Here is a 144179-nt window from a genome sequence, read left to right as displayed (position 1 = left end):
TGTAATTGTGTTTTTTACCCCAAGCTCCTTTCTTGAAAGGAAAATGTCACATTGTACATACAGTCCGATCTGTGGACAGCATTAAGTATGTTGCAGAAAAGTAGAAGCTGAGCAGAATGATGTATAGATTTGTTGAAAAAGATTCCGTATAATGTGTATTTTATTAATTGCAGTCCCTGGTGTTTCTATGCATATGAGTCAAGTGGGCAGTCCTATTCAATGATTGACAGTTATCTCTGCATACACCGTCATACAGAGAAGACTGTCAATCACTGGTAGGACAGCCCTCTAAACTCATGCTTACAAACCAGGGATCTCAATGCATAAAATGCAAGGTTTACTGGTAATTGTTGCCACAAAAAAGCATATCCATCTGATCAGCTCCACCTGCTTTACTATATTTTGTCTGCAGATCAGATACCAATTTCAATATGACAGGTTCCTTCAACATTAGACTTATATTAATAAGTAAGAATAGAGCTACTGCATGTGGCTCTCATAATCTGTTCAAAATCTACAGCTCCCATTATACTTTGCAGCTCTGGACAGTCTGAAAATACATGGAGCCTGATTTATCACAACGCTGTTCTTAATGAGCAGTCGGAGCTTGCTGGAGTCTGACGCTCTTAATTCATGAATAGTTGCTCCAAGCCAGAAATCCAACCAGTCAGGTACTGGAGTGAGGTTTCCGGTGTAGGGAACACCACAGCTCGTCATAAATTAGACAAGCTGTGGCGTCCCGCCATTCCACACCCCCATTCTTTCATTATTCCGCCCATTTTGGTGGAGCTGGGAGAAAGTGTTGTTAAAATGTCAAGTCTTAATTTTGGCGCATCTCCCGAGTTGTGCTTACATTTTGTGACTTTTCAACTCTTGTTGGCGTGAAAGCTTTGATGAATCAGGCCCATAGAGTTGTAGTTCCAAACAGCTGGATAGCTGTAGGTTGGCGAGCACCAAATTGGTGTTTGTATAATAAAAGAAACTAATTACAATGGTAAAGTCTGTAGATTGCACTGGAAATCATTATGCAATAGTTATCTGGTACTGGGCTGGACTGTATTGTGCAAAAAAGAATACTAAGAACTCTAACCAGAGAATAAGGCTCCAAAGCAAAAAATTCGGAAGTGTCATGGCTATATTATTATTTAATATTTATTTTTAGAGAAGGGGTTACATACAAAACAAAAGTAGAAATTACAATGAAGAAACAAATAGTGACAGACAGGAACAGAGGGGAGAGGACCCTGCCCTTGCGGGCTTACATTCTACAGGATAATGGGGGAGGAGACAGTAGGTTCAGGGTTTTCAGCAGCTCCGGTGTTGGTGAGGCATGAGCTCTGGTAGTGGTGAGGTGGCAACGGGGTCGTTGCAGGCTGTAAGCTGTAGATGGGTTTTCAAATTCCACTTTAAAGTTCCAAATGTAGGGGATAATCTGATGTATTGGGGCACAGAATTCCAGAGAGTGGGGGATACTCGGAAGAAGTCTTGCAAGCGATTGGGTGAGGAAAATACGAGTGTGGAGGAGAGAAGGACGTCTTGGGAGGACTGGAGATTGCGTGGTAGGAGATTAGTTCAGAGATATATGGGGGAAACAGATTTTGGACGGCTTTGTAAGTCAGTGTTAGTAGCTTGAAGTGGATACGTTTTGGAATTGGGAGCCAATAAAGGGATTTGCGGAGGAGTATTAGTAGGAAGGCCACAGAGGAGGATATTGCAGTAGTAGAGGCAAGAGATGATGGCATGCACTATTATTTTAGTAGATTGATGTAGAGGAAAGGATGGATTCTGGAAATATTTTTGCGTTAGGGGCGGCAAGACATGGGTTACTCTGAGGCAGAAGACTTCAGGTACAGGGGAAATCGGGATGTCATTTATTGTAATAGATAGATCAGATAGGGAAGATATGTGAGATGGAGGAAAGATGATGAGTTCAGTTTTTTCTACGTTGAACTTTAGGAAGCAAGAGGAGAAGGAGGATAGGGATAAAAGAAACTCTGGGATTCTAAACAGCAGAGAGGTGAAGTCTGGGCCAGAGCAGTAGATCTTAGTGTCATCAGTGTATAGATGATACTTGAAGCCATGGGACTTTTGAGTTGTCCGAGGCCAAAGGTATAGATGGAGAAGAGTATGGATCCCAAGACAGAGCCTTGAGGGACTCCGACAAAGAGAGGATGAGATGAAAAGGTAGTGTGGGAGTGGGAGACGCTAAATGTGCGGGTAGAGAGGTATGCAGAGATCCAGGAGCGGGCAAGGTCTGTGATACTGAGGGAAGAAAGGAGTGGTTGACTGTCGATGGCAGAGAAAAAACTAGGAGGAGGAGTATAGAGAAATGTCTGTTAGTTTTGGCAGTTAGTAAGTCATTGGTAATTTTGGTTAGGGCAGTTTTGGTGGAATGGTGGGAACGGAAGCTAGATTGAAGGTTGTCAAAGAGTAGGTTAGATGAGAGGTGGAAGGATAGTAAAGTGTGGACATGCTTTTCGAGGCGTTTAGAGGTGAAGAGGAGTAGCGATATGGGCCAATAGATGGATATAGAGGCTATATACAACATTTCAATGTCTGGGAGGAGATACAGCTATCAAACAAAAGAAAGAAACGTTAATATGACCATTGAGTATAGAGTAAGAAGAGTATTATGTGTTCTTGATTTGGTGTAATTCCATATTTGTAAGCCAAGTACCTACTAATCAAATTCTCCCCAAGGGTATTGTCATACACTATGATGCATCTATCATTATCCCAGTATGAGAGCAGTGAGTGTTTGCCTTCTTGGATACCACTGGTTAAGATCCTCATCTGGTGTATCTCTATAAACACTAGCAGAAATATTAAACCGCATTCTTGAAGGCCTTTATACACAATAAGTAGGTTTCCGTGAACGAATGTTTAACCAACAGATATCATGCTATTTCTCCTAACTCCCCCACACACGGGAATGCTCGGCTCCTGTGTTCTGAGAGAGCCGCTTCCAGAATTCCTTGGTGGCAACTGCTCTCCAGGAAGAACAAAGGGATTGAACATTGAATGTTAGTAGACTGGATCTTTCTCTGCTCCAATATCCTCAATCGGGTGGGAGTCTGGAGTCCCCCATACACATTAGTCTGTCAATATGGATGGCTTCGGATGACTTTAGTCTAAGGTGTAAGTTTGCCATACCAATGTGAACGTAAAAGACACAAATTTCATAAACTTCTTTTGGGGTGTTTATGTTCTCATGCTTTCAGAGCATACAAAGTTCTTTAGAGATGAAGTGATTGTGAGAATTGTTAGAATTGCATCTAATTTCCTTAAATTAATGGAAAATATTTTATTTTGACAGATTTGTATATTTGCTGGGGAGACTTTACTGTTCTCTAACTGGGCTATCACCGCTGATATGCTAATGGTAAGTATTAATATCTTTAGATTTTGTCTTTATAAGTCTTTCTACCTGTCAATTGTTATATCATTTGCCATTAATTTATTTACATGGGATCTGGCATTACAAATTCTACTGGGATTTTCAATATTCTTCCGTGATCCCAACCTATTTGTTCTGTGTTTCTGCCAGCTATAAGAGGATATGTCCTATGATCCAATATAATTAGCGGCAGAGATCATTTCTAATATACAGTTGTGTAAAATTGAATTATGGTAAGAAACAAATTTCTTTACTGTGAGTCTAACACTCTGATAGACTGGACGACTCTACACATTTTGGTCTTTCAGGAGCAAGAAGTAGAATAATTTTCACCTTTTTTGAGCAGCAGAATTGGTTAAAAACAACAACAAAAAAACCTTCAGTCTCAGACCAAATTTATTAATATTCACAGCCAAACATAAGATCTCTTAGTGGTTTGATTGCTATAATGCCCACCAATCTAAAGAGGTTGGAGCATTGGTTGAGCTTATGAACTTTTCCATTCATTGTCTATGGCATTGCTTGGGCAATAAATAGTGGTTGTGCACATACTCGACCCCATTTCAGACAGATCTCAACCACATTCTCAAGATGGGTGGGGGTCCCAGAGATCGACATCCAGTTGATTAGTAAATTATCAACAATCTAAATTACTCTGCCTGTATTATATTACAACCTCAATTACAAAAAAGTTGGGACGCTGTGTAAGATGTAAAGAATGCAATGATTTGGAAATCTCTGCTATCTATTTTCTGTTGTAAATAAAATATGGCTATCAAATTAGAAGGCGAAAGTTATTTTTTTCAAGTGAAATGAAAAAAAAGTCTCACTCAGACGTTGATGGCAGTAACACATCTCAAAAAAGTTGGGACAGACTGGAAAGGTAAGTGGTACTAATGAAAAACAGCTGGAGTCATGAAGTCACATGACTGTGTATATAAAGAGCATGTTGAAGAGGCAGAGTCTCTTAGAAGTAAAGATGGTCAGAGGTTCACCAATCTGTGAATAACTGCGTCTAAAAATTTCAGAAAATGTTCCTCATCGTAAAGTTGTAAACAATTTGAATATCCCATCATCTACAGTACATAATATCAAAAGATTCATAGATTCTGGAGAAATCCATTTCACAAAGTACAAGGCCAATGGTTCATATTGGATACTCTTTATCTATAGACCCTCAGGCAGCACTGCATTAAAAACGGGCATGATTCAGTCATGCAAATCACTGAGAGGGTTCAAGTATACTTCCAGAAATCATCATCTGTAAATACAATTCATCGTGCAATCCAACAATGCAAGTTGAAGATCTTTCATGCAAAGATGAAGCCATATATTAACACAATCTAAAAACGCTGTCTTCTCTGGGCCAAAACTCATTTAAAATGAACTAAGGCAAAATGGAAAACTGTCCTGTGGTCGAATGAGCAAAAACTTGAAATTCTTTATCGAAACCACGGACGATATGTCCCGCGGACACAAGATGAGAGGCAACATCCAGCATCAGTGCACAGTTCAAAAACCTGCATCTCTGATGGTATGAGGCTGCATTAGTGCCTATGGCATGGGCAGCGTGCACATCTTGAAAGACCCTATCAATGCTGAGCATTATAAAGGGGTTTTAGACCAACATATTCCTCCATCCAGACAGCATCTATTTCATTGAAGGCCTTGCCTATTTCAGTGAATGCTAAACCACATACTGCATCTGACGCGCCCCTGGGCCTGCTGTGTCGCGCAGCGTCTCGCGCACGGGGGCTTACCCGGAACCGGATCAGATGAGGGTTGTAGTCTCCGAGTGGCGGGGACCCGGTCCGTGCCCAGGGAGTCAGACTCAGTGTGTGGCAGTCTTGATAGATGTTATTTGAGTGTCGACTACGCCACCCGTTGATTTGCAGCTATGGAGCTGCCGCTGCAGGGCAGACCGCTGAGGCCGGTGTAGAATTGTGCAGCGTGATAGTATAACCCCCAACGGGAGGGGTATGGCCTCAGGGCAGCCGACGTGGAAGATGGGGGTAGCAGGAACCACTCAGAGACGGTGTGGTGTAATTCAGGGTCTTTACTGGTAACAACGATAGACCCTCCCGGAGTACTTGCTAGCGAACGGGGCCTGGTCAGTCCTTGAGCAGATGGGATCTCCCCTGGCCAGGCGGAGTTGTAGGCCTCCCAAACTGACTGTACTCTTCTGGCTACCTTGCTAGAAGCGGATATAAGTAGCCCACGTCCCTGAGTGTACCGTGTGGTGCTCACCCGTATGGCCGGTGACTCGGGGCCTTCTATTGGCTTCCGCTCCACGATGGCGGTGCTGGTCCCACACGTGTGACCGTGCCTTCGGGTTTCTGGGCCTGAGGACCTGAAATCCCCTGCCGGTCGGCTTCTGCTGCTGGGTAAGAGTTAGTCCCCACAGCCTCGGACGCCGGGTCCGGTAAGAAAGCTTCTCAGTCAGGGCGAGCTCTGCAGCTGCCAGCCCCTGACTCGTAGTAGTATTGCTCCCACTGAGCTCCTGCTGTTTCTTCCTATGACTGTTTCTTGTCTCTACTCTCCTTGACTCCTCACCCTGCTTCAGCCCCGGGTTTATATAGGGGAAGTTCTTCCCCTCCCAAGACTGGGAAGGAGGTGTGGCATGCACAGGATCCCTGACCAAAGGACCTCCCACCTGCTCTCAGACGTAATATCTCTATCACTGTGGCAACCAGACCCCTGGGGTGTCACATTCCCCCCTAGTGAAATTTAGTACTCCGGGACTAAACATATTTTTAGAAAAACATAACAAGGTATAACAATAACAATACAATAAGAAAAACACATAAGATGGTTACGGCGTGTCCGCAACCGGGTGCAGTCTTTGAAGAAAAGCAAGGTGTCCATTTCACCAAAACAGGGAGACGTAACCAGGTAGGGGGTCTGTCCTACCCCGAGTCCTTAACAGTCTTTAGTCCGTCCTGGGTTACGCTCCAACTATGTACACAGGATTCCCGGTAAATCCACCAAGGACTCCTACAAATAACTAGAAACACAAAATTATACACAAGCAACAATACACAGGTAAACCTAAATAAAACAATTTATACACTTCAAATCCTCCACCGTGCGGGTAACTGGCCTCTAGTGGACCTACGGAGCTGACTGCCTAGCCCTGAACTACAGGGTGTAGGAGCTGTCAAGGGTAAACTGGGCAGCTGTCTACCGGCTCTTTGGCTCACTAGGGATATGGCAGGCTCACTGCAAGCAGAGGGTTGATCCTCCTGGTCTGCGGGTGTGGGGTCCTCCTTGGTCGACGCCACGGAATGTCCTCCGGTCCGGATGCCAGCTGGATCTTCCCTGGGGTGGAAACCTGTAAAGACTGCACAGTTCGGGTTAGCGCAGCAACGCTCTTAGCTAGCTCTTGGACCTGATGGTGTAGGTCTGGAGCCGGGTCATTGTCCAAAGCCTGCGCATCAGCTCCCACAGGCCCTGCCGACAAGGGCGCCGCCTCCTGGTGGTAAGTAATAGCTGGGCGCCTGTGGGTCATAACGCCACCCGGTGCCGGTTCTCGGAGCACCCGGATGGCTCTGTCCTTGAACTGTGCAAAGCCCAGATGGGGATCCTGTAAGGCCATCACCCGCAACTGGGTTCGGTGGGCATTACAATACAGTCCCTCTATAAATTGTTCAGTCAACAGCCTGTCCTCGTTTCCCACTCCATCAGGGTCGGTCTGCTTAATGGCCCTCAGGGCCTCTTGTAGGTTTAGTGCATAGTCCCTTATACTCTCATGCGCTCGCTGCTTGCACCCGTAGAATCTAAGCTTAATCTCGGCTGAGGTGCGGGTATCAAAGGTATCCTTCAGCCGGGTTAGTATCCCTGCGACAGTCTTCCTCCCAGGTGGCCAGGATTTTACTTCCCTTTTAGCTGCCCCGGTTAGTTGGGCCACCAGGATGCTCACTTTTTGCTCTTCTGTGAGGGGGTACACCTGGAAGAGGCTATCCAGCTTTTCTCTAAAGTCATGCAGGGTATGTGACTCCCCTGAGTACTGGGGTAGCCAAGCTGCTCCCGGGATATAGGGCATGGTGAAGGGCATAACTGCAGCAGCGGTGGCGCTGGCGGGGGTTGAGGCAGTGAAGCTCTCCTCCGTATCAGACATCTTCCTCCCCCCTAGTGGACCGTGGCCTACCTTGCGATGATCCTGTTCCGTAGGCCGCGGCTCCGCAGTAGATCGTCAGGGTTGAGGACCTTCCGTCGCGCTCCGGTGACGTCGGCGTCTGCTGGGCTCCTTCCAGGACCTTACGCAACGTCCGGACGTGAGGCGGGGCTTCAGTTCTCGCGCGCTTTCGAAGTCCACGCCCCTCTTCTTCCCGCGCGGCGTCCTCAAGATGGCGTCCAATGGCGGGAAAACTCCACGGATGGCGGGAAGAAGGCCGAAGATGGTGCCGGATGGCGGGAAAACTTCGCGGATGGCGGGAAGAAGGCAGAAGATGGCGCCGGATGGCGGGAAACCTCACCACTGGTAAGTTTGAACAGTCTTTGCTTTTCAGGCACGCAGTACCCGGTGGTTGCGGGCACGAAATCCTGCCGACTACGCCAAAGCTGACGCGCCCCTGGGCCTGCTGTGTCGCGCAGCGTCTCGCGCACGGGGGCTTACCCGGAACCGGATCAGATGAGGGTTGTAGTCTCCGAGTGGCGGGGACCCGGTCCGTGCCCAGGGAGTCAGACTCAGTGTGTGGCAGTCTTGATAGATGTTATTTGAGTGTCGACTACGCCACCCGTTGATTTGCAGCTATGGAGCTGCCGCTGCAGGGCAGACCGCTGAGGCCGGTGTAGAATTGTGCAGCGTGATAGTATAACCCCCAACGGGAGGGGTATGGCCTCAGGGCAGCCGACGTGGAAGATGGGGGTAGCAGGAACCACTCAGAGACGGTGCGGTGTAATTCAGGGTCTTTACTGGTAACAACGATAGACCCTCCCGGAGTACTTGCTAGCGAACGGGGCCTGGTCAGTCCTTGAGCAGATGGGATCTCCCCTGGCCAGGCGGAGTTGTAGGCCTCCCAAACTGACTGTACTCTTCTGGCTACCTTGCTAGAAGCGGATATAAGTAGCCCACGTCCCTGAGTGTACCGTGTGGTGCTCACCCGTATGGCCGGTGACTCGGGGCCTTCTATTGGCTTCCGCTCCACGATGGCGGTGCTGGTCCCACACGTGTGACCGTGCCTTCGGGTTTCTGGGCCTGAGGACCTGAAATCCCCTGCCGGTCGGCTTCTGCTGCTGGGTAAGAGTTAGTCCCCACAGCCTCGGACGCCGGGTCCGGTAAGAAAGCTTCTCAGTCAGGGCGAGCTCTGCAGCTGCCAGCCCCTGACTCGTAGTAGTATTGCTCCCACTGAGCTCCTGCTGTTTCTTCCTATGACTGTTTCTTGTCTCTACTCTCCTTGACTCCTCACCCTGCTTCAGCCCCGGGTTTATATAGGGGAAGTTCTTCCCCTCCCAAGACTGGGCAGGAGGTGTGGCATGCACAGGATCCCTGACCAAAGGACCTCCCACCTGCTCTCAGACGTAATATCTCTATCACTGTGGCAACCAGACCCCTGGGGTGTCACACATCCATCACAACAGCAAGGCTTCGCAGAAAACATTTAGCGCATTATGAAATGCAAAATCCAACAAAGCCCCAGGACTGTGGAGCAGCTAGAACCCTACATCAGACAAGAATGGGACAACATTCCTCTTCCAAAACTCCGGCAATTGGTCTCCTCACTTCCCAGACGTTTACAGACTGTTGAAAAGAGAAGAGGGGATGATATACAATTGTAGACACTGCCCTGTCCAACTTTTTTGAGATGTTGCTGCTGTCAATTTCAAAATAAGTTAATTTTTTCAAATGAAATGGGAAAAGGTCAAACTTTCACCTTCTGATATGTGTTCTCTTGTGAATAAAATATGTCTAGAAGAGATATAAGCTAGAAGTGTCCTAACTTCTTTTGGAATCGGGGTTATATATAAATGACATAAATGGCTTATTAGAGTCTCCTGAATATCTCACTTTAACTTTTATTCTTAAAGTTACTCATGTTCAATGCTTTTTATGTGTTTTTAGCGCTTTAATATACCCATTAGCTATGCATTCCTTGACATACTTTATGCAGCGAGAATTAAAGTTCTAAATATAATCTAATAGTAGGAGATGAATAGTTCTAGTGAAAAGTTCCTTGACCTCAAAAGCTTTCATTGCGATTGTGCCTTGAAATGTCTATCCATTATAACATTTTAGTGGTATTACTAAAGCATGAACTGTGTCTACTTTTGTTTGCTTGCAATATACATTTTATTCCAAAGTAAAATATTCAGTGGTTTAATAGCGTCATTCATAGTGACTAATTCACCCTTAGTTAACCCTTGCTAAGCATGTTGTCAAGCATTTAAAATATTGTATATAGGCATGACTACCTATGAGAATACCAGCCTGGGCCAGCTGCATGATATCTGTAATGGTCATTAGGAAGAAGGGAACAATCCTTATGTGTTTGGCAAAGTATAGTATCATTATCTTAATAAAGCACTAACATTATCCTAATACTATAAGTACTGGTGTAATTAGATGCCTTTGACATTCTTCGCAAGTCATACCATCCCACCAAACTGTAATCGTACTGTGTGGGTGCTTGTAGTGTGACACGTTGAATGAGACCTCGTATAGCCAGCTCATTGTCGTGCATATGGTGGCACCCATACTCAGAATTTCCTGGCAGATGAGCGCATAATCTCCTTATGTGTTGTCATGCATGTGAAATCCTCTCTCATTAAACCAGCGTTACTTAAAGCTCCCCAATTTGTAAAATAGGCTATCTATTTTCCTTGCTCGTTGAGTCACATCTCTCATCATCTAGATGACTCCTGGGCTATTGTTTCAATGCCCCAGCTTTCTTAGTGGAATGTCCTCCTCCATGTTTACGTTCTTGTAAGGGAATAAAATAATCTTGACCATCGTCTACTGTAGGAATTTCCTATTGAACCTATTCAAGTAAACACAAGGCTGCGGCCATGGATGTTTTATTTTAAACAGGAAGCTTCTTGAATACTGTGTTCTTGTTTGATATGTCAAGATACCTCCAATCATCCAGCAACATTCCATTGTTTCCTTCAACAATATGGAGTAAGAAAAGCATACCAATCAATAAATAAAACCTTCACATTAAACCGTTGTTGCTTTGCCATCTCTGTAGGATCAAAAACATCCTTATGTGAGAATAGAGAAAAAACTGCATTCTGAATTCCCTCCATTTATAGACATAGTGGTCTCATTTTGTTACATAATATACTACATTGGTAGTTGTGATACCGAACCAGAAATAAATGGCTATATGAAATATAAAATATTCTTTGAAAACCATGTACTATTCCATTATATAGTACCCACATGTCAGAATGGAAGCCCTGGCTGCAGTGTGTTTTTATATTCTTTGTAGGGGTCTTACTCTTTGTCTTATTTTGTACAGTATGTGGTTATTCCAACCCGCCGTGCCACAGCCGTAGCTTTGCAGAGCTTCACATCACATCTACTTGGAGACGCGGGGAGTCCATACCTTATTGGTTTTGTAAGTACATTACCGTGATCAGTGTGAATGTACTCTAGTATGTTAAACAATTTATTCATATATATTTGCATACTTGTGTTGAGCTACAGTTGTTCAGTTATAAAGCCTGTTTTGCTACATATTATGAATTAGTCCTCCTGTTAAAACCTGTAACTTAATGAGGCCGGTGACTAGCTCACCTTTGAATCCTATTAGTGGGGTTTCCTTGTCTCTAGATAAATTTCTGCAGTCATTCTGTGACTTTAGATTTCCAAATCATGACAGTGTGCAATGTGCACGCTGTCAAAATGCCGCTGTATTCCCAATTCGAATGGGCAGTTAGGTGAATACAAGTATGCAATTTCCATAGTTTGCGGTTACAAGCCAACTCTATTATCACCCGCTTCACTCAGTGCTTAATTGAAACTCCCTTTAATGAAAAAGAGCATTATTAATATTCCTAATGCATCTTTTAAGATGTACAAGATCATGGAGTATATCATGAGTGCAAAAAATGTACATTGGAAAAGTTGTTCCCATTTGCAATGCTCTGGCATATGGCCGTGCCACAGCAATATAATTGTTGGGGATCCTACTTGTGGTATCCACGTTGACTTTTTTTTTTTTTCTGCGCAATTGTGATTTAGTGCGCTTTCTGTGCAGTGAATAGGGCTATGAAAGAATCGCATCTTAACTAAAGTTGCAGTTCTGTAATTCAGAAGATCAGGGGAGACAAGCGATTGGATTTCTTCATATGATGTGGAAATGACTTATTGTAATTAAGTCCCAACTCTTTCTGTAATGGAAAAAAACTATTTCAGTGGATGGAGAGGTAAACCATGGATAAACTAAAAACACATTGGCCAAAGATGTCAGTAATGTTTAACCTTGCCGAGATTGAGCTATCCTTACAGTTGCAGAGTGCAGTTTTTTAGATGGCCATTTTGGTGAAATCATATTTAGGAATGAGAATTTCACGGAAGCGGAGATGAAACCTAAATTTTAATTTCAGAATAACCACACACAATATTAAAGGGGTTGTCTTAACAGAACTTATCGGCTTATTTTGCTGAGGGAGACCGTGAATGTTGTGTGGCATTCAGATGATAGGTAGTCTTAGTAATAAAAGAAGGTCTCAAGCCTAAAAGAACAGGAGATGCTCATACACATGTCGCCTTTATAATCCCAACATGCAATAATAGTACGTGGACATGGGCTGTCTTCATGAGACAACTTCTTTACTAAACCAGAAAACTTGGGCTCCCAAAAGACAAGGAAATTCATAAAAATCTCACGTATAGGGCATCATCTGTATTCTATGGAATGTGGTCATATGATGGTAAATATAGACGGTCAGCAATGATGGGCTGATCTTGGGGACCACAGCTACCTCGTGGGTTCATATTATAATATATAGACATTGAGGGTGAACAAATCAGTTCAATTTACTACTTTTCACAGGTGAGGGAGTTATAAACGTGCTTCACTCATCAGGCTAATGACACCAGTGACTACGTCTAGGGAAAGTGTGGAATGGCTCCACACGTTGGGATGTTTCCGAATGCTGTGCACATACTTAATAAAATGAAAATAGCAGATGAGCCTAAACTGGAAGGAGTCTACAATGCTGAGGCTGAACTGTTCCCTAAGAGCTCGTCTCGCTCAGCGTGCACATCACGTTTCAGGACTGCAAGGCCATTTCGCAGTTGCAGTTTCTTACATTATTCTAATTGCTTTACTTCCAGCCCTCCGTGTGAAGGTTTTATGGCAATACGATGATGCTTTACTGAAAGTATCAGCAATTTGTAAACTAACTTAAAAGAAAATTCCATTAATACAACTGTTAACACAATGTTCTCTTTACATAACGGAACTAGATGTTATGGATTTTGAGGATCATCCCCAGAAGATTTTTATGATGGAACCCAATGATTACCCTTATAATGTAACTAGATGATGTACACTTTGTAAAGCAAGACCATATTGGTTGAGGGCACATAGATAGAAAAATGTATTATTTTCTTTGAGTCTTTGTTAGATGATATTTCCCTTGCCATTATAATATGGTGAAATCATAGATAGTTGCCATGTAGAAAAATTATACCTTTTGTTATTTCCATGTTGTCACATCTCTCTGTGGAGGTGCAGAATTTTACCTCGATGGTAAAGAACACCCTATGTACTTTTAAAACCCATAATTAAATAGATTTACGAAAAATAATATCATAAATATTTGGAACATCCCCAAAAATAATACCAAATGATCTTGGAATCAGTGACTTTCTACCATGATCCAGGATATCCTTCTCTGTGTACTGAAGTTCTCAAAATGTTTTCTGTACCCTATTATGATATAATACACAATGTCCATGTTAATAGGTCGTTGAATTTTTTTTTTATAGCATCACATTCCTGACTCGAAATATGTCCACACCTCGCAAATGACCCTCGTACGCTGAAAACTGGCACTTTGTTTCCAGACATTATTGCACAATGGTTGTTTAGCTAAACCTAGTTTTCCTCTGTAGTCCCCAGTGCCCAGGTCATTAGGCAGCTAGGCTAAAGTGGATTTCCTCTGTTGTAGAAGCAAATTGTTCTATTTCATCAGTTTGGAGGAGGCTGTTTACATGTCTATTGTTTTTACTTCCCAGATCTCGGACCTAATCCAGGAGAATACCAATAAGTCTCAACTGTGGGAGTTCTTAAGTCTAGGTTATGCATTAATGCTCTGCCCGTTTGTGGTTGTTTTGGGTGGAATGTTTTTCCTGGCTACAGCACTTTACTTTTTGGAAGATCGTGCCAAAGCTGAGCAACAGTAAGTAGAAGTTTACTTGAAATCCGTACAGTTAATTGGTTGTTTAGGGGAACCAATGAAAAGTAGTTTGCTCAATCACCTTTCAGACTGCACAACCCAAATTAGTATAAGGGCCCACTCACACGTCCTGGTGATTCCTGAACATCTGTGTGACACAGCTGTGTGCTGTCCGTGTGACAAGTAACGGCGCGTGGGAAAAGCTGTACAGTTCGCTTTGATCTCAGGTGTCGGCTGCTGAAGGCAACTCTTATCATTGTCCCCTGGTCGCGCTGATCTCAGCACGACCAGGAGACAATGATGGGAGTCCTATTCAGCACCCGCTGAGTACATGCTGTGTAAAATTAAGAATGAAATAAAATAAATGGCGTGGGCTCTCAATGATTATTCCTAACCAGCAGAGGGAAAGCCGCCCACTGTGGGCTGATATAACTAGCTAGGGAAGGGGCCATTAGCCAAAAATGTTCCCTGGCTATTAATAACAGCCCCCAGCTGTTTGATTAGCATTTACTCACTAGATTACTGGGGGACCCCAGAAAAAAATTGACGTAGGGTCCCCCTATAAATGCTACTCAGCAAAGGCTAAACAGACAGCTGCAGGCTGATATTAGGGAAGGGGGCATGGAAACTGGCCCCCTCTGAGGCTAATAACATCAACCCTCAGCGCCCCAGAAAGGGTGCATCAATAAGATGGGGTAATATTTGTGGAGTTCATGTCAGCCTTGTATTGGCAGCTGACATGAAGCCCAGGGTTAGTAATGGATAGAGCTGTAAAAGAGAATGGACAGCACCTCCAAAAACATACGTTGATCTAATGCCTCTCGGCAAAAATATATAAAACTGAACATGAGGTTCTTAGTTTAACATTCTGATCAGACTGTATGAAGCCCACTGCCACGTCACGGCTGCCCGCCCTGCTGGTGCATTGTCGCTGTGGCGGTGGTTGGCGCGTGGCTCCGCTCCCGTTCAGGTAGGAAATGTTAGGACCCACTACGAGGTTTGCCGTGACATGGCAGTGGGCTTCATACAGTCTGATCAGAATGTTAAACTAAGAACCTCATGTTCAGTTATATATATTTTTGCCGAGAGGTATTAGATCAAATGTATGATTTTTGGAGGTGCGGTCCATGCTCCTTTTTTTTGCATTGCATATTCTTTCCCCTTTCTTGGACCAGCACTCCTCCCATTTGGCACAGGTGATTTTAATTAGCAGGAGACTGCAAAGAGGGTCTAGCCTATTTTTGCTCTCATTTGAGAGCTTTAGGAAGGTGAGTCACAATGCTCCTTCATGTAGTGTTGGTGCAGTGTGTCGGCCATAGTTGCTGTGGTTTTGTGCTTGTGGGGCGGCGTGGCCTGGAGTCATGGGGACTCGGTCTTGCAGCATGGGTGCTGTGAGGCACCAGGCCGCCCACCCTGCTGGTGCATTGTCGCTGTGGCGGTGGTTTGCGCACGGCTCCGCTCCAGTTCAGGTAGGAAATGTTAGGACCCACTATGAGGTTTGCCGTGACGTGGCAGTGGGCTTCATACAGTCTGATCAGAATGTTAAACTAAGAACCTCATGTTCAGTTATATATATTTTTGCCGAGAGGCATTAGATCAAATGTATGATTTTTGGAGGTGCGGTCCATGCTTCTTTTTTTGCATTAGTAATGGATAGGCGTACAGTCATATGAAAAAGTTTGGGCACCCCTATTAATCTTAAGCTTAATGTTTTATAAAAATTGGTGTTTTTGCAACAGCTATTTCAGTTTGATATATGTAATAACTGTTGGACACAGTAATGTTTCTGCCTTGAAATGAGGTTTATTGTGCTAACAGAAAATGTGCAATCTGCATTCAAACAAAATTTGACCGGTGCATAAGTATGGGCACCCTTATCATTTTCTTGTTTTAAATACTCCTGCCTACTTTTTACTGACTTACTAAAGCACTTTTTTTGGTTTTGTAACCTCATTGAGCTTTGAACTTTATAGCCAGGTGTATGCAATCATGAGAAAAGCTACTTAAAGTGGCCACTTGCAAGTTGTTCTCCTGTTTGAATCTCCTCTGAAGAGTGGCATCATGGGCTCCTCAAAACAACTGTCAAATGATCTGAAAACAAAGATTATTCAACATAGTTGTTCAGGGGAAGGATACAAAAAGCTGTCTCAGAGATTTAACCTGTCAGTTTCCACTGTGAGGAACATAGTAAGGAAATGGAAGAACATAGGGACAGTTCTTGTTAAGGCCAGAAGTGTCAGGACAAGAAAAACATCAGAAAGGCAGAGAAGAAGAATGGTGAGATCAGTCAAGGACAATCCTCAGACCACCTCCAGAGAGCTGCAGCATCAACTTGCTGCAGATGGTGTCACTGTGCATCGGTCAACTATACAACGCACTTTGCACAAGGAGAAGCTGTATGGGAGAGTGATGCGAAAGAAGCCGTTTCTGCAAGTCGGCTGAGGTATGCAAAAGCACATTTGAAGAAGCCTATTTCTTTTTGGAAGAAGGTCCTGTGGACTGATGAAACCAAGATTGAGTTGTTTGGTCATACAAAAAGGCGTTATGCATGGTGGCAAAAAAACACAGCATTCCAAGAAAAACACTTGCTACCCACAGTAAAATTTGGTGGAGGTTCCATCATGCTTTGGGGCTGTGTGGTCAATGCCGGCACTGGGAATCTTGTTAAAGTTGAGGGACGCATGGATTCCACTCAGTATCAGCAGATTCTTGGCAATAGTGTTCAAGAATCAGTGATAAAGTTGAAGTTACGCAGTGGATGGATCTTTCAGCAAGACAATGATCCAAAAAACCGCTCCAAATCTACTCAGGCATTCATGCAGAGGAACAATTACAATGTTCTGGAATGGCCATCCCAGTCCCCAGACCTGAATATCATTGAACATCTGTGGGATCATTTGAAGAGGCTGTCCATGCTCGGCGACCATCAAACTTAACTGAACTGGAATTGTTTTGTAAAGAGGAATGGTCAAAAATACCTTCATCCAGGATCCAGGAACTCATTAAAAGCTACAGGAAGCGACTAGAGGCTGTTATTTTTGCAAAAGGAGGATCTACTAAATATTAATGTCACTTTTCTGGTGAGGTGCCCATACTTATGCACCTGTCAAATTTTGTTTGAATGCAGATTGCACATTTTCTGTTAGTACAATAAACCTCATTTCAAGGCAGAAACATTACTGTATCCAACAGTTATTACATATATCAAACTGAAATAGCTGTTGCAAAAACACCAATTTTTATAAAACATTAAGCTTAAGATTAATAGGGGTGCCCAAACTTTTTCATATGACCGTATATAAGATGCCCCCATTATAACCACATAGTAAAAGTTTGTAATAAACACCCAGCCTGAAAATAATCCTTTATTTGAATAAAAGTCCATACCATTTTACACATTTATTTAAAAATAAACAACACCGTTATACTCGCCTAACTAACCCCTGGGCTTCCTGTCTGCTGCCAATACAAGGCTGACATGAACCCCAACCCTATTACCCCATTTGCCAACGCACTAGGGCAAGTGGGGAGAGTCGAGGCTAAGCGCCAGATTTGGCACATCTTATTGATGCCATTTATTTTATTTCATTCTTAATTTTACACAGAATGTACTCAGCAGTTGCTGAATACTTATCATTGTCTCCTGCTTGTGCTGATCTCAGCTCGAGCATCTGACGATGATGAGAGATGTCTTCGGCAGCCGGTGCTGGGAAACAGCGCGAACTCTACCGCTGATTCCCAGGCGCTAGTACGTGTCATGATGCCATCCGTGCGTCATCCGTGTGCAGCATGCATTTTGTGCGTGCTGCGCAAAAAAAAAACCTGACGTGTGCGGGTTTTTCACACGGACACAAGGTGTGCGTATGTCTGTATTTGCGGCCCTTAAAAAACCGAACCACATACGGACATACAAAACGGACATGTGACGGGGGCCTAAGAGAGTTTCATTGTGTTGCATAATCATTGCAAAGTTAATTGACTCCACGATGTAAGTACTGAAAGCATACCTCCAACATTTAGAAGAAAAAGGATTATAGTGAACGACTCTGCAGTATAATCATTTTTCAAAATCACTCTTATTAGAGGTTTTTGCTGTTTACCAGCAGCTCGGACCGCTCAAAGTCAATGTTGTAGGCTGCACTAAATTAGGCAATATCTTGGTCTTCATTCTTAGCTGCTGCCTTTAGTGTGAGAAGGGAAATCCTATGACTCTTGATCCCGCACTGAAGACAGTAGCCTAGGAGGGCGGAACACTGCATAATTTAGTGCAACCCCCAGCACCGACTTCAGGCAATTCTGTGCTCCAGGAAAGAGTGGTTTAGAGAAACGATATACTAGAGAGTCCTGCACCATAATACTTTTTTCTTTTGAAGCTGTAGGTACAATTTAAAGTGAAATAATGTATCACTAATGGGGTGAACCTTGGGGTGCTTGTGCTTAATAGTTCATTTTCTTAACAGTATAAATGCTTGACAACTAGCCAATAATGAAGCAAGCATTAGACATGCTGTGTGACTTATAGATACACTACATTGGAAGGCTACTACAACCCCTGGCAAAAATTATGGAATCACCGGGCTCGGAGGATGTTCATTCAGTTGTTTAATGTTGTTGAAAAAAAGCAGATCACAGACATGGCACAAAACTAAAGTCATTTCATATGGCAACTTTAGGGCTTTAAGAAACACTAAAAGAAATCAAGATTAAAAATGTGGTACTCAGTAAGTCTCATTTTTTTCAGACCAAGCAGAGGTAAAAAATTATGGAATCACTCAATTCTTAGGAAAAAATTATGGAATCACCCTGTAAATTTTCATTTCCAAAACGAACAACTGCATCAAATTAGATCTGCTCGTTAGTCTGCATATAAAAAGGAGTGATCACACCTTGGAGAGCTGTTGCACCAAGTGGACTGACATGAATCATGGCTCAAACACGAGAGATGTCAATTGAAACAAAGGAGAGGATTATCAAACTCTTAAAAGAAGGTAAATCATCACGCAATGTTGCAAAAGATGTTGGTTGTTCACAGTCAGCTGTGTCTAAAATCTGGACTAAATGCAAACAACATGGGAAGGTTGTTAAAGGCAAACATACTGGTAGACCAAGGAAGACATCAAAGCGTCAAGACTGGAAACTTAAAGCAATATGTCTCCAAAACAGGAAATGCACAACAAAACAAATGAGGAACGAATGGGAGGAAACTGGAGTCAATGTCTGTGACCGAACTGTAAGAAACCGCCTAAAGAAAATGGGATTTACATACAGAAAACTAAACAAAAGCCATCACTAACACCTAAACAGAAAAAAACAAGGTTACAATGGGCCAAGGAAAAGCAATCGTGGACTGTGGATGACTGGATGAAAGTCATATTCAGTGATGAATCGCGAATCTGCATTGGGCAAGTTGATGATGCTGGAACTTTTGTTTGGTGCCGTTCCAATGAGATTTATAAAGATGACTGCATGAAGAGAACATGCAAATTTCCACAGTCATTGATGATATGGGGCTCCATGTCAGGTAAAGGCACTGGGGAGATGGCTGTCATTACATCTTCAATAAATGCCCAAGTTTACATTGATATTTTGGACAGTTTTCTTATCCCATCAATTGAAAGGATGTTTGGGGATGATGACCTCATTTTTCAAGATGATAATGCATCCTGCCATAGAGCAAAAACTGTGAAAACATTCCTGGAAGGAAGACACATAAGTTCAAGGGCATGGCCTGCAAATAATCCGGATCTCAATCCAATTGAAAATCTTTGGTGGAAGTTGAAGAAAATGGTCCATGACAAGGATCCAACCTGCAAAGCTGATCTGGCAACAACAATCAGAGAAAGTTGGAGCCAGATTGATGAAGAGTACTGTTTGTCACTCATTAAGTCCATGCCTCAGAGACTTCAAGCTGTTATTAAAGCCAGAGGTGGTGCAACAAAATACTAGTGATGTATTGGAGTGTTCTTTTGTGTGTTTGTTTTTCATGATTCCATAATTTTTTCTTCAGAATTGAGTGATTCCATAATTTTTTCCCTCTGCTTGGTCTGAAAAAAATTACCCTTACTGAGTACCACATTTTTTATCTTGATTTCTTTTAGTGTGTGTTAAAGCCCTAAAGTTGCCATTTTAAATGATTTTAGTTTTGTGCCATGTCTGTGATCAGCTTTTTTTCAACAACATTAAACAACTGAATGAACATCCTCCGAGCCTGGTGATTCCATAATTTTTTGCCAGGGGTTGTATACTGTAGTATAAAAAAAAGAATGTTGTAAAAGCCAAACTTGTTTTCTGTGGTCATTAATTAACTGCATGGCTTACAACTAATTTTCACATCACTGAACAAATACTAACCTCATACATGTATATATGGAAAAGTATTTACTGTTTTATAAACTGCCTATGCCACATAATTAGAAATCGACTAATATAACACAGGTCTACAAAAAAATGTTTCAGGCTCCAAGGTTTTTTGCATGGATTTAGGGTATTTTGAGGGTGCCGAATTAAAAAAATCCCATTACTTTTGCTGAATTGTATCTAGTTTTTGAGAGAATTCATCATCCATGAAAATGCATTCCCCCAATGCGACTCGTGTGATACCAAATGCAACAGCGTTTGGTCTCTTTGGTCTGTCTTTTGACTCTTTAACAGTGTCTTGGCTAATGAAATATCCCATATAATTATTTTGTATTTCAATTTGTAGGCTTACAATGCTATAAAAGCGACATTTTGAAGACACAATTCTACTGTAATTAATTAAATATTAAATATCTCAGAAACTAGAGCCAATCTGGCAAAACCGAAGTCATATTGTTAATCAGCACCATAAACTTAATATAAAACCGTTCAGACATCCAAAATCACTGTATACCAGGTGATAATTAGCGAACTCTTATTTAGAGAGTGAGATAAGTGAGTGAATCACTTAACAGTCCTAAAAGTGTCCCTAAACAAGCACTGGTATACCAGTTAATCTGCACTTATTTATGTCCCCATTCACATGGGACAACCAAATTGTTCGTACAATTGTTCTGTTCTCAAGCAGTGTGCATGTAGTCATCACCATGTGTGCTGCTTAAGTGGGGCTATGTGTTGCCAACAACAGTGGTTTTCTATGCTGGCATAAATGATCAGCCGGAGAACATGCGTTTTGCTTGTTCATGGGCTGCTTGGTGTAAGGTTTACCTAGGCCAATGATCGAGAACAAGCGTTCTTGTGCGTATGGACCTTCAACTGCTGTCAGGCACCCTTGGGAGCAACCCGATCAGGCCTTGAAATTCAATATGACCAATCGTTCTTTTCCCTGACATTTGTTGTGGGAAAGTGTTGGCATCCCATATTAGATAATCATCTGGTACTGCCGATATCTGCTGTTTTGCTCAACACTAATCTAGCGTGAATGGGCAGCTTTAAAGACTAGGTAAAACTGCCTGAACTCAAGTCATCCTCAATCCACAGAAAGTGATATTGTGCACAGTGATTAGACAATAATTCCAAAGACCTCTAGCCATCAGAAATTCTTGATGGAAAGTTCTTGTACAAGACTCTAGAACAGTGTTTCTCAACTCCAGTCTTCAGGACCGCCCAACAGATCAGGCTTTCAGGATCTCCTTAATATTGAACAGGTGAGAGAACCTGTGGTCTTTTTTGATGCCTTGATAATAATTCCATCACCTGTGCAATACTAAGGAGATCCTGAAAACCTGATCTGTTGGGGGGGGGGGGTCCTGAGGTTTGGAGTTGAGAAACACTGCTCTAGAATCTCGGGCAACCTGCCTTGCAAGTGTCCTGGCTCTATAGTATAATACATTCTTACTATTATGGTAACAGTGGTTTCTACTGAAATGTTTTAGAAATTATTTTAATTTGTGATATACTGTAGCATCTGCTATCATTGACTATTGACTGCAGGTGAGACTGTTCAAATTTACCACTTTTCTCACCATTTCACAAAAGAGACCACCTTGGATTTAGGAGGCCCGGACACCAGTCTTGGTTTAGGAGGTGTCAGGAGGGAAACAGAGGCCACCAGATGACAAATGTATAACTGCTTTTCACTCCCGGGGTGGAGAGTTGCTTTAATCCAAGTGAAGCTGCAGAATTTTCTATTACTTTTTGAAGCTTTAAACATTAACTTAAATACATTTGAAGTTATTATACTCGATGTAATTTACCCAGTAACAAGTGCACTTGTCTGTCTCCACGTAACATATTTAATAGCTTTGTCTGCTGTCCTCGTACACAAGCTTTGTCCATCTGTAAAGCTTCTGAAGGGATTGGTTGCTGGGATAGGTAGCACTGTATTGTGTGAGGCCAGGTGTGCTCTGCATTGACCATAGACAGCTGTATCCTGAGGTTTCACTATGGTACCCAGCTTCTGCCCGGATGACATTACAGCAGACAAACAAAAGCATTGACAAAGATTGCAATGTTTCTTTGTCTGGTGAGGGTTTGCCCGGTGGTGAATAGTATATCTCCGTTAAAAAGAGTGCGTTTTCTTCCCACTAGTGAGCCGTGTTCAGATCCATCTGATGGCAGCTGTACTGACTCAGAAGAAGCTTCCATCTTGTAGCTTTTAGGTTGGTCTCATTTTTTTTTTCTTTGGTTTTAACATTCCAATTTTCTGTTCTGTTTCATATAATTTGAGGCTTTCGTGAAATTATTCTTTTTGCTTATTAATTTTCTTTTGACATTCTTGCATTATTTTACAAGTAACTGTCCTGATCCTAGCCAGGGCACTTAGATTGATTATACAGATTTGTGCAGAATTTATTTTTCAGTGCTTTAATATTTAATATCTAGACAAGAGTCATGCATTGAAATTACTTAGAGAAGCCAAGTTTTGAATAGCTGATTAAGGAGTGAGGGACCATTACAAATCAAGACTTGTCTGATAATTCCAAATATTAAGCACAATTCTATGTTCTTTCGCAATGACTTACATTTGTATGCCCTGTTGATTGCAATGTTAAAGAAGAGATGTTCTCCTGTGTTTATTTTGGCCACTCTACAGTCCAAGGCCCAGATTCATCATTTCTGTTTCTTCAGTTTTCTGGAGTCATTTTCTCTTTATTAGTGGTGTTAGTATTTGTACCTTATTCACTATAGGTTTCTCGTAAATTTTAAGGTCGATTTTCATGTTTCTCAACTTTTATTATCCAGATGTTTTAGACAGGTTCATGAAATGTGACTTTTACCAAATGTCACTTTTTTTGACAAATTTTACTCCAGTCCGTTCCTGGAATAAGGTTTCTGGAGGAGTTTTCAATTTGACCCATTTTTAGAGAAACGTGAGACTTTTTAAACTTTTTACAACTTTTGATGCTGAGTAGTGGACAGAAATGTTTAAAGCACCACTCCAGCATATTTTTTTAATTTCAGCGCTGGAGTGGTGCTACTACTCTAAGTTCCCTACACCTAGTATTATACCTCCCAGCTTCCGTCTCAAGCTCTTCTGCTATGATCCCGCGCTGACATCTTGTGATCGCAATTTCTGACTGTCCGGAAGACAGAGGTAATGGTCACAAGCTCTCAGTGTAAGTCTATGAGAGCCTTGTTCTGGTCATAAACTGCTGGTGACCCGACAGGAGTTTTAAAAAATTAACACGCCTCTACTAAGCACAAGGAACTTGGATCAATAGCACCACTCCAGTGATGCAATAAAAAATCGCTCGAGTGGCGCTTTCAAAACAAAAATAGGGGCATTTTTTATTTTGTGCCAAAATCACAAACTGTATGCGCCATTTTCAAGAATTTGGTGCAAAAAAATGTCAGCGAATACAACGAGACAAAAAAATAAAAGTGACTGCAACTAATTGCAAATGATGAATTGGTCCCCAAGTGTGTACAGTTCAGACTTGCCAACCATCCAAAAATTCCAGGACAGTCCTTAAAAATCAGTCACTTTTTTGCCCTGTCCATAAAAAAAAAATTTAAGGCGTCAATGATTTTTTTTTTAGGCTGAAGAAACTTATGCAGATTGTTTTGACTGTAATTATCATCAATTTCCAGCTCACAGTGAGGGCAGCTGATGTCTACATATCAGAATAATGGGCTGTAGACAAATATTCCTTATAATCTTTATTACTTGCTATGGTTTTCCAATGTGTCCATAAAAAATATTGTCTGTCCTTGATTTTTTAATAAGTTGTCCAGAAATAATAAAAAGTCAACTTTACAACCCTAGTACAGCTCCACCAAGAAGAGTTGATTGATAGTGATGCAGCGCTACTAATGTTATTCTAATGGAATATGAATAATGTATAACATATATATATAGACCATTGTCCTAACCTATTTCCACATACACCTTTTAAAATTTATCTTAAAGCACCACTTCGGCATTATTTTTTATTTCACCGCTTGAGTTTTATGATTATGCATTTTCCCTGCCCCTAGTAATTTACTTATCAGCCACCATCTTTTACTCTTCCAGGTGTCGCTTTGGTCCTGTTCTGCCATCTTGTGACCGCAGCTCCTGATTGGTCGGAAATCAGAAGTAACGGTCACAAGCTCTCAGTGTAAGTCTATGAGAAACTAGTTCCGGCTCTCATAGACTTACACTGAGAAGTGATTTCCGATCCCCCCAGCAAACATTTTAGAAATCCGGTAGGCCACAACTAGCAGAAGACAAATGGAGTGGCGCCGAGAATACACAAGAAGATGGCGGCTGGTAAGTATCTTACTATGGGCTGAAAACTCCGGAGTGGTGCTTTTGAGTATTGTATGGCCTGCTGCATTTTATAAAACATCAGTCTGTTAATTTGACCCATGTCTATCACTTCTTGTGTTTTACCTTAGTTTTCAATTATAGAAGCCAATGATAATTTAAAAAAGCAAACACAGAACATCAATTATCACTGATCATTGTGAATAAGTATGTAGGAAACACAAGCACTAAGCACTATATACTCAGTAATGTTAGCAGGTGCATAACATCCCGTATATAGCAAAAAGTACCTGACTGTCTGGTCTAACCTTCTTTCACACACAATCATTCTTTGTTCTTGAGCTGGATATAGCGTATACCGCTGCCGGTCTACTACAGTGAGCGAGCAGCCTGAATTACAGGTTTGTCAAAGGGATAGTACAGTTGATGTGCTGATGTAACATGCGCTTGTAACATGCAGAGTATTAGTATTGTACGGTATCTATTATGCTTCTTTCTTTTTTTAAATAGATCTAAGGATCTGCCCATTTGGGATCCTTTATAATGGATTGAGTATTAAAAAAAAACAAAAAAGAACTGACATGTAAAAAGTTGAATGCAAACTGATGCCAAACTGAGCTCAACGTTTCCGTTTTTGAATGGATCCTGTAACTGAACGTTTTATTTCCATTTTTATGCTTCCCAAACAGATCATAAAAATATCTGTAACTGACATGTGAACACAGTCTAAGGGCTCATTCAGATGTCCAGATGTTTTCTCGTATGAATGCTATGTGTTTTGACTGATCTTACTTGTTCGTATGATAGTCCATGATGTAGTTTACATGACTGATCTTTTTTTCCTCTGACCGAGTGGTCCGCATAGAAGCACGGAGACATGTTTGATATTGATTTGACTCTCAGATGAAAATTGGCAGTGAAAAAAAATTTAACAGCACTTGGATCCCAACCGTGTGCTGGCCAATTTTCATAGGCTGTTTGATTAATAGGAGAAGCTTACGTAACCTCTTCCTCTTTTTTTTTTTTCTCCACTTTTTTTTCATTTGAGAAAAACTTATGAAACTATGACCAAACTCTGGTGATAAAAAAAACTTACACACTGACCAAACTCTGACACTCAGATCAAAAACACTGATGAAACTTTGACCGTTTTTCTCTTACAAGAAAAATCACTGATATCTGAATGAGGCCTAATAGTAAATAATTTCTTATGTGTTTTTTTTTTTTTTTAAACATTTACTGTAAGAGCATACAAACGGGAATTTATCAAAACTGGCCTTTCATGCTCCAGTGGGTTTGTGCTTCAAAACTGGCATAAGATTTGTTATACCCATGTACAAAAAAAACTATAATTTAAGGCAACAGGTGACACAGACTAGTTGGAGCCTATGTGCTAGTGCACATGGACAATTTTCCACAGAGACATCAGTTCTGCATAGAAAAAAAAAATGCAGCATGCCCCAGTCTGGTCATATTCAGGTATAGTAGGCAGCTCCTGCACCTGTTTGTTATGCGGACAAGAGCACAGAGCTGCTCACTGAGCCAGTCACATCTTACTTGACTGGTCTGCAAAAGTTAAGCACTTGTGAACTTAACATTAGGCTAGATTTACACATACAACTTTTTGAGCATGAGCAGATATCCATTTTTCTCTTTGGTTCCATGACTAGCTTTGGTAAAAAAATAAATCTGCAATGATTATTGCATGTTTGAATCCAATGTAGATTTCAGGACCAAAAGCCCCCCAAAAAAAATAAAAAAAATAACGGAAAGGGGAAATTTGCAGACAAATTCAGTGGGGATCATGTGGCTGAGTGATTAGCGCTGCAGCCTTGCAGCTCTGGGGTCTTGGATTCAAATCCCACCAAAGACAACATCTGCAAGGAGTTTGTATGTTCTCCCCGTGTTTGTGTGGGTTTTCTCCGGTTTCCTCCCACACTCCAAAGACATACTGATAGGGAATCTAGATTGTGAGCCCCAATGGGGACAATGATTATGTATGTAAAGCACTGCGGAATATGTTAGCACTATATAAAAATAAAGATTATTATTATTAGTGGGATCCAGCATATCAAGTATAGAGAGCAAGAAAGGTCATCTATGAATCCCACTTAAATTGTAAAATATTTAAAGGATGAGGAGCCACATGGTGATGATAGGTCAGGGAAAAACCTTTATTTATGTGTTTTCTTGACTTTTGGGAAGGCCATGTATAAAATATGTAACCTACATAAGGTATAGAAAAACCACGACACTCCCCCTTCTTTAAAGGGGCATTGTCTGCACAGAATGACTGTTCAAGCCAAGTACAGGCGCTTGGTGCATCATCACGGGGCCAAACTGTACCTTTCTGTACCTTTTGCACCTGCTTATTTTCCATCTATCTCTGCCATTCTCTGACTCTGTCAAACCAGAGCTGTCAATCAAAGAAGAGGCGGCTGAGATAGGTGGGAAGGTATAGTTAACGTGTACTTGGTTTAAACAGTCATTTTGTGCTGACGGAGTAAAATTAAGCAATGCTTCTTTATTTATATACAGTATATGACACTTAACATATGCGGGCCCATCTCCATCTCAAGATCTGGCCCGGCTCCCATTTCAAGTCAAACCTAGTGTCAAATATGTGACATGAAACAGTCATTCTGCCAGAACTTAGGAAGGGAACCTGCTTCGAGCCCGCAATTGTCATATATACGAATAAAGATGCATTACTTCAAGAAGGGCAACTGTCATTATTTTTCTATATATTTATGCAAGTTATCTTCTGAACTTTGCTGGACTGTTTTCTTATACCATTGAGAACCCTCAGGATATTCTGTTTGCTGCATGGACAGACTTTTGGTATTGGCTGTCGATGCGTGACTGGTGTAGTGCCGATCATTTTTAGAAATACATATAACCCAATGTGTAGGCTAGTTCCATGCGGTGAATAGAGTATGACGTAACGCTGTCTTGGTATATTCACAGTTTGTACTTCTGGCCTGATTGGCCCTTTAGGCTTTTCATTTGCCCACACTGTCACGACACAGCTAGGGAGCTTATCATAAAGATACGGCATTAAATGACTAAGTAGAGGGTTTTACAACTAATATACTATAATTTTCAGAACTCCGGCTGCCAGACATAATTATTTTATTGTAAGGGAACCCTTCATCCAAAAATAAGCACTTCATTTTTCATGGCTGCATTGAATAGGCGGATGAAAAGTTAAAATAAAGCACTCTCACCGGCACAAAATCTAGGAATTCCTAAAATAGAATAATACTATTCTTTATAATTTATTTGCCGAACATGGGTTTGAAATTAGTGTCTTCCTTTGTCAGGATGAAAGGATAGAGCAGTGTTCCTTCCTCTCGCTCCTTGTGTGATTCCCACAGGAATGTGAGAACTTAGTAATGGCATGAAAGCACCCTCCCTAGGTTTAGGACATGGGCAATGTCTGGGGGTGGACACATGGGGACATGGCTTATTTTTGGAATAAATTGGGTGGTGGACAATTGCTGCAGCCTCTGGCTTCCTCTTCTGACTGATAAAACTAGATTGCTCGGATATGTGTGAAGCCTTGGGACAACAATGGAGACAAAAATCAAATGCAGAACTGCATAGGAGTATAGTATATGCTCAGATATAAATTGATTGAATGTTACATGAGATATACACAGGCAGTGCTGGACCAATCACAAGAATTGCATTCCTTTACTAGGATAGAAGCATGGGTTTTTATATACAGTACTAAAGATGGTATAATAAGTCGTTAGTAATCTGGGTTGTTATTGAACCATCATACAACATGATGTGACAACACTGGGTAATGGACAGATGGCTTTAAATTGGAATCAGGAATTTAGAGTTAATCTTACTAATCCAAGGCCATTCATAGACTCTATACAATGACAGCAGAAAATATAGGGACAAAAAGTAATATGTAGAATACAAGGTTGCATAATATATGGAATTTTCTAAACTGCCAACTTCAAAGTATTGAATCCAGTTGGATAAAACACGCTAGATGTGCTGCTGAAGTAAACTGATTCTTCAACAATGATAAAAATGTTGTTTTTTTTATTCACATTTCTACGCTGTACTGGCATCTTTATCAAGTGAAAAAAGTCTGTTTGTTTCACTTGATAAAGGCGCCGATACTGCATTGTAACGCTTCGCGAATAAAAAAAAATGTGTGATTGTTGAAGAATTTGTGTACTCCACTAGCACATCTAGCGTGTTTTATCCAATACTTCCTGGAGGATTTATCCATAATGGGGCAGGAGCAGCTGTTTTTACTTCATGCCTCCATAGGAGTTGTGCCTGTTTATAACTCCACCAGGTGAGCGTTAGTCAAGGGGTTGTCCGGTGTAAAATGACAAGTCTGCAGCCACTCTATATGAATCTTCACATAACATGGGATGCACACTGTGAGGATTCTCCGGTATTCGCACCGGATGCGGCGATCACGTGACCCAAGTATGTGATAAATACTCCCGGCCAGAATATGACTAGACTGTTTGCGGTACGCTCAATGCAAGTGTGTTACACGAGGCCAGAAACAGTCTAATCGGATTTTGGCCGGCAGTATGCATAGCGTATACTATTGGTCGTGTGACTGCAATTGAAACAGAAGAATCCTTGCAGTGAGCTATGTGTAGATTCACAAGTCTGCAGTCACACAGTGACTGCAGACTTGTCCTTTTAGACCAGACAACCCCTTTAACCACTCTCCATACATAGGGTTTCGCCCTATTGTGCGCTGTTCCCTATATCTAGATTTCTTCCACATTAAAGTATGAGCAGATCTGTGACTTTTAGGTCAGCGCGGCACAAAACCCACACAACTGATCGTGCACCATGATTCACAGACGTTTCACTAACGCAAGTGAATGTTATCCTGTCGGGTTCATGACATTAATGTTGCATTTGGCTACAGTGATTAAAATGTAATTTGACAGTAACTCCATTATTAATTTAGGCTTCTTACATTTAGGCGGCTGCCTACCTGTCAGAGCCCTGTAATATTTAGCTCAAAATTAAAGGTCTTCAGGTCATGTCATGTGCATATAATGAAGGGAATGACTAAATATGTGTGTAGAGAAAGGCATTGTTACAGCCACACCTTGTTATACACCAAAAATAGAATTTTAATGGGAAGCAATTATCCGTTTGACGCCCTCCTTAAACTAGAACTCCCATATAGTTATAGTAACTTTCAGAGCAGATCCATGTATAGTAGCAGTAATGAGCATTTTAACCACTTCTGCAGCCTAAATTACTTTTGAAATGTGTGATGGGCATTTATTTGGCCCGTAACCTCATTCCTGCCCATCCTGTTTAGAATTATGCAGTGATGACTCTTCATTTATACTCATAGAAGAAAATGCAAATGGCATACAAGAAGCTGAGCCGGCAGTTTTCATGCTCATGGCGGCACAGCATTTTCTAGATCCTGGGATCCCTGACATTTCACGTTTTGTCCTTTTGCCATTCTTTAAAAGTGACATTTGCTGTCTGTCCTTTATTTAGGGTGAGTCAACTCATGATGCCGCCAGCCTCTGTGAAAGTCTGATAAGGTACAGTCATCCCTGGCATATGGGCCATTATGACATCTTTATAGACCTAGCTGACAATATTCTGGGCCGTGTGCTATTATATAGAGATGGCCGGGTCTATACTTTCTTATATTGCCTTTATGCATTAGCATTTCTATAGGATTTGACTGCAATTAGTTAAGCATTAGTGACATAATTGTGTCACTGGGATTCTGTCCAGTCTGGAATCCCTTCCATTTTCGAACCCTTAAAGAAGTCCTTAAAACATATTTATACAGAGATCCAGATCATAGGAAACTATTTATTAACACAACGTTCAGCACAGATCTGTCATGCAGAAAAGCAGTGGTGGATATTTAATTGATGTGTGCACAGAGATGATCAGCTACCAGCTTGTCATGTCCCATTTAACTCTGTTGCTGGCACTCAGTTGTTGTCCTGGATTTAATGCCCTAGGGGGCACATTTTCACTCACCTGGGTGCTTTTCATAGGCTATGCTCTAAAGCAATCAATAGTGCCCCCTACTGTGTCTGCCTCATTACTTCTAAAAGAAACCTAAAAGTCTCTAATTGTGAAGATGTGCTTGCATTCACTTTGATCAGCTCATTGCCTAGGAATAGAGGAGGTCGCATGCTGGGGTTTACAAAGACTTCTGCTAGTTAGGTCTTCACTTTGCCTTTCTGTGTAGACTGGACTTTATTCTGTTTATATATGATGTGATCTGTTACTAGGGTTATATAAGAGCTCAATATGAAAAAAAGTATAAATACATTTTATATCATTTCTTAAATGCCTATATATAAAGGTAATCTCCTGTGAATGCAAAAAAAATTGCTAATAGCAAAGTCATAAATAATGATATTGTGAATATGAAGAAATTAGCTGAAATGGTTAAAAGGGTACGTAATAAGTGAAATTGTGCAAGGTAGTGCCTTTTTTTCAGCTGCTCATACACAAGATAAAAGCTATCAATTTTGGCAGGATCGGCTGCAAATTTAATGTAGTTCGATTGAAAGAAGGAAGATAGTCGGCAGATCCATCTAACAATGGGTAAAATATATAAAAAAATGTATTAGGACATCTAAAACACTGGGCCTCCAGACAGATGTTTGGGTACTGAAGGATCGGGCCTGTTGGATTTTCAACATGTCTGATCCTTTATTTCTTCAAGAGATATGCAGTGAGTGGAGTCAGACAGTGACTTACTACCCTCTCCCCATTGAAAACCTCACACACTCGTGTGCATTTCTATAGTGGAGTCTTGTAAAGGAACTGTGGGTTTAATGCTTAATTCTTTTTTCAGGCTAGTGTACACCCTAGATACCTTTCAAGTGACTAATACTTCCTATAGGAGACAAGGTAACAGGCCACAGCAACATTCAAAGTCTAAAATACATAGAGCAATACAGATTATGAATGTTGACTCTAGTTGTAAGGACTGCCACCTTTGTCAATAACCTTATCATATTTGCCCAATGTTGGGCTGTTCATACGCAATAGATAACTGTCTGCCAACACCTGTTGCTTCAGCCATAAACCTATTGAGCTGAATATGTATGATTATTTCATTAGGGAGAGAGTGATACCTTCTACAAGTACAATACATTGAGAGATACCTACTGCATGAACAATGGATTATTAATTTATATAGCGCCATTGATTCCATGGCGCTGTATATAAGGAGGGGTTACATACCAAATACAGATATCACTTACAGTAAACAAACTAACAATGATAGACTGGTACAGAGTGAAGAGGACCCTGCCCTTGCGGGCTTACATTCTACAGGAATGGGGAGGAGAGAGTAGGTTGGGGGCTTTGCAGTATCTCTGGAGTTGTTGAGGTGGCAGCAAGCAAGGTCGTGGCAGGCTGTAAGCTTGTTTGAAGAGATGGGTTTTCAGGTTCCGTCTGAAGGATTGAAATGTTGTGGATAATCGGACGTGTTGAGGCACAGAATTCTATAGGAGATACAAGGGAGAAATCTTGGAGGCGATTGGGTGAGGAACGAATAAGTGTGGAGGAGAGAAGGAGGTCGTGGGAGGACCAGAGGTTACGTAAGAGAATGTATCAGGAGATTAGTTCCGAGATGTACGGAGGAGAAAGGTTATGGATGGCTTTGTAGGTCACAACTGGATACACTGGGCAATTGGGAGCCAGTAAAGGGATTTGCAAAGGGGGTAGCAGAGGAGTAGTGAGGCGAGAGATTAACTAGTCATGCAGCAGAGTTGAGGATGGACTGGAGGGGTGCAAGAGTGTTAACAGGTAGGCCACAGCGGAGGATGTTGCAGTAGTCAAGACGGGAGATGATGAGGGCATGCACAAGCAGTTTAGTAGATTGAGGGTTGAGGAAAGGACGGATTCTGGAAATATTTTTGAGCTGGAGGTGACAGGAGGTGGCGAGAGCTTGGATGTGGGGTTTGAAGGACAGGGCAGAATCAAAGTGACTCTGAGACAGCGGATTGCCGGTACAGGGGAAAGTGTGATGTCATTTATTGTGATTGAAAGATCAGGTGGGGAAGGTATGCGAGATGGGGGAAAGATGAGGAGTTCAGTTTTGTCCACATTGAGCTTGAGGAAGCGAGAGGAGAAGGAGGATATGGCTGATAGACATGCTGGGATTCTGGATAGCAGAGAGGTGACATCAGGGCCAGAGAGGTAGATCTGGGTGTCATCAGAGTACAGATGGTACTGGAAGCCATGGGATTTTATGAGCTGTCCCAGGTCAAGGGTATAGATTGAGAAGAGTAGGGGTCCTATGGTGGAGACTTAAGGGACTCCAACAGAGAGGGGGTGGGATGAGGAGGTAGTGTGGTAGTGGGAGACGCTAAATGTGCGGTTAGAAAGGTATGAGGAGATAGGGAAAGGTTTTTGACACCATAGGAAGAGAGGATGTGTAGTACGGGGCAGTAGTCAACTGTGTCGAAGGCAGAGGACAGGTCAAGAAGGAGTACAGAGAATTGTCCGTTAGCTTTGGCTGTAAGTCATTAGTAATTTTCGTAAGGGCAGATTCGGTGGAATGGTGGGGGCGGAAGCCAGATTGTCGGTTGTCGAAGAGAGAGTTGGATGAGAAGTGAGAGGAAAGTTCAGCGTGAACGTGTTTCTCAAGGAGTTTGGAGACAAATGGGAGCCGCAATATGGGGCAGTAGCTGGACAAGGCGGTTGGGTCGAGGGATGGCTTTTTGAGGATGGGTGTGATTGTGACATGTTTGAAAGCAGCGGGAAGGTACTAGAAGTTAGTGATAGGTTGAAGAGATGGCTTAGGCATGAGATGAGTGTGGGGGTGAGGTTGGGGAAGAGGTGGGATTGGGTCAAGTGCATAACTGGTGAGGTGTGATTTGGAAAGGAGATGAGTAAGGTCTCCTTCAGTGATGTTGGAAAGGGAGGTTATGGGGGAAGGGCAATGGTCATGAAAACAAAGGGGTTGCAGTGGTTGGACTGTAAAGACTTTCCTTGTTTGGTCAATCTTGTTTTTGAAGTGTGTGGCAAACTCCTCAGCAGAGATGACTGAGGTTGGAGGGGGCAGTGGAGGGCGGAGGAGAGAGTTAAGTGTTGAATAGTTGTTTGGGGTTGTAGGATAGGGAGGATATGAGGGTTGTGAAGTAGGCCTATTTAGCAGAGGTGAGTGCTGATTTGAATGTGAGTGTTGCTTGTTTGAATGCAGTGAAGTCATATTGAGTATGTTTTTTCTTCCAACGTCGCTCCGCAACCCTGGAAGCTTGCCGAAGCTGTTTAGTGAGGTTGTTGTGCCAGGGTTGTCTATTGACTCGTTGCTCTCTGCCATGCACAAGAGGGGCGACCAAGTCAATAGCTGATGCGAGAGTGGCATTGTAGAAAGCAGTGTCGCTGTCTGTGACGTGGAGTGAAGATATGGATGTCAATGGTAGAATAGAATCAGTCTGTGAGTGTCTAGATGTGCGAGGTTTGTGCGTGGGTGTGCTAGTTGCTGGACATGGGTGACAGGTGAGGAGGACAGGGATGAGAACGTGAGTAGATGGTGGTCAGATAGGGGTAGGGGGGAGGTTGTGAGGTTAGATAGGGAGCAGAGTCGGGTGAAGATTAGGTCTAGTGGGTGTCTGTCTGTCTGTGTGGGTTGCTGAGGAGGACCACTGAGTAAGTCCAAAGGATGAGGTAAGCGACAGGAGTTTGGATGCTGCTGACTGGCGAATATCAGTGGGGATGTTGAAATCGCCCATGATGATTGTGGCAATGTCAGCAGAGAGAAAGTGGAGAAGCCATGTGGATAATTGGTCAATAAAGGCAGTGACCGGGCCTCGAGGTCGGTATATGACAGCCACTTGGAGATTGGAGGTAGATTAGATGCGGACAGAGTGGACTTCAAAAGAAGGGAGAATAAGGGAGGGCAGAGGTGGGATAGGGCTAAAGGTGCAGTTGGTGGAAAGGAAAAGACACACTCCTCCCCGATGTCTGTTGTCAAGGCGAGGAGTGTGGGTGAAGTGGAGGCCACCGTAACACAGCGCAGCAGGGGAGGCAGTGTCGGAGGGTGTCAACAAAGTCTCTGTGATGCCCAGGAAGGAGAGATTCCGAGAGGTAAAGAGGTTGTGGACAAAATGGAGCTTGTTGCATACAGAGCGGGTGTTCCAGAGTGCTCCAGAGAGAGGGAGCGGGGGGTGGACATCCAAGGCACGGGTTTTACGTAGGAGAGGTTGCGGTAGTTTGCGGTTGGTTGGTTGGATGCGATAGAAGGGGGAATTGGTGGGAGGTGTAAGCTGTAGGGGTCCAGGATTGGGAGAGCATGTAAAATCCAATTTGCTCCATCCTTTTTTTTTTATCCTGACATCTTCCACCAGGAACTGTTTGTGTCCTATACAAATTTATCCGAAGAACGTAATTGGATTCAAATGACCTTCCTGTAAGGTATATGGCCAGCTTTATATAAACATGCACTATTATTCATTGGTAATGCTGTCACTAATGCCATAGCTAGTTTTTTTAGAATATTACTTTATATACTCAGTGCAATGATACTCTTATTCATTACAGGTCAATACCAAGAGTAGAAGACAACAGCTCCTGGGCATGAACTTTTCTCATAATAAAAAAAAAATAAATTCCTTGAAGACAGAGGATCACACCCAACAACTTTACCATGAAATTCTGGGAACTGCTCGTCACCTTAAATTTTCTGGAAGGACAAGCGAGTGTACATTTTTCTACTCTATGAAGGAGGTTCTGCAAATGATTGCGAATATGTGAAGTGACTGCCTCTAGTGGGCAGAAAATATAGGCCGGGCAAGGTAACATATCCGTTACCTTGCCAAAAATAAGAAAGAAGCCAGGTCAGAAGTGTAATTAATTATTTGAAGGATTTTTCTTTCCACAAAAAGAAAATTATTATGTAAATTAGTGTACATACATTTTCTAAATTGTATATAGATATATAAAGTTATATAAATGTATATATTTTACATATATTCTTTATTTAAACTTTAGGCTCCATACAGGCTGATTTCTACAGATAATGGATATTTATTCTTTGAAGGTTTTTTTTGTTCTCCATAGCTTTAATATGTAAGCGGTGAATGCTCCTCTTTCAAAGTGCAGATCAATGGAATGAAATGTCTAGAACTAATGAAGACATTGAGAAGATATTTTTAGTTTGCACTTTTTGTATATTACCTGAAAAGGTGACCAGTATTAGAATCTATGTGAAACGTCTGGAAGAGCTTACTTAATAATGTGTGCCCACAGCCTAGATCTGGATGTAGAGATTAGTGTCTCTAAATCCAATATTAAGAATATTGACTGTATAGCGATGTACGTGGAAGAATGAAGTTGAGAAAAATTACAGTTACAACATATTGGTGCTATTAGTAACACGTTATTAAGTACGCTGCTCAGCAAAGCAAAGTATTGCTTATTTATTATTGAAGTATATTGATGTAAAATTGTGTGTTTTCTGGAGAGCATATTGGGGCTCTTAAAGAGTTGATCAACATTTCTGCCCCTGTTTGGGGCAAATAGGACTACCTGCCCTAGTCAAGAAGACTGAATAAATGTCAAACTCTCTATTATTTTGGTCCTTGAGATTAATTTTCCGGGACCGCTCTGTATGTCTATAGACATTGGGTACCAATTCTTTTGGTGTTGTATGGATAGTTGCATGCATACATTTTTTTTTTTTAAATTGGTGGTCTCTAACCTGTGGCACTCCATCTATTGCTATACTACAACTCCCAGCTGGAGGTTGGAGGTTGTTAGATGGCAGCGTATGCTGGAAGTTGCTCTTTTGCGATAGCTGAAGACACGTTAGAAACCATTGCTTTAAAGGGTTTGTCCAGGATTGGAACCAAAGTATGCAGTTAGTTTATGTAACTACAGAATCGAGACAGCATGCAGTGCACATGCATTCACAATTTCCCGGTGCGAGACGGCGGTTACGTGACTGCATATATATTTGCATACTTGCGGACTAGACGCAATTTGCTTCTCTCAATAGAAGAAATTTCAGCTAATTCAGATGGAGTCTTGAAGGCACTTGAGTGTGAGATGAGATTACGTGAACAGTCCCTCGCATCAGGAATACAGGGGAATCGTTAAAGTGTGCGCAACGTACAAGGCAATAGACTGCAAACTGTTATCCCAAGCCTGAACAACTCCTTTAATGTACGTAAATAGCTCAGTGTTTGAATGTTCACAAACACAATTCTATAGAAATTGCTTACCAAGATTGCAGCATCAGGACCAAATTGACATTGTTCACTCCCTATATCTAGTGAAGGAGGCCTTTAGAACCAGTATCCGTCCATGTGGACAACCGAGCTGTACTGTTTGGCCACGAACCATCCCGCGGGGCACTTGACAAATTCCGAACTTAGTAGTTTCACAAATTTCAGGATGTGTTTAGTGGAATAGGGTCTGAAATACCATTTGGTGCACAATATTGAATAGGACATTAGATGTTTCACTCATTAGGACCACTTCTGTTACTTAGTATGTGCCCCCCTGCCACCTTCCCTGTATGTACAGTTCATTTTTTTGTTAAATCTTGCTTTTCTGTGTGTAAAAATCACATAACACAACAGAGAACAACATTGGTTTAATTGAAATAAAGAGAAATGAATTAAGTAAAGCCCAGTGAGTAGTTGGAGCTGCTCACTGTATTTTTGAGTCATAATTGGCTTTAACATCTGATAAGTGGATTTGAAACTGCATGTAATGCTGACAATGGGTGGTGCATTTCCATGTGTGTTAGAATACATCAGAATCCACCTATACTGCAAATACCAGGCCAAAGCAAGCAATGTGCACCCAATTTTAATGCAGAAATGTGATCCGAAGCTCCATTCACCTTGTAAGCTTTGGCCGGTGTGTGAGCTGCAGAAAATGTTGACACTGCAGTCTCTCAGGCTCAGCACCTGGCATAGGAATATCTTAACTTGCTGAGCTACATAAAATCACACGCTGGTGAAATATCAATTAGTTCTGGAGCTGGGTTTTCTGAGGCGTTTTCCATTGTAGTGTAACGCCCATGTTTATGTCCTGAAAAATCATTTTAGCCCTTGCACGTAATGGATGAGAACTTTCTGTTAAGGTGGCCATACACAGCAGATAGCGGACGGGCAAACAGGCATTCAGCCCTCAGCTTCCTCTTCCGACCCCGCTATACCCCTGCAGGGTGCATGTGTTTTGCATGGGGAGACACCTTTGGGAGAAGCTGTTTCTTGGGACCAAAAGAATCAGGCTGTGTGCCCACGATGTGTTTTTTGGTGCGGATTTGCAGCGCTGAAAAGCATTGCATACCTTATCCCATGACTTCCTATGACATTCTGCAAGTTCTGTGCACATGTTGAGGATTTTTTCTGCATGGATTTTAGTTGCAGAAAAAAATCCAGACATGCCCATTTCTTCTGTGTTTCTGCATGCGGATTTGCCTATCCAATGCATTGGAAAAACGCATTGGCAAATCCGCATGCAAAAAAAAACGCGTAAAAACGCATGGCAAATCCGCATGCAAAAATGCATAAAAAAGCCTCAAAAACGCATGTAGAATCCACATGTGTTTTCCGGCTAAGGAGATGCAGAAATGCTCAAGAAAATTTCTGCTTCATTTCTGCATCGTGGGCACTAAGCCTTAGACATAGAAATTTAAAAGTACAGGTGCTCAGTGCACAAAGGCATGGCCGAACATTCAAGTGCACCTTCCCACCTGCTTGTTTTTCTTCTATCACCTCCCTTCTCTGGCTGCATGAAGCCAGAGCTGTCAATCAAAGAAGAGGGGGTGGAGATAGAAGGAAACGCAGGTAGGGAGGTGCACTTCAATGTTTGGCCATGCCTTTGTGCACAGAGCGCCTGTGCTTTGTCAGCACTTAATGACTGTTCAAACCAAGTTCCTTTAACATCCCCAAGTCCTTCTTGCCTCTGCCATCATCTGTTGGGACATAGTTGGCTGGTCTCACTGCAATAGATGAGTTCAGCCAACATTAATCTGTGTGCCCGACTTTATTCATTCATTTGCAACGTGAACAGCCTTTTCTGTTGTGCTCAGATATTAAATATAATAGGAATCTTGATGAGCCCCATCCAAGCACCAGTCTGCAAGTGCAATATGGAGCTATAATATGTAAATCCCCAAGTTGCAGCACTGCAGCACATGTATAAAAAAAACATTTCTGCAATTTGCAGGATGGTCCTGAAAACTTCTGCATGCCCACCCAGTATAGAAAAAATGCATATGTTTGTACAAATATCCTGCCTTATATATTTGTAAATTGTAAAAATGGCAGCTAGTCATACAAACATTTGTACAGGATACAAATGAGAAAATAGTTACTCCGAGAAACCAATTAGATCCCAGCTCATCTCTCTGTTACCCTACTTTGAAAAACAAAGCAGCAGCCTGATGATGGGTCATCAATGGTTGTCATAGCAACTACTCTGCATTTCACTCACTAGTCTTGATAAATCCCCCCTCGTGTTGTACATTTCCTGCAGCTAGTTACCTAGCAACATGACAATTCACAGGGATGACCCCTTCATACATGTGCCATACTGTGTGTTCTGGTAAAATCTCCATAAGCTTTAAACTATTTTTTTTAACCCCTTCACGACCTATGACTTATAGGTCGTGTCCTGGCATTCAATGTGGGCTCCAGCCCTGTGCTCGCATCTTTCTCAGCACATGACAGCTGATTTGCCTGTCCTGTTAGTGCAGCATTTAGCATTTCGCTAACAGGAAGCGCATCACAAACCCCGCCCATTGGCACCTCTGTCACATGATTGCGGGGCGCCAATGGGACGGCATGACAGACGGGGGTCTGCAGAAGACCCCTGTGCTTGTCATTGAAGATCTCCTCTGAATGCCGGCCCTTTGCCAACGTTCATAGATTATTTTTACTACACGTAGCAGGGCTGAAGCCTGCTACACAAGCGAGCAGAAGATCACAGCTTCAAGTCTCCTATGGGGACTATTGAAGCAAGTAAAAAGTATAAAAAAAAAAGTTTAAAAAAAAAAAAATTAATTCAAATCACCCAACTTTTGGCCCATTCTAAATAAGAAAAAATAATACATTTGGTATCGCCGCATTCAGAAACGATCAAACAATTAATCTTATCGGTAAACTGCGTAACGAGAAAAAAATCAAAACGCCAGAATTACGTTTTTTTTGGTCACCGCAACATTGCAATAAAATGCAATAACAGGCGATTAGAACATTTGTATCTACCCCAAAATGGTATCAATAAAAACGTCAGCTCGGAGCTCCCTTGCCCAGTCCCAAAAAATAGAAACGTTTTGGGTCTCGGAAAATGGCGCTTTTTTTTTTTTTTTCTTACACACTTTGGATTTTCTTTCGCCACTTAAATATAAAAGAACCTATACATAGTATCTCCAAGCTAGTAATGTCCTGGAGAATCATAATGGCAGGTCAGTTTTAGCATTTAGTGTACATAGTACAAAAAAAATTTATGGAATTGCACTTTTGCAATTTCACCACACTTGGAATTATTTTCCAGTACACTATATGGTAAAATCAATAGTGCCGTGCAAAAGTACAACTCGTCCTGCAAAAAAACAAGCCTGCACACTGTCAAATTGATGAAAAAATAAAAAAGCTATAGCTCTGGGAAGAAGGGAAGCTAAAAATGAAACCGCAAAAAAAAAAAACGGAAAAGCCCAAGGTCGTTAAGGGGTTAATAGCAATAACCTTCTGCTTGTAGTTTATGCTGGATTGTGGTAGAAATTGTATAGGTTGAAAAGTTGCATCTAAAATTGTGCCAAATTTGCGTAACAATTTGCAACACTGCTTTTTTGTTTCAGAAAAAGAAATCAGAAAAGACTCTTGTCATATGTAAAAGTTTAAATAGAGGCAATTAGACATTTAGGGGTTTTATCACATTATTGTCCCTGTAGTGTGTGTATAACGAGGACCTTTCAATTGATTGATTAGTTTAAACCAAGTACCTCCTCCAATTGGCGCTGCTCCACTGATTCCGGAACCGTTTTTTCTATGTGGCCCTCCATGTTATGTCATCCAGTGGTAAAGGTTTCTCTTCTACCAACTGGGTGTAATACCCCAGAACTTCTGTCAGCATGGCTGTGTTTTGATTGGCCAGTGTCAAAGGAAAAAAAAAGAAGCAAATTCCCACATAGAAGTTCAAGCTAGTTGTTAAAGAGAGTCTTCACAACATTATTTCTGGGAGGGGGTCATAACTTTGAAATGGAGATTCACAGAAGAAAAACTGAAGAACCAATTTGAGAAGCAAAAAGAACAAAGTATCAAACAGGTTAAAATCAAATATTCCCAAATTTTTCCTCCTCTTTAAATTGGTGAACATGATGGTTTCAGCCTGCGTGTGATATGTAATGTAGAACTGCAGATCTCAATAATCTATTCTATTAATGCTTTATCATCATGCACATATGCTGCATGTCTTCACTACCAAAATTGAACACTCCTAAAGCCTAGTCTTTACAGTGGTACTTGTTGGGAGGCCACAGAACAGCCCACCATTATTCAGAGAAAACCAACAAAATGTAATATTTCTGAGACCATTGTGTTGGCATGAGGTTTTTATTACAAGGTCGCTGTGGATCACTTGTGTAAATGGTAATGTTGAGCTTTATTGTCCATTTCTTTGCACAATCACTTTGTTTCTATTATGATGTTTTAATCACTATGTATTTGTCATTCTCTATGTATCGTGTTACATCATGGTATATCAGTATTCTTATCAATTATTTTGTAACACGCCTTTGCTATCGGCTGCCTACCATCCAAATCTGCCTCCTACTAATTCGTTTACAACACAATAATGAAGGTTTTGTCAAACATATAGATGGTTTTGTATATTTTGGAAATGCTGTTTTGCTACTAACCCTTTTGCTACTGTAAGGTGATGCTGGTCCCTTCCGTAGTAAGAGTTCTACCAGCACTTATAAACCACATACACGTGGTGCTTTCTTGTCATACAAGAACCAAAGTAAAATAGTTTTCTGATTTATTTCAGGGAAAAAGAACTATTTTATTTTTTAGAAATTGTAAACCTCAGAGTATAAGAGAAAGCCAAATATATACATTTATGTAAATGATATACAAAATAAACTATTTAAGGCAATGTTTTGTATGGTTTCCTTTTTTTTTTCTTATTGCTTTACCAAGATTAAAAGTCTTTTGGTTGTACAGCGAGTCGTCGTTGTTCCTGAATTGTAAATATATCTTCTGGCCACCGCATTTCGAGTCAGTACTTTTTAATTCTCCTTTTCTATACTTGTCCTTTGGGTTTCAGCTGGCAAGATTGTGTGGTCAAGAGTAAAGAAAAATGGAGGATTGCCAAATATCTACATCTTCAAAATGAGGGAGCGTTTCAGACATGTCAGTTATGCCAAGGTAGCATCACAAATATTTGGTCACAAGATATAAATGAAATTTGCATATTTTCCATCGGCGATATGATTTTTTTTTTTTTAAAACTTTATTTATTGAAAATATAGAGAGAAAAACAGCATACAATCATAAGACACTAACCGTGCCGAGGAACAATTACTAGGAAATATAAATATCAATCATAACCATATACTGATTACTCAAGTGCTGAGGGTTACACAGGATGCAAAATTGCTAAAAGCCGATTGCTTATGTTTATTTCTGGTCTGTTCTCAAAGAGAAAAAGCAGAAAAGAACAGTACAAAGACAGGAGGGGAACGTAGGGTGAGGTAAGAAATGACGGTAGCACGAAAAAAGTGTTCCTGGATGAGACCCAAAAGATGCAGTTCAGTTCTTCCCCATAAAGGCCAAATAGTTATAGGAGGTTCTGAATTCCATCCAATAAAACCAGGTTTTGCAGAAACTATCAGAATAGTTATTAATCCTGGAAGTGAGTTCTTCCATTATCACCTCATTTACTTTGGTAAACCAGAGAAATTGCTTGAGAAGTATCATTCTTGCAGAGAAAGGGAATGCATGCTCTTGCAATCACTATTAAATGTCTTATAGAGATGAGAGATTTTCCAGTTGCAAAGTTTGGTTTCCCACTAGTGTTGAGCGATACCTTCCGATATCGGGAAATATCTGATCGGATTGGATCGGACCAATACCCAAAAAATATCGGATATCGCCGATTCCGATACCGGAAACCAATGCTAGTCAATGGGACACAAATATCGGAATGAAAATAAACCCTTTCTTTCCTTGTAGGTTAATTCTACATGAAGGAAAACAACTAAGAATAATGTAGAATGTATTACATGAAAAGCCGGCAATTCATCAGTGGCATACACCGGTACCCAACAATTTAGAACAGAAAGAATAGAGAATCACACATAGATTAGATAGATAGAAACATGTCAGTCACATATATAAGAAGTACAGTGATAGTGTTGATTACTGTACTTGTCATTTAGTGTTAAAATAAAGGATTTATTAAAAAAAAAAAAAGTGGCGTAGGGTTCCCCGTAATTTTAGGCTCTAGCGGAGGTTAAGCAGACTGCTGGGGCAGATGTTTGAAGCCTGGGAAGGGGGTAATACCCACGGAGCTTCCCAGGCTACTAATATCAGGCCCCAGCTGAATACCTAGCCTTTACAATGCCAGCTGACATCAAGCCCAGGTTAGTAATGGAGAGGCGTCTATAAGACACCCAGTAAGCTGAGCGTTGCCATCCAGCTTGTCATCCTTCAGAGACACGGCAGAGCGCAGGCATTATGGGAACTTCCGATTCCGGTATTCGATATTCTAAAAGTATCGGAACTCCGATACCGCAAATATCAGTCGATACCTGATATTTTTGTATCGGAATGCTCAACACTAGTTCCCACTGATTTCTATGGGGTTCAGGTACCCGAACCAAACTTTGGACTAAAGTTAAGTGGAACCTGAATTTTTACGAGTCCGCTCATCCCTAATGTCTTAATATCAAATACCTGTAGATTTTTAAGGGAGTATCACAGTGATTGAGTAGGATGAGAGCCGGATCCAGGTCTGAAATGAGATGTGATTTTTTTATATCACCTTCCTCCACAAAGAGGAAAGAAGCCTGCAGAACCAAAAGGTGTGTGATAAATCGCCCTCCTCCCGGCATCTCCAACACAAAGGACCCACCTCGGGAAAGAAAGTGCAGGCGAGTCAGGACTCTGTACCACCTACAGAGTAAATTACACCCCATCAGCAATATATTAACCATGTGTGCTTGGGGCCAAAATTACCTATGTAAATTTACAGGTATTGTTACCAATGTACTGAGAGTGCACCCCAGGAATAAAAAAAAAATTGTATAGTCTAAGGAAATGTCTAAGATTAGTACATGACTTACAGGAGTTTTCTTTAGAAGACACTACCACTACTAGGAAAACCCCTTCTCATTCCCCATGTTTGGCTCCATTAATAAAAAAAAAAAACACCTATGCTCACCTTCTGTGATGGCGCTGTTTCAGCGGTGTCTGCACTCAACTGCACGTGATTCCGAGGAGAGCATGTCATGTGAGCCAAATTGGCACCAGCTTCACTATCCCTGCCTTTGGCCAATTCGAACATCAAGAGAAAGTCAAAAAGCAGCTGCTGACATGGCTTTCTGTTGATGTTCAATACATCCAAAGGTGGGGATAGTGAAGCTGGTGCCAAATTGGTAGAGCTTGTGTGACGTAACAACTAATGATGAGCGAGCGTGCTATCAGAATATCTCAGTGGTGCTCGAGTAATACGAGTCCCAGCGGCTGCATGATTCGTGGCTGTTATACAGTCACTACACGAGGGGATTGCCTGTTTCATAGGTAATCCTCACATGTGTTGCGGCAGTCAAAAAGCTGTGAAACATGCAGCCGTGGGAACTCTTAATATATTACTCCAGCACACCCAAGATATTCTGATAACGCCCGTGCTTGGATAACACGATATCTGAGCACATTCACTCATCACTAGTAACAACCTCATGTCAGCAGAGTGAGTACAGACACCGCTCGAACTGCGCCGACATGGGAGGCGAGTATTGGCATTTTTATTTTAACTGTCAAACATGAGGAATGAGAAGAGGCTTTCCTAGTAGTGGACAACCCTTTTAAGGGGGCTTTCTGGGATTACAATATCTGATATAGGGTGGGTGTTACAGTCAATTACTGTGGTTCCTGCATTGGTTACAATCTTCAGTGGCTTGCAGAAGTATTCACCCCCTTGGCTTTTTTGTTACATTACAAAAATATTTAAAACACAGGTTGTAATCTGATGTGTGTGTGATGCATCAGCACTAAATAGTCTTAGTTGGTGAAGCGAGAAAAATATAGGCATAAATTAAATTTATGGGATCAAATAACTAAAAATTGGCCTGTGCCTATGTATTCACCCCTTTTGCTATGAATCCCCAAAAAAATTTCTGGTGCAAGCAATTAGCTTCATAAGTCACATGCTTAGTGAAATAATGCACACAGATGGACTTGCTAAGTGTCACACGGTCTGTCAGTATTTACACACCTTTTCTGAAAGCCACAGAGGCACCATGAACCAAACACCCTGAAGACCAAGGAGATCTCCAAGCAAGTCAAGGACAAAATTGTTGAGAAGTACAAGTCACGGTTGGGTTATAAAAAAAAAAAATAAAGTAAATATCCAAATATCTGATGATCCCCCGAAGCACTATCAAATGGAAAGAACATGGTACCACAACAAACCTGCCAAGAGAGGGCCGCCCACCAAAACTCTCAGCCCGTGCAAGGATGGCATTAATCAGAGAGGCAACACAGAGACCAAAGGTAACCCTGAAGGAGCTGCCAAGTTCCCAAGCAGAAACTGCAGTATCTGTCCATACAATCACAATAAACCATACACTCCATAGAGGTGGCTTTTATGGAAGAAAAAGCCTTTACTTAAAAAACAAGCCTTACAATTTGTGTGTGTGTGTGTGTGTGTGTGTGTGTGTGTGTGTGTGTGTGTGTGTTTGCCAAAAGACATGTGAGAGCCTCTCAAATGTATGGAAGAAGGTGCTGTGGCCAGAGGAGACCAAAATTGAACTTTTTGGCCACGAAGGTAAAAGCTATGTCTGGCTCCAACCCAACACGGCTTTTCACCCTAAGAACACGATCCCCACAGTGAAACATGGTGGAGGCAGCAGCATGCTGTGGTGATGTTTTTCGGCAGCCGGGACAGGGAAAATGGTCAAAGTCGAGGGGAAGATGGATGGTGTGAAATACAGGTTTTGCTCAAGCATATCCCTATTTCAGTCTGCCAGTGATTTGAGGCTGGGATGGAGGTTAACCTTCCAACAAGACAATGACCCAAAGCATACTGCTAAAGCCACACTCGAGTGGTTTAAGGGGGAAACGTGTAAATGCATTGGAGTGGCCTAGGCAAAGCCCAGACCTTAATCCAATTGAGAATCTGTGGTCAGACTTGAAGATTGCTTTTCACCAAAGGACACCATCTAACTTTAAGGAGCTGGAGCAGTTTTGCCTTGAGGAATGGGCAAAAATCCCAGTGGCAAAATGTGGAAAGCTCAGAGACTTATCCGAAGTTACTTGCAGCTGTAATTGCCGCAAAATGAGGCTTTACAAAGTACTGACTTTAGGGAGGTAAATAGTTATGCACATTGAAGATTTCAGTTATTTTGTCCTATTTGTTGTTTGCTTTACAATAAAAAGAAAACCAAATGTTCACAGTTGTAAGCATGTTCTTTACATGAACTGATACAAACCCACTGTACCGCCACACCGTACACCCAACATTGTTACTATGAAGTGCACTCCCCAGATCCCACCAAGGCCTTTGCTTTTTATTGAATTGCTAAATCAATCACCAATCCAATATTTATGGCCTATACCCAAGGAAACTACAGTTTTGCAAATCCATACTATGGTGGCTTTAATTTTTACATGGCAACAGACGGCACTTTATTGTATGCTCCTGGTCATGGTATAATATAGATGCTCACCTTAAAATTGCATCTATGGAAGAATACAATAAGTTGATGAGGTATCATATGGACTGCCTACAGATCCATATTGTAAGAAAATGCTTTACCTGCTAGTATTTAGCACCATGCCAGTGACTATATAAGTCGTACCTTATGCAGAAGGAGTTTTCCCTGTAAATACATTTATCACCTGAGAACAGAAGATAAATGGCTGGGTCCTCAGTAACTATACAAACACAAAAGGGAGGCCTAAAGTTCCCTGTGTGAATAGATCTGTAGTGCACATGTGTGACCATCACTAAATTCACTTCCATTGGACTATAAGTCCCATAGAAATGGATAGGGCAGTAATCACATCTCCACAATAATGGTTTATTAACGTAGGAGTCTCTAGAACCCTTCTTGTCATGGTGAGTTAGGGTCCCACAGGCAGACACTCATAGCTTGTACATTTATCATCTTTCTTGTATTTAGTGAAAAAAGGTCACATTGGCCAACTAGGCATATCTAGGACTTGTATTCTGGTTCTTAAAGCACTCAACTGCCATGTTACTTAATATGCCCCTTCTCTTCATTATGCTACATCTACACTCACGTTAAATGTGGAGCTGGAGCTGGCATCCAGCTGGTCACATAATTCTCTGGCCAGCAGATGGCTGGCACACCGTGAACAGCATGCATTTTCTCAATGCAGCTAAAAAGTATGCAAAACTGCTTCCACAGTATGAGCGGAGGCACCAGGGACATGCAGTTCTAAACATGTGTTCTTTATAGAAGTCAGAGCCCTCCTAGGTGGCCTTTCCTAGCTGTCAATTGTGTAACCATATCTGAAGAAAAGTCACGTAAGCAAACCTTATTACACAACTCTGGAAAAATCACTAATTTACGTCTTCATTAGTTAATTCTACAAACATTTCCTAGAACTGCTTCATTTTGGTATGTGCATGGATAACGAATGCTGCGGAATATGTTGGCGCTATAAAAATAAAAATTATTATTATAATGCACCTCCAGGGCTCATGTATATGGTAACTCCATTTGCAAAGAGCCATACCGTTTACAGGTCCACTGTAGTAAGTGTAGTACCATTGGTGGACATGGGAACATCAGAAAAACATGGAAGCACAGTACCCACTGACACCAAATAGTTATGTTAATATCACTTACAGTACAACAAAAAAAAAAATTTACTGCCCAAAAACTACATCTTTGTCGGCATAAACATGAAACATGGTTTTGGAACAGTCATGTCTAATTATTTTTTTAAGAAGACTTCAATTTAAAATCTACCTATAAATATCACAACATAATTACATTGTCCATACTGGTAATTATAGACATAAATTGCTCAAGCCTTTAATTATCGCTAGGTGATCAACATTATTTTTATGGTGCATACTATTTTATACCATGACTGGCAGTGCAGACCTAAAGTGAACCCAAAAAAATAAGTTCTTGCAGATGGTGGCATTTCTTCTAATCCATTGTTCCAACAAATGAAAAAAAAATCACTGTAGGATTATCACAAGAATCAACCTTCTATTATACAGTTAGAGGTTTATATAGCACTATATGTACTGTATATATTCAGGGATTCCAAAACTTCTAAGTTAGAGAAGAATGTGTAGTTATTAAAAATAGCTGATAAATCTTTTTAGTCTTTCAATTTGAGTTCAGGGGAAAATCTACAACCCCAAACAACTATTCAACACTTAACTCTCTCCTCCGCCCTCCACTGCCCCCTCCAACCTCAGTCATCTCTGCTGAGGAGTTTGCCACACACTTCAAAAACAAGATTGACCAAACAAGGAAAGTCTTTACAGTCCAACCACTGCAACCCCTTTGTTTTCATGACCATTGCCCTTCCCCCATAACCTCCCTTTCCAACATCACGGAAAGAGACCTTACTCGTCTCCTCTCCAAATCACACCTCACCACATGTGCTCTCGACCCCATCCCATCTTCTCCCCAACCTCACCCCCACACTCATCTCATCCCTAACCCATCTCTTCAACCTATCACTAACCCATCCTCAAAAAGCCATCCCTCGACCCAACCACCTTGTACAGCTATCGCCCCATATCGCTGCTCCCATTTGCCTCCAAACTCCTTGAGCAACACGTTCACGCTGAACTTTCCTCCCACTTTTCATCTAACTCTCTCTTCGACAACCGACAATCCGGCTTCCGCCCCCACCATTCCACCGAAACTGCCCTTACCATAATCACCAATGACTTCCTTACAGCCAAAGCTAACAGATAATTCTCTGTACTCCTTCTTGACCTGTGCTCTGCTTTCGATACAGTTGACCACTGCCTCCTACTACAGATCCTCTCTTCCTTTGGCGTCAAAAACCTTGCCCTATCTTGGATCTCCTCATACCTTTCTAACCGCACATTTAGCATCTCCCACTCCCACACTACCTCCTCACCCCACCCCCTCTCTGTTGGAATTCCTCGAGGCTCTGTCCTAGGACCCCTACTCTTCTCAATCTATACCCTTGGCCTGGGACAGCTCATAAAATCACATGGCTTCCAGTACCATCTGTACGCTGATGACACCCAGATCTACCTCTCTGGCCCAGATGTCACCTCTCTGCTATCCAGAATCCCAGCATGTCTAGCAGCCATATCCTCCTTCTCCTCCCGCTACCTCAAGCTCAATGTGGACAAAACTGAACTCGTTATCTTTCCCACCTGATCTTTCTATCACAATAAATGACATCACTCTTTCCGCTGTACCGACAATCTGCTGCCTCGGAGTAACCCTTGACTCTGTCCTGTCCTTCAAACCCCACATCCAAGCTCTCGCCACCTCTTGTCTCCAGCTCCAGAATCCATCCTTTCCTCAACCCTCAATCTACTAAACTTCTTGTGCATGCCCTCATCATCTTCCGCCTCGACTACTGCAACATCCTCCTCTGTGGCCTACCTGGTAACACTCTCGCACCCCTCCACTCCATCCTCAACTCTGCACGACTTGTTCATCTCTCACCTCGCTACTCCTCTGCTACCCCCCTTTGCAAATCCCTTCACTGGCTTCCATTTCCCCAGCGTATCCAGTTCAAACTACTAACACTGACCTACAAAGCCATCCATAACCTTTCTCCTTTGTACATCTCTGAACTAATCTCCCGATATATTCCCTCACGTAACCTCCGGTCCTCCCAAGACCTCCTTCTCTCCTCCAGACTTATTCGTTCCTCATGCAATCGCCTCCAAGATTTCTCCTGAATATCCCCCCGTCCTATGGAATTCTGTGCCTCAACACGTCCGATTATCCACCACACCTGGATCCTTCAGACAGAACCTGAAAAACCCATCTCTTCAAACAAGCTTACAGCCTGCCATGACCTTGCTTTCTGACACCCAACACCGGAGTTACGGCAACCCCTCAACCTACTGTCTCCTCCCCCATTCCTGTAGAATGTAAGCCCGCAAGGGCAGGGCCCTCTTCCCTCTGTACCATTCTATCATTGTTAGTTTGTTTACTGTAAGTGATATCTGTATTTGGTATGTAACCCCTTATGTACAGCGCCATGGAATCAATGGCGCTATATAAATCAATAATAATAATATCAATGTACAGTCCATATACTACCCGTTTTTAATGTGATAATTGTTAAGAGAACCTTTTTTTTTTTTATAGGTTAAAAAAATTACTAATGGTAAGAACTGGAATACTGTTGAAACTTTAATAAAAAAAAAAAATCACAGATGAACAATGGTCCATGTTTTTACGCACAGGAAAAGTCATCTGAATGGAGCCTAATTAAGGGTATGTGCCCACGATGCGTACCAGTCTGCGGCCCCAACGCTCAGGAGTAGCCGCCAGCGGTTTCAGCTCTTCATGCAAATGAGCAGCGCCATATTTTTTTTTTCCCACCTGCGGACTTTCCTCATAGAGGTTAGGTCAATGGGGAAAGCCCACATATGGACCTGCAAGAGCAATTGACATGCAGCGTATCTGGGCACATAGTGAACTACTTGCTAAGAGATTAGCTTCACAAAGGAGTCTTCTTTCACAGTACTCACAGGTAACTTGACACTGTCTTTGATCATCCTGGAGCTGATCATTGGCTGAGCCTTCGCTATTCTTCAATCCATTTGAATGGTAGTCTTCCGTTTTCTTCCACATCTCTCTGGTTTTGCTTTCCATTATAAAGCATTGGAGATCATTTTAGCTGAACAGCCTATCATTGTCTGCATTTCTTTGTAAGTTTTACCCTCTCCAATTAACTTTTTAATCAAAGTAAGCTATGCCTCTGAACAATGTCTTGAATGACCCATATTTCTCAGGCTTTCAAGGAGAAATGCATGTACAAGATGTGCTGGCTACACCCTTAAATAAGGGCTACCTGATTCACACCTGTTTCTTCACAGAATGATTGACCTCACTAATTGAACTCCATACTGCTATTATTTTGAACACATCTCCTTTCAATTATTCAAATACACAGACTCAAAAACATGCAGATCATGAATGCGGAGCCTGTTTTTCTTAGAATCTACTGCACTAACTGGTAAATTGTTTGACATGTGGTAATGTCAGTGTTTCCCACAGCGACGACACCGGGGAGATCACGCAATATCTCACTGTGCCATCACTGTGTCACGGATTTCGTTCGGAATCGCGAGCACACGATTCAGACTACTCACTCCTTAGGTATCGGCAAGCGACCAGTGAGAGTATGGCATCACACCTCCGGATTTCAAAGCATGGAATATGTACTATCACTGTCAGCTTTGCGATAGCCCAATTATTATTATTATTCTCTGCCACCACCGTCCAGCTTTGAAATATAATACATGCCTGGGCGGACACCTGCATTTTGGTTTCGTATATGGCTTCGGGGAGGGAACAATTACAGGACAAAAGAAACAGAACTATTACATTTTATATTTAATCCAAAAGGGAGGCACTGTTGAGGAAAAATATATACAAGGATTTTTACAAAGGAGACATTACAATACATAGCAGTTACACAAAATAATTGGGATTAAAGAAGAAACTTACTCTATAAAGATCGCTGCGACGATTCAATATAGCCGGACAGGAGCTATCCTTATGACCGTTTGGCGGAACGTGCCCCCTTGCTTATGATATATATGCTCCCTGCACTGGAGTATGGATCAATCTTCCCTTGTCTTTTTTATGCTGAAGGGGAAGATCTGCCCACCAAAGGGGCGGGACTCCACCCTTCATGTTTGTATTAAAAACCTTGTTTTTGGGATAACTTATCGCTCGTTGATCCCAGAAGCCCAAAAGTGGTCTCATATTTTCTATTATGGTTTTACCTTAATTTAGAGACCACACATAGTTGCAGTCAGCTATTCTGGTGTTTTTGCACTACAGCTCCATGTAGGGTTTTTCAGGGACAGAAAAATATCCCTATTGTTCCCTAGCTGCCCCTGCCCCTAAAAATACGGGTCCCATCATTACAGGATGAATGGAACTTTAGCTATTCCATATTTCGTATCGGAGTCGTGTGTCTATAGATTTTCTTTTGAAGCTCGGGAAGCAGCTTCAACAGTTGCATGCAAATTATTGCAATCCTGCAACTAATCACTCCCTGCGTCTGCCAGGGAGAAAGATGCTCACTTTTTAATTAGGTTTTAACACTTCTTGGCTGGCATTTGTTTGTGTACGATGTCTTACTCATGAGAGTGCTAACTGGGGCTTTGTGCTGAGATTTTCATGGAGACAGCTCTTGTAAGGACAAGTGATGGAAGGGAGGGGTGAGGGGGGCTTCAGGGGGAAGAAAGAAAGAATATTTTCAATACTTCTCTGACAGGTAATATAATTTATACCAAAAAAAGTGATTAATCTGGTGAGTCATATTGGACTGCTATTATTTTGAACACTACTGTATAATCGTTTTTAGGCCACGTTTACACGTTCAATATTTTACAACAGTATTTGTAAGCCAAAACCAGGAATGGAAAAGTCAGAGGAAAAGTATAATAGAAACACGTGCATAACTTCTGCATTTATCACCCACTCCTGGTTTTGGCTTACAAATAAATACTGATGTGAAATACTGACCAAATACTGAATGTGGTTTTATTGTAAAATTCAGTAAGTTTACACCCAGTTGGAATGTACCCTAATAGATTATGGCCTTTGGGGTTTTATTTGGAAGCTACACTGTAGTTTAAATATGATTTCCAAAGAATGAGTTGCAGTATCTTTATATAGCTACTTAGAGCAATCAATAAATACACAGGTCCACACCAACACCGTAAACATTAACAGGATTTGCAGTCATAATTTTCTATGAGCCTGATTAATTCTATAGTATTTATATGGATTTCTTTAGGATAGAGCTACACAAGGACTTTGCACACAATACAAGCTGCATGACGAAAGATTGCAATATGGCAAGGCTATATCACATAATATTGGATTTTTGTACTTACTGTATCATCCCTTTCTTGTTGAATACATCGGAGTACACAGGAAAGTGGGTATATGCCCAGCCACTAGAAGGCTCTACACTAGGTGAAAAAATAAATAAATCATAGGTTCTGCTTTGTTGGCCATGCACTCTCCTCAGACACCAGGAAGCTCAGTTTAGGGTCAAAAGCAGTAGGTGTAGAGTAGAAATACCAATTAGAAAAAAAACTAAAAACAACCAGGACCCAATATGACCTTAATCCCCGGAAGAACACCACAGGCAACGAGAACTGGTCCCCAAACAGGAACATTAGGAATATGGTGTCAGCTATGTCCCCCAATGTATTTAACGAGAAGGGAATTTATGATAAGTACAAAAATCCAATTAACTTATTAATATCATTGAAGGACACAGCAGTGAGGTTCCAATGGGTGGGGGAAGAGAAGAGCTGACCGTACACACTGCTTAACAGACAGTGACTTATAGCATCTTTCTCTAACAGCCTCATCGGCCTCTCACAGCTTACTAACTCTCCTACACAAGAAGACGGGAATACTCTTGACCTGGTCTTCTCACGACTATGCTCGCTGTATGACTTTACTAACTCCCCTCTACCACTCTGACCACAACCTTCTTTCTTTCTCTGTCAAGAAAGGTCTCCTCACCCGGGACACCCCCACTTACCATACACATAGAAATCGACATGCCATCAATACCCAGGCAGCTTATGAACAATCTACAGTCATCTTTAGCTCCCATCCTCTCCCTCTCCTGTCCAGAATCAGCATTGTCACACTATAACAACACATTGCAGAGTGCCCTGGATGAAGCAGCACCTGCTACACGCACAATGACCCGGTATAGAGGGCAGCTCTGGCACACGATGCAAATAAAATTTCTCCAGCACTGCTCAAGGTGAGTGTGTGTGGAGAAAATCACTTTCTGCAGAAGACTTCATCCACTATGAGTTCATGCTCAAAACTTATAACTCTGCTCTCCATCTGGCTAAACAAGTCTACTTTACCACCCTCATCATATCTCTAGCCAACAATCCTAAACGACTCTTTGAAACCTTCCACTCCCTCCTGAGCCCTAAAGTACAGACCCCCATCACCAACCTAAGCGCTGACGATCTGGCCACTTATTTCCTACAAAAAAAATCAATCATATCCGTCACGACATTTTTGCACAATTACCCCTCAGAGTCTGGATCCCCTTCCCTACCACACCTCAAGTTCACTTTCCATCTTCGAGCCGGTCACAGAAGAAGTGACCAGACTCCTCGCTTCTTCTCGCCCTACAACCTGCAACAGTGACCCTATTCCCTCACATCTTTCAGTCCCTTTCCCCAGCTGTCACTACCCACCTAACCTCTCTCTTTCTTCAGGTATCTTTCCTTTTTCATTTAAACATGCCATCATAACCCATTTACTTAAAAAGCCATTGGACCAGAACTGCGCTACTAACCACAGACCAGTCTCTAGTCTTCCCTTCATCTCTAAACTCCTGGAATGCTTAGTCCACTCCCATCTAATCCGCTATCTCTCAGATAATGCTCTTCTCGACCCTCAACAATTTGGTTTCCGCTCCTCACACTTTACTGAAACTGCTCTCACTAAAGTCTCTAATGATCTACTAACAGCTAAATAGCCTTAGTTACTTACCGGTAACGAGATTTTCGGAGCCCATGACAGCACCACGAGAGGATCCGCCCATCAAGGACAGGAAACCTACAGGTTAAAAAGGGCAGCACCTCTCTCCCGCCTCAGTTTAGGTTAACAGAGCATTAGAGGACCGCCAAGGTTAATTACAAGACAAAAAACACAATATTCATTTTAAGCCAATGACTTTAACTAACTTCCCCCGAGGGTGCAAAAAAAGGAAAATAACTCTACGGGGGTGCAAAAACACCAGTGTAGGGATGGAATATAAGGGTGCTGTCATGGGCTCCGAAAAATCCCATTACCGGTAAGAAACTAAGGCTTTATTCGTACTCCCATGACAGCACCATGAGAGAATTCGAGACGAAAGGACCTTTGGGAGGGACCACAGCCTGAAGCACCCTTCTCCCAAAGGTGAGGTCAGAGGAATCACCCAAATCTAACCTATAATGCCTAAAGAAGGTGGAGGGAGAAGACCAGGTGGCAGCCTTACATATGTCTTCGATGGAGACCCCCGTCTTCTCTGCCCAGGATGTTGCTACTGCTCTGGTGGAGTGTGCCCTCAACCCCTCCGGTACTTCCTTATCTCCCGAAGAGTAAGCGAGGGAGATGGCTTCTCTAATCCACCTCGCAATTGTAGCATTTGAAGCTTTACAACCTTTCCTAGCCCCCTGATAGCATATAAATAGGGAACTATCTTTCTTAAAACTCTGAGACCTCCAGATATTTAAGTACGCACCTCCTAACATCCAATGTGTGTAGTTTCTCCTCTTTCTGATTTTTAGGGGGAAAACAAAAAGTTGGAAGATTTATCTCTTGAGTCCTATGAAATCGTGAGACTACCTTTGGAAGAAAAGCTGGATCAGGCCCTAATACAATTCTATCATCCAGAATTCGAGTAAATGGTGGGGATATAGAAAGCGCCTGTATGTCACGCACTCTTCTGGCTGAAGTCAGGGCAACTAACAGTGCTGTCTTGAGAAGAATAATTTTATGGGAGGCTGAATCTAGGGGCTCGACGGTAGGGTTAGTCAAGGCATTTAAGACCAGGTTTAAATCCCAGGGAGAGGATCTGGATTTAATAGGTCTACACCTAAGAGAGGCTTTTATAAACCGTGCTATCCAATAATTAGCCGCTATATCGAAGGAAAATAAGGCTCCTAAAGCAGATACTTGTACTTTCAATGTACTAGTGGTAAGGCCCTGATCTAAACCCCGCTGTAGAAATTCTAGTATCTTCCCAATAGGAACCCCATCCTCTGGTTTGAATTTTGAAAAGGACAGGAACTTCCTCCAAGTTCTAGCGTAGATGTGGGTAGTGACGGGTTTTCTGCTACATAGGAGAGTGTTTACTACATTTGTGGAGAACCCTTTGCTAGTTAACAGTGCCCTTTCAAATTCCATGCCGTTAAATGGAGATTTGAGGCTGGAGGATGGGAAACCGGACCCTGAGTGAGAAGGTCCGGAATCACCCAGGGGTCTGATATTGACATTCTCCAGGAGACAAGAGAACCATGGCCTCTTGGGCCAAAAGGGGCATATGAGGATCATTCTGGCTTTGTCTGCCCTGATCTGTCTTATGACTGACGGAAGCAGGACCACGGGAGGGAATGCATATGCCAAAGGAAACTCCCAGGGAATCATGAAGGCGTCGACTGCCAGGGGCCTTTCTCTGGGGTTTAGAGAACAAAACGTTGCCACCTTTCGATTGTATCTTGTCGCGAACAAGTCCACTGTTGGAAGACCCCATATTGCAACAATCTTGGAGAAAATCTGAGGGTTCAAGGACCATTCTCCTTCTCTTAGGGAATTGCGGCTGAGAAAATCTGCTCTGACGTTCTCTTTTCCTCTTAGATGTACAGCAGAAAGGGAGAGAAAATGATCTTCTGCCTTCTGAAGAAGTCTGTCTGCTACTCTCATTAAGTCCTTTGAACGGGTTCCCCATTGATTATTTATATAAGCTACTGTGACTTGATTGTCTGAGAGTATACGGACATCCTGGCCCTGCAAATATACAAGGAACCCACTAAGCGCATGATCAACCGCCAAAAGTTCCTTAACATTCGAGGAGAACTGTACCTCATTCTGAATTAAGTTAGCTTCAAAATGAGCTCCCCAACCTGTAGCACTTGCATCCGTAGTCAAGACTGCAGTAGGTTTACTTTCCCAAGGGACTCCCCTAGAAAGATTAGTGTATACCAACCACCAACGGAGGGATTGTAAGGAGCGAGGGGCCAAGGTAAACTGCTGGTCTAGATGTCCATCTAGAATTGAGTCGTTATATAATATATCCCATTGAAGAGCCCTTGAGTGAAATTGGGACCAACGCACCGCGGTAAAACTCGAGGTCAGGGTCCCTAATAATGACATGGCTTTACGGAGTGACAGTGGGTCTATCCATACAATGTTTTACTAGGCCCTGGATTTTTGCAATCCTTTCTTCTGATAAATGGCATAACTGTCTTTCTGAATCTAAAATGACCCCCAGGAACTGTCGAGCCTGCTGTGGGGTCAACCTAGATTTTTCCAGATTTAGAAACCAACCCAGGCCTTCTAGGACAGAGATTGTCACTTGAAGGTGGGCTTTTCAAGAAATCATCCAGGTAAGGGAATATTAAGATGTCTTTTTCTCTTATATGGGCCATAACTTCTGCCACTAGTTTGGTAAAAACTCTCGGGGCTATAGCCAACCCAAAGGGAAGGGTGGTATACTGGAAGTGTTTAACAACCCCTCTTATTTCAATGGCCACCCTTAAATACTTCTGATAATCTTTATGAATGGGAACATGGTAATATGCGTCTCTAAGATCCAGGACTACCATATAACAGTGGGGGGAAAAGTAATTTTATTACCTTTAAAATGGAATCATTAAAAACGATATCTATTTTAAGAAGGCTATTTAAGGATCTTAAATTTATGATTGTCCTCAAGCATCCATCTGGCTTGGGGACCAGGAAGAGCGGGGAGTAGAATCAGTGTCCCTCTTCTGTTTTTGGAACCTCAAATCAGGACGTTTTTCTTCATTAGGTCTTGAATCTCCGATACGAGGGCAGTCTGCCGCTCTGGGGAGGAACTAGAGGGACTAATCACGAATCTTCTGTAAGGAAGGGCTTTAAATTGAAATTTAAGACCAAATCTAATTAGGCTCAGAATCCAATTGCTATGTGAAATACGATCCCAAGCTGAGAAAAACAATGACAATCTCCCTCCCACCTGGGCAGATTGTGATTCCCCGGGCTCTGCTCCTCTCTGGATGAACCAAAGAGTAGGCCTCTACCTTTGCGACCTCTTTCTTCGAATTTCTCCTGCTCTCTAAAAAATCTTCTTCGGACAAACTTTTTTCCAAAATGATTTCTTAAAAGAGGGTAGAGATACAGACGGAAACCCCTTCTTAGGATCTCCAGCTTTTTACAAAAGTTCATCCATGGTTTGGCCGAAAAGATATTCCCCCTCACAAGGAATAGTACAAAGTCTAGACTTCGTTTGTACATCTCCAGGCAAGCATTTAAGCCATAGGGCTCTCCGAGCAGCATTTGATAGAGCTGATGATTTAGCTGCCAGTCTAACCAAGTCCGCAGATGCGTCAGCCAGAAAGGCCGCTGCACCCTGGACTAGGGGGAAGGAAGAAATAATCTCCTTCCTGGAGACATCCTCCTTCAGTTGGTTGTCTAGTTGTTCCAGCCAGACCATCAGGGCTCTGGGTGTGCAGGTGGCTGCAACTGCTGGTTTCAGGGCTCCTGAAGCTGTCTCCCAAGCACCTTTCAAAAAGGTATCTGCTCGTCGGTCCAGGGGGTCTCTTAATGCTCCCATGTCGTCGAATGGGAGAGAAGATTTCTTTGATGCCTTAGCAATGGCAACATCTAGCCTTGGTGCCTTTGACCAAGAAGAACTTGCGGCATCATCAAACGGATACCTCCTTTTGAAGGAGGTGGGGATACTACCCTTCCTGTCTGGCTTTTGTCACCCTCTATCAATAAGATCTTTAAATTTCAGTGTTCATGGAAAAACATCTCTTCCTTTTTCTGACCTAATCCCCAAAACATTACATCCTCCAAAGATTTTTCTGGTCTAGCGTCCACAATGCCCATGGTAGTCCGGACAGCTTTCACCAAGGCATCAACCTCATGCAGAGGAAAACATTGTCTATCAGACTCGCTATTAGACAAAGAGAGGGAAGAGGAGGAAACGTCTGATATATCAGAGTCTGAGACTGGCTGAGGGTCCGGAACAGAATGCCTGGGCTCAGAATTCCCTCGCAAAGCCTTGTCTATTTCTTCTTTAATCAAAGTTTTTAGACCTAAGGAAAACCCCGGGGTTTCTTCTGTCATCACCTTGTCAATACAAAGTTGACACAATTTTTTAATATATGCATCAGGGAGCGGATTGCTGCATAGGGCACATTCCTTATGTTTTGATTTAAATGAACATTTCTTGCTCTGAAACAATTATAGACAGAGAAATAGAGGAAGAATTAGTAGAACTTTCACGAAGATTCTACTTACCCCCTGGAATATGTGGTACCGTAGAAGCAGAGGAATCCTTATTAACTGGCGGAGGATCACGCCAAACGACAGGACCTTCCTTCCTTTTAGCGGTGAACTTCCTAGTCGAACGATTGGTTCCAGACCGGGAACGATGTTGCACCGCCTGTTGTGAGGGCTCCCCAGAGGGCTGCTCCTGCAGCAGTTGTTCTTGCTGAGGTGATAGCTGCTCTTGGAAATCTCCCATGTTGCCAAAAGAAAACAATAGGCTGGGAAGCACCTCTGTATGCTGCCAGGTCCTTTTCATACTAGCCATACCTGGTACCTGTGTGGTGGGTCCCCGGAAGGAACCTCCCCCTCCCCCCAGGTGGGCTAATCACTGCCTCCCAGCAGCACTGGCGGGACGGGACGCCCCTTGTCCGTGGCGAACAGGCTCCCGCTCCGGCGTTCTCACACGCTCGCACGAGGTCCCATACTTCCTGGCCGTGCGCAAACCACGCCCACTTCCGGAAGGCTCCAGCGCACCAGAAATACGTCACAGGGCCGCGCCTGACACGTTCCCCGCCGGCGCGGCCCAGGTATCCTGCATAGTGTAGCGGGGGGTGGGTTGCTCGCATGCGGACCCACACATAGCGGGCCATCCACCTCCGCAAGAGGGCATGTCGCGCTGACCGCAATGCACACGGAGGTGCCCCAATGAGCCCTGCCGTGGAGTCTCCAGAAGTTCAGGACCGACTAGGGCAGGAACTTCACCGCCCCAGCCCTGTCTATTCCATCTGGGGCAAGAGACCTTCTTTCTTCATCCTGCAGGTAAGCCTGATAGGTTTCCTGTCCTTGATGGGAGACCTAAACTGAGGCGGGAGAGAGGTGCCACCTTTTTTAACCTGTAGTTTTCCTGTCCTTGATGGGCGGATCCTCTTGTGGTGCTGTCATTTGAGTACGAATAACTAATGGTCACAACTCCTTGCTGATTCTCCTGGATACCTGCCACTTTTGAAACTCTGGGGATCATCAGCTCCTCCTCACTATGCTTTGCTCTATAGGCCTCAAGGACACTGTTCTCTCCTGGTTCTCCTATCTCTCCGACAGCTCCTTCACGGTATCTTTTGCCGGCTCTCCTTCCTCTAACCTTCCCATTACTATCGGGGTTCCACAAGGCTCAGTCCTAGGCCCCCTCCTCTTTTCTTTGTATATTGTATACTGCCCCTATTGGGCAAACCATCAGCAGATTTGGTTTCCAGTATTATCGCTATGCTGATGACACCAAACTATACACTTCTTCACCTGACATCATCCCCACTCTAATACAAAATAAGTGCTTGTCTTTCTGCTCAAACATCATGTCCTCCCTTTATCTGTAACAGAATCTCTCCAAAACTGGACTCCTTGTTTTTCCTCCCTCTACTAACCTACCTATACCTGACTTTTCAATTTCCTTGGGTGGTGCCACAATAACTCCCAAGCAGCAAACTCACTGTCTAGGAGTCATATTTGACACACAACTTTCCTTTATTCCTCATATTCAATCAATCATTCGCTCATGTCACCTGCACCTTAAAAACATCTCCAGAATCCAACCTTTTCTCACCTTTGATACTGCAAAACCTCTTACTGTCGCTCTTATTCACTCTCGTCTGGACTACTGCAACTCTCTTCTGATCGGTCTCCCTTTAAACAAACGCTCTTCTCTCCAATCCATTCTGAATGCAGCAGCCAGGGTCGTATTTCTAGTCAGGTAGCTTCACCGACACCTCTACCCTGTGCCAGTCATTGCACTGGTTACCCATTCACTACAGAATACAATACAAAATCATCTCTCTTACCCACAATGCTCTCCATAGTTCTGCACAGCCCTATATCTCATCCATCATTTCTGTCTGTCTATCACCCCTCCCGAGCCCTCCATTCTGCAACTAAGACTAACATCCTTCTTAATCCGAACCTCACAGCTCAGTCTCCAAGACTTCTCTCGTGCCGCGCCAGTTTTCTGGAATGCACTGCCCCAAACAATCCGACTAATATCTAGCCCCCATGTCTTCAAACGTGCTTTAAAAACACATCTGTCTAGACAAGCCTATCACCTCAACTCACTAACCCAACTCTCCTCTGTTCCCTCCTAAATGTTAATCTTAATCTGCTCTTGCCTCTTCATCTGTCTCCACATCCTCTATGCACGCAATAGCACATTGTAACTGCACTTAGATACTGGCTGAAGACCATGTTCTACTTATTGTGTCCCGCTATTTCCATATATATTGTAAGCTTGAGAGCAGGGCCTTCACTCCTCGTGTAACTGTTGAAATGTGATACATTGTATTGTTTTTATTGTCTGTACATGTCCCTACTTAATTGTAAAGTGCTGTGGAATAAGTTGGCGCTCTATAAATAAAAAAAAAATGATTAAACTTATTAAAAAAACCTGTGTATGAGAGGCCAGTGTGTGCTGACAGAATAGACGAGTAGAAACCAGCAGCTTCAAGTAGGCAAGTCTGAGGTCTTCGTCCAGACTGAGAAAAAAAAAAAAAAAAAAAAAAAAAAGAATCCTGGGAAAGGTAAAAAAAAAAACATGAAATGCAAGTCTCACTGTTCACACCAAAAAAAAAGTAATATCTCCAGTTATGATGGTAAAGGCAGACTGCGAGCCTTCCGTATAGTCTGAACAATATGGTCTGACAGACCATTTGATCTCAGAGCCTCAGCTTCAACAGCCACGCTGAGAAAGTGTGGTGGAATAGGGTCCTTGTGAAAGGCCTGGATGAGAGGCAAGGGGTCAAGATGCGTCCATGACCAGCTGCGTAAGGTTGCAGTACCATGCCTGGCAAGGCCAATCCAGAACTATGAGCATTGCTGAAATACTTTCTGCTTTGACACGATAGAGAACAAGGGGTATAAGAAGCAAGGAAAGGAAGAGAGAACTCAGCCCATGGAGTGACTAGAGTGTCTAGAACAAAAGGTGTTTGGGTGCCAGGACTGAATGAAATAGGTTAGGATCTTGTGATTGAGATGAAAGGCAAAAAAGGTCCACATCAGGGGTGCCCCAGCAAAAGCAAATCTGGATCCGGAGGCGTAAGCTCTCCTCCCAGAAGCCTATAGACAGCTTGTTGACTGAGAAAATCCATGGCCCAGTATTCTACGCTGGGAATGTGGACTGCGGAGAGCACTGGCACCTGCTGCTCTGCCCACTGAAGAATTCTGGTGGCTTAATTGGCTGAGGGGATCCTTGTTTTCCCGATGACTCAGGTTGTCAACCGGGGTTGGAGTTGTCTGTCTGTACTTGAAGCAGATGGTCTTTCAAAAGGGAGGATCAGCAGGATAGAGCCAGAAAGATGGCCCTCCGTTCCAACTGGGCTGACTTGGGAGGCGGGATTCCTCCAGGTCCCGGAGAGAGTGATGTTTAAAAAAAAAAAAAAAAAAACACTCCCCAGCCAAAGAAATTGGCCTTGGTTGTCAGCACCGACTATTGAAGAGTAAGGATATGCCAAAAATCATGGCGGTTAACTGGGAAACAGATGCGTCAATCCAGGGTGCTGACTTGTTCCAAAAGTACAAGATGAAACACTGTAGTGGCCAGGTGTGAAACAATCCTGCCTAGAAAACATGCGAAAACAGAAGGAACACAGACTCCATCTGCAAATGAGCCACTACAGATTAAAGGAGAGGTTGTACAGTGTGAAAAACACACAACCACCATGCCCAGAAATTCCAAGTGCTCAGGTAGTGTCAGACAATGCCAATTCAATCATTTATTAATTCAACCAAAAGACTTCAAGGGACTCGAGGTAATCTGTAGGCTAGAGAAGATTTCCTCCTTGGATCGGGTGTTCATTAAAACAGTCGGGATACGGGATGACAGCCACCCATCTGGCATGTAAGAGAACCTCGGTGAAGACTCTGGATGCTGTTCCTAGTCCAAAGGGTAGAACAGCAAACTGGAAATGAAGAGAAGTGACCGCAAAGAAAACGGTGGGACTCCACAAAGGAGATGTGAAGATACCCATCTCATATGTCCACTTAAGAAATTCTCCCAACTCCAGCAATGCAACAATAGACTACAGAAACTCCATGTACAATCTTCACATCTGCGCAAACTTGAGACTCTTCAGATCCAGGGTTGGTCTGACCAGACCATCCTTTTTTGGTACCAAGAACAGGTGCGAACAGTACCCTTGGAACCGTTCCACGTCTGGAAACTGGTACCATGACTCCTTGAAGCTGAAGTGCGTTGATGGCTTGGAAGAAAGCGGACGCACGAGTTTAAGTCAGTGAAGGAGCTAAAAGAAAGAACCTGTCTGGGAGCCGGAAGGCAAATTCAATTTTGTAACCTGGAGGATCAGGCAGACTTCTTGTCACCGAACGAAGATTTGCAAAAGGAACAAAACCTAAGCACCTAAAGGGTTAAGAAAGTCTACAATTCTGGGGAGGCAGAGCACTCTTGTCCCCAGTAGCATCCTTGATTATGTCATCTAGACACTTACCAAAGAGCCTGTCTCCAGAGAAGGGAAGCCTTATAAAGTTATTTTTGGACACCAGGTCAGCCGACCAGGATCTGAGCAAAATGGAACAATAAACGACTACAAACTTGGCTGTGGCATGGGTTTCCAATTGTGCTGAGAGGGAAGCCTCAGATGAATTTTGAGGTGAATAATAATAGAGAAGAGAGATTGAGAAGGTTCTTGAGGACCCCCTTGCAGACCCAAGGCACTGCAAAGGAAGGATGTAAGGAGGAGCCTGCTGCTGGAAAAACTTATAGGAATAAAGTTAATTTCCTCCTGGCAGCAGGGCTCTCACTGCAGTCACTGAGCAGATTCAGAATGCTATTAACCTGCAGATTATCCCCATAACTGCAGGTTACGTTTATTTTTTACATGACCGGTTTCCTTTAAGCGCCTATTCGGGAGCTTCTATTCTTTAGTCAGAAGCTCGAAGTCTTCAAGGTTAGGAAGAGACCGGTTGTCGATGGTGCCAGTGGAAAGAAAACTGCTCCCAAGGAAGTGGCGACTGACTCTTACTTAACCTGGAGGGAGTTGATCACCGCTGAACTATAGTATTGCATGACTGAAACCAGCTCAGAATCCTGCTTGGACTCAGTGGCCCCTGGAGACTCAGACTGGGTAGGAGGAGAGGCAGTGTCATCCACTGTGGCTCTATCCCAGGAGTGATTCGGTGAGGTGCTCTGTTTCTTACAGGGGCCCTCAAAAGACAGGGGGATAAGGCACAAGGTGCAAAGACCGTCCAGCTGACAGCATGGTATGCTTTTATCACAGCGCAAACATTTGAAATAGGTGACCAATGTCACGGGGAGGTTGCCGTGGCATTCATAAAAAGTCCGTGAAGAGGACATGACGCCTAGGGAAAAAGCAAAATAAGGGCCAGGGGTCCATAACGTGCCCAGGAAGCAACAGGAGTCCTAAGCCACAGGTCCACATGCTGCTGGTGGCATTAAGGTGGCAGGAGTTGCTGGCTGGATGCTGCTGCAGTGCAGGATCACCAGGAGCTTGGAATGGCAGCAGAGGAGTCTTCATGAGAAATGAAGCCAGTTTGGGGAAGGAGGTAAGCCCGGGAAAAAAAAACAAAGTGTGAAAAGCGCCGATTAGCATAAAAATTCCTGCTCTCAGATACTCCCTGAATAAGGTAGGAGGGACATGAGGGGGACAAGGTCACTGAGGATGAGAAGAAAGTTGCAGCCTAGTCACAAGTGAAGCCATGTCCTCGAATAATCAGGCCTCCCGCCGACAGTACACCCCTTGGAGCAGATGGGGGCACGAGAGGCCAGGAAAAAAAAAAACACTGGGGATGGGTAGAGAGAGCCAGGGGATACCCCAGATTATTGCTTCACGGCCGGAAAACCCCGAAATGGCGTAACAAAAAAAAAAGACATTAAACAACGGGTCAGTGATATAATGTCACCATGGGAGTTAAGATGTGGAGATACGGGGGAGGTGGCTATACTCACCCATCACATACAGGGAAGGATTATATTCACTCTTCCGATGTCGGCAGACACTCAGTCGCCCCTCCCTCATATTTATGAGGACACTGGCACTGTGTGCTGCTGTAAGAGCCATAGGGGATAGGTGACCGGCAGTAATTGGCATCCGCAGAGAGGTACACTACTACGGTGGAGTGCATGGTGTGTCCTCCCTGGATGGTAACCTAAGGTTACAACCAAGCCAACCTAGGAAAGAACCGTAAAAACAGGAAAAAAAATCTGAAACTGAAAAAATGTGCAGATGACATGATACAGGTCGCATCTGCCTCCAACAAAACACTGGGCTAAAGCAGAGCTGCCTGAGGAGAGGGAATAGCCAACCAGTGGGAGTCAACATTTTTTTTTTTTTCCCCATCTAGTGTCATGGCGTGAATGAATAAACAGCAATGCTTAAGCTACTATGAATAACAAGATGAAAAACATGCATACCTGCTGGATTTCTTGAGTTTTCCATATCACAGTAACTTAAGGCTAGCGAAGTGACTAGACTTTCCTTATGTAGCACTGCCATTCTGCTATCTTTTGTCGGCAAAGGTCTAACAGACACATTTGTACCTTAAACACAAGCTTTCCTAGATCGGCGGCCCTACTGGTACCTGCTGTCAAGGCTTAGAAAGAGAGCCAGTGAACCTTTAATGCTTAAGTAAAAGTATACATTTATTTTCTGAATATTTGGTCCAGTATATCAGTAAGTATATTGGTAAGTGGGACCTGAAAGGAAAAATTAGCTGTTGAAGCAGATTGGATCATGCATTGTGGTTGAGCATGTGCCTCTTCATTATATCCTTTCCCATCTCCCCACTCCCTTTGTATAATTGTATACAAAGGTGCAGACTCCTTAGCCTGACAAAGGTGCAGACTCCTTAGCCTGTGCCAGAGATCTGGGTAAAAAAAAAAAAAAAAGTCACGAAATTTGCAGTTGGCTAAAAAATGTTGGTGTTTTTACACCAGGTCAGACAATTCTTTATTATTTTTAAAGAGGGCACAAATTAGTGGGAGAGGACATATCCTGACTGCCTACAGTTGCCACTAGAAGGAAAATTTATTTAGGTGTCATTAAATATAGTAATATATCAGTCTTGAATTAGTCGGGGGCACTTGACATAGAAACAGGTTTCTTAAGCAAAGAAAAAAAAAATGTTGTATCATAATCAGCTTCTGGAGCACACAACTAAGTTTACATCTGCTCTGTCTGGTTGTGGGCTGTAACTGAGTTAGTATGATGGTAAAACTTTATTTCTCTTTATGGAACATTATAGAGCATGTCAGTTCTGTACCTCTCTCCCACGACTTGCTCAGAGCTTCTGCACATGCTTAATGGGTTTGAATGCTATATAAAAGACAGCTGTGGTTCAAGTGTTTGCAATGGGAAGAAGTATAACTGGTTACTGAGCATGTGTGGAACTGCACATTACTGTTGATAGCAGGTTTCATAGAAGACAAAGTGAAAGCCTTCAAACAGGACACATTGGGACTGACATCTCAAATCAGGATCACGAGTGTGCAAAACATCAATGCCATTGGCTTCTGCACCATGGTCTCAAAAAAAAAAAAAAAAAAAAAACACACAACAACTAAAAATGGCATAATTATAAAGCTACTTGAACATCTTGTATAAAATAAAAAAATGAAGCCACAGATAACCATTTCCTTATTTTTCATACACAAAGACCAGGTTGCTCCTCAAAATTATTTTGATATTGCTACATATGAGAAAAAATGCACTCATAAGCTCATGCCTCCAGGTATTTATAACAGCTGAAAAGCCAGAAAAAAAACACATAATATCAAGCTGAAGCACAGCAAAAGATCAAATGGTGAATAAGATTACTGACAGCTACCAAGGCTTCATGGCATGCCCAAGGAGCCACGGTTAATACTCGTTTTCCCAGATGTATTGTATTGTAAAAAAAACTGGACGTAAAATTTCTACTTCACACTGACACTAAATGAAAGACCAACATTGGACACCTCTATCGTTAAGAAATCTTTAAGGTGAAATGTCTGAATTTAAAACATAAAAAATAAAGTATTAAACATTCATTGTAAAAATACAGTCTGATTCTTGTATAGTATGACATTTTTGATGAGGCTCAGATTATTAACAAACTGGAAGCCGGCTCACTGCCTTCAGCCTCATCCATTCCCAGGATCTCTTGGTAACCATCAGCATCTTCAGGATGCACAGCTGCCAAATACTGGACGAACGCTCTCCTTGTTCAATCTCTGTGTTTTATAAGTCAGCGTTTTAAAAACAAACACATAATATTGTACAAGATCTGAATGAACGTCTGCTCGTCGAGTGCACGCAGAGCAGTGGGAAGGACCTTAGCTTTGTACTAAGCCCTTTCCCTTCTTGCCTTCTGCATTAGGTTGTTTTTTCTTATTTGTTAGAGCGCCTGCTAAGATCTCCTGAGCTTTACCTCCCTGTTGTCTGAACTTCTTTTTCTTCTTAGCTTTCTCCAGTGTTGCAGGGTCCTCAATCTTGCCTTTGACTTCTGAATTAAGTTTGGCTTTCTTACTTGTTGGAGCCTCTTTAGGGTTCTCCTGGACTACACCTTTCTTTTGCTTTAACTTTTTCTTCTTTGTCTTCTCTGGTGCTGCAGGTTCCCCGCTTTTGCCCTGGCCTTCTGAGCCAAGTTTGGCTTTCTTACTTGTTGGAGCACCTGTAGAGTTCTCCTGAGCTCCACCTTCCTGATGTTCTAATTTCCGTTTCTTCTTGTTCTTTTTTTTCTTCGATCTAGTACTTCCTTGCTGCCCTGAGACCTCCATTTTGTCTTCTCCACCACTCACTTTCTGCTCTTCAGCAGGTGTGGCCTTCTTCCTATTCTTACGTTTCTTGGTTTCGGGTAAGAAGCCTTTTTTCTTCGAAGTGTTATTTTGCATTTCTGGAGCAACTTCAGGGACAACTTTTGTCTTTTCTTTTTTTGGACGTCTAGAATCAAATAAAAAAAACAATTATTTTCATATACAATGAACAAACCATGTTAGACTGTCTCCACATTCTCCTTTAGAAAAAGTAAGATTTTACCCTGGGATGGCCATTCTGCTACCAGTACAAAAAGAGGGCAGTAGAAGTAAGCAATACATGACTGCAAGATCACGCTATACATGGCTTATTAACAATTATAGGACTGTAGGGGAACAGTCTACAAAAAAAACAACAACAATCCACTAGGGTATGTTATTTACCGAGACAAGTGCGCTTCATTTTTTTTTTTGAATATTAGATGAACAAGAACAATTAAGAATGTAAAAGGTGTTTAACAGAGCTCCTTACAACACAAGCCATACTTGTAAAGACAAAAAATAAATAAATTTTAAAGAGAATCTGTCAGCAGTTTTATTTGCTATATAATCTGAAAACACCATAAGGGCAAGAGTGATTCCAGCAATGTATAAATACATGTGTGGTCAATATAAACGACTGGGTACATGATTTATTCCTTCCTAAGACCACAGCGGACATTCATTACAGGTGGAGGAAAGGTGATTCCGGCACCTAAACAGGAAAGGGTTCTTTACTACATTGTAACAGCTTTCCAAAAAGGGCTGGATGATTTCCTCAGCAAAAATGGCATTGTGGGTTATAGATAATTTAGTGACAAATAATATATAATTGGTGGAGAAGGGTGAGCTTGATGGGTCTTTTTTCAACCTATATAATCATCACTTACTGGGCTGCTTAGTGTAGTTTTCATAGAATCCCTGTTTGTCTGATGTAGCAGAGCTAAATTTTCTGCTCGGTGTATAATCCACCCATACCCTGACTGGCAGCTTCCAGTGTACACGGTGCATTGTGAGCAACCTGCTACTCAGTGGTGAGGGTGGGGTTACACAGACCTGCCTAGTACATGAGACGTAGTCCTGTAGTGTTAATCTCCTGATGATAAAATACTGATTGTATTGAAACTACAGCAAACAACTGACACATCCCTGTAATCAGGCTCTCAGTGGCTTGGCTACATTATGCGGTTCTCAGATTAAATAGCAAAAGCCTGCTGACAGATTCCCTTTAATACAGATAAGAAAAAAAAAAAAAAACATACGTAAATCCTAGTAACTTCATGACATTCCAGTACATATCCTCTAGTCGCACGGATTTCCCAAATCCCTCTTTCTGGCTTAATGTCTGGAGGACTGTCGGGAGCTCTTTGAGACCAATATCCATTTTCTGTAAGGTAGTGACATTCATTTATGAGATTGTAGACAGTGCCAGTTACAAGAGAAAAGATTAACAAGTTATAATAAATATTACAGCCATTTGACTAAATTTTTCAATAAACCATACAATTTACTCCTAGCTGCAGTTCATTAGTTTTCCCACACACAGTGCTCAAACCTTGTGGATATGGTAAACCGCCTCAATATTTTATATGAGCACACACACCATCAATATATTGCAGACTTTAATACAGCCCATACAGAAGAACAGAAAAACAAGTTTGGATAAGTTAATGACTTGTATTTAGCCAAGTCAACATTTTAGAATCTGACATGTGTCACATGTGGTAAATAACGGTAGAACGCTTCTACTTGTCCCAGCGATACTGAGATTGTTCTTTACACTAACATCGTACTTTGTTAGTGGTAAATTTAGGATGATTATTTGCATTTATGAAAATATCTAAACTTGACAAAACTGAATTTGTATGCCCTTTAACCAGAATCATATCTCACAAAAAAAGATTTACTGCATTTACTTTACTTTTTTTTAAACAACTTTTCTTTGGTTAAACTGTTTAACTTTTAATCCTTCTTTTTATTTTCAATAAAAATTAAAAAAAAAATGCTTTTTAAGGATCACTTCACTTTTGAAGTGACTTTGAAGGGGGCCTATATTATCTAAAATGTTGCTTTCGCCCCAAATTTTTAATTTTCACAAGGGTAAAAGGCAAAATTGGACCCCACATTTGTTTTGCAATTTCTCCAACACCCACCATGTGATTGGAAACAGTTTCGGTGTACTGTAGGGCTTGAAAAGGAACTAATGCCATTTGATTGGAATAGACTGCAGACACCATTTCACATTCGCAGAGTCCATGAAGTGTCCAAACAGCAGAAATCCCCTCAAGTGACCCCAGTTTAGAAACTGCATCCCTCAAGGAAATAATCTAAGAGTGTGAGAAGCATTTTGAAGCCCTGTGATTCACATGATTTTAGAATAATGGGCAGTGAAAAATAAGTATTAGGTTTTTCTCCTGTGAAAATGTTGCTTTAGCCCCAAATCTCCCATTTTCGCAAAGGTAACATGAGACATTAAGCCACACAACTTGTGCAATGTCTCATGAGGGCGCCAATACCGCACAAATGGCTGGATACGACTGTTTGGGCACACGACACGGCTCCGAAGTGAAGCCATTTGACATACAAAGTCAGACCATTTTGAGGTATATAATAAAAAAAATTTGACGGCTCTATTCTGGTATTTAGGAGAGACAAGGAAAAAAAATTATTTTTTTTTGTCCCACTCTGTTCAACGTGCAGTAAAAGTGATAAGACAACTTTATTCTTCAGATCAGTACAATTACAGTCATACCAGATCTCTACCTTTTTAGGTTTTCCTATTTTGTAGAAAAAAAAAAAAAAAGTTAGTTTTATTCGCTACCTTATTCTAAGAGCTATAATTTAGAAAGTTTTCTGCTGACAGATTAGTGACGGCTGGTTTTCATTGAAACCATTTTTATTTACAACTTTTTGTGTTGCAAAATAATGAAAAATAAAAACGTGTTTACGGTATTCACAGTAAAGAATAAAAGAATTAAAAAAAAGTGTGACAGTTTTTTAGAGTGTGTTGTTAAGGACAGAGCAAAAAAACATGTGCACATTTTCATTTTTTAACATAAAAATGTATATTTTTTATTTGCAAAACATTATCTATATATCCCAAAGAGTCACACTAAAAAAAAAAGTTAAGAAAAATTGTTATATAATATTTTTGCAACAACAATTTTTCTTAACTTTTTTTTAGTCTCACTCTTTGGGACTTGAACATGTTCCAGTTTGATCGCTCATCTAATACCCTGAAATATTTATGTATAGGAGGCCTGGTAGACCCTACTTATGGAAGGGCCTAAAAGGCCACCAAACCTGGTCATCATTTGACTGGGGGTTAGGGGAAGGTCAATAGGATGAGAGATCGCTATTGACAGTGACATCTAAAGGGTTAAACATCCAGGGATGGGATGTTGCTGCAGGAACTCTGCAGTCAGTTAAGCCAAACTCCCATAGTGCTGATGCTGTGTCTGCATTATCATGTGGACATAAAAGTACATCCATTTACGGGAAGTACTTGGAAAATAGGTCCAATCTTAAGTGGTTAAAGAGGTTGTCCGGTGAAAACAAGTTATCACCTATCATCAGGATGTGGGATAACTTGTTGATTGCTTAGAGTCCGACTGCGGAGACCTGCACTGATTAGCAAAGCGGAGAACATTCATCCCAGTTAGAATGGTGCGATATTGTGCATGTTTGACTGCTGGTCCATTTGTTCCCTATGGACTGTCGAGTGCAGTGTTTGGTCTTTATGGGGTTGCTGGAAATGGCCAAATAGATGTCTGACTTGCTGCTCCATTTTGTAACATTAAAAAAAGGGTCCAGTTGAGGATATAAATTCCCCATTCTGCCCATCAGTGCGGATCCCAGCGGTTGGACACTCACTGATTGGCAAGTTATTTCCTATCCTGCAGATCGGTCACAACTTGTTTTCACCCGACAACCCTTTTAAGTTGTTAAATATTACCCCATATCACAGAACTAGAGATTCCAAAAGTTAAATTCTATTCATACTGTCTGGTTAGAAAATTCAGTACCAGCCACAGACTTCTCAAAGGCCTGCCAAGGATAAGCAGTAGGAACTAACCAAGCAGAGAGCGGGCAGAAGCATCAAACCAGGACAGCCACTCTCCTGGGAAACCCATTTCTGCTTACAGCTGCCTAAAAAGCTTTTAATACCAAAAAGGAAAAGATAGAAAACGCACAGGATGCTCATAAGTGTTTTTAGTATCTTCGCTATATACGGGCGGTGGCTCACTATAATCAGAGAACCGTTTCTTTTAACTTATAGGTGACAGTTTTCCTGGGAATCGAGACTTCAAAACATAAGCATAGTGCACCTTTAACCGCTTGAAGACGCAGATAGCCATGTCAGTGTTCAGAAAATGCTTATTTCTAATTTACATTCATAAATAGATATTTTTTGTGGTGGTGGGGGGGGATTTCAGAGAAAAACAAAAACAAAAAGACAGATCAGTCATTTCTATAGGGGGGGGGGGAACACAGTTTTCTACCATTGATACATACCTGTTGGGTTATGATTTTAATAAGAAAATTCAGCAACTCAAAGCATTTTATGAGTTTCTCTTGGTCAACTTTAACTTTAATCTCCCCCATGGTCTGTAATGTCTGCAGAAAGAGGACATCATCATTATAATAAAATGTGAAGACCATAGCATCATATATTAAATATGTAATGTCTTAAAAAGTAGTCATCTGCTATGGTGAGATTTATAAAGAGTCCCCTATGGTGGTACCGTATGCAATCTCAATTCAGTACCACCATAGGTGAAATTAGGTATCACACTGTCCCCGCTTACATGTGTTGATTGTGTAATACCGGTCTTGTCTGATTAATGAAAGACGCTCTTTGTAACATATGGTAAAAGTTAAAGCAAAAAAAAAATAAATTGCCCTGTACAGTAAAAACTGAAAAGACAAAAATTTTTCAGTCACTGCAACCACCACCAAAATATATATAAAAAAAGAAGTCTTATGTACCTCAAAGTGGTTCCTATAAAAATGCCAATGCAAAAAGAACAAGCTCTTAAACAGGTGCAGAAAAGAAAAGGTTACAAGTCTCAGACAACAGCATCACGATTTTTGGGTTGTTTATAATAAGTTTTTCAAATTTGGTATTGCTGTAGTTGCACTGACCTAGAGAAGCACGCTGCCATGTCATTTTTATCGGAAAATGAAGACCAAAAAAAAAAAAAAAACTCAAAATGGCAGAAATGCATTTTTTTTCACCATTTCAGAGCAGTGAATTTTTTTCACCACCCATTTTACATAATATTTTATGAAAAAAAAAAAATGAATGGTGTCCTCCAAAATTAAACAAAAAGCAAGAACTCATGTGGCTGTTTTAATGGTAAATAAAAAATTATGGCTATTACTAGAGGAAAAAGAAAAAAAAAAGTGCAAAAATGTTAAATTGCCCAGTCACAAAGGAGTTAAAAACTGATTAAATCGACAGATCTAAAAAATGAGGAAAGATTCGGGTTATGGCTCACAAGTGATTCTATACAGGTTCCCAATAAGGCAAGTACATATTAAGTCTTTGGAATGGAATCTAAGTCTTTGAAGAGTTGTTGTTTGGAGCAGGATTGGGAGTTTCCGTTCCCAAAAAAACAAACAAAAAAAAAAAACAGTGTGAACACACCCTTAGGGTACATGCAGATGTTGCAGATTTCATGCGGATTTTCTCCTGCTTGTCTGCAGCAGTTCCGCAATAAAATCTACATGTGCTATTGTTGGATTTTGTTGAGAATTTCTGAGTATGTATTGCAAAGGGTGTAGTCTACAATGCATTCCACGCAAAAAAAAAAAATCTACATACTGCCGAATGAACTGCAAATTTTTCAACTGGTGGCAGATTTTGATTTTGTACAGATCCACATTTTTCACAATTTTTGAAAAAAGAGCTATTGGGCAAAGTGGTTGTAAGATATGGCCAACCACACGTCTTCGTTCAGCCTATGTAGCAAGTCATTATTACAAGGGGCCAGGAAAAGTGTTCAACGTTCTCGATACCCACTTTCAATTAGTGTTCAGCTCACTTTAGTATGTCACCACCACCCAGTGAAGCATGTGCTCTGGATCAGTGAAGGATATCCTCTCTGCATTCCGATCAGACACCTGGGAGCTGAGCAGACAACACTTCTTGCAGTGGGCACGTAAGCAGCACAATGAAAGGGAAGTGCTTGCCTTGTAAATTGTAAGAATAATGTGTTGGGCAGGAATCTCAAAAATCTGATGTCATCAGAGCGGACACAGAGAAAGGCTAGGTAACTTGTATACACAAACACACAAAGAACAAAAAATAAATGCACAACTTGAAGAAAAAATTGGCACCACTTAACTTTCCTTAATGACAATGTAGGGTGTAGGAGAAGGATCGGCAGTGGTCTCCGACAATGCTAACAATGTCACAGGGATTGGAGGAAAACAATTCATCCTCAGGTATTATGCACAGCAGGATTCACCCCCCCCCCCTCCACAGGGGTTGGAGGGGACGTATTTTTTCACGTGTTAATCAATAAAGAACACAGCTTGAATCACATTCAACAGGAAAGGCACACTAACCAGAAAAAAATATTTTAAACTGACATATAAATCTAAAACAATTCTAAAAAATGCATTGATTAGTCCGAGTCAGGATTTGATTTCATTGGAAACAAAAATTATGTTCTCTAACAAGTGTTCTCAATAGTTTAATTTAACCCCTCAGGTGCTAGGGTGGAAAACCAACATGATGGAAGAATACTACAACCTATTCTCTGCCGAATTAAACATAGGTACAATATTAAGAATAGGGTTTTTAATGATAGCTTATCCAAACATTCTTTATTAGAGCATACAAACCAAAAAAAGATTAAATTACTTTCCAGTAATGGGACTGTCCAGAACCCATGACAGCACCACACGAGAGAGGGGATCCGCTCATCGAGGACAGGGTCCCACTGAATAAAAGCCCCCACCCCACATCAGTTGGGTTACAGAGCATGAGAAGACCTCCAAGACAGTTATATGTACATACCGTCACCAGACAAATAACTTCACTCTCATCTAGACTACACACCTAAATTTTTATTAGTGCACACCAATACCAGTGACAGAGGATGCTGTCATGGGTTCTGGAAAATCCAATTACCGGTAAGTTATGTAATCTTGTAAATTCCCCCATGACAGCACCACACGAGATTTAGAGAAGCCAAATCCACCTTAGGGAGAGACCATTGCTTGTAGAACCCTTCTCTCAAAGGATAGATCAGTAGAGGAGGTCAGATCAAGCCTATAGTCCTTACAGACGGTTGAAGGAGAGGACCACGTTGCTACCTCGCATATCTGGCTGACAGACACCTCCGCCTTCTCTTCCCAAGAAGTCTCGCCAGCCCGAGTAGAGTAAGCTTCTATACTCTGTGGGACTGATACACCACTAGAGGAGTAGGCTAATCTAAATGTCTTCCCTAATCCATCTAGCTAGGGTACCCCTCGAGACTTTAAGGTCTTTCATAGAGCCCTGAAAGAAAATAAACAACAAATGTCTCCTCCTCCATTGTTTCGTTAAGGAAATTTAATTCATTAAAAGACCTCCTAACATCACGTGTGTGGAATTTTCCTCCCTTGTTCAGATTTTTCAAACTGATGATGATTCTGAAGGTGCCATCTGGCTTCTTTTATCAAGAAAAGGGGGGGGGGGGGGGAATAGAATCCCCTTTTTTCCCCTCTTCCACTGGTACCTCTATGAGACCCTGTTTCTGAACTAAATTCAAAACTTCTGCTTCCATGGCTAACTTTCCCCCCCAAGATTTCCAGGGGGTGTTAGGCTATGTGCCCACGATGCAGAAATGAAGCAGAAAATTTCTGCAGCATTTCTGCATCTCCCTGGCAGAAAAAACGCATGCAGATTGTGCATGCGTTTTTCCTGCAGAATACATGCGGATTCACATGCGTTTCCGCATGCAGATTGACAAGCGCTTTCCAGGCGATAGCATCACTTTGAAAGTGCTTGACAACTAGGTCACACTGTATAAATCCATGCAAACAGCATGGATTTATACAGTGTGAACCGTAAAAATGAAAACAAAGCTATACTCACCCCCGAGGCCCCGGTGTGTGCAGCAGCGCTCGTTCCTGTCTGGTTCCCGGCTGCCGGCATATCGCGAGAGACAGAGCGGTGAAGGGCCTGCGGTCACATGACACTGACGTCACCGCAGGTCCTCAAGCGATGCCGGCATTCAGAGAGAAGACGCCGGACAGGTGAATATAAACTTTATTCGTTATTTTATTCTTTTTTTACAGGTACAATGGTACCCAGGTCTGGATGAGAGTCTCCTCTCCTCCAGAACTGGGTACCATCCGCACATAGAAACGCATAGAAGCCGCTTGTAGACATGTACAGTCGCGGTTTCTATGCAAGTCAATGGCGGGAGTTCCGCTGCGCTACCGCAAAATTAAATGACATGCTGCGGATTTTTGTACGCAGCATAAACGCTGCGGAAAAATCCGCAGCATGTGCATAGAACATGGGGAATCCCCTTGGGGACCATGGAGTGCGGATTACCTAGCGTTTCACAAGCGTTAACGCTGCGGAAATTCCGCAGCATAAACGCTTGAAAAACGCTACGTGGGCACCCAGCCTTACTGCAAATGCTCGCAGAGGAACAGTCCAAAATTACAACCTCAGGCCTGATTCCACTATATCTAAAAACAAGGAATCGGATGAAACTCTTGCCTGGGCAGGGAGGAAGAGGGAAAGCCTTCCCTCTACCCGAAGAATGGTGTCACTGTGAAGACTTCTCCCCCACCCCTTAAGAATGGATGGGGGGAGGAAAGGATGGACAAAATGGGAAACACCTTCTTTCCATCACCAGCTTTGTCCAGGAGGTCATGCAGAACCTGACCAAAAAAATACTCTCCATCACACGGAATTTAACAACTTGGATTTAGAATTGACATCCCCCGGCCAACATCTGAGCCATTAGGGCTCGCTGACCTGGCCGCCAACCTCACTCAGTCTGCTGAGGCATCTGCAAGGAAGGCCGCTGCTTCCTGCATCAATGGCAAAGATCTTTTCTCTCAAAACATTGACCCTCTGGTTGTTCCATCCAGATCATCATAGATTTGGCTGTACAGGTCGCAAAGATAGCCGGTTTCAGGGCTCCTGCCGAAGATTCCCAGGTATGCCTTAGCTATTCCTCAGCCTTCCTATCCAGAAGATCTTTCCGGATACCCATGTCTTTAAAGGGCAGCGTAGATTTTCTGAATGATCAATTTTAACAGCATATATCAGCTAGGGAGAGTTATATGAAAAAGGAGGATAGGTCTTAATATAACTGCGTCATATACAGCACAAAAATTAGTTGCAACTAGCATTTAGCACAATTAACCTATCAAAATTCACAGGATACATTCAGTTGATAGTTTTCTTCCCCCCATCATGGCAATATGCGTTTTTAATATTAGGATCTTTTCTGTTCATTCACTTTAAGAACGTGAATTAAAAGTTATGTTTAGTGTTGAGCATTCCGATACTGAAATATCGGGTATCGGCCGATATTCGCGGTATCGGAATTCCGATACTTAATTCCGATACTTTTGCAATATCGTATACCGGAATCGGAAGTTCCCATAATGCAATGAGCCATTTTCATTTTATTCAGCCAATGAGGATCCTAAGAAGTGTGGGCACATCCTGTTAGGCATGTAGGCATCTTAACTAATGGCATGGCTGTGATTGGCTGCTGAAATGATGTCATGATGCACTATAAAAGCCGCCGCCATTTTGAGCTCACTCTGCTGTGAATTCAGTTAGGGATAGGACGCTGTTGTTCTGAGGGACAGTTTTAGCTACCTATTTGCTCTATACTGCTTTACCCAAGCTACTTTCTAAATAGCTGTGCCTTGCAGTGCTAGTGCACAGTTACCTGTGCTGTTCACCGCTGTCTGCAAGGTCTGTGTGTGTGAGTGCAGCTCACCCTGTAGTGTGTGCTTCAACCACGTCTGGTTGTAGTGCACTCAGTGTGTGTCACTGCCTCATACATTGTCCTTTATTGCCAATTCATAATTTTTCCTGATTTCTCCTATTAGTGTGGTGGTTCCATCCGTATTCAGCTAAATTGGTTCCAAACACACTATATAGGAGTAGATAGAGAAATTTTTTTGGTCTTGCAGCGCTAGTGCACAGTGCTCTGCATCTGCACTGTTCACCGCTGTCTGCAAGGTCTGTGTGTGTGAGTGCAGCTCACCCTGTAGTGTGTGCTTCAGCCACGTCTGGTTGTAGTGCACTCAGTGTGTGTCACTGCCTCATACATTGTCCTTTATTGCCAATTCATAATTTTTCCTGATATCTCCTATTAGTGTGGTGGTTCCATCCGTATTCAGCTAAATTGGTTCCAAACACACTATATAGGAGTAGATAGAGGAGCCTTTCTGCAGCATTGGGCCCTGCAGCCCCAGCCAGATTAGTATTAGCCTATTTTTTGCAGCCTCATCTATTGCATTGTAGGTTACCTTCCTACATTGTAATAGCTACAAAAAGTTTGTGATACTATCGTTATTACATCTTTAGGCACATCCAGTGTCTTTTTGTGACAAAAAAAAACTAAATAAAGTTCACCAAACACTCCACTTTACAGTTGTGTAGGCCACATTAGCTCATATTAAAGTCTAGTCCACACTTTATAAAATTAGTGTTTCTTATACCTGTTAGCAGCTGTTCAGGAATAAGCACACTAAGCCCTTAGTACTTTTCTGCCTATCTTGATCAGTCTACCAAGATGAAGAAGGCAGGGAGTAAGGCATGTGGTCGTGGGCGTGGAGTTTCTGCAGGGAGAGGACGTGAGGATTCTGTGCCTGCAGGGAGAGGACGTGGGGATTCTGTGCCTGCTGCGGGCACCAGTGACTCAGCATCCCCCAGTTTTACCAGGGAACAGTCCTTTATGCGCAGCTTTGTAGGAGCTAGCCGTACCCCACTGCTGCGCGAGGACCAAATTGAAGCCGTTGTCGGATGGATGGCAGCTAACGCATCGACTTCAATTAGTTCCAGATCCTCTCAGGTCCTGAGCACTGAAGAGCACCCATCTGTCTCTTCACCACCTGCCAAATTGCCCAGGCAGTCAGAGAGCCCTGGACAGGAGCCATCTCTACTTCTGTTCTCTGAATCTCTTGGCTTGGAAAGAGGGGGCCAGCCAAGCAGAATTCGAGAATTTGAAGAAGAGGTAGTATGCAGTGATGCGCAACCGTTTTGTCTCTCTGAATCTGAAGAGGCGGGTGGGCCAGTGCCTATGGTCAGCAGCACACCTCAGTACGCATCTGATGAGGAGACTCAGGTGCCACTTTCTGGTGCGTAGTGTGCTGTTGAGACTACCCAGGAGAAGCAGTTGTTTGAAGAGGGTGGTGTAGATGAGGTCCTTGACCCATCATGGCGTGAGGGACAGGAAGGTGGTGGGAGCAGCTCTGAGGAAGAGATTCCCCGAACGGCCCAAAAAGGAGGGAGAGGGAGGGGGCAGACTTGGTTGCCTGTAGCCTCCACTTCGGCACCCATTAGGAGCATGGCTCTTCCAAAATCCAAAGCGGGCACTCCCAAGACTTGCAGTGCCTGGTCCTTTTTTGACACAGTTGCAGATGACATTTGCTTTGTCAAATGCAAGCTGTGTAATCAGAAGGTGAAAAGAGGGAAAAGTGTCAGCAACCTCAATACCACAAATATGTGGAAACATGTGCGGACCAAGCACGTGGTGGAGTTACAAAAACACACTGAAGACCTAGGCCAACCTACAGCGCCACCTACCACCTCTTCAGCTCGTGTTGTAGCCTCTTCCTCCAGCTCACACACAGCTGGTTCGGCTTCCTCACAGGATCGCCATGGAAGAATCTCTGGCACTGTTGTACAGAGACACAGTGTAATTCCACCCACAGCACCACTTTCCCAGTCATCCTCACACTCCCAGGCCAGTCTACAGCCATCGTTAGCACAGGCATGGGAGAAAAGGCGCCCATACTCGGCAAACCACCCCCGAGCACAGGCTCTGAATGCTGGCATTGCTAAACTACTGGCCCTTGAAATGCTATCATTCAGGTTGGTGGAGACTGACACATTCCGTAACTTTATGGCATTGGCAGTCCCACAATACAACGTGCCCAGAAGCTTTTATTTCAGCAGGCAAGCCGTCCCTGCCCTGCAACATCATGTGGAGGGAAAAATTAAACATGCGCTACAAAACGCCGTCATTAGCAAGGTCCACCTGACCACTGATGCGTGGACCAGTAAGCATGGACAGGGACGATACCTTTCCCTCACTGCCCATTGGGTAAATGTTGTGGAGCCGGGTACAGATCTTGAGAGTGGCACTGTACGTGTTCTGCCAACTCCAAGGATTGCAGGAATCCAGTCTGTACACATTGACTCCTCCTCATACTCCAGTTCCTCTGAATCAGCGCTGCAGGAGCCGTCACGGTCTACCTCCACATCGACCCGTGAACGGTTACCTGTTATGATGACCGATATGAGCACAGCCGTGGCCAAACGTCAACAGGCCGTATTAAAATTAATTTCTTTGGGGAATCGAAGCCACACAGCGCAGGAGCTCTGGAATGCCATCAAGCAGCAGAGCGACGTGTGGTTTGTGCCAGCGAATCTCCAGCCAGGCATGGTAGTGTGTGACAATGGCCGAAATCTGGTGGCAGCTCTGGGCCTAGGCAACCTCACTCACATCCCATGTCTGGCACATGTGCTCAACTTGGTCGTGCAGAGTTTTTTGAGGGACTATCCGGATCTTGATGCACTGCTTCACAAGGTCCGCATAGAGTGCGCTCACTTGCGGCGTTCCAGCAACGCAAGATCACGCATTGCAGCTCTGCAGCGCCGATTACGTCTTCCGGAACATCGCATCATATGTGACCTACCCACCAGGTGGAATTCAACGTTACATATGTTGGAGAGGTTGTGTGAGCAGCAGGCAGCAGTAATGGAGTACCAGCTGCAGCAGGCGCAAACAAGTCGCAGTGCGCGCCGTTCACACTTCACCACCACTGAGTGGGCCTTTATGAAGGACATTTGCCACGTTTTGCATGCCTTCGATTATTCCACGCGGATGGCGAGTGCAGATGATGCACTAGTCAGCATGACTATCCCCCTTATCTGCCTGCTTGAAAAAACACTGCAAGCACTAAGGGACGAGGTTTTGGAAGAGGTGGAGGATGAGGAGTCACAAATGCCATCTGCTTCTCTACAGTCTGCGCAACGTGGTTCCTCACAAAGGCCTAGGCAGGGGACACTTTGTGAGGAGGATGAGGAGGAGTCAATGGATGAGGAAGACATCTGTCCAGAGGAGGGAGGTACACAATGCTCTAGTAGTCAGTATCTAGAGCGAGGGTGGGGTGATGCAGAGCAGGCAGAGATCACGCCTCAAGCAGGGGACAGCGTTTCTTGGCCAGTTGGCAGTCTGCAGCACATGGTTGATTTCATGCTGAAGTGCCTGAGAAACGACCGCCGCATCGCCCACATTCTCAACACGGCTGATTATTGGGTGTCCACCCTCCTAGATCCTCGCTACCGGGACAACTTACAAAACCTCATAACACCGTTGAATCGGGAGCGTAAAATGCGGGAGTACCAAGACGCACTGGTGCATTCCATCATGTTCTCCATTCCAACCGAGAGCAGTGCTGCTAGTGCTTTACAAAGCAGCTCAGTGCGTCGAGGCAGTGGAGGAAGCTCTGCACAAAGAGGGAGCAGAAGCAGCGCCTCAGCACAAGGCAAGACCACTATGGCCGAAATGTGGCAAAGTTTTGTGTCCCCGCCGCCACAAATGTCTACACCATCACAGACGGCTCCAGTCAGCAGGAGGCAAAGTTTCCGTCAGATGGTAACAGACTACATGTCTTGCCCTCTTAGTGTACTCCCAGACGGCTCTTCTCCCTTCAAGTTTTGGGTCTGTAAGCTGGATACATGGCCAGAGCTTAGTCAGTATGCATTGGAGGTGCTAGCTTGCCCTGCTGCTAGTGTATTATCGGAACGCGTCTTTAGTGCCGCAGGTGGTGTACTAACAGACCGTCGCATGCGACTATCCTCCGATAACGTTGACCGGCTTACTTTTCTCAAAATGAACAAGGCCTGGATCTCTCATGAATTTGCCAGTCCTCTTCCAGAATAAATAATTGGTTGGCAACAGTATCCAGGTCTCCTGTTGTGTTCATGTTCTACCACCTGAACTGTAATCCCTGAGCTCCAACACCGCCAGTTGGCGCTCGGAAGTGCCGTCTGCACAGTCAACACTTGCTGCGGTGTTATTGGGGTTCAGTAACGTCAGCTGTTCCCCTGCTGTGTTCACGGCAATTTCTCCTGCTCTGTCCATATTCACTGTGCTACTTATTTAAAACTTGCTCCAATTACACCTCTGGCTCCTCTCTGTTTTTATTCTTATCCCTGGGCTCCAGCACCGCCAGTTGGCGCTCGGAAGTGCTGTCTGCACAGTCAACACTTGCTGCCGTGTTATTGGGGTTCGGTAACGTCAGCTGTTCCCCTGCTGTGCGGACGGCAATTTCTCCTGCTTTGTCCACATCCACTGTACTACACATTTTAAAGTTGCTCCAATTACACCTCTGGCTCCTCTGTTTTCATTCTTATCCCTGGGCTCCAGCACCGCCAGTTGGCGCTCAGAAGTGCCATCTGCACAGTCAACACTTGCTGCGGTGTTATTGGGGTTCAGTAACGTCAGCTGATCCCCAGCTGTGTGTCCGGCAAATTCTCCTGCTTTGTCCACATCCACTGTACTACGGATTTAACACCTCCTCCAAATACACCTCTGGCTCCTCCGTTTTTATTATTTACCCTGGGCTCCAATACCGCTAGTTGCTGCTCAGAAGTGCCGTCTGCACAGTCAACGCTTGCTCCAGTGTTATTGGGGTTCAGTAACGTCAGCTGATCCCCAGCTGTGTGTCCGGCAAATTCTCCTGCTTTGTCCACATCCACTGTACTACGGATTTAAAACCTCCTCCAAATACACCTCTGGCTCCTCTGTTTTTAGTATTTACCCTGGGCTCCAGCACCGCCAGCTGGTTCTCGGCAGTTCCATTGGCTCTTGTACCTTCTGCTACCCATCCGGGTTCCAGTACCGTCAGCTGGTTCTCGGCAGTGCCTTTGGATTAGGTGCCTCCTTCTCGGTATCCAAGTTCCACCAACGTCTGCTGGTCCTTGGTAGTGCTTTCTAGCACAGGTACCTCCTGCTTAGTAACCGAGTTCCAGTAACATCAGCTGGTCCTCGGTAGTTCCATTGGCTCTTGTACCTTCTGCTACCAATCCGGGTTCCAGTACCGTCAGCTGGTCCTCGGTAGTTCCTCAGCCTTCTTGTACTTTCTGCTACATTTCCAAGTTCAAGCTTTTTGAAATGGTTCTTGGTAATCACTCTGGATCTCCCTGACGAGGACCCGGAAGACGAGGACCCGGAAGACGAGGACCCGGAAGACGAGGACCCGGAAGACGAGGACCCGGAAGACGAGGACCCGGAAGACGAGGACCCGGAAGACGAGGACCCGGAAGACGAGGACCCGGAAGACGAGGACCCTGAAGACGAGGACCCTGAAGACGAGGACCCTGAAGACGAGGACCCTGAAGACGAGGACCCTGAAGACGAGGACCCTGAAGACCACCCTGAAGAAGACCAAGAAGATGACCCTGAAGAAGTTGACCAAGAGGACAAAGAAGAGAAGACAAGTACCAAGATACAGAAGAACAAGAGACAGAAAACCAAGAAGCAGAAATACAAGAAGCTGCAGAACAAAAAGCGGAAGAACATTAAGCATAAGATTAAAATTCAGAGCAAAAGATAATATCTAAATTATAAGCAGAATATGACTAAGCAGTGTATGGGGGTGAGTCCGTTCCTCCTCGTGGTGCCCCTGGAAAAGACCTGCTGCTGCAGGCCAAACTGAACGCGGACAAATCCTGTTGTGAATCTTTTGTGACGGGCAGAACGAAAGGTGTAATGTCCAACCTTTTATAGATAACTACAGGAATGCCTGTCACAAATAAGAATATGATGAAGAAGAAGAATATGAAGAAGATGAAGAAGTAGAATATGAAGAATGTAAAAAAAAGAATAATACGAAGAAGGTGAAGAAGAAGAAGGTGAAGAAGAAGTGGATGAAAAAGATGCTGAGGATGATGAAGGAGAAAGTGTGGGAGAAGTAAAAAAGAAGGTGAAGAGCATGGAAGTAGTGAAACAAATATCTGACAAAATATAAAAATACTTAACATAGTTAATATTTCCGTAACTCAGAACATCTTAAAAAAATAGTAATTCCTGCTATTCCATTTGACTGGGCTAAACCTCTATGCCTTTATTGTCTCCCCCACCTCCCCCAATACATTCTACATTATTCTTAGTTGTTTTCCTTCATGTAGAATTAACCTACAAGGAAAGAAAGGGTTTATTTTAATTCCGATATTTATGTCCCATTGACTTGCATTGGTTTCCGGTATCGGAATCGGCGATATCCGATACTTTTTGGGTATCGGTCCGATCCAATCCGATCCGATATTTCCCGATATCTGAAGGTATCGCTCAACACTAGTTATGTTTTAAATAGGGCATCTTTTGCCTATTCCAATATAGTAATGTACTCCTCTTCAAAGGGGTACCATCTCTTTGAAGACGAGGGTTGCGAACCTTGTGTTTCCATCCTTTAATGAGACCTTGAATTTTCTTATTTACTGGAAATGTACGCCTCTTCTGCTCTAACCCTCCAAACAGAATATCCAGTATTGATTTGGGGGTTTTAGCATCTATGATGCCCATGGTAGCCCTTGCAGCCTTGACCAATCTGTCTTCTATAGGGAAGCATGGTCTACCCCCCTGTAACGCCATCAGAGGATGAAGAAGAAAAAGAATCAGATTTACAGTCACCTTCTGACTTTACTGGTTCATCCAAATCAGATGATAACATTCTGATTTTCTTTTTCCTCTTTCCATCGCTTTATTTATGATCTTAAAAGAATCTTTAACTTCCGACTTCATAACGGATTTTAAGTTCATGGTGAAATTCTGAAATTCTGGATACATTTTGAGCAGAGTTTCGTCTGCAATGAGCTGGGTAACGTATCCCTGCAAAGTGCACATTCTTTATTTTTACGCATTGCACTACATTTCTTAGGTCTTTACTAATAATTAAAGGGGTTGTCCACTACATTTACATTGATAGAGCATCAATGTATGGTCGGCCGGGATCCCGCATGCGCCTCCCATTCAATTGAATAGGAGGCGGATGTGCAGTACACCGCGGCGGCTATTACCACTTGACGGCAGAGCCCCGCAGGTGAGCACTGCCGCCGGCACCGATAACAGCTGATCGGCGGGGGTGCCGCGTGCGGGACCCCAGCCGATCATATATTGATGCCCTATCCTGTGGATAGGGCATCAGTTTAAAAGTAGTGGACAACTTCTTTAAACCGGATTCAGAGGCTGGATCAAATCACACAATTGATCCACTCTGCTTCTCTGGCTGGCCTTACGGTTGCTTCTTCTGTCACTTGTGCGACTGCCATTACTGTGCCTACTCTGGTTATGGAGGTCAGCAACAACTGTAGCATCACAGTGGAAAGGAGAGCTGGAGGAAATTCGCTTTATGGCGGTCAGACCCCATTTTTAACAGCATCTTCTCCCACGTGGATGCCTCCTCCGGAAATGAAGCAACCACTTCTGGATCAGAAATCACAGACCTGCTCGTTATCAGGGTGCGTCACTCCCACCGTGCCCCGCGCATGCACAGACCTGGGACGACGAGACAACCGGCAGACACATGGAAAGTCTGCAGGACCCGACACTGGCGCTATAAGCAAGGAGCCGTTCTTCCAGGCAACCAGGCTGGGCTGGGCTAAGTAGTCTTCTGTTCTTTTCCACACCTGATTCTTGAGATACAGGTTCCCTCAAGGACAGGAAACCAACTGATGCGGGGGAGAGGTTCCGCCCTTATATTCAGTAGGCTCCTAAAAATAATTCCATGAAATTATGTCTGACTATATTAGAACAGATACCTGATCATGTTCTAAATAGATTCAAAAGCGAATTGTGAATCCTATTGGATTTTTAAATTGTCCACCCTAGTGCCTGAGGGGTTAAAGGGAACCTAACAGGTGATACATGCTGCCAAAATCGCAGGCAGCATTTATCAGCCCTGGGCTGTACGATCATGTATGATTGACTGAAACGCTACGGTGAAAGAGATACCTTTAATAGCTGCCAGGGACCAAGCCGCGCTGTGCACTAGTCGTATAGACAGGTCCCCGGCAGCTTGTCCCTGCCCACTGACAGTGACTGACAAGTCTCAGCCCATACACGTGCACATTTACAAAGTGAACATAGACACTGTTACAGAATACAGAAATGACAGCCTCGTATTTAAAAATAACTTACCTCTGTAACCTGGATCAGCCCCTCTTTGATGAGATCTTGCCTCTCTGAAGGTGATAGGGTCTGCTTTAGACTGGGGTTCTGCAGAGCTTTTAGAAGAAGGCCGCATGCTTGTGCCTATGATTAAAAGGTATCGGTTTAATGTCGGACATTTACCCCAAGCAAAATGAAAAAGCAGGGATTTATTATTTGGCATTGAATGAGAACACACGATTGTCCTATTTCCATGCAGAGAACACTGTGGCAGATCAGCAAGGACACCGCTGCAGAACACAGGAAGCCATCTATGTAAATTCTATTGAAAGGAACGTAGTGCGGCTGCAGCTTATACAAATTCTCAAGAATAACTTCCACCTGGGTCTACAAATTACACCTACCGCAAACAGCACTGCCAGCTTGTGCAAGATCGATCTATCCAGCTATATATCCAAAATGGACAGAAGTCTAGCCAAGGTGAAAGAGCACTATAAAATATAGCTGCTGTATAGAATTGATAAATGCGCAGACTAACTGGTCTGCGGGCACATTGTTAGCTTAATTGCATACACCAATTGAACAATATTAAAAGTCATTACAATTCCTATGTAAAGGGGGTATGCTGTGCATCTCTTACCTAATCCGATGGAGAGTTGCCACTGTAAGCTGAATAGGACAGCTGCTTAGGAAACTGTCTGACATCTAGTAGTTATTGTGCACATTTCCTATCAAAGAAGTTTTATGGGCTGAAAAGAAAAGTCTGCAGTCACTATGCGAGTGCCAAAAGGTGACTGTGCAATGCGCACACTGTCACGATTCCCCAGTGTTTCCTGTGAGTGGGCAGTATACGGTGGGTGAAGTGCATGCAATTTGCATATTTGCAGTCACGTGCCAACTAGACTTCTGCGCTTCTCTAAAAACAACCCAGGCAAGTCTAGTAGACATGTAACCACAATTATGTAAATCACATACATGTGTGATCACATGACAAACCACCCATATGGGAAATACATGGGAGTCATGACAGTGACTGCAAACTTTTCATTTCAGTCTGGACATGCCTTTTCATATAGTAAACCTGCACAATATCTGTTACATGCAGCAGCCTCTCTCCGCACCGCATGTCAGATCAGGAGAAAGAGGCGCTGTATGAATCTACCAACAGCATACTACTTATCAGCAACTAAGTTATAAGACCTGCCAATATTACGCTTCGATACCTCATATTTCTATTAGTTAGGCTTATGTGCGTATCCAAATTACCATTTGCTTTGAAGTGCATAAATGCAGTATACACATTAATGCCAATGTTTAATTTAAGGCCAACATGCAGATATTGATGCAATTAGTCATTTACATAACATCCCTAAGACAACACTGATCTTGACAGCAATCAAAACAGGAATTGTTATCATGGGTCACAGCGCAGCAGCTGCCAGCTTTGCTCCTGTAACTTCAAACACTAAAATCTCAGCAGAGTAATAACTATAAGAGTTACATTAATCATAAATTAAACTGGGATTTTTACATAATTCCTTTCGTATTTCACTATAAAACAGGGTCGTAAATCTTTATTTTGCAGTCCCATTGTAAAAATCTGTGCAGTAGACTTAGTTAGGCCACTAAAGTGTCCCATGCGCCAGTGCATATTGTAAATTTAAAAGCAAAATTTTTCTCCAAAAATATGCTTACCTGCTGATGCTGCCGGGCGCCATCTTTAACGGACTTCATTATGATGCCCAAGAGTGGCTTGCAAATAAACTAACAGGAAAGACAAGAGAATTCTTAACAGTATCATGAAGAAAAAAAGTTTTACAGTATTAATAGCAAACAACTAAAAATAGGCGTCAGCACCACCCTCTATACACCAGGGAAGAGAGCTGATGACCATGAGAGGTGCCATCTCTGGAGGACCGGGCAGAATGGCCAAGACAGCTTGTCATGGCAAGACGAGCATAATAAAAAATGCAGCACAACCTATCATAAAGACTACATGAATGATCATGACCTTGATCATTATAATACAGTACATGCAATGTATAAGACTAACAAAAAAAAAATCTTAATAAACTGCAATTCAACCCAAAATCTGCAAATACTCACGGGAAACCGACTGAAGAGATCTACAAACATTGCGGAGGTCAGAGGGCTATTTCTCTTGGTCATGAACCCCTGCAAAGCTTCTTTATAAAGGGAAGTGACTCTTTCAAGATCCAAGTAGCCCAGACAGACAGCCTGGGGAAGAGAACAGCAATGAGAATATTAGAGCATGCGAGGCAATGCCAGGAGAGTGCTTCAGTCACATTTCATTAGGCTGATAAGGCCGAGCTTTTATGGTGAATAAATATCCTTCCTATTAATGCAGACTAGAATACTGCAATCTAATTGATGAGCCTCGGAATTACTCCCCTATTCCAGACATTCATTAATAAGGCATTAGCAAAGGCCTAAAGAAATACCATCCTCAAAAAAAAAAAAAAATAAAAGATGCAGCCTTCACACACACAAAAAAAAAAAAAAGTACAGTGAAATTAAAGGGACACTACACCTAGAGGCAATGTTACCCAAAACTGCTGTGGAGTTGCATACAATCTAGTCTTTAATCATTCAGATGGTTTAGCTGCTCTTCCAAACCTGAAAAGTCTGCTTATGGGAAATAAAAAATATAGAAAAGGCACAAACAAAAACTATCCCAGCAATTCCTCTCAATCTCTATATTTCATTTGATTCCATTTTCTCTCAAATTAAAACAGAGAAAATTTCTATCACTCATGAGCCAGGTCACCATTCTCCTTCTCACTATCCTGCCTGCAGCAGGAGCCTCCCCCTATTGCTCCCTGTATGTGGTAAAACTAAATATTAGCATGTCATTCCCTCCTCATTAAAAGGGTTTGGCTTCAATTTTCCACCAGTCAAAAATGGAAGTGATCATCAGGAGATTTACTCCTACTCTTAAGGATTCCTGCAGGACTGACTGGTTTAAGATCATGTAAAAACTGCTGCCACGTAAAAAAAATAAATTACATTTCTTGCTAAGTTTGCTCACTTGTTTCTAAGTTTAGAGCTCCTTTTGCATTTTCTCACATCCCAGTGAACATTTACGCAAATATTACAGGCTGCGGACTTTAGGTTTACTCTTCCTTTAATAAACTGGCACAGAACATTCCCAAGATGCTCAGTTTTGGTTGAACTTAGGGGTCAAGACAATGGCACAGGTATATAGGGTGCTTGTGTTTCCTTTGATCAATATCGACAGCTCCATCAAGTACCCAGACACACTTTCTTTAGGTATGAGCAACTAAGGCATGCCCTAAATACCCAGTTCCCAGACATTGGAAATTCTCTCATATCCTCATACCCCCTGATTGGTATTCTAAAAAGCCAGGGACCAAAAGGGATTGATCTCCTTATACACTCAGTTACTAAGCAGGAGATGCTCCTCATCGCCATTGTTGGTTGAGACCAAATGGAGGACAGTGATACCCTCCCTATCAGAGGAGGATAGGAGCGAGGCCTTGAGGTCCCCACAATATGTTTCACTGGCAATTAATAACAAGGTAGTCCAAGTGTATATAGTCCATCAATACTACCTGACTCATAGCAGGTTATATAAAATGGGTAGATCCACCACAGGTGTGGGGAAAAGGTGGCAGATTTTCTACACCAGATGTGGTATTGCCTTCCTATTGCAGACTTTTGGAAGGAGGTCATAGCTATCCTCATCAAGACCATACAATCCCATATACTACTCTGCCCTAAGGTGTGTTTATTGGGAATCCTTGATGGGGGGGAACTGGCCTCATTACCCTCGTACTCTTCTCAGGGAAATATTGCTTTTGGCTTAGAAGGTCATCACCATGAGACGGATGGATAGAAGCCCCCTCAAATTTCACACTGGGTCAATATGGTAAATACTGCAGCTTCCTATGAGAGGGTGGTATATAAAAATAGACATTGTCCTCAAAAGTTTGAGAAGGTATAGAAGCCTTGGTTTAATTCCCATTTGACTCACTTTAGTCTCCAGGCGATGAGAAGTTTCCTCTCATGAATAAAGGGCTTGGTGCTTGACATGGGTGTCTTATGGTTTTGGTTAAGACCCATGGTACGTTAAGGGCAGGGTTAACTTTGTTAGACAGCATTAATGAACAATGATAAATACTGTTTGTTCTATGATGTAACCTTATTATATTGTATAATCTTCAATAAAATGAGTTTAAAAAAGAAATAAACTGGCACAGTGACGCTCGACATGGATTACAGTTTTTGCGTGAGGACACTAGTACCTGAGGAGATGGCTCGGTCTTCTTGCCCTTCTTCTTTACCACCTCTGGTTGCTCGGTACTAGCCCCTTTCAGTACCTTGAATAGGTACAGCGATGCGCTATTAAGGAAGCAAACGATCCATTAAAACTGAATGTAATGTGCTGCACTCCGTCTTTCCATCATATCCAATAGGTAGAGCACTCCGTTCCATCACTATCAATCTCCTTTGACGGCGGCAAATTGTGTTCTCCTCTTACCTGAAACAATACAAGGCTACGGAAGAGTCGCTTTGTTTGCTGGCTCTCTGCAGCAGTCGCTCCATCATATCATGCAAGTCATCCTTGAGCTCGGATACATCTTTACAGTACCGCTTGTTCTTGCACAAACCGTTCCTGTACAAGTAGAAGAGACAGGAAAATCATCACATTGTACTAGAACCCATCTTAGGTTGTGCAGTACAGGGAAACAGAGTAACTTGCGGTACTCCAACAGTTGCAAAACTACAACCCCCAGCATTGCCCTGACACCTGCAGACTTCCAATTAGTTTTGTTAGGGGCTTCTGTTGGAGAGACAATTATTTTTACTGCAAAAATATTTAAAACACAGTAAATCTACAGAAAACAGGGCAATGCACACCCACCCAGAGCTTCCCGAGCATGTGCTTTACCCCAGATCAACGCCTCATTTTCCTCCACAGTGCATCAGTATGCACAGACGAGAATCCCAATCCTTATCCAGTCCATAGCTAGCTGAACACAAGTTAATACAAAACACAATTGCCTGAACCCGCAGATAGCCATTACTTTATGCTAATGGCATCATTTGTGAATGCACTGTGGCAGGCATAGAAAGGATTAGCTGTGATCTATAGAATATAGAGGCACGGCAGTCGTTCCACTGAAGAAAATGTCTTACATGAAAATATTTTAAATATTACACCGTATTTATATACAGGCAAATGGGCTATAATGAGATAATTCAGTAAGATATACATACATGGCACTAACAGATGGTAGCCAAGTCTGCCACGTTCTACTCTAATAAGGAAAGCCCTGCCCTACAGAAATGCCCTTCACGGAATGGTTCGTTAACTTCGTTAGCACTAATGACCTTATAGCAACTTAATTACCAACGTAGTGAAGACGTGCAATCTAGGAAGATGATATTACCATCCTTGTAAAGTAATGGAATAAAAAGGAAAGAAATGACAACCTGCGTGTTTCCTGACCTGATCTCTACATCCTCATAGGAATACATGAGTCAAGTTATTGCCAGGAATTAAACCGGTATTATCTGTAATATTTCATTCAGACCCCATCAATGTCCCACAGGCAAGGAAGGAGGCAGCCATTTGCAGCTTAGAAGAAGTAGAGAAGGTGTCCTCTTATATTCAAGTGTACAAGGTCCACATCAGGAAAATCAAACGTGGGCAATTATGGTATCCATTTCACTGGTACGTCATTAAAAGCCAGACAGTAGTCTCCATTAGGTTAAACTATAATAGCATCCAGTTATCAATACTTTTTTTCCCCCCTACCTTATTGTGTGTAAACAGTAGTGTGGTCTACGGACTCATTTCTTCTGATCTCCTTAGGGTTAAGGTAATTCTAAAGACATGTGTAGCTCGGATGCCAAGAACTTTCCTGGTGTACATGATAAATGTGAGGCACAAACGTGATGTGAATGGGGCCCTATAATAGTGACATGACCGAGCAGGTCTTTTGAATTGAAGATCCAGAGATTCTCTCTCTAGAACAGCAGAAAACATTGTCGCTCATACTTATCAGTAATTGGAAAGACTCTGCATTACTCTGGAGCCAATGTCACGCATCTAACCAGGGACAATAACATTTTAAGAAGGACCATACCAGCATTTTGAGATAGATCGATAGATATATTTTCATCAGAATGCAAGAGTTCCCTGACCCTAGAAGCTCTTCCCCGCGCAGCTCCTGTCCTGATCCGTCATCTTGTGACAGCAACTTCTGACTGATCTAAAGTCAGAGGTAACAGTCACAATGTCTCAATGCAAGTCTAAGAGAGAATCGATCTACCGCTCATAGATTTACATTGAGTAGTGTGACCTGCGGCTCGCCCAGCAAACACCGGAGCGATCCGACAGGTCACAACCTGTAGAAGACCGACCGGAGCGGCACCGATAACAGAAAAAGATGACAACTGGTAAGTATGAGACCGGGGACGGGGAAATTCGATTAACAGCACCAGTCCAGCGCTGAGAAACAAAAACAAAAACCTACTGGAGCGCTTTAAGGATTTAATGATAAAATATTGGAAAGTCTGGTTTCTGATAGATATTAACAGTTTTTTGCCTTTGGAGAGATATCCTAATGCTATTCTTTGGGCCAATAGTGCACGCTAACTATAAAGTTAGATTTCTACAGAATATCGATTGCCACTGCAGTTTTTAAACAAGCATATACTTACATGAAAATGTCAGCAGTTTTACGGAGGAAATCTTGCTCCTGCTGGCTGGACTCAGAGCTCATACTCTGCTCTATTACAGAAACCATAGGCTCAATGACACTGAATACCATCGGACTATCAGGCTGCTTGGTCACAAAGACTTCAATCAAGTCCAGAACCTGTATATAAGATAAAACACAATGTAATAATTATGTAATATAACCATGGACTAAATTAGCCCATATATGTAGTTCACACCATGGGACAAGAGATCTTACAGCCACATATTAGAGGCTTCTAGAATAGAGAAACCCAGAGTTGATCACTAAGAGTCCAGGACTAAATTAAGGAACACCTTATTTCATTCACCTAAAATAAGTGAAATTACAGGTGAATAAAATCATATTGAAATCCTATCTGAGCACTTATATAAAATAAAAAAAAAAAAACAGTACTTTTGTCAGGTCAGCCTCAAATCTGTATCTTGCTGCCATCTACTGGACATCCATGGGAGTACATGATGTAATAGTGGCTAGAGTGGAACAAAACATTTATTTTGCTTCTCTGTTGCAGAGAGATTGGCAAGCAAATATTTGGCACCTAATGAGTTAACTTTTGTTTTTGTTTTTTGTTTTCCTCCCTTTCTTCTAAGAGATATAACTTTTTCATAATTCCATCAATGTAGCCATATGAGGGCTTGTTTTTTGCAGGACAAAGTTGTCCTTTCCAATGTTACCATATAGTGTACTGGAAAATGGGGAAAATGTTCCAAGTGCTTCAGCACTGCTACATATTAGCAGAAATCACGATCTCCTATGAACACCGGCATTCACGGGAGTATCAAAATGACAGGCACGGGGGTCTTCTGCAGACCCCCGGCTGTCATGACAACCCATCGGCGTCCACCGATCACGTGACTGGAGCACTGATGGATGGGATTTGTGATGCGCTTTCAGCTGGCGTGTGTTAAATTCTGCTGTCAGAGATTGACAGCAGGATTTAACTGGTTAACAGCTGTGAGTGGAGCTCTGATCCACCCATGGCTGTTAAAGGCACATAACAGCTGATTATCAATTGTCCTGTGGGGAAAGATGCGGGCTCAGCGCCAGAGCCCGCATCAAAGTCAGGGACATGACATATTTTTACATCATATGTCATAAGTCACCAAGATTCCCTTATTAGGTCCCAAATATTTTATAGCTAATATCTCCGCAATGAAGAGGTGAATTTAAAACAAATAAAAGAAATAAAAAAGGTTTATTCCGCTCTATAGCCACTATTATATTATGTTAACATGAAAGATTTGGTGAAAGGTCCTCTTTAATGGAACACATGAATGGGCAATATCAATGGCCCTGTAATATTTGATTAAGAAATAAACATTTAGCATACATTTGGCCTTTATTGCAAGATCCCATACAATCAGCTGTTGCAGCCAGATCTGCTTAAAATCGATAGGCGTAACTTTAATGGATATCAGCGGACTTCTAAAGTGAGAAACCTGCTTATAGTGGCTGTGTCAGCAAAAATAGTTGGATTTTTGTTTCTTACCGTAAAATCCTTTTCTTAGGACCACTGAGGACAGGCTATGGCCTTCAGTATAGGCTACAACCACTACCAAGCAGACACAAGCAAGCTATACCCCTATTGCAAACACAGAGCTCAATCACTACAGTACAGAAGCATTAGGAGACCAGAGAAAACAGGAATTAGGACTGATGTCTATTATCAGGGGCAGGAGTGGTACGAGGGAACGACCCAGGGTCAGTTTGGGGAAGAGGGAGAGTAGCTACCATTGTAGAGTGTCAGATTGATAGGGGACAGAGACTGGTGCTATACAGGAAGTCCCTGCTTATATTCCAACTAACATAGCTCACTGAAGGCTACAAGTGTGGAACTAGGCACATTGAAGTGCCTTCATAAATGAGATCCCAAGTCCCAAAAACCCACATTCAAAACCGAATTCACACAAGATTATGTATCTTAAAACACTAGACATTCTGTTAGAGGAAACATTCATAGAAGGTTCTTGACCTGAGAAATGTCATATGGCCAGAAGGGTTACAAACCACGAGAGGTAGAGGGAAGTCAAATATCCCAAAAAAGTGGGATAAAATATCCAGATTGATCCAAAGACTTTCTAAATTGGCTGACCAAGATAGACCATTGATCGTGCTACCATCCAATTAAGAAAAGCTTATTACATGCAGAGTAAAGAACTGCAATCACAGAGTATATGATCTTTGTAAAGTCCTTTGGGCCATTGACACTTAACAGGACAACCACAAATAGTGGCTTTATCAAACTGCAGAGAGAAAGAACAATTTGTGGGTGTGCGCAGGTAAACGTGCTTGATGTCTATGGATCATAGCAACTTCCTTTCATACATCAAATAAATTACCATTCTCAGATTCCATCTGGAGGGAATGAACCTTGATCTAAGGGTTGAGAAGCTTTCAGTCTACGACTGGGCAAAGAGGAAGCCTGTGTGGAACACCCTGGAGGAAGGTCTTAACTTGAGACTTTGAGGCCATATTGTTTTGGAAAAAAATGAACGAGGCAGAAACTTGGCCGTTCAGCAAACAGAGCCAAGCCCACCTTTAGGAAAAAAGGACATGGGAGCGATATTGTAAGATTCACACCATTGTAAAATGTCTTTCCAGGTACAATGGTATATGCAAGACGAAGAGGGCCTCCAAGCATTAATCATGCTCTGGACGATCTGATGGGAGACACAGGAGGCCATTATGATAACGACCTCAATAGCCATGCTGTTAAATTAATCAACCCTGAATTTTAGGTGGAAGAGCAGACCCTGGGAAAGAATATCAGACTGATCTGGGATGCACCAGGGGGTGTCGGCATCAAGACTGACAATCTCTGCATATTAGGATCTTGAAGGCTAATCCAGAGCCACCAAGATAACCAGAATCACTTCTGCCTTTATCCCTGTGAAGAGGATAAATAAGATGAGGGGGGAAAATATAATAAAAAGTGAAGCGCAATCATGGAAACCTCGGGAATACCGGAAGCGATTGCAGGGCTTGGACACGAACCGAGGAACCTTGTGAGACATGCTGGACACCATTATGTTGGCAGCTGCGGTTGTCCCTTTGTTGAGAAATCTGATGGAAGATGTTGGGGTGAAGAGATCACTCTCTTGCGTGCTTGTGACTGAGGTAGTCAGGGGCCTAACTGACTGCCAATTACAGGTAAGTGGACTGCTGAAATCGCTGGAACTTGGCATTCTTCCAAATTCTTTCCTGGGTAGAATACAATCATGATTAGTTAGCGGCATGATGCTGATAGTTTATGTATGCCATGGCAGTGGCGTTGTTGGTCTGAATGCTTGTTGGAAGACCCAACAGCTTGTCTAGCCAAAAGAGAAGCGACAGCCAAATGGATGGATGCATACATACGTACATACATACGTCCGTCCATACGCCTTAAACAATGAGGCAGATGCCTCTACTTGCCAATGTATGGGAAAGTAGGAAATGCCTTGCAGGATTAGAGGCAACAAAATAACCAGAAGAAAGACTGTCAGGCTGATTAAGCCAGGAGGACAGGGCAATCATGAAAGAGAGAATAGTCTCATAAGGAAAAGAGAAGAGCCAACTAAAAGTTCCCAGTGTTGAACTGAGAAAAATGGATGGCTTCATTCTTGCCTTAGATTCTCATTCAAGACTGGAGGAGGACTGGGCAAATGCACCTCAAAGTGCAAATATCAGTCTGGAGAGATCTTCTTGTCCTCTGTGAGGGAAAACTTTGCCTGCAGTGGTGTCGATTCACATCCTTAGGAAGAGACGAAACATCCGAAGAGAGATAGAGTGTCCATGGTTATCGGCAGATATCCCAGCCCTCAGACCAAGATAAAGCCTTAATGAAGACCTTGTCAAGATAGGGGATGACCACAACCCCCTTAGCATACTGGTGGACTATGAACTTCATTAATACCCCAGAAGCAGTGGCTAGGCCAAAGAAAATAGGGACAAACTGAAAATGAGCATTGTAAACAGCAAAGCAAAAAAAAAAAAAAAAATCTCTGTTGGGGGATATGGAGATAAGACATCCTAGATGTCCACGAGGAAAGGAACTTACCTTGTTCCACAGATGGAAGTGATTTCATACTGAAGTGCTGGAGACGTCTGTCAGGCCCATCCTGGACCTAAAGCGTCTTAACAGACTCATTATTCTTTGTAACTATGAACAGGTTAGTGAAGGAGAATAGGGGAATGTGGTCTTAAAAGTAATGAAAAAAAATACAAAAATATTGAGGAAAAGCAGGAAAACTATCTTCTATCCAAATGAAGCGACCTATCTGACGAAGGCATCCAAGCCTGCGGAGAACCAAAAGTCTAGAACACAACTGCTCAAACGAAAGGGGTTCCCGGGTGGGGGAATCGCATCATACAGAAGATTACTTGTTGGTCCTGGACTTGCATCGAGCCTGGCTGGTTTGCCATAAGGACAGCATTGGCCTAAAAAATGGCCATCTCTTCTGAGATGCAGCTGTCTTCCCTTGACGTTTTGAGGAAAATTAGCAAAATTACTGAAACTGATGCATTATGTGGACTTGGTTGAAGCATTTAGATCTTGATTGGAGAAGCAAGGTGCTTTAGTCTCTGGTAGCTTCACACAGGATTTAACTTAGCCTGGCTCCGATTAGATGAGAACCAACAAAAAGCAAGTCTGCCAGGAATTTCTTAGAGACTGAATCGATGCTCCAAACTTTGAGAGAAAGGACTCTGTGGATGGTCAAAATGTTGCATGAAGCTTAAATAGAACCTATCAGGACGATTTTGTAATATAAAGACTGGAGACAGATTGTGGGGCCAGGGAATCAGACAGAGGAGAAGACCCGGGGTACAGTCCGGCCCCCATGCACCGAAATCTAATTAGCAGAAAACTTAAAATGGTGATTACAGAAGAACCACAAAGCGGATTTCTTTACCAAAGGTATCAATATAATCAGTATTACAGTGCCGTTACAGCCATGTTTTTACTTTATATTACAAATGGTGTTTAAAAGAAGAACAACAAAGTGGATTTCTTCACCAAGGCCATCAATTTCAGATAGGCCATCAAAATGTGATTTGTGAGAATGTGACACTTGGCACCCCGCTGATCAGCTGTTACTGGCGCCAGTTGGAAGTTCTTGGATGCTGCTGGAACACAGCAGCTTCGTCAAAACTATAATTGCTGTGTCCGGGTAATACAGATCCACAGAGCACTGGAAAGGATGCCTTAGTGAAGTTGCTAGTTCTGAAACTAGCTTAAAAAGGGGTATTCCCATCTCCAAGATCCTATTCAAATAATTAGTAGGTGTAATAATAATAATAATAATAATAATAATAATAATAATAATAATAATAATAATAATAATAGCAAATACTTCCAATTAGAAATGTAGTATAGTTCTTCTGATTGGCTATGTCGCTTACCCCATGTGCAGGGCATTACAGTAGCTTGGATATCCATGGTAACAGCTAACTGTCAGTATATGTACGAGTGGCTGTAACCATAGATACTCAAGCTACTGCAATGCCCTGCACAAGGGCTAATCAACATAGCAAATCAGAGGAACTGCACTACATTTCTAATTGGAGGTATTTGCGATTATTACTACTACACCTACTTCATATTGGGATAGGATTTTGGAGATGGGAATATCCTTTTAAGGATCCAACTGGCCAAAAAGGTCAGAGGCAAGACTGAGAAGGCTGCCTCAAAGGTGTACTTCGCCAAGAACTTGATGCTTCTGTCATTCATATCTTTAAGTCTGCCATGGGCAAGATGGCGGCCTTGGATAAACAAAAAACAGGAGGGTCCACTTTAGTTGAAGAAGCCCACTTGGTGAGAAGATCGGCTGAACAAAGTAAAGAATGTCCATATACTTAGGATTCTGGAAACTTCCATCTGTCGAACTCTGAATGGTTGCAGAAACTTCTTATTGTGCGTTTAGCCTTTTTGAAGGAGACGTCCTCTGCCGGAAGGGAAAAGTCCAAGCCCTTCACGCAAAAGGTGTCACTGCCTGGTTAAACCAGGTTATCGACTAAAGTGCCTCAATTTAGAGGATTGGTTGATGTGATCCCATATTGCTATGCTCTGGTAGGAGAAATCCAGACATCAGCCTGCTGTATGGGGAAAATGCCTTATATATTTACATCATGAAGGAAATTATTATTCTTGGTACGACTTTTTTTTTTTTTTCCCCACACACGACAAAACCTTACCTTTTAACAGGGGTGTGCAGACTTCATATCCATTGCAGCATATAAAGCCTCTATCTAATCTAAATAGAATTACCCTTTTTGCTTTAATATGACAAAGGATTTGTATATATGTTTTATGTGTCTTTGTGCCTCCTTTTCATTTTGAAGACCTGACATGCAGCAGGGGGGTGAAGACTCACTCTTCGCCCTCCTCAAATGGATTATAAACAGGGAGACAGAGTCTAACTCTTCCTGTCAAGGCTATGAATATGGAGTTACGTAGGGGGCACTAACAATGTTTTTGCCTAGTTTCTACCTCTCAGTGGCAAGGTTACCATCGGTGCCCTCTAATAACACAGACAAGAAATAAAGGCGGAATCAGAGGATTCCTTCAGGTACCTCACTATGCATTAACCTGTTGAAAGCATGTAAATGTTACTATAACAATGGTGACTCCTTTAAAAGTAATTTCATTATAAGGTAGGTAAACTGCCTTACTGGAAAAATAATATATATATTTTTTTAACTTACCTTAATCTTAAAGTCCTTACGCAAGATCTTCTCTTCACGAATTTTGGCTTTCTCGTTTTTCTTTGCCTGAATACGCTTTTGCTGTTCTGCAAATAACGCTGCCAGATTGTTATCCAGGGCCATCATGGTCTCATCGTCCACATCATCATCACTGTCTTCTGCATCCTGGCAAGAAAAGAACAAATCTAGTTATTCACTGCACATTAGAACTGCCTTCATCTCCAACCTTTAAAATCGATGGCGCACTAGATAATAAACCTAGAAAATGGATCATTTACCGCAGCTTTGCCACCTTGTAAGACTAACACCAGCTGTTTACGGAACAGCTCATTTACATCTTCATCCACCGACTCATCATCATCATCACCACCACTTTCTTTTCCTTCATCTTCATCAGCATCTTCCTCGTCCGTACTGTCCTCAGACATGCTCTCTTCTTCCTTATACGATATATAGAAACATTGTAGTTAAGAAGCGCACTTCATTGTGAAGCGATTCCATTTTCTATCCCAATAAAGATAGATAGATAGATAGATAGATATTGATTTGTTAAGCAAATTCCTCCATATAACCTGTTTTCACTTAACAGAGTTATTCACAGAACTAGGTAAAGCAACATAATCAGCCGATACTGATATTTCAAAAAGGTAAATTAGAGAAATAAAGAAAACTCCACCTGATCTTCAGGAGCGTTCTTCTGAGCCTTATCGTCTGTTATCACAATTGCACTTTCCTCACTCTGCTCTTCTTCTGGGTCAAAAACCTGAAAAATGATATGACAATGGAGAAATGAACATTTTAGGACACTGCATGACCGGAAAATTAGCATGATAATCCATGCATGTTATCGCATGTACTTCTGCATAGGTGGTCTCTTCACATACAATGCCTCTAAAATGAAGGCGACTGTTGCAATCAGGTGATCCGCAAAACCAGATTCCCGACATATTAAAATGACACTCGGATCAACAGTTGTCCTTGTAATACATTGATGGTGGACTAGGACAGTGTAGTTCCCCACCGAGAGGTCTCATGGTAGGGAAGCTACATTTGCAACTATTACTAAAGTCGCTGCTCACTTTATTTTTTGTTCAGCTAATGTATTGGACAGGATTTTGTGGCCCTTAGTAAATTATATACAGTAAGTATTACAGGTTCTCCTCCTACAGTTTAGTGCAGCCTTATTCACAGATAGGACATCGAGTTATGCACACAAAATGTGCTGCTGGTGGAGGATTATGTAACCAGACCTGTCCTTCTGCCTCGTCCAACAGAAGAACAATTCACATAGGAAAGCTGTTTTACAATTGGAAGAGGCTGATGGGCAGGATTGGTTAAATGATCCTCCAACAGCCCTTTCATGAACAGAATAGCGCTGCTGTCTGTGAGGAAGGTTTCACTGGGAGCAAACCGTGGTGGAGAACAAAAAATACTACCGTATTTTGCAGATTATAAGACGCACCCGAAATTTCGGGGAGGAAAAGTAGAAAAAAAACTTTTAATAAAATGGTGGTGAATCTTATACTCCACTTTTACAGTAGCTTAGCAGGGGGTGGGAATACGACAGGGTCCCAGGAGGTAGGGCGCTGCTGCAGGGAGCCGGGCCATTTTCCCTGAAGTCCACAGCAGTGAAAAGGATGGGAAGTGCGGGAACTCCTGACATTTTCTGAAAGTCCAGAGCCCGCCGCAGCCTCGCACCTCCTCCTTCCAGCCCGAGGCCCGCAGCATCACCCCAATCCTGCCACCGCCAGCTTCCTGCAGAAGCACAACTGCCTCCTGGGACCGCGCTCCACTGCAGTCTCCTCCCTCCCAGTAAGATACATTTGGATTATAAAGTGTGACCCAACTCCCCCCAAATTTAGGGGAGGGGGGGGGGGGTTGTCTTATAATCAAAAAAATACAGTATATATATTAGAACACGCCATGAAATCATAGTAATATAAAGATGCGGTAGCCAACCCCTCTAATTTCCAATGTAGGCCACGCAGACAATACGTACATTCAGGATCAGTTGAAGGGCATCCTTGGTCAAGTGTGGACAAATCTTCTTAAAGACGTTCCTAGAGACCACTCGGAACAGTCTGCTTGGTTGAGAGAAGAGCGACAGAAGAATTTCAACCATCACCTCCACCCATTCTGGTTCATCTGAAGCTGACAAAAAGGTACGGATAAAAAGTTTTAGGTTCTGGCAAGTGGAAAGCTTTTCACACTATTACATTATGGCAGTATTATAAAACATTCACATATAGACATACTGGTTAGTTATAAGGTGGTATAAAGCCCACATCCATGTCAATGCACTATAGTGTCGCTTGGCATATCTAATAAGAATCTACAGAAAGAGCTCAATTTAACCTACTTGTAATAAAATAGGTCGTGTTTCAAATGATGAGTAAAGGGAACCAGTCATCAGATTCATCAATCAGACGCTGTCCATGTAATTGCAGCCACTTTTTTGGCAGACTAGTCATCCAATTTGGTCCCTGGGTGGCTTCTCCCCATCCGGATCGAGTTGGCCGACAGGTACCTCCCTATGTTTAATTATGGTCACCACTCCAAGCTAAAGATAGAGAAGTGGAGGTGGAAGAGCGGAGGAATTCCCGAAATATAACCATTGCTTACCTATATTTTCTCCTCTTTTCTTTGTTCTTTTGTAACATATGTTTTGTTTTCTTTGTTACCTTTTCTCCTCGCATTTAAGCACTTTACCCATTAAAACTGGATTCCATATTAGCCCAGCAAAAGTTACATTATGTGTATGTGCAGATATTCACCCTGGTTATTAACCATATACAGTGGATATGAAAAGTCTACACACTCCTGTTAAAATGGCTTTAATGTCACCATATTCTGCACAATTCAATTGAGAAAGGGGGGGGGGGGGCTGAAATCTTTTTCGGGTGGAAAAAGAAAAATAAAACCCTAAATTAATGTCGTTGCATAAACATGCACACCCTTAAATTAATACTTTGTTAAAGTACCCTTTTAATTTATGACAGCAGTCAGTCTTTTTGGGTAGGAGTCTTTCAGCATGGCACATCTAGAATTGTTAATCTTTGCCCACTTTTTCTTGCAGTAGCGCTCCAAATCTGTCAGATTTAGAGTTCATGTCCTATGTACAGCCATCTTCAGGTCACCCACAGGTTTTCAATTCGATTCAGGTATGGGCTCTGGCTGTGCCATTCCAAAACTCTGATCATCTTCAGGTAAAGCCACTTTTATTTTATCAGATCATAACATGTTTTCCCACATGCTTTTGGCAGACTTTATGTATGTTTTGGATGTTTTTCTTTGTAACAAAAGGCTTCAGTCATTTCACCGTACCCCACAGGCCAGACATATGAAGAATATGGAAGATTGTTGTCACAAGCAGTACAGAACTAGTACTTTTCCATAAATTCTTGCAGCTCCTTTAAATGTTGCTGTAGGCCTCTTGGCAGCCCCCCACGTCGGTTTTCTTTCTATCTTTTCATCTATTTTCATTCATTTCATCATCTGTCTTTTAATCTATTTTTGTGGGACATTCTGTTCCAGGTAATGTTACTGTTGTGTCAAATTTAAACCACTTTTTGATAACAGTCTTCAACAGTGCTTCATGTTATAGCTAATGCTTTGGAAACATTTTTTTTTTAATCTTCTCCTGACTAAATATTTGGTTGAAAGTTATCAAACAGGGGTGTGTAGACTTTTTATATCTATTGTAGCAACCGGTAAGCTGCAAAATATACCATAGAGTCTATCTGATCTAACTTGGAACTAGCTTTTTCTGCTTTAATGGGACTGATTATTTTTATATACGTTTTATGTGCCCGCTTATATTTTTGGAGAAAGGGCAGACGGCAGTGGATTTAGGAATCCCTCTTCGCCCTCTTAACATGGGTTATAAAAGGGGGACATACTCAGTCTCGGCAGGAGGAGTATAAGCAGGTGGCGCTATCAGTGTTTTTCCTAGTTTCTACCTCCCAGTGGCAAGGTCATCATTTGTGTCCTCCAATAACAAGGACAAGAAGAAGAGCCTAATCAAAGGATTCCCCTGGGTACCTCACTGTGCCTTTGTGTTGTTGCTTTAATATGACTTTTATGTATGTGTTTTATGTAATATCTTTTGATGTGATTATTGGCAAGAGTTCCTCAGATATGATTTTTGTCTTATTTCATTCTGACATGCTTTCAATTCCATATTGATTGGTGTATGCTACATCTGGTTTCCTGCATAGATACATTTTTATGTCTTTGTAGAAAACCCCCATAATCAAGGTTCGGGAGAACCGAAACATTGGTGGTGTATTCAAATACTCTGTCACTGTATGTCTGTCATAACATTTTGGATTCATGAAACACACAATGTATTGCTGGATTAATCAATCTGATGATCATCATAAGTGTCAAAATTTACTCCAAAAAGTCTATATATACACACAAAAGGGAGAGACCTGTCAGCCAAAGGATTCATAGCAGAGAGAAGCCGCCCAGCGACCACATCAGACTGCCAAAACACATACCTAGCTGTAATGGTAGACCAAGAGCCAGATTCACACTGCCTGCTTGGGCAGCATGCTTCTGATGACAGGTCCCCTTTAATAATGGCTTACAGGTATATATTACATAGTCCATGACAGCTCTCAGTCCTTGCATATTATAAGAATTATAATTTTGTTACAGACAGTCCTTAATTTATATGTGCACCTATTTTAATGCTCAACAAACCTTTTTTCTTGGATTTTTTGCTCAGCGCTTTTTCCAGACAGTTGTGGATATCATTTAACAATTCCACACTCTCATCAGCAGTCTAAATAAATAACAGAAAATCAGTTTAAGAAAGAAGAGGAATATTAAGATATGGTCAGAATTGTTTCCAAAGAGAATAATTAGATCAATAAGTTAATAAATGCTCATAGAAATGACAAGCAGATGATTCTTACACTTAAGGGGAGCCTGTCACAAAACCCAAATTAAACTAAAAACACAGTCATATAGAGAACTTAACCTATCCTTAAAAGTACGCCATCAATGAATCTGCACTGTAACTGATAACGAAAAGCTAAGTGGCATTGACTAATGGGTCAGCCTGACGCTAACACCGGTCATACATTTATCATCTATTTCAGAAATATGCCACAAATTACTATGTAGAAGTTAAAAACTTTTACATTTGTGACTAGCCCAGAATTGTCACTCTTGACCTACAGCAAAAAGGTACAATTATGGGGAAATAAGAATAAAGAACTTCAATTACAAAGGATGAATTAACCTAACATCCCAGGAAGCTACATGATCCATTCAGTAAATTGGTGTAAGATATATATACAGTACATGTTTAAAACTTTTACCTTCAAAAGATGAATTCCAACGAGTAATAGCAGCTGCTGATAGGACGACAGCTCCATACTACTCGACTTCTTGGCTTTCTTCTGAAGAGCTTCTACTTGCTGTATCATTCTTAAAAATAAATTCTTGTAATTAATCCTTGTGTAGAAACCGTGCAACCAGTAAACTCTACAGTGCACAAGCAGAAAAACATTTATCCATTTGTTGTAACCACAGTGGTTTGGGATCAGAGTATGCTTGGGATTAGGAAAGTATATCGATACCTTGTGAAAGCAAACAGCCGAATGCTGCACACAGACTTTTTAGAGAGACTGTTCCATTTATAATAAAGCCACATTTGCAGCCCTGAGGAATACATTCAATTGCATGAAATGCAATGTTGTGAGACACTATGTGCACACGTTAAAGTACTTGATTGCAGAAATTTCAGTAACGTTTCTGCATCTCTTGGCAGCTAAAACGCTGCAGAAAAAATGTGCGGTTTTTGAAGCATTTTTGTACAGCAATGAATGATTTTTAATAATAATTTTTATAGCGCCAACATATTCCGCAGCACTTTACAATTTTAGGGGGGGGGGGGGGTTGTACAGACCATAAAAACTTTAACCCCTTAATAACATCTGACGTACTAATACGCGTCTGTGCCCTGGGACTTAACAGCCAGACCCGTATTAGTACGTCATGGCGATCGCGCGCGCACACAGGCTGTGCGGGCGCGATCGTCGCCGGGTGTCAGCTGTGACAATGTGCAGGGAGCGGTCCTGCACCGCTCCCAGCACATTAACTCCCGCGATGCTGCGATCGAAGTCGATCGCGGCATTGCGGGGGCAAGGGGAGGTGATCGGCGATACTCACCTCCTCTTCCGGCTTCCAGCGCAGTCTGCAAAGGCTTCCCGGGTGTTGCCATGACGACCCGATGTCGTCATGACAACATCCGGGTCACCAGAGAGCAGGAAGATTGCTTGGGCATGCGCAGTGCATCTCCAAGCAATCTTCACACTGTGCACTTCTGACAGCCTTCATGGCATAGGGATGGTGCTTCATTCCTGTGCCATGCAGGCGATCAGAAAAAAAAAAGTGAAAGTCCCAGAGTGGGACAAAGTAATAAAGTGTATAAACTGTGTGAAAGCGGAAAAAAAAAAATGTGCAAAATTATAAAAAAAAAAAAAAATACACCAAAAATTAAAATATAATGTACCCATCAATAAATATTATAAAAAAAAACAAAAAAACAATAAAAGTACACATATTTGGTATTGCCGCGTCCGGGACAACCTGACCTATAAAACTGTCCCACTAGTTAACCCCTTCAGTGAACACGGTAAAAAAAAAAAAAAAAACGAAGCAAAAAACAATGCTTTATCACCATACCGCCAAACAAAAAGTGGAATAACACGCGATCAAAAAGACGCATATAAATAAAAATGATACCGCTGAAAACGTCATCTCGTCCCGCAAAAAACAAGCCGCCACACAGCTCCATCAGCCGAAAAATAAAAAAGTTATAGCTCTCAGAATAAAGCGATGCTAAAAAATATTTTTTTCTATAAAATAGCTTTTATTGTGTATAAGCGCCAAAACATAGAAAAATGATACAAATGTGGTACCGCTGTAAACGTACTGACCCGAAGAATAAAGCTACCTCATCAATTTTACCACACGCGGAACAGAATAATAAAAAAAAAAACAATTCCTGAATTGTTGGTTTTTGTTTATTCTGCCTCCCAAAAATCGGAATAGAAAGCGATCAAAAAATGTCACGTGCCTGAAAATGGCACCAATAACAACGTCAACTCATCCCGCAAAAAACGAGCCGTCACATGACTGTGCCAAAATCTGGAAAAATTATAGCTCTCAAAATATGGCGATGCAAAAACTAGATTTTACAAAAAATGCGTCTTTTAGTGTGTGACAGCTGTCAGTCATAAAAACCCCATATGATTCTGGCATTGCTGTAATCACACCGACCTGAAGAATAAAGTCGTCTAATCACTTATACCGCACAAGGAACGGCGTCAAAAATAAACTCTTGGGTTAGGATTGGGCTAGGGTTAGGGCTGGGGCTAGGGTTGTGCTGGGGCTAGGGTTGTGCTTGGGATTTTTTTCAAAAGTAAGAAACAAAGATGACGATATGGCGACTAGTGTTGAGAGCAAGTGCTCGCTACTTGAGTTTGCATCGGGTGCTCTGGTATGCATTGAGTATCGTGGGTATTTGAGTGACATGCTCGAGTCTCTGCCCCATATGCTTCGCGGCCAAAAAAACTTTACGGGGATTGCCTGCCATGCACGAGCGATCCCCGCATGTTTTTTTTTGGGTGTCTAATAACCGTGAAACATGCGGAGCAGGGACTCGAGCATGTCCCTCGAGCACACGCTGTACATGGTGCATACCTGAGTACCCGATGCAAACTCAAGTAGCGAGCACTTGCGCTCAAGAATATTGACAACTTATTCAATATGATGACCTAATGTAAACAAATTCTGTGCCGTACCTCTGGGTTCAAAATGTTCACTATACACCTTAATAAAATCCTTGAGGGGTATAGTTTCCAAAATGGGGACACTTGTGGGGGAGCTCCACTGTTTAGGCACATCACGGGCTCTCCAAACGCGACATGGTGTCCGCTAACAAATTGAATGGAAAATCGGCTTAAATTGTTAGCGGACGCCATGTTGATTTGGAGAGCCCCTGTGTGCCCAAACATTGGAGCTCCCCCACAAGTGACCCCATTTTGGAAACTAGACCCCCCAATGCACCTATCTAGATGCATAGTGAGCACTTGGAACCCCCAGGTGCTTCACAAATTGATTCGTAAAAATGAAAAAGTGTTTTTTTTTTTTTTCACTTTTTCATTTTTACGAATCAATTTGTGAAGCACCTGGGGGTTCCAAGTGCTCACTATGCATCTATAAAGGTGCCTTGGGGGGGTCTAGTTTCCAAAATGGGGTCACTTGTGGGGGAGCTCCAAAGTTTGGGCACACAGGGGCTCTCCAAACACAACATGGCGTCCGCTAATTATTCAAGCAAATTTTATAATAAAAAAGTCAAATGGCGCTCCTTCCCTTCCGAGCCCTGCCGTGCGCCCAAACAGTGTTTTTTCCCCAAATATTGGGTATCTGCGTGCCCAGGGGAAATTGCACAACTAATTTTGGGGTCCATTTTTCTTGTTACCCCTGTGAAAATAAAAAAAAATTGGGTCTAAAGTAACATTTTTGTGAAAAAAGTTAAATGTTCATTTTTTTCTTCCACATTCAAAAAATTCCTGTGAAGCACCTGAAGGGTTAATAAAGTTCTTGAATGTGGTTTTGAGCACCTTGAGGGGTGCAGTTTTTAGAATGGTGTCACTTTTGGGTATTTTCTGTCAAAAAGACCTCTCCAAGTGACTTCAAATGTGATGTGGTCCCTAAAAAAAAATGGTTTTGTAAATTTTGTTGGAAAAATGAGAAATCGCTGGTCAACTTTTAACCCTGATAGCTCCCTAACAAAAAAAAATTTGGTTCCAAAATTGTGCTGATGTAAAGTAGATATGTGGGAAATGTTATTTATTAACTCTTTTGTGTGACATATCGCTCTGATTTCAGGGCTTAAAAATTCAAATTTTGAAAATTGCAAAATTTTCAAAATTTTCGCCAAATTTACATTTTTTTCACAAATAAACGCAAGTGATATCGAAGAAATTTTTCCACAATCATGAAGTACAATATGTCACGAACAAACAATCTCAGAATCAGGGGGATCCGTTGAAGCGTTCCAGAGTAATTACCTCATAAAGTGACAGTGGTCAGAATTGTCATTAACGTGCAAACCACCCGCGGGGCTTAAGGGGTTAAAGAGTAAGCATAACTCATATCAAAAGGAGCGAGGGCTCTGCACACAATCTATCAAATTATCCTGGGTAGTGCATTCCAACGAATTGAGGCAGCATGCGAGAAGTCTTGGAGACGGGAGTGGTTCAGATTAATGAGGATTTTAGTTTTAAGTCATTAGCAAAACGGACAGCAAGGGTAGGGTGGTAGAGATGTGGGAGGAGATGTAAGGTGGTGCTGAACCATGGAGCGCTTTGTGGGTGAGTGATAAATTTATATTTAACTCTGTATCGGATGGGCAACCAGTGCAATGACTGGCACAGAGAAGAGGCATCAGTATAATAGTTGGTGAGGAATATGATCCTGGCGGCTGCATTCAAGACGGATTGGAGAGGGGAAAGTAGTAAGGGCAGGTTCAGTAGAAGTAAAGATTGGAAACCAGATTGTAAAGGGTCAAGAAGAGAGTTGTCTGAGAGATAGTGGATTAGACGGGGAGTGGGGAGTGGACTAAGCATTCCAGAAGTTTAAAAAGGGAAGATTGGAGACTAGTGATGAGAGAGCATGTGTTTTCTCAAGTATCTTCGGTGTGCTCGAATGTTAGCTTTGAGGAATTCCTGTTTGGCATTCCTCACATGTATTAAAGCTGTCAAACAGTCGCAAATCATGCACACAGGAGTGACTCAAACATAACATTCAAGCACGCCGCAAATACTCAGCACCCGAGCGTGCTCGCCGAAAGGGTTAACAATACATGCTCGGTCATCACTATTGGAGACAGGTCTGCATTTAGCAATGCATTTCTGGTTGAGGGATGTTTTTTTAAGTAATGGATGTATGCTAGCGTGTTTAAATGAGGAGGGAAAAATACCAGATGAGAAGAGGAGATTAAATATTTTAGTTAGGAGAGTGGTGACAGCAGAGGAAAGGGACTGGAGTAGATGTGAGGGAATAGGGTCACTGATGCAGGTAGTAGGGCGATAAGATGCAAGGAGCCTGGTCACTTCTTGCGTGACTGGTTTGAAGTCAGAAAGTGAGCAAGATGCAATGCAGGAGGAGAGAGAATGCATAACATTAGCAAATTGGGAGAAAATTTCATGTTGGATATGGTAAATTTTTTTCTTTGAAATAATTGGCCAGATCATCAGCACTGAGGTCGGTGGTCGGGGCCTGTACGGTTTGATTGAAGAGAGAGTGAAAAGTGTCAGTCGTTGAGGATTATTGGATAGTGAGGTGATGAGGGTGTTGAAGTAGGTTTGTTTTGAGAGGTGAAGGACGCAGTTGTATGTTTTAAGCATAAATGGATACTAAATGGAGCTAAATAATGATATATGAAAAAAAAGAAAAGTGTGACATCGATTTAACCCTTTGATTACCGTTGGACCTGGGGTGAGTATATTGGGTTAATTTAAAAGATTAAAGATTGTGTCTGTTTTATTCTTAGTGTGTGTGTTTATTTAACTCTTTACTTACAGGTTTAGTAATGAGGGTGTCTGGCTGACACCTCTTCATTATTAACCTAAGGCTTGGTGTCAGAAGCACCTAATCCCATTACCCCTATGCAACTGCACCAGGGCATCAGGAAGAGCCTGGGCTAAGTGTCAAAATTGGCACTTAAAATATGAAATGCATTTCTGGGTCAGCTATTTTTAGCCCAGGATGGGGCCATTAGGCCAACATGTTCCCTGGCTATTAACAGCTCACAGCAGTTTGGTTAGCCTTTAGGGTACGTCCCCAGGATCAGGAACCAGCAGCACTTTGGACGCTGCGTTCTAATGCCGCACTTGTTTTGTCAGTACACGCGGATCCACCGCATGTAATGACATTTCATTCGGTCAAAATCTACAGCGGAGACTAGTGTCTCTGCTACAGAAATTGACATGCTGCGGCTCAAACTCGTACCGCGAGTGAGTTTACACCGTCAAAAATTAGCACGGTGGGCGTGGGAATTCTATAAATCACATCCACTGCGCTTGTACTGTAGAATGCAGCGTTTTGGACGCACCGCAGGTGAGCTGCGTCCTAAATGCTGCTACTCCTGATCATGGGCATGTACTCTTACAGGCTAGATTACAGGGGGTCCCCAGAAAAAAAAAAGATTTGAGGTAGGGTCCCCCTATAAAATCTAACCAGCAAAGGCTAACCAGACAGCTGCAGGCTGATATTAATAGCCAGGGAAGGCACCATGGATCCTGGCAGAGTCAGAGGCTAGTAAAAATCAGCCCTCAGCCGCCCCAGAAATGGCGCATCAATAAGACGCGCCAATTCTGGCGCTTAGCCTCACTATTCCCACTAACCCTACTGCGGTGGCAAGTGGGGTAATAAGGTTGGGGTTCATGTCAGCTTTGTATTGGCAGCTGACATGAAGCACAGGTTAGTAATGGAGAGGCATCTATAAGACGCCCCCATTACTAACCCTATAGTAAAAGTTTATAAATAAAAGGCACAGCAAAAATAAAATTATTTTTTTTTAAATAAAAGTCCACACCGTTTTTTACATATTTAAAAATAAAAAACCACAGTATACTCACCTAACATCGAATCAACTGAAGCTATAGTCCGCTGTAAAAAGAACAGAAAATTATAAAACTATATCCTCCACCTGTCCGACGTGATGACAATCCATACTGTCCGACGATGATCTCAGTTGTAGAACAGTCACATCAGCAGATGTGACTGCTCTACAGGACAGCAGGCGGATGCTGACACAGGAGTGTAAATGCTCTTGTGTCTGTGTAGCGCTGAGCTACAGAGAGGTCACAGGAGTTCATCAGCTGACAAGTCCCGGTGACCTCACTTATGGCGGTGCCATAAGTGGGATCACCAGAGCTCATCAGCTGATGAACTTGCGTGACCTCTCTCACTGCAGTTCAGCGCTATATACTGCAGGAGCCATCACGCTCCTGTCAGTGTATCGCCGGCTACCGGGTAGAACAGTCACATCTACCGATGTGACTGTTCTACAAATGATCCGATCGCCACGGGACACTTAAGGATTATGGCGAACAGGTGAGGGATATGGTGGTTTATTTTTATTTTTGACAGGGGACAATAGCTTCAGGGATCTGGTGTAGGTGAGTGTAATGTGTTTTTTATTTCAATATTTATTTCAACTTTTTTTTTTTTCTTTACTGTCAGCACAGGTGCCAGGTGATCACTCCCACTCTCTGTTATCAGCGACTGCAGATGTAGGCTGATGGGAGGAGTAGTCTCATCAGCCAATGACTGTGACCCGTGGTCAATTGGTCAATTCTTTGTGCATTTCTGCAGAGTTTTGACCCAGTGACTTCAAATGAGTCAAACACGCAGCAAAAATCAGCAAATATTTTTAGACCTGCGTTTTTGCTGCGGATTTGACTGACTCAACCAGTTATCATCTATAAAAGGTCTATTAAATTTATATAACTCCCAAACTTTATCCAACACTGAATGGTCAAGAGGCACCATGTGAGCGCATTACAAGGACACATCATTTACTGTTTCATTCACACCAGAGACTTTGAGACCCCTTGTCCTTGTGACTGATGCATGACACAGTGGATGGGTCAACAGCAATTGTACATTTATTACATATCCTATGTTGATTATGGTACAATGCCCTCAAATGAAGAAAATTACCCTTGCAAAATTACATTTTGTCAATAGACTATTTTTCATGTTAAAGGGAATCTGTCACCAGTTTTGCCACTTACTCTGAGAGCATAATAAAGAGACAGAGACCCTGATTCTAGTGATGTGTTACTTACTGGGCTGCTTGCTGTAGTTTTGATCTGCATTATCTGCAGGCGATTATCACTAGAGTACTAGTAAACCTGCTGCCGGGTAATCCTCCATATTAAATGAGCTCTGTAGAACACCAGCCCCACCACTGATTGGCAGCTTTCTGTCTATGCACAGTGTACACAAAGCGGTCAGTTGTGTGGGTGAGGGTTATACAGAGCTCAGCATTTTGAGAACTAGTAGATCTGCAGCAGAAAAAAAGTGATTCTATCAAAGTTAGCCCAAGCAGCCCAGAAACTTTAAACATCCAGCCAGGGACCATAGCTGGAGACTAGACTAATCTGGCTCAGCCCCTGGCCGACTTTTCCCATTTCAGTTGCAGGAAACTGATCGGTTTCTCCCAGTGTACATCGATCTTTAAAGTTTATGTTCTCTGAAATGCAGGCATGTTTTACAGAGTATAGAAAATCTGCAATCGTGCAACCAGGCGGTGATTTAAGCTGCCTGGCAGGTTCCCTTTAAGGCCATATTTAGACGAGATGGATTTGCAACAGACAAGTGCTAATGAGGATGTATTGGTTTTTAGGTTTGTTTTACAGTTCTTTTTACTATAAAAAGTCACAAGAAATTTGCGAAATATAAGGGATGATAGAAAACTATTACATAACTTCAGAAAGCCATGATTCATAGAATAAACTATTATTTAGTTTTCATTCTCTATGCAATATAAATGCATGACGAGTAAGGTCATCATGGACCCTGCCCCCAAAAAATTGCCACCTGTTCCTAGGAAAGATATATGTATGATTACTGGGGGTCTCACTGCTGGGAGATAGCCAAGATCTGTATTTAGTGGTGGTGCAAATGTGAGCACAGTTCCATTTGTGGAACTCAGGATCCAGTTCTCCTAATTGGTGGGTATGCCAGAGATAATACATTACCTGTTCAATGGCTAGGTGATAAATGTTGTTTGTAGGCCAAAGCATTTAACTAACTGCAGTCAACTTACCGGGCCCAGGCGTCTTTTTGTTCTTCACTGAATGGTTTAACAGGTTTTACTACCTTTCCCTCCGAAAGCAACATATCAGCGTAGCGGACCATGCAATGAATCCACAAGCTGCCATCCGCAGTAACACCAACCACATGCTTCTCCTTTAACGCATCAACATGAGGACCTTCTCCCAACACAGGCATGCCATTCAGATTCAACAACAAGCTGGAAAAGAATGAGAACACAAACTGTGCAACTTTTAAGGCATACTGCATCAACTTAATGTCCTTTCATGGAAAAGACGAATAACCTGTGAATTACTAATAGATAACTAATATTTAATAATTGCTCACTGCACAGAGATTCCTAATACTTCTAAAAAATATCCAGTCCAGATTGCAAAAGGAAAAAACAAAAAAGTATGGGCCATCACTCTTTTGTGGACTGTGCACATGGGATGGAGGGGAGAAGGAGGGTCTTGTTTTGTCAGGCTTTCTCATAGCTACAGGAAAAGCAGGCTGAGCAAGTTCCATTTCCTAAGCTTCCATACATATGTTCTGCTGATGAAGGGGGTGAGGGGTTTTGGAGAGGGCAGACTGTCTCCCAAGAAAGAATGTAACCGATGCTTTCTGACCTTGGAGACATTGTAGTAGATGCTGCAAGACCACGTAAGCTGACATACTTTTAAGGGGCTTCTAATGATTCAATACATTTCCTTTTTGTGTGGCTGGCACACATGTATATAAATATTTTGTTACAAAAAGGTTGGTAATTGTGAGAACAAAAAAACAAAATCACTTACCTAAAAAAGGCATCAGATACATTGGACCGTGTTTTGTCATCCAAAGGCAAAGACAGACGAGATTCGGTTTCTGGAATTTTGGAGACTGATTTTTTTGCATCAAAAAATGCATGGAATAATATAAACCTGCAGAAAATAAGATATGAATCAGCACAGCACAAGACATGTTCTCATCCACAACAAAGGTAGTATCTATGTAATCGACTTACCGTGCAATGGACATCACTAGCTGCTCATCTGTCTTCACCTGGGGGTTGTCAATGATGCTGACAAGTCGAGGGATAATCCACTTTCTCAGTCTAAAAACAAAATGGTCATTTCTGGGGAAAGAGGGGATGAAAAGAGAGATTAATCAATACGGTGATGCATAGACTGGCCGTGGGTTTCCGGTCCCAAACTGCACCGCCACAAATGCCAATGAGGCGGCTGAATTTGGGTTAGGAGACCTGAGGCCGGTCTGTACATCATGGATGTGTGAATGTAATGCTATAATATCACTACGTCAAATACTTCGACATCCAAATCTTTCACTTCATGGGTGTGTTATGACGGGCCAAGGTACTTGACACCCCTGAACTTTATCAGATCAAAAAAGCCTAAATATCTCACTAAGAAAAACAAAACCTCACTCACTTGTTTGGATGCTCTTGGTTTTCCCGCTGCCTCTTGGTTGTGAAATTCAGGCAGGAATCGATGTCTGGCATAAGAAACATGCTCTTCAGCCAGTCTATATATTTCGGCAGAGCAGCTGGTTGGACATGTCTCATTACCTTCCATGTGCTGGGCACCACTGGGCACCCTTGGTTCGTTAGTGAGGAGAAGCCAATAAGAACTGTCAATTGCCTCTCGGCATCATCACAGCTTTCCAAAAAAGCGTCAACGTAAGTTTCCATCTCTGGTGCAAACTTAAAGCGATCTGCAGGCTATATATGGGGGAAAAAAAACAAGGTATACTCAATTAAACTCACTCAATAGGATGATGGTCAACTGGGAAATCTTATCCTGGAACCACATTCCATTGTGTTTTGCATTACACTATGGTTTCACCTCATCTCTTATCAGAATTTGTAATGGCAGTACTTCGGAGGGGCACAAGAGCCTTGACATTCACGCTAATAAGTCATGAGTCACTTTAGGCCTGTAGCCCATGAGAGGGGCACAAGGACATCATCACGCAGGCTGCAGACCAGAAGACCCTCTTTTACCTGCACTGCTGTATTCAATATGGGAACAAGAGTTAGGCAAGTAACTTTTTTACAGAGTAGAAAAAAAACCTTAAATGTCAGAAGCTCTATTTGCATCACTACTATTAGGGGCATTGCATTGGTGTATTATTGAGGCCGCTGTGAGGGGGCACTACTCATAATGTAGGCACCCTGGTAGAGAATAAGTACTATTGGGGGTACTTTGAGGGAAACTTACTAATGGGGGCACATTGGAGAAGCAGTATTGCTATTGGGGCACTTTGTCGAAGGATTATTACTAATTACGTGTTGGGAAGATTTTAGCTTGCACCGATACTTTTGGGGGCACTCTGCGGGCACCATTTGTTAAGCGCAAACCTTTTTGCGAGACACTATCGGTATGTTATTAGTATTTTCAGGGAGACTATCAGTATGGCCCATACAGTAATATAGTATTTGGAGGCAATGGACAGCACAGCACAGTATGGGGTGTACAGCAATATTACACTTAAGTGCACAGTGTGTTTGTATAACTGTTGGGTATATGTGCTTAAGAAGCACACCCCTGACAATGGCCACAGTAATGGATACCTAGGCATCTATCTACCACAGGAAGCCACAGTAAATAAAACGTATACAATGAAGATTCCTGCACAGTTTTAAAAAAAAAAAAAATGGAATGTAGCTGCATTCCATTCCAACAGCCAAAGGGAGGAAGAAAGGACACTATCTCCATCTGGTGATTAGGGACCTGTGCAAAAAACACTTTATTGAGCTTTTCTCAGCAGAAACTGCATGAACTAAACTATGGTTTAGTGCACCAAAGGGCAGCACGGTGGCTCAGTGGTTAGCAGTGTAGCCTTGCAGCGCTGGGGTCCTGGGTTCAAAACCCACCAAAGACAACATCTGCAAGGAGTTTGTATGGGTTTCCTCTGGGGTCTTCGGTTTCCTCCCACACTGCAAAGACATACTGATCGGGGCTTACAATCTAAAATTCCCTATGGGGACAGTTCCGATTATGTATTTAAAGCGCTGTGGAATTAATGGTGCTATAGAAGTGATTAAAATAAATAAAATTAAGAAATATAAAATTTTTTGCCCAGAAACTCTGCAGGCGATTTATGTCAATCTATACTGGATGGAGATAATGAGAAATGAAAATGTCTATAAAAAAAAAAAAAAAAAAAAAAAAAAAATCAGAAAAGACGTCGCCTGTGAGTCACTTGATATAATAGTTATGTATGCTGATTGTGAATGCATCTGACACATCCAAGAATAGTGCACCATCGAGACAGGGTATCTAAGCCCAACATATAAAATGTAATCTTTAGAAGGGAGGGTGTAATTCAGTACATACAGCAGGTGAAATAATTGAACACATCACCAATTCCTAAAGTAAAAATATTTCTAAAGGTGCTATTGACATGAAATTCTCATCAGATGTTGATAACAACCCATCCAATCCACACAGGCAAAGAAATCAAACCATAGATGTCCATATATTGTTATGTGTAAAAATGAGAAATGACAGGGAAAAGTATTGAACACATGAAAAAGGTTTAAAAAGGAAAGGAAAAGTCATGACACCAGCTGAAATCTATCAGTAATTAGAAAGCAATCCTGTCACTTCGTGAAAAAATATATCAGCTGGTTCATCTGATCTATAAAAAGGTCTCATTACAAAGGTGCCACACAAGAAACATCTCATGATGGGTAAAACCAGTGAGATGTCTCAAGTCTGTCAGAACCTTATTGTTACAAAACATACTGATGGCACTGGTTACAAAAGAATTTCTAAACTACTGAAGGTTCCAGTAAGCACTGTTTTGGCCATAATCCAGAGGTGGAAAGAACATTATTTCACCATAAATCGGCCACGACCAGGTGCTCCACATAAGATTTTAGTCAGAAGAGTGAAAAGAATTATCAGAAGAGTTGTCCAAGAGCCAAGGACCACCTGTGGAGAGCTATAGAAAGACCTGGAATCAGCAGGCACAACTGTTACAAAGAAAACTATAAGTAACGCACTCAACCACCATGGCCTGTATGCAAGCTCTCCACACAAGACTCCATTGCTGAACAAAAAGCATGTTCAAGCACGTTTAAAGTTTTCTCAACATTTACACAAGCATGAGAAATACTGGGGGAATTCTAGTCTGGTCAGATGAGACCAAACCTGAACTCTTTGGATGCCATAATAAACAACATGTTTGGAGGCCAAAAGGCACTGCATATCACCCCAAAAACACCATACCAAGAGTGAAGTCGGGAGGTGGGAACATCATGATACGGGGCTGTTTTTCAGCATATAGCACTGGCAAACTTCATATTATTGAAGGAATATGAATGGACAAACGTACAGAGACATTCTTGAAAAAAAAAAAAAATCTACTGCCATCTAACAGGATGATGAAGATGAAATGAGGGTGGACATTTCAACAAGACAATGATCCCAAACACACAGCGAAGGAAACAGTCAACTGGTTTTAGAGAAACAAATAGCTGTTAGAATCACCCAGCCAGTCACCTGACCTGAATCCAATAGAACATTTATGGAAGGAACTAAAGCTCAGAGTCCATAGAAAGAGCCTACAGAACAGTAAAATGTGTTTATGTGGAAGAATGGGCCAAAAATCACACCTGAGCAAGGCATGCGACTAGTTTCTCCATACAGGAGGAGTCTTGAAGCTATCATCACCAACAAAGGCTTGTGCAAAGTATTAAATTGCAGTAAGCGTGCTCAATACTTTTTCCCTGTGTCATTTCTCATTTTTACACACAACTTAATGTATGGACATCTATGGTTTAATTTCTTTGCCTGTGTGGATGGGATGGGTTGTTACCGAGATCTGGTGAGTATTTCATGCCAATCCTTTAGAAATATATTTAATTACAAAATTGTTGACATGTTCAATACTTATTTCACTCAGTGTACGTGTTGTGCGCAATTGCTCACTGGTAAAGAGGAGTGATAACATTATAATAGCCAGATATATAAGCCATATTCATGCATATGCATTCTACATAAAGAGTGCTCTCTCTTACCTGGGTGGAGACCACATGTTCCCCATAACGTAACATGACGTTTCCATGAAGTATCATTTGCAACTGATTTTTATCCAGTAACGGCAAGGCTGCACCAAGAAGCCTATAACAAAGGTAACTAAAAGAAACAGCCCAAGTTACTCAGCTGTATCAGTGGCATATGCAAGACAAGCGCCAATGATTTTATAAAGCATCACATACATCTCAGTTTTATACAACTTTTCTCTATTGCTTCATTGGGGGACACAGGAAACCATGGGTGTATGCTGCTGCATCTATGCACAAAATAAGTTAGCTCAACCCCAACAATGTACACCCACCGACTGGTATTAATCAGTTTAGCTTAGTATCAGTAGGATGCGGACACGTGTCTGTTACTAGACCCAATTCTACCTCAGTTTTTGGCGTTATTCAGTAATATTTTCTCTCTTTTTCAGAAGGGTTCCTCTTCTATCCCTTGCAGGGATATAGTGTGCAACTGTCATACTGTATTCCCATGTAGAAACTGAGTATGGCGTGAACTTCCACCCCATATCCTCATAAGTCTATCGGGCAGGACCCTAACACATGTAGAGTGTTTAGGTGACCAAAAGGACGGCCCTGCCCCCCCCCCCTCTCTTGCCCGCTCGCCTACCAGAGCCTGAAGGTTTCAGCAGGATTGGATGTCCAGCAATCGGAGTCCCTCCCCCCCCCCCTCGAAGGTGAGGTCTGGACATCTGATCGTATCTGAGTCATCTTCAAGGACGAAGAGGTACTCCCCCCTTTTTTTTTTTTTTTTTTTTCTGCCCACAGGTTCCCCTCCCTCTATTCCTTCCCAGGAGGTGACAAGAAGATCGGCAACAGATGGATGTGATATACACGTATGGGGCTCTTTATTTTGTGCGTGTATTTGTTTGTGTGTGTCTGGTTCCAGCCCTAGGGCCTGTCCTTAACCTTCCTTTAGTCCTCCGCTCACCCCATCCTCCTGCGCCAGCCTCCGTCTACTCTAGGCCCGGCTCCTGTGCGGCCTAGCCGCGGCACTTGGCCCCGCTCACTCTTCCACCTTACTGCGTGGGATTTTTCTCTGCCGACATGGAAACTCCTCCTCTCCTCCCTCAGTGGCGCAGGAAACTGAACTCTTTTTTTTCTCACATGAGGCCCGCCTCTTTCTTACCGCATCTATATACTGGAACCTCAGGAGCCCCTCCAGCTAGCCTTCCTGGCCCTCATCACCATGCCCTACTGGGATTAGACTGCTGGCTCTTCCCGGCAGCCTGGTTTCAAATTTAGTCTTCGGCTCAGTTCTAGGCCTTCTCCTGCGCTTGGGCCACAACCCGATCATCCCAGCCAATCAGTCGATTGGATGAGGACGGTGGGCGGGGAGAGCAGGAGAGACCAATCACAGCGCACCTTGCTCCCTTGAGAAGAGAGGAGAATTGCATCCAGGCCTACACTGTTGCAGAGTTTGGGCCTGTCCCCAGCTGACTAAAGCTGCGCAAGTCCGATGCACCACCTACCAGGTACTTTATGGTCAACGGCAGCCGCCTGCCACTATTCAGTGAATCAGACGTGCCTCGTGGTCGACTGCAGCAGCGGTACTAAGGTTCTCTCCACTATCAGGCGAACCTTCTACCAAGTACCTCACGGTCGATTGCTGCAGGAGGTCCATGTTCCTGTTTAATAATCAGTAAGTCAGACACTCCATCCACCACATGCCTCATTGACCCGGTATTCATTGTTCAGCCCACCATACAGCGAGTCAGATGCATCATCTACCACGTACCACATGGCTGAGCACAGCAGCAATATAAGTACCCAGTCCGCTATATGGTGGGTCAGACACCATCTGTCATGTACCAGATGATCGCTTGCAGTACAGTTTCAGGTGCTATGGCCGCGATCCAGCGAGTCCGACCTCCTTTCTGCCACGCACCTCTCCCTAATTGCGGTTTCGTCCCAGGAGCCTTCCTCAACATCCGCTGATTCGGATCTACTGCAATGTCCCATCATAGCAGCAGCGCTTTTACGGTTCTGGCTTTTTTCCAGAAAATCAGATCCTACATCTACCATGATTCTCAGGTCTGAGCGCAATGCAAATCCAAAAGCCCTTGAAGCGATCTCACCACTTGAGTTCTTGGCTTGTTTTTCGGTGCGTACCTTTCCTTTCTTACAGCGAGTGGATAAAGCCGTAAGTACAAGAGTATTCAGCCCCGGGATTCGATTTCCGAATGTTATGTTAATGAGCTCCCTCCTCGGACAAGAACTGGATCGGATAACACTTTAGCCTTCGCAAGAAACAACCATAGTACGAGAGCCGCTTAAGTCCCAGATCGGTATCATAGGTTTTTTTGAACATCACAAAAACAATTTTATCCTTCTCAGTATTTATTACATTTTGATTCCCAGGTCTAGCACTGCCTCACCCAGACAGCCCATTCCACTTGCGGAATCCCTGACTAATTCTGACCCTGTGGGGAACAAGGTCAGCAATCGGGCCCAGCTGATTGTGTCAATGAGCTGGCCTCCGCTCTTTCCATTGCCTACACAAAAACAAACATTCTAGTTGCCGGTACCAGGCGTCCTCCCGGGGTCCCCCTCCTTGATTGGTTGGACCTCAGTGAACAGGATTGGTCCTAGTTTGTTTTTTTTCTTACAGCGACCAATTTTCTCCCGTTACTCTCCGTGATCATCTGTCGTGTTGCAGCTCATGCCAAGGTAAGCGGTCCCATACGTGAGGATCCCTGCCCCCTTCCTTTCTAAGATGGTCCAGATTGGAAAAAGGTTTCCCAAGAAGCCGCAGGGAATCAGTGATTGTTTTGCCATAGGCCGGACCGCTCATCCTCATATAGACAAATTTTTTTCTCCAATGACACTTTTTCGCCATTCAGGTATTTTCCAACTTTCGGTTTCATACTGTTGTTCTTCAGCACTTGGGTGCTAGGTTCTGAATATCTCTCTCCCGATTCAGTGTAGGACAGTACCTATCCTTCCTTGCTGGATCTACAGCTTAGGTTCTGCTGTGCCTTTCAACACCCTCCAAGACGGCTAATCCATAGATCCTACAGCCTTCCTCCACCCAGTGCACTTATATTAGCCCCAGAGAATTTCTTCTGGACTGTAGAGACTCCTAGAATCTTTACCAGCCTAATGAGTTACCATCAGCTTAGACTTTTCTCAGTGTCCTTACAGGGATTACACATTTTGGCCTGGGCTAGTCTTTTTCGACATGCTCTGAGATTCTTTGCACTTTTCTCAAAGCACACTTCCGCTCAGGCTTGACCTTCATCAGGTCAGTCTCATTCTTTGCAAAAGATCCTTCAATACAAAGTAAGTTTGTGATGACTGGCGTCTTCCCCTTTTCTCAGCTAGAAACTTTAGCCTAGTGTCGCTCAGCTCTGGATTGCCCGTAGGCTAATTAAGCCTCCTCTCCTTCATCTGGAACCTGGAGGGTAGGTATTCACTCTTTTCCTTCCATGACAGAGCCCAGGATTCTCTTTCCTTTCAAGATATAACGCTATCCTGGTCAGCCTCAACATAGGTATCTGTTCATGGACGGATCAAAGGTCTGCTGATTTGTCCACAGTAAACGAAGTTCTACTGACTTCTCAACCTGTGAAAAGTCTGACAGGAGAAGGGTAGTCTCATCAGAAGGTTTATATCCATAGTCCTTTTTTTGGTGGAACATACCCTCCATCCCTTCCGAAGAGATCCAGGGTGCTCTACGAGGGTTTTTCAGCCCACTTCCAGATTCTGTGACTCAGCGTTGTTCTCCAACTCTTTCACAGTCACCTACACTCGAATCCTCCTATTGTGGGCTATGGCTCATTGGTAGAGCAACAGTTTGTGGACACTGAGATGATGCATTTTCCTTACTTACCTTCTTCTAGCATGAAGGTAGTCTACTTTTTTGCAGTCTCCTCTTGGAAACTTCTATATCTGTTTTTTTTTTCCCCCCCAAATACATCACCTTTGCCATTTTGATTGGACTATCCTTGCTCTCAGCTCTCTAAAGGGCCAAGTTTCTGCACTATCGATTCTCTTCCAGAAGAATTTAGCTTCTCGCTCTCAGGTCAGAATTTTTCTTTAGGGAGCGGCCCACGCAGTTCCTCTATCGAAAGCCAATGGATCCCTGGGACCTCAACCTTGTTCTGGAGGCCCTCAGAAGTTCTCCCTTTGAATCTCTACGAGAAGTCTCTCCGTCTCTGCCTTCTTGTAAGGCGTTTTTCCATGCGCCATCGCTTGCATCAAGTGCGTTTCGGAGCTGGCGGCTTTGTCTTGTCGCTCTCCTTTCCTTGTTCTCCACCAGGACAGGGTGGTCTTGCGACCAGTGCCTTCTTTCCTTCCCTAGGTGGCTTCCACCTTTCAACTCAATGAGGACATCGTCCTCCTTACTTTTTGTCCAACACCAATTCACCCTCTGGAAAGCTCCCTGAACAGGTTTGACCTGGTCAGGAAAATTCAAGTTCACCAGGCTAGGACCGCACCCTTCCAGAAGCCAGACTCTTTGTAGCGTAGAGGCCTTCCGGATTCCAGGGCTACAATCGCTCGCTGTATTCAGATGGCAATCTTGGAGGCGTACCGGACTAAGAACAGAACACATTCCCCTGGGATTAGGGCCCACTCTACCCGAGTGGTAGGCACATCCAGGGCTGTTCGTCATAGGGTATCCGCCCTACAGCTTTGCGAAGCGGCAACCTGGTCTTCCATTCACAAATTTGTCAAATTTTACAGGATCCATACCCATGCTTCAGCAGATGCCAGCCTATGTAGAAGAATCTTGCAGGCTGCAGTGGTGAGTCCTCCGACCTGGATGGAGTGGTTTACTGCTGTTTCTCTCCCAGGGACTGCTTTGGTACGTCCCATGTTTTCCTGTGTCCCCCAATGAAGTAATAGAGAAAACAGGATTTTTGGTTACTCACCGTAAAATCTGTTTCTCAGAGCCTTCATTGGGGGACGCAGCACCCTCCCATGTTTTACAGCTTTACTACCTATTAAATGTTACAGTTTGGATTTGTGTATTTCTCTTTTAAAGGTTGCTTCTCCTACTAACTGATTAACTTAATACCAGTTGGTGGGTGGTACACTGCTGTGGGGGAGCTACCTTTTTGTGCATATTGTCAGCCTCCTAGTGGCAGCAGCAGGATGTTGAATCAGATTCTAAATGTCCAGCTGTTATGTTTGGGTAAATTTGCATTTGGCCATACAGTTTTCTGAAAGTGGCTGCTGCCTGAGGAAATATTGAATTAGATGCCAGCCACAAACTATGGGGCAAACATGAGGAGCCCATTAGAACTGCACAGTCTAAGCAGCTCTCAATTTAAAGGAATTAAGAAAGGCCTTGACAAAAGGGTTCCCCTGGTCTGATGTCCAAATACATTAATTGGGCATAAGAAAGGATTGCAAAAACGTGCGTTTATCACCAGATGAAGCCTTCAAATTTTTTTTATATAAAATTAAAGGGCACAAGTGCACCTTCTTAGCAGCTATGGCCTTCTAATAAGGCAAGGGTTGGGCAGTGGATGAATCATTACAAAGCTAGTTAAATATAACAAGTGGCAAAAAAAAAAGATCACTGAAATCATACATGCATGGCGCATTATCTTCCTCCATCAAACCAAGCTCCACGACTTCATTCCAAAATAATTCAAAAGCCTTCTCCTTCACGGCAATTCTCAGGACATCAAGAGCCACTCCTGGCAGACACTTATCTTTCTTTACAGACTTAGCAGCCATTTTTAACAAATCGACCAATCTGGAAACAAACAAAAAAAAAAAAAAAAAAAAAAAAGGATAATTTATTCATTCATGCAAATCAATGATCCATTATATAATTTTGAGGGCACCCTTAAAAGGGGTTGTCTAAAGCTTAGACGTTGTCCCCTATCCTAGGAATATGGGCTAGTTTCCTGATCGCTGGGACCCCCCCATTGATTCTATCAACTGGGGCTGCAAAGAACCCCGTGTGACTGAATGGTATAGTGGTTGATAATGCGTACCACTGGTCAAGCTCATTCTAAATGGACCTGCTGGAGATTGGTCTGCTGATATTTGGCAAGCCCATAAAAATCAATAAAGCGGCAATGCACATTGACCTCCGCTCCATAGACCTGGTTCTCTGGATTTGTAGGGGTCCAAGCAGTCGGACCCTCAGAGATCAGGAAATTATCCCCCATCTCATTAAACAGGGATAGCTTCAAAACTTAACACCCTTTTAAAGGTGGATTTATATGCCCCAACTTGCGATATTAAATGACCACAATCTGGTAAGTATTGACTGATTGGTGGTTGTTCAATAGCCTTGTTACAGAGGCAGACCGCGTTTCAGATAAGCACTGATTATCCAAGGACTGCTTGTTCATGACAATCTTGCAGTGTAAATGGACCCCTAGAGAAAACTACTACGCCACAAAGGGTCTGTAAATTCAAGTAGTAGTGAGTTTCTGTTTTCAAGGTCTAAACTTACAGAAACTCAAACTACCAAGATCCCACTGGTTTAGTTATAGCAGCAAAGACAAAAACACACAATAGTTAAAAACTACTGGATATGGGATCTATCAATTAAGAATAAGTTCAGCAGCACGTTTCATCTTACTTTGGGATGTTCTCCTGTGCAACAATTGAAGATGACCCAATCAACTGCTTTAATTTCTTAGGTTTGAGAGCTCCTGGAAACTTCTGTAGTCCAACAAGAAGCAAGTGCAGCTGTTCTGGGGTGCTGAATGCGGACTTTAGATCTGACTTCAGAACCCCAAAGAGTACTTCTTCAAAGCTGGATTCCGGGATCTGAAGAGGTGAAAATCATTTATTGTTTTTAGCTATACAAGTTGGTGAACATCCAACAGGACTATCATTGTACATTTAGCATTAAAATGGGTTGTTAAACAAGCATAGTACATTTTAATTAATAGATATTGGAATGATAGTGAGATAATCATATACATGTGCCTGTACTACTGCCGTATTTGCGGTGTTCAACCATGCATAGTTGCCCCACATCACAAACCACAGTTCTTTGCCAGGAGAGAAAGCATAATAGAGTGTACAGACTATGCAGCAAGGGCATATAATTGCTTCATTCTGCGAGGTAACACATTTCCCTGCCTGTTTTATCACAGGAGCATGTGTTTTTTCCTCACCACCAGTTCTGAGAAGCCATCGTAAATCAAGTCCGTGACATAGCAGCTCAGTGCATGCCAAAGATCCTATATTACTGACATAATTTAGGCTAACTTCAGACGGCTGGAGATGTGGCAGAACACCCGCTCCTGTTATGTGATCTGTATACTCACTTATAAGTGACTTATAGTTCCTCCCCTAACGAGGAGCTGTTGTATGTGTGGACCATGAACAGGAGCAGCTCTGTGTGGTCAGACATAGCAAAGAAGACACTACATAGCAGGGGCACATTATTATGAAAATCCCAGGACAGTTTTTTTTTTTTTTTTTTTTTTTTTAAAAAACACTTCAATTTGTAGACCTGAATATTATTCAAAGATTCAAAATGCAGCTAGTTTGTGGGACAACCCCTCTTTAAAGGGATGTTCTAGACTTGGCTATATGATAAAAATACTGACTTATTAGATAAATTCTTAAGACAGTGCGAACAATTTTCTAAGATCATAGACATTTAAAAAAATATTGAGTGACATAATTGAAAAAGAATATATAATAAAACATTGGTTGTAAAAGTCGGTAAATTTCCTCACTACTCTACAGTATAAAAAATAACAATATCATACAGTGAAGAATTTGGGAAGAACATAGAAACCAACCTCTGACAGAATGTCCACCAAAGTCTTTCGCGGCAAATCCTTCAGGTGTTCCCGGTAGTAGGACAAACTCTGCAGCAATTGGACACACTCCAGCAGTACTTTTGGATCCTGCCCAAAAAAATGTACTTTAAATGTTTTGGTTTTTTTTTATACCATTTTAATTCTAGGATAGTGTATACAAGTAACTGTACAGATCTATAAAATCTGCAATATACAAGTTCTAAAGGAGCATTAAACCTTTAAATCGTTGTCATATGTAGATGAGTAAATCTCTACAACAAACAAACGCATATCTGGAAATGAGTAAAAAGCATCTATAGACAGAAGTATTTTAAAAATATTTAGGATTAATTAACCATCATGCCTTTCTGCATACGGAATATTACCGGTTTAAAAATTTTACCTTAGCAAGTCGACCTGATTGGAACAGGGCCAGAACTCCAAAAAAATTACCAAAGGCGGCATTTCTCACCAGTTTCTGAAAAAAAGAAAGAAGAAAGAAAAGCGGTAATGAAAAAGCTTGTTTCTTTAATACACGATAATTTACACTGGAACTGTAATCCTTAGATACATCACTCTAGTGACGCAATCCACACATATTTTAGCTACATTTAATTCATTTTAGTTATTAATTTGCAGAATGACTACAAAAGGACACGAGTTTACTCTGAATATATTTCCACAATCAAACCACGGCACTTATGATGCATAAAGATCCTATTATCCACATGTGAATGTACGTTTAGTACGGATGACAACTTGTAGAGGTTGTACTGTCATTTACTAACTATAAGACACAATTTTTAAACAAGAAAACTTCCTGTGATGGAGGACACAGAGCTGCCCTCTCTCCTCCTGGCAGACACTGCACTGATCTAGGTGACTGGTTCAGAGCGGGAGAGCAAGCTAACAGGAATGAATAGAGGCTGAACCAGCTGAGCAACTGCAGGGTTTTCTGCACCAGTAATACCAGAACCTTTCACATCATGTGTCTGGTAACATGGCTTGAAAGGTGCTGGAGTTAATCAAGTGGAAGGTCCTGCAAATGCTCTGCTGCTGCAGCCTCCATATTTGTCCTGATCAGGAACTGCAGGATGTGGTAATGTACAGTGTGCGGGCGCACATAGCAGAGCCGGGTGGCGCCCATGGGCGCCCATAGCAGAGCCGGGTGGCGCCCATGGGCGCCCATAGCAGAGCCGGGTGGCGCCCATGGGCGCCCATAGCAGAGCCGGGTGGCGCCCATGGGCGCCCATAGCAGAGCCGGGTGGCGCCCATGGGCGCACATACAGTGGGGAAAATAAGTATTTGGTTCAGTGACGATTTTGCAAGTTTTCCCACCTACAAAGAATGGAGAGGTCTGTAATTATCATAGGTACACTTCAACGGTGAGAGACAGAATCTTAAAATAATATATATATCCAGAAAATTACATTGTATGATTTTTACATAATTAATTTCCATTTTATTGCATGAAATAAGTATTTGATACAATAGAAAAACAGAACTTAATATTTGGTGCAGAAACCTTTGTTTGCAATTATAAAAGGTCAGACGTTTCCTGTAGTTCTTGACCAAGTTTGCACACACTGCAGCAGGGACTTTGGCCCACTCCTCTTTACAGGTCTCGAGGCTTTCGCTGGGCAACATTGAGTTTCAGCTCCCTCCAAAGATTTTCTATTGGGTTCAGGTCTGGAGACTGGCTGGGCCACTCCAGGATCTTGAAATTCTTCTTACGGAGCCACTCCTTAGTTGCCCTGACTGTGTGTTTCGGGTCACTCATGCTGTAAGACCCAGCCACGACCCATCTTCAATGCTCTTACTGAGGGAAGGGGGTTGTTGGCCAAAATCTTGCGATACATTAACCCATCCATCCTGCCTTCAATACGGTGCAGCCGTTCTGACCCTTTGCAGAAAAGCACCCCTAAAGTATGATGTTTGCCCCACCATGCTTCACATTTGGGATGGTGTTCTTGGGGTTGTACTCATCCTTCTTCCTCCAAAAACGGCAAGTGGAGCTGATACAAAAAAGTTCTATTTTGGTCTCATCTGACCACATGACCTTCTCCCATGCCTCCTCTGGATCATCCAGATGGTCATTGGCGAACTTCAAATGGGCCTGGACATGTGCTGGCGTAAGCAGGGGGACTCAGGATTTTAATCCATGACGGCATAGTGTGTTACTAACGGTAATGTTTGAGACTATGGTCCTAGCTTTCTTTAGGTCATTGACCAGGTCCTCCAGTGTAATTCTGGGCCGATTCCTGACCTTAGAATCATCCTTACCGAACGAGGCGAGATCTTGCATGGAGCCCTAGACCGAAGAAGATTGACAGTCATCTTGTGTTTCTTCCATTTTCTAATAATTGTGCCAACAGTTGTTACCTTCTCACCAAGCTGCTTGCCTATTTACTTTGGTGCCCATCCCAGCATTATGCAGGTCTACAATTCTGACCCTGGTGTCCTTAGACAGCTCTTTGGACTTGGCCATGGTGGAGAGGTTTGAGGCTGTGTGCCCACGATCCGGAGCAGAGTGGGTTTGACGCTGCGGACTTATGCAGCGTCAAACCCGCAGCAGCCAGATATTACAGCATAGTGGATGGGATTTGTAGAAATCCCATGTCCACCATGCGTCTGCTGCACACCAGCGAAAACAGACATGTGGCGCGTCTTTCCTGACCGCAGCACGTCAATTTCTCCGGCGGATCCGCATCCGGGCTTTCTCCACAGACTTACCTCTATGAGGAAAGTCCGCATGTGAAAAAAATAAAAAATAAAAAATGGCCGTCGCTCATTTGCATAGATGAGCGGAAGTCGCCAGCGGCTCTTCCACAGCGTCTGGGCCACAGGCCTGGACGCATCGTGGACACATACCCTCAGTGTGATTGAATGTGTGGACAGGTGTCTTTTATACAGGTAACAAGTTCAAACAGGTGCAATTAATACCGGTAATGAGTGCAGAGTAGGAGGCTTCTTAAAGAAAAACTAACAGGTCTGTGAGAGACAGAATTCTTGCTGGTTTGTAGGTGATCAAATACTTATTTCATGCAATAAAATGCAATTTAAAATTACAATGTGATTTTCTGTTTTTTTATTTTTAGATTCTGTCTCTCACAGCTGAAGTGTACCTACGATAAAAATTACAGACCTTTCTATTCTTTGTAGGTGGGAAAACTTTGGCAGTGTATCAAATAATTATTTTCCCCACTGTAGCAGAGCTGTGTGCATGTATATGTGCTTATGTAGCAGAGGTGTGTGTGTGAGTGTGAGTGTGTGTGTGTGAGTGTGTGTGTGTAACACTGCAGTGACACTACCAGATTTATTACCTCCCTATTGTACCCTGATACATTAAAATTAGTGACATTGACCCCTCTACTTTACACCGCCAGGGAAGCTGAAACCCCTTCCCGACCTTGGACGCACTGGGTACATCATGGCGATTTTACGTGCACAGCAGCTGTGGCACGATCGCCGCCGGGTGTTCAGTTGATATGACAGCTGACACCCGGCACTCACTGCCAGTAGCGGTGCCTACACTGCTCCCAGCAGTTTAATCCCCTAAATGCTGCGATCTAAAGCGATCGCAGCATTTAGAAGGCAGGCAGAGGTAAGGAGCCCCCTCTGCTCTCATCGCGAGGGCTCAATCGTTGCCATGGTGACCCAACGTTGTCATGCCATCTGGGTCACCAGGCTCTAGCAAGTTAGATAATGCGCAGTGCATGATCTAACTAACTTGTGTGACCGATCAGAGCTGTGCAAGTGAGAGTCCCATAGAGGGACAAAAAGTAAAAATATATATATATATATATATATATATGTTAAAAAAAAGGGGACAAAAACAATGCTTTTATAAAAAAGACGATCTAAATATAAATGGTATAGCTGAAAACGCCATCTTGTAAAAAATAAAAGTTAGGCTGGGTGCCCACGGAATTTCCACAGCATAAACACTTGTGAAACGCTAGGTAATCCGCACCCCATGGTCCCCAAGGGGATTCCGCATGTTCTATGCACATGCTGCGGATTTTTCCGCAGCATTTATGCTGCGTACAAAAATTTGCAGCATGTCATTTAATTTTGCGGAAGCGCAGCGGAACTCCCGCCATTGACTTGCATTGAGACGCATAGAAACCGCGACTGTACACTTGTACAAGCGGCTTCTATGCGTCTCTATGTGCGGATGGTACCCAGTTCTGGAGGAGAGAAGACTCTCATCCAGACCTGGGTACCATTGTACCTGTAAAAAAAGAATAAAATAACAAAGTTTATACTCACCTTTCCGAAGGCTTCTCTCTGAATGCCGACATCGCTTGAGGACCTGCTGTGACGTCACAGTCATGTGACCGCAGGCCCTTCACCGCTCTGTCTCGCGATATGACGGCATCCAGGAAGCAGAGAGGAACGAGCGCTGCAGCCACGCCGGGGCCTCGGGGGTGAGTATAGCTTTATTTGTTTTAATTTTTACGGTTCACACTGTATAAATCCATGCCGTTTGCATGGATTTATACAGTGTGACCTAGTTGTCAAGCACTTTCCAAGTGATGCTATCGCCTGGAAAGCGCTTGTCAATCTGCATGCGGAAAAGCATGTGAATCCACATGTATTCTGCAGGAAAAACGCATGCACAATCTGCATGCGTTTTTTCTGCCAGGGAGATGCAGAAATGCTGCAGAAATTTTCTGCTTCATTTCTGCATCGTGGGCACATAGCCTTATAGCTCTCAAAAAAAAGTGATGCAAAAATAATTTTTTATATAGAATAGTTTTTGTATAAAAGCACCAAAACTTAAAAAAAAAAAACACTATATAAATGTGTTATCGCTGTAATCGTACTGACACGAGGAACAAAAAAAAAAAAAACAATTCCTTAATTGCTGGTTTTTATTATTATAGAAAGTGATCAAAAAACATTTAATTTGACCGAAAAGTGTACCAATAAAAATGTCAACTAGTCCCGCAAAAAAACAAGTCCTCACATCACTGTCGGCCAAAATATGGAAAAATTATGCCTATGAAAATATGGGGATGCAAAATCTTGTTTTTTGCAATAAAAAGCGTTTTTTTAGAGTGCGACAGCAGCCAAACCTAAAAAACCGATATAACACTGGTATCACTGTAGTGGCAACGACCCCAACAATAAAGTCACCATAACACTTATACCGCTCGAGGAACGGCGTAAAAAATAAATAAAACGAATTCTTCATCTTGTATTCATTTATTCATTCTGCCTCTCAAAGATCGCAGTATGGCTCGGCTCACATTTATCCTGCGCTCTGCACTGAGCACTTACCCTGGGGTTTCCATGTAAATGACTGAAATACGTGATTCAGACGGAAACCCAGGCGAAATATTTCATATAATGAGGCAGATAGAGACATTGGATGCAGTCTGGCCTGTGATCCGGCGGTGTCCGTGTTTTTAGGCATGCATAAAAACGTGGTCAGTCACAGTTTTGTGCACTTCTCAAAGGAAGGACAACACTGAGCAGAGGCCAGAAAGAGTCGAGTAACTCTGCTGCCTCAATATAGTGAATGGATCCCTCAGGGGTTTCATCTGAATCACGTCACTCAGAGATTTACATGGAAACCCCAAAGTAAGTGCTCAGCATAGAGCGTGGGATAAATGTGATCCCAAATGTTATGTAAAACGGTCACAACTCAATCCACAAAAAAAAAAAAAATTCAAGTCCCCACTCAGCTCCGTAACATAAATATAGGGGCTTCCACGTTACTGGCAGTACAAAGGCTCTGGAAAAGTGCTTGGGCTCCTCGCCCTCCAAAAGAAATCCAACGAATTCTGCGCTCCCAAATCCAAATGTCTCCCTCCCTTCTGAGCTCCAGTGTGTCTAAACCATAGTTTTACACTGCGTCCACGTGTTTGGCATTTCTGTAAAGATGAGAGCTCGCCTAATTATCGGGTGAAAGTCTCCAGAAACATGAGCTAGACATAATGTACTGGGCACTACAATGTATGGGCACTACAATGGCAGTTTGGAATTTTCACTCATGAACAGCCACTGCTGCTTGTTTTTGGAAAACACCCATGGAGTCAAAAATCGACATTACACCTGTACATAAATTCCAAAACGGGTACAACTTCCAAAATGGGGTCACTTAAGGGGGGGGGGGGGGGGGGGGTGTTCTGCTCTTCTAGCACTTAGGGTCTCTGTATATGGAGTCTGCAAACTGTTCTAGGAAAATCTGTGCTCCAGAAGGCAAATAGCGCTCTGTCCCTCCTGAGTGTCGTCGTGTGGGTAAGCAGTACCGCACAGCCACATATGGGGTATTTCTACATTCAGCAGAGATTGTGGGTCAAATTTTGGTGCCATTTTTACCAATTTCCCAGTGTGAAAATGTAAAATCTGGTGCTAAATATATAATTTTTTTTTCCTTCACTGCCCAATGGCATAAAAATCTGTGACCACCTCTGGTGTCAATATGATCACTGCACCCCTAGATGGATTCATTTAAAGGTGTAGTTTGTAAAATGGGGTCTCTTATGGGGGGAGGAGTTCTGCTGTTCTGGCACCTCAGGGGCTCTGCCTATGTAACATGTCACCCTCAAACCAGTCCAGCACAATCTGAACTCCAATATGGCGCTTCATCCCTTCTGAGCTTTGCATTGTGCCTCAAAAGTAGTTTTTGACCACATATGGGTTATCGGTGTACTCAGGAGAAATTGCACAACACATTTTGGGGTCCATTTTCTCCCTTTATCATCATGAAAATGAAAAACTTTGGGGTTAAAAACATTTGTATGAAAAAAAATTTCTCATTTTCACAGAACAATATTGTGAAATTATGTGAAGCACCTGTGGGTTAATGGTGCTCACCAAACATCTATATAAAACTCTTTGAAGGGTTTAGTTTCCAAAATGGGGTCACTTGTGGGGGGGGGGGGGGGTTTCCACTGTTTAGGCACATCAAGGGCTCTCTAAACACGACATGACTTCCGCACACCATTCCATCAAAGTCTGCGTTCCAAAACATCACTCCTTCCTTTCAGAGCACTGCCGTGCGCCAAAACAGTAGTTTCCCCCCACATATGGGATCAGCATACTCAGAATAAATTGCATTTTCTCCTGTTACCCTTTTGAAAATAAAATTGGGGCTAAACAATCATGGACAAAAACAAAAAAAAACAAAAAAAAAAAAAACAAAAAAAACACCCCAACAAATATGGAGCTGTTTTTCAAAAGTTTAAATTTTGACAAAATATTATAAGCTTTCTTAATAAAGATTTTATCACACCACAAACTCACCTCTTTAACCGTCTGAAGGTTATACTTCTCGTGTATATGTTCCAAAATTGTGGATAGTGGGACTTCTTCAAAGCATTGCAGAACCTTCAAGGTAATCAGATTGATAAATATTTAGTAAGTCACTAACAATGCTTAATCATCAAGGAATGACAAATACTTAAAAGAGGCGGTATGAAGGTCAAACATCTTAATCTAAATCCCTACCTATTTAGTGCCATAATCTAAGCTATTTTCTAATATGCTTGGATTAAAAATTCCCTATTCTTCCCCAACGACACTTTCTAACAGCTATTGCATTTTTGTCCGCTAATTCCTGTGATGACACTTTGAGTTCCCCAGTGCATCCCGGGATATCAAGCAAAACGTTACTGGAGGGGGGAGGGAAGGGGGAGGCTGGGCAACTGTCACAGCCCCTGCCCCCTCCCTGAAACAGTCATCAGCGACCTTATTTGACCTTCGACCACCCCTTTAGAAGGGTTCTCTAATTAGAGACAAACACTTTCAGAATATATTTCTATCCCAAACTTCAGCGATTCCCTCTGACCTGTGGTCGGCAGCTTAACCTCTGGTCAAGCGCTCGATTAAGGCTCAGTGTTTAGCAATATGGGTAGGTATTCAGAGCTGTATGTGAAGGATTGACTGCTCATTTAAAGAGGACCTTTCACCAAACTGGACACAGGATGTAATAGTGGCTGCAGAGTGGAATAAAGCGTGTGTTTGTTTTTTTTTTATTATTATTATTTTGCCTCTGCGTTGCAGAGATATTAGCAATCAAAGTATTTTGCACCTAAAGAGTTAACATCCACTTTGGCTTAACAAAAGTTATCAGACAGTTTTCACTGGGGGAGTGTACTTCTTGACAATGTATGATCCGGACCAATCATAAGCGGGCAGCAACACTCAAAGGAAAGAAATACATGCACCCCTCATAGCTTACTGCAGGTTTCTCAGTGTGTGAGATGTAATGATACAGCTCTGATCTCCTGGTCTAACCTCAAGCAGGAGTCAGTGGGGGAGAGGGGCGATGCAGCTGAGTTTAGTTGTGCTACATTACAAACCTCCTATCAGCTCTCCTCTTTTCTTAGCAAGTGCACCTCTGCTGTTCAGCTCCTCCTGTCCCCCTACACTGTCTGTCCAGCTCTAAGAACTCAAAGAATATGTGCCCACGCTGCGGAAATGAAGCAGAAATTTTCTGCATGTCCTCTCCCGGATAAACGCATGCGGAATTCCGCACGCGTTTATCGCGCGATTTCCACATGCGGAATTGCCTTGCGTTTTTTATTGCATTGCAAAGGCAATTCCGCTTGCGGAAACGCAAAATTAATTGACATGCTGCGGATTTTTCCCTGCATCATAAACGCTGCGGAAAAATCTGCAGCATGGGTATTAAACTTGCGGAATCCCCTTGGGGACGGATTACATAGTGTTTCACAAGCGTTTACGCTGCGGAAATTCCGCAGCATATACGCTTGAAAAACGTTACGTGGGCACATACCCAAAGTGTTAGCATCACACCCATGTTGCTGTGCTCAGGCAACTGAAAATAGTTCTGAGGTGAGATCAGAGCTGGCATTAATGTCTCACACAGGAGTAGCAGGTTACCTGCTCTGGACTACTCCTGTGTAACATATGATGACACCCTGCTTTGATCTCACTGCACAGTGATTACAAGTTTCCTGAGCACAACAAGAAGTTTGATTACCGACACATCTCTGGATAGGCAGTGTGGCGGGATGGGGGGGGGGGGGGATTCAGTACAACAGAGGTGACAGTGCTATGAAAGGAATGGAGCTGATATGACGGTGTGTAATGTGACAGAGCTAAACTCAGCTGCACAGCATGTATTTTTTTATAAAGATTACGGCTGCCTATGGAGAGGGGAGCTGAATGATTGTGCTCTGAATTAAAGTGTTTTATCTCATCCCAGAGCTGGATTCACAACTACAATGCGGAGTACTGCTGTATAATGTCCTCCATGCAGTTGCTGCTAAACATATGCGATAATGATACGGAACAGGAATGCCTGATGTATGATTACTGTGAATAGGAGTTTATATTAACTAGACACTATGCAAGAGCTCAGGGCAAAGGAAAATTAGTGATTGGGCCCAAAGAGAGGAAAAGTGAAGAAAAAAAGCTAGGTACAACTCATATAATGAGCAGAAATAGTAATTGTGCCTTATAAAAAGAGTTATATATAAATGCAACACTAAACTACAAACCTGGGCTAATGCCAAACTAAATCCCGGCCTTGCTGCTTCTCGACTGGCTGCCAATCCTTCCACCAGCCTTTTAAAGGTGTACTTCAATTCATCCGGCTGTGTAATAAAAAAAAAAGAAAGAAAAACATAAGCCGCTTTTAAAAGGTAACTAACAGTGACATACCAGAAATTTTGATAGGTGATGTTAAGGTCCTGAGAGCTCCAATTGCCATTTGCTGAACCAAGTCCAGTTCACATTCAGCTGTAATTGGTTCTGTTCTCAGATGTGAGCACAGCAGTGAATGAATGAGAGAGGAGCAGATCACAGCCACAGCTGAGCGGTTCTGCTCCTATGTTTCATGGATCAGTGAGGAGATCAGCACCAAGATGCCCACAAACCAAGACTTCTGGAAGAGGGGTATGCACATGTTACCATTTAAAGATACCTTCATACCGGACTAAAGTCAGGAATATTTCAGGTAACAAGCATGGAAAAATACTTTAGTCAAAAGTGACTTATCGCTTTTGTAAAAGGAAAAAATATATATATAAGTAAGTTCCCACTAGGATGTATACTGTGATAGGAATGGATTTTTCATATGCAAATTAAAGAAGTGCTATGAATATAATTTCAGAGTCTCAGGCACCTTCTGTGAAGATCAGCAGCCTAGACTTGCAGCATTTTTGGTGAAATGTGCAGTAAATCCTCAGCAATGCCGCAAAAGATTTCTGCAGTGAAAGAGCCCATTGGAAAAACTCCTTTTGGAACCACTTTTGGTATATGCAGAAGATCAACATCCAAATAATAATGTATAGTCAGGAAATGCAGACACGCAACGATGCCCATTCCATAGACGAGGTTCACATTTTTCTTTACAAAAGACGTAAGCAAAACCAAGTAAGGCTACGTTCACATACTGTTTAGCACACGTTCAGTGGCTCCATCGGAACTTACATCCGAATCCGCTAACCGAGATTCAGACATATGCGCTAACGGGGGGTCATTGACTATAATGATGCCGACTGCACCTTGGTGCTCGCCTCCAGCAGGCGTATACCGTCTAAAATTATGTCCGACAACAGACTGACTCCGTCTGCATTATTCTAATCAATGGCCCCGTCCGCACATAAGCCCAAATCCTGTTTTAAACCAATGGAGTCACTGAATGCATGTTAAAAAGCTATGTGAACACTGTCTAATTCTACTTTCCCACAATGAATATTTGATGTTACAGATTTTCTGCACGTATTAGGTAAATTAGGTTACTTGGGCTTTTTCATTGTATTTTTTTTACATACGTTTTTAACACTGGGTTTTGTCTTTAGTTGGTGTGTCATGTTTTAAAAGCACCACTCCAGTGTTGTGGAGGAAGGGGTGGAGGGGGTTCAGCTCTTGAGTGGCATTTTAAATTTAAGTTCCCTGCTCTCGTTCTTATACTCACCTTCCGGCGGCTTCACCTTATACAGATGCAGCTCTGGTCCCGCGGCGCCATCTTGTGCCCGTAACTTCTGGCTGGCTGGCAGTCTGAAGTTACGTCACAAAAGCTCAATGCAAGTCTATAAAAGACAGAACAAGTCTCTCATAGAGATGTATTAAAAAGTGACCTCTGGTGCGCTCCATGTAACACTGGTGCTGCCAACAGGTCACATCGGAGACAGACCGGAGCGACACTGGAAAACGATGAAGGCGGCGGCAGGTCAGTTTAAGACAGGGGAATTACATTTAAAGCACCACTCAAGCAATGCAATAAAAAAAAAAAAAAAAAAAAAAAAAAAAAACACGCTGGAGTGGTGCTTTAAATAAAGCGGCTTTGTTTTTGATACTTAATGGTATTTGGCTCTGACAAAACTTTATTGATACAGCCATGTGTAGATTTTGCGCATCTAATGCAATTCTATGGGGAATATCCCAAGGCTGTGGAGTCTGAGTACATTTTGGTGGAGTTGGTATAAAATGGACCGACTACCACTCCTAAAATATATAATACATTGGGTACAGTAGTTCGGTGAAGTTTGTGCTGTAAATGATTTCATAAGAATTTTGGAAAGTTATGAAATGTCCTATAAATGTCTGCTCTATTCCTGATCTAAGGTTCTCGGCTTTTCGCTGAGATGAATCTGTGCTGCCCTTTATGTACATGCTCAGTAGTGAGGCCGTGCTGTGGAGTCAGGGAAATTGAGGGAGTCGGAGATTAGGCTTACCGACTCCACAGCCCTGGAAGATCCACACATAACTCAGCGTACCCACAAGAAAAGTTGACATGTTACGGATTTGAAACACGAACTGCAAGTCAGTGTATACAGTAAAAAATAAAAATCCCATAGGGGGCATGAGCTCTATAAATCCTATCCCTATTTTTCAAAGCAATTTATGCCAGAATTGTGGCAAAATAGCCCTGATGAATTGGGCCATAGACTTGTATAAATGATTTCAACTCGTAACTTAGATCAAAAAAGGACATGACTTTGTTTTTTCCCCCTTCATGTGGACCACTCAGCATACAAAACATGACATGTGAACACTCCAATATACTACAACCCCTGGCAAAAATTATGGAATCACCGGGCTCGGAGGATGTTCATTCAGTTGTTTAATGTTGTTGAAAAAAAACAGATCACAGACATGGCACAAAATTAAAGTAATTTCAAATGGCAACTTTCAGGCTTTAAGAAACACTAAAAGAAATCAAGATTTAAAAAGTGGTAGTCAGTAAGGGTAATTTTTTTCAGACCAAGCAGAGGAAAAAAATTATGGAATCACTCTGTAAATTTTCATTTCCAAAACTAGCATCAAATTAGATCTGCTCGTTAGTCTGCATCTAAAAAGGAGTGATCACACCTTGGAGAGCTGTTGCACTAAGTGGACTGACATGAATCATGGCTCCAACACGAGAGATGTCAATTGAAACAAAGGAGAGGATTAACAAACTCTTAAAAGAAGGTAAATCATCACGCAATGTTGCAAAAGATGTTGGTTATTCACAGTCAGCTGTATGTAAAATCTGGACCAAATACAAACATGGGAAGGTCGTTAAAGGCAAACATACTGGTAGACCAAGGAAGACATCAAAGCGTCAAGACCGGAAACTTAAAGCAATATGTCTCCAAAACAAGAAATGCACAACAAAACAAATGAGGAACGAATGGGAAGAAACTGGAGCCAATGTCTGTGACCGAACTGTAAGAAACCGCCTAAAGGAAATGGGATTTACATACAGAAAAGCTAAACATAAGCCATCATTAACACCTAAACAGAAAAAAACAAGGTTACAATGGGCTAAGGAAAAGCAATAGTGTGCTGTGGATGACTGGATGAAAGTCATATTCAGTGATGAATCGCGAATCTGCATTGGGCAAGGTGATGATGCTGGAACCTTTGTTTGGTGCCGTTCCAATGAGATTTATAAAGATGACAGCATGAAGAGAACATGCAAATTTCCAGTCATTGATGATATGGGGCTGCATGTCAGGTAAAGGCACTGGGGAGATGGCTGTCATTACATCTTCAATAAATGCCTAAGTTTACATTGATATTTTGGATAGTTTTCTTATCCCATCAATTGAAAGGATGTTTGGGGATGATGACCTCATTTTTCAAGATGATAATGCATCCTGCCATAGAGCAAAAACTGTGAAAACATTCCTTGAAAGAAGACCCATAAGGTCAATGTCATGGCCTGCAAATAGTCCGGATCTCAATCCAACTGAAAATCTTTGGTGGAAGTTGAAGAAAATGGTCCATGACAAGGCTCCAACCTGCAAAGCTGATCTGGCAACAGCAATCAGAGAAAGTTGGAGCCAGATTGATGAAGAGTACGGTTTGTTACTCATTAAGTCCATTCCTCAGAGACTGCAAGCTGTTATTAAAGCCAGAGGTGGTGCAACAAAATACTAGTGATGTATTGGAGTGTTCTTTTGTGTGTTTGTTTTTCATGATTCCATAATTTTTTTCCCACTGCTTGGTCTGAAAAAAATTACTCTTACTGAGTACCACATTTTTTATCTTGATTTTTTTTAGTGTTTCTTAAAGCCCTAAAGTTGCCATTTGAAATGACTTTAGTTTTGTGCCATGTTTGTGATCTGCTTTTTTTCAACAACATTAAACAACTGAATGAACATCCTCCGAGCCCGGTGATTCCATAATTTTTGCTAGGGGTTGTATAATGGATAAGTGTTCTATCCATGAATACCAGAGAACTCGCCCGTGAAAAAAAGACATCTAAATGGGGCCTCAGGCTAGGTTGGACACTTGGTACTGTCCCATATTTGCAAGTACCGTAATCTTTGCTGTTAGGGTATGTGCGCACGTTCAGTATTTGATTGCAGAAATTTCTGCAAGGTTTCTGCATCTCTTGGAAGCAAAAATGCAAGTTTTGCCGCATTTTTCTACAGCAGTGAGTTCTTTTTGGAGCTAAATAAAAATATTTGAAAAAAGAAACGTGGGACATCGTTTTAACCCTTGGAATACCGTCGGACCTGGGGGTGAGTATATTGGTTAATTTAAATGATTAAAAAATGTGTGTTTTATTTCAAATAAAAAGTGTTTTATTCTCAGTGTGTGTTTATTTAACTCTACTTAGTAATGAGGGTGTCCGGCTGACACATCTTCATTACTAAAGCTAGGGTTAGATGTCAGCGACACCTAATCCCATTACTCCTAACGTCGCACTTGTGTTATCATTACATGCAGTGGATCCACTGAATGTAATGACATTTCAATCGGTCAAAATCTGCATCGAGACTAGCGTCTACACTACATAAATTGACATGCTGCGCGTGTGTTTGGGTACGTGCCCATGATCAGGAAATACTTAAAGTTGCGTATTTATGCAGCGTCAAACCAGCAGCGGCCAGATGTTACAGCATAGTGGATGGGATTTCTAGAAATCCCATGTCCACTATGAGTGCATCTGAGGCTGCGGATCACCCGCGGACACTAACATGCGGTGCGTCCTTCAGGACCGCAGCATGTCAATTTATATTGTGGAGTCGCTAGTCTTCACAACAGAAATTTGACCATTAGAATGTATTGAACGCGGTAAATCCGCACGGTTCAGTGAACACATGCAGATTTACCTGCAATCAATAGAACACAGCTTCTGGATCGTGGGCACATACCCTTAAATTAAAAAAATGGCGTAGGCTCCAGCATCATTTTCATAACCAGTTGAAGGAAAGCCAAACACTAGCCAGGGAAGGGGCCAATAGCCAACAATGTTCCCTGGCTATTAATAACAACCCACAACCCATTACTGGCTAGATTACAGGGGGACTCCAGAATTTTTTTTACGTAGGGTCCACCTATAAAATCTAACCAGAAAAGGCTAGCCAGACAGCTGCGGGCTGATATTAATAGCCAGGGAAGGGGCCGTGGATACTAGCCCCCTCCGAGGCTAATAATATCAGCTCTCAGCGGTCCTAGAAATCTGGCGCTTAGCCTCCCCTCTTCCCACTTGCCCTGGTGCGGTGGCAAATGGGGTAATAGGGTTGGGGTTCATGTCAGCCTTGTATTGGCAGCTGACATGAAGCCAAGGTTAGTAATGGAAGGGGTCTATAAGACGCCACCATTACTAACACCGTAGTAACGTTTTTTTTAAAGACACGGAGAGGATAGAGTTTTTTTTTAAATAAAATTCCACACTTTTAATCAATTAAAGATAAATGATTATGATTTAATAATCTAAAGCTAAAAAACACTGTTATACTCACCTAACACCCATTCCGCTGAAGCCATTTTCACCTGTAAAAAAACAAATTAACAACCATATCCCTCACCTGTCCGCTGTGATAACATAATCCAGTGCCCCACTACGATCTGGGTCACTTCTAGTGCAGACACACCAGCAATCACTGGTGTGGCTGCTCTAGAGGATAGCACTATATACACTGACAGGAGTGTAATCACTCCTGTCAGTGTATAGCGCTGAGGTGTGGGGACTGAGGTCACTGGAGTTCGATCTGCTTATAAGCTCCGGTGACCTCACTTACTGCACCAGTGTTGCGTGAGAAACCGGTGCCCGTCAGCTAATTCAACTTCAGTGACCTCACACCCGGCAGCTCAGAGCTATACAGCTCCGGTCAGTGTATAACGTGCTGCCGGGTGATAGGAACGCCGTGGTACACTCGTGATGACAGCTGTAGGTGAGTATAAAGTGTTTAATTTAATATTTTAACTTTTTTTTTTTTTAACCCTAGAACGCATGACCATAAAAATCTACACTTTCACATACCTGGGGCCTTTTAAGCCCGTGTGCAAATAATAAATAAATGACCAACAACTATATACCTGAGGAATACCTAGAGTTTCAAAATTCTAACTAAAGAAATCTTGCAGAAAATAGAAAACAATTAACAGGGCGGGCCTGCGAGGCCCCAGGTATGTGTTCTAGGGTTAAACACAGCGCACAGACACCGGCTGAAGAGACTACTTCTTCCCTCAGCAGCACCTGCTCTCCCTATCATCAGCGGCAGTCGGATGATGGGAGGAGTAGTCTCCAGCAGGCAATTCTTTGTGTGTTTTTGACTCATTGACTTGAATTGAGTCAGTCCAGTCGGCAGCAAATCCACAAATACTTTTTTGCTGCGGATTTGACTAACTCAATTGAAGTCAATGGATGAAAAACACACAAAGAATTGACATGCTGCAGATTTAAACGCCATGACAATCCAGACAGGAAAATGCCTGATCATGCGCACAGCACTTCAGGATTGTCATTGCATTAGCTGGCACAAGGATTCCCTAGTGTTTTTGACCCATTTCTGAAAAAAAAAAAAAAAAAAAAAAATTTGCATAAAAAAACGCAGTGTGCACATAGCCTTAGAAATAGCACAGCAGCCCACATTTGTATTGTACCCAGCAGAGGACTAATGGGGTCTTAGTAGGGGCTCCTGCAATGTACAGATCTGCTGTGGTCAGCTCCATGGTTTCTATAGGTGCCAGTCCTGACATGTAGACGTACACATTTACCGCACCACTGCAGGGCAGAAGACGCACTCACCTTGTCGCTGGACTGCAGGTACTGGATCAGGTTCTCAGTGGCTGCCAGTCTGACCTCCTGCTCGGGCTTAGCAATGTCCCAGAAGAAATCCAGGAACTGTCTGTTTTGCTGCAGCACACCACGTACGGCGGCGCCATCCTTCCTCTTAGTTGTGGCTTCCCCGGTATCCATGCCTGAGACACCCTGCGCAGCCATGCTCCCCTGTACCACACGTGTCTGCACAGGTACTTCCGGTGTCACCGCACATGCGCGGCAGCTGCTGCTGTGCTAGTTTCGGGTCCTGGCGGCCCTGTGTATGGAGTGGTATAACAGGACGGCCGCATGTTTAGCATGGCATTGTGAGGAGCCTTAGTTCCAGTGTTATGCACTATGTTTAGGCATGGGTTCTTCACTTTATAGTCGTCCATATTGTGGCAGGAGGGGGGTAGAACATAACAGCTCTAGTGTCTACAGACTGGATAAAGGGCATCCTCACCAGCACCATTCATTGTGGGGCTGGCAGACATATACATTACAGTCCCATAGAGAATGAATGGAGTGTCGGTCCAGCATGTGCTGCTGCTTCATTCAGATTTAATGGGGTCTCAGCGGTCAAACCCCACCAAAGTAAAAGTTATCACCTACCGCGAGGATAATGGAAAGCTTCTTGTTAAAGGAATACCCCTTAAAGATAGTACAGTATAAAGCATTCTCATGGGATAGAGTGTTAGGCCATGTTCACACGATCAGTATTTGTAAGCCAGAACCAGGAGTGGTTGATAAATACAGAAGTGGTGACGAGTTTCTATTATACTTTCCTCTGATTGTTCCACTGCTGGTTTTACGAATACTGATGTAAAATACTGATCATGTGAACACAGCCTTCGTATGAATTATGGCCTATCCATAGTATAGGTGATAACGTGCAGATTGTGGATCTGACCACTGGAACCCTGAGCATTGAGCATGTGCTCCGTTCATTGTCTGAGGCTGACGGAGATACTCAATTACAGTGATCGGCTATGTGACGGCCCCATGAGCAATGAATGGTGCACATGCTCAACCACTGCTCCACTTATATGGGGCTCTGCTTCTTGTTCTTGGGGTTGATGGAGGTCCCATTGGTGGAGCTTACAATGAGCAAGTTATCACCTATCCTGCAGTAATAACATTCTAATTTCGGACAAACCCTTTAAAGGGTTGTCCACTACCTGAGAAACCCATTTTGAAATGAAGTAAAATAAAATGAAACAACGGATACTCTTGTGCTGTGCCTGCAATGTTGGCACTGTGTCTCCTGTTTGTTGAAAACAAAATTATATATTAACAGTCATTGGAAGCAAAATCATCAACAATAAATGGCTCTCTGACTGGAGTAAGATTTGTAGCGAGGCACACGCCACTTTGTGCCACGCCTGGTTCGTTAAGAGGCGCACACTTCTTAGTGAATCAGGCACCTCGCACAGGTACCTCTACGTTGGGCCCCCATAGAGTCTGTTTCTGACAGTTTGGTCAGAAACATTCAGAAAAGTAGCACACAGTAAGTGATTTTGTAGGGTTCTGGCAGTGCGCCTCCTGTTCCTCCTAGTTGATGTATTTGTACAGCTCTGTCCAGGTGTCTTCTTCATGTAACGGTCCATGTCCTGGTATCTGCTCCAGGCTCTTGAGACTGTGCTGGGAGACAA

At 42.6% G+C, this 144179-nt stretch overlaps 2 protein-coding genes across 6 annotated transcripts in view; one reads left to right on the top strand and one right to left on the bottom strand.

Annotated features, from left to right (window-relative positions):
- Positions 1-41535, top strand: part of SPNS2 (SPNS lysolipid transporter 2, sphingosine-1-phosphate) — a 174485-nt gene extending 132950 nt beyond the window's left edge. Inside the window, exons 9-14 of one of the 5 annotated variants that reach the window (XR_012282928.1) lie at positions 3317-3382; positions 10858-10956; positions 13587-13750; positions 22256-22326; positions 29931-29977; positions 34959-41535. Coding sequence is in view for 3 of the 5 variants with exons in the window: in XM_073665186.1 (XP_073521287.1) it covers positions 3317-3382; positions 10858-10956; positions 13587-13750; positions 22256-22319 (393 nt within the window). In the remaining 2 variants the exon portion in view is untranslated. The remainder of the gene's footprint in view (positions 1-3316; positions 3383-10857; positions 10957-13586; positions 13751-22255; positions 22327-29930; positions 29978-34958) is intronic. The other 4 variants (XR_012282934.1, XM_073665187.1, XM_073665186.1 and 1 more) reach the window with 4 other exon arrangements.
- A 25276-nt stretch (positions 41536-66811) lies between these two features.
- On the bottom strand, positions 66812-142756 carry MYBBP1A (MYB binding protein 1a). The gene is made up of 27 exons (XM_073665185.1): positions 142516-142756; positions 135539-135634; positions 133317-133400; positions 126463-126537; positions 126060-126167; positions 124880-125070; positions 123872-124039; positions 118309-118426; positions 114713-115002; positions 114289-114399; positions 114080-114205; positions 113296-113502; positions 104765-104873; positions 104142-104223; positions 101434-101585; positions 100111-100197; positions 99713-99874; positions 99435-99599; positions 92710-92867; positions 90521-90655; positions 90285-90381; positions 88105-88236; positions 87694-87762; positions 86029-86142; positions 72140-72241; positions 68887-69011; positions 66812-67772 (listed from the first exon to the last, which is right to left on the bottom strand). The coding sequence occupies exons 1-27, from the start codon at positions 142708-142710 to the stop codon at positions 67166-67168; spliced, it is 4065 nt and encodes a 1354-aa protein (XP_073521286.1). The 5' UTR covers positions 142711-142756; the 3' UTR covers positions 66812-67165.
- Between the last annotated feature and the right edge of the window lie 1423 nt (positions 142757-144179).

Source organism: Phyllobates terribilis, unplaced genomic scaffold (assembly GCF_046119375.1).
Source record: "Phyllobates terribilis strain yellow unplaced genomic scaffold, ASM4611937v1 Scaffold_2__4_contigs__length_985480577, whole genome shotgun sequence".
Lineage (NCBI taxonomy): Eukaryota > Metazoa > Chordata > Amphibia > Anura > Dendrobatidae > Phyllobates > Phyllobates terribilis.
This window is presented reverse-complemented; position numbering and strand designations above follow the sequence as displayed.

What these genes read in the sequence shown, in the direction of transcription:
- MYBBP1A (XM_073665185.1), bottom strand. Translation starts at nt 142,710, where the DNA reads ATGGCTGCGCAGGGTGTCTCAGGCATGGATACCGGGGAAGCCACAACT. An exon ending in AACATGTGGTCTCCACCCAG is followed by an intron (nt 115,003 to 118,308) that starts GTAAGAGAGAGC and finishes CCCCATATATAG; the next exon opens with CCTGCAGATCGCTTTAAGTT. An exon ending in ATGAAGTTACTAGGATTTAC is followed by an intron (nt 67,773 to 68,886) that starts GTATGTTTTTTT and finishes ATTTGATTCTAG; the next exon opens with ACGTCCAAAAAAAGAAAAGA.